The sequence below is a fragment of the Phalacrocorax aristotelis genome, chromosome 18, assembly GCF_949628215.1.
Source record: "Phalacrocorax aristotelis chromosome 18, bGulAri2.1, whole genome shotgun sequence".
NCBI classification, from domain to species: Eukaryota; Metazoa; Chordata; class Aves; order Suliformes; family Phalacrocoracidae; genus Phalacrocorax; species Phalacrocorax aristotelis.
This window is the reverse complement of record NC_134293.1, coordinates 6327081-6470035: the sequence shown is the minus strand read 5'-3', so window position 1 is coordinate 6470035 and position 142955 is coordinate 6327081. Positions and strand designations below refer to the sequence as shown.

The 142955-nt window shown below is 51.6% G+C and overlaps 2 protein-coding genes across 11 annotated transcripts; one reads left to right on the top strand and one right to left on the bottom strand.

Annotated features, from left to right (window-relative positions):
* The first annotated feature begins 53799 nt into the window (after positions 1–53799).
* On the top strand, positions 53800–59846 carry LOC142066277 (uncharacterized). The gene is given in 9 exon segments (XM_075113553.1): positions 53800–53883; positions 53885–54176; positions 54618–54848; positions 54851–54915; positions 54917–55021; positions 55566–55677; positions 57462–57770; positions 58502–58611; positions 59823–59846. Coding segments are annotated over 9 exon segments (1332 nt in total).
* Positions 59847–61906: 2060 nt separating this feature from the next.
* Positions 61907–142079, bottom strand: RAP1GAP2 (RAP1 GTPase activating protein 2). 10 transcript variants are annotated; one of them, XM_075113025.1, is made up of 25 exons: positions 142004–142079; positions 124022–124057; positions 92273–92357; positions 84455–84490; positions 83307–83351; positions 82638–82670; positions 82121–82330; positions 81479–81582; positions 80949–81027; positions 80464–80517; positions 79061–79144; positions 77649–77749; positions 76870–76999; positions 76480–76635; positions 75686–75757; positions 75184–75270; positions 74777–74911; positions 70590–70727; positions 70105–70223; positions 69675–69788; positions 69035–69152; positions 68541–68667; positions 67202–67281; positions 66937–66975; positions 61907–65976 (listed from the first exon to the last, which is right to left on the bottom strand). In XM_075113025.1, exons 2-24 carry the CDS (start codon positions 124042–124044, stop codon positions 66967–66969), a joined length of 2139 nt encoding a protein of 712 aa, XP_074969126.1. In that variant the 5' UTR covers positions 124045–124057; positions 142004–142079; the 3' UTR covers positions 61907–65976; positions 66937–66966. The 10 variants fall into 10 exon arrangements, with proteins under 10 accessions (XP_074969126.1, XP_074969125.1, XP_074969120.1 ...); XM_075113024.1 differs by lacking the exon at positions 142004–142079 and adding an exon at positions 138367–138454; XM_075113019.1 differs by lacking the exon at positions 142004–142079 and adding an exon at positions 128134–128638.
* Positions 142080–142955: the final 876 nt, after the last annotated feature.

Here is a 142955-nt window from a genome sequence, read left to right as displayed (position 1 = left end):
AGACAGGTCCCAGATGGTGAGCTGGCGGGAGAAATGAGCTGAGGGGAGGTTATTCGCTGGAGAAGTGCTGGAAAAGAAGGGAAGATACAGAGTTAAGAGTGGAGACCAAGGTTATATTCATTGCGCACTCCTCAGTCCCACAGGCGCTGGCATGGGGGTACAGGCTGTGACCGAAGGGGTGTGGGACAGCTGCTCCCAGTGGCAATGCTGGCGATGCCAGTCCCTGTGTCCATCAGCCCATGGGCTGCTGAGTGCCACCGGAGCAACCCTCCCTTCTTCCCTGCAACTGCTCGAGCTTCTGGTATCCCAATGCATCCATGTAGCAGCAGTAATACAAGATGGATAGAACTCCATACCCTAGATCTGTTTAACCTAATAAATAGTTTCAGTTAATGGACAGCAAAAGGAATGATACTCAGTAAATTTGATTTTATGAGCCTTTCACTTATTTGCTGTGCCCATTAGGTCGGAAGTTAGGTAATGGTAAGTATCCATTAGTGTATTAGCTCAGTGATGAGGGAGCCGAATTAAAAAAGAAAAAAAAAAGTGAAAAAAACCCTGAAGCCGTGTGCATTTATTAAACCCTCTGTTCATTAGCAGTGACTCTAACACCACCAAGCTGGAGGGGGAGTAGATTTTGGTCCTCGTGGGGAAGGTACCAAACCCAGGTACCCAGACCCAGGAATCTCCTTCTGCTTCACCGCAGCATTTATTCTGCAGCCCGTCTGCTACGGGGAGCCCCGGGGGCTACAAGGCAGAGCTGAGGCTGCCCGTCCTCCCCCCAGCCAAGGAAAGACTCCGTGCGGTGGGTCCTTCCTCGGCCAAATAAAAAAGGGGTCATCACCAAGGAAAGGGGCTGCCTTCCTGTGGTGCCGGTGGGACGGGCAGCGCAGGGCTGCTTTTTCTAATCACAAATACATGACCCAGCTCATAAAAATCAAGATAACCATTTCATTGATAATCCTTTCTTTTACTAATTTCCTTTAAAATTTTTACTCTGCCCAGGCAAATTAGTTTTTAGAATCTCTTTTCCCAGTTTCCTAGGTACCCTGGGATTATTTACACACCCCACAAAGAGCTATTTACTGTTCTGGGTAACTCAATGAACATTCACTTGCTTTGAATTAATATGCAGCGTCGTTCCAAGTGCTAGCAATTTACTGATAATTGGAACATTGGCTTACCCTGGAAAAAACATTCAGCCTTACAAGTTAGTTTTCACAAGTTGCATTAATGCGGCAGGAGAGCCAAATTTCCTTGTTTACATGCTAGCAAGGAAAAATGTTGATCGTTAGCAATTAGAAGGTAAATATTCTTCCCTATCACTCTCTGCCCATCCTTCCTCCCCAGCTGTGAGGGGGGGTTGGAGAGAAGCCCCAGGCACCCTCTCCATTGCTGAGGCAGGTTGGCGATGTACAGAAGGGAACCCTTGTGGTGGCAGCTGTGACCCCTCGTAGGGAGCAGCTGCAGGGGTGCCCCTGGGTGACCGAACAGCAATGGAAAGCAGCAGGGGGGCGCAGGCTCTGCAGCCTCCATCCCAGGGACTGCTGCTCCGTGGAGGAGTCAATGCTGAGATGCAGAGGGTGGCCTGAGCACCGCATCCAGCTGCAATGAGGGGTGGGCAAACGGCTACCCTAATTTTTAAGCAGTTTACCAGGTTATCAACTGCAGACGCTGGAAAGGAGTCGGGCGGTTGAAGTGGTTTTGCACAAGCATGTGGAGGAGCAGGGCAGGAGGGAACCTTTCCAGCAGCAGGAGGAATAAGACATATACCCTGAATACACATTGGAGGTACTCCCCAGACGCTGTTTGTAAACGAAATAATCATTGCAGAGAGGTTCGCTTCTGGTTTGCTTACAGCATTCAGGTGAAATATCTGTAGGACTGATACCTAATGAATTGCATTATACTTCGCTCAGCTGGTGATTGATAGTTAAATCTAATAACAGCATCAGTCTCATCAGCAGACACATTTCAATTTCAATTTGTTGAATGCACTCTGACCGTGGACAAACAGTGGGTGTCATAGAGACCTATTGCTGAAACTAATAGAAACTGATACATAGAAAATGAAATCTGTTTTCGCTGCCTGTGTTGTCTGCTCGCTTTCCTAATTTGGTTCCACTTACAAGGGTTGCTTAGCATGCTAACGCTTCACCAGGGGTTTCCCAGATAATGAAAATAACTTTGTTAGGGACCTCAAGACAGGGAAAGAAACAATAAGTTGCATTTGTTTGACACAATTTTGAGTCCCCAGTGGGAGCACTTTAAATCTGTGCAATGCAGAGAGAGGTTTACTGTGCCTTTTGGGAGCCTTTTTCTTCCCTACAGCTTTCTATCTCTTGTATAACCTCCTGCTCAGGCATGCTACGGATCCCAGCTGAAAGTTAAGGCAAAGTGTTCTGGGGTCACTTAAAACACCTGGGTGTTGTTTGCTACCGAATTCAGGCAGCCGTTCGGCGTCTGGCCTTTGTGCGCTGCTATTTCTGTCTTAGCAGGATGTTTATGTGTGACGGCCGTGGCAAATGTCCCTGTACCGCTATGTTTTCTTGGCGGGTGGTGGATGCACGTCACTGCTCGTTGTCAGCGATCGTGTTTTCAGGACATTGTTCAACAATCAGGAGAGCTTCGGTGTCCCACAGCAGCCGACCCTTGTACCGGAGCCTTCCCCTGAACCAGCAGCATGAACGCAGGGGAGACCCCCTGGGCCATGCCCCCCCTTGCACCCCTTTCCGCTGGGGGGTGCCCGTGGTGTACATGCTCTAGAAGCCCCCCAGGGCTGTGTCTCCCCCCAGGGGCAGCATGGGCCAGGGCTGGGTCCCCCTCCCCAGCAAACACCCGCACGGTGCTTGGTGACTTCTGTACAAAGCTGTGCCCTTTGCGGGAGCGACGAAGGGGGGCAGCTCTCCCGCAGGGACCTCAGAACAGCAGGTCCCTTTACTACAAATTCTGTTTCTCTCAAGCTGTTTTTTTCCCCTCATTGAATTTATTGTAGATCTGAAAATCTTCATGGTACAAATATTTTTGGTGATCTTCATGCTTTTTTTTTTCTTTTTTTGACCTGTGAAAACATGTTTACAGCAAAGATTGGGTAAACACCCTGAAAATAAACAACTGTGAATATGGGACTGATAGTGCTAACACAAAAATTAACATATGCAAAATTAAATACTTCTAAAGAATTTTATTTCATTAGGGAATTTGGTGCTTATGAAAGCTGGCGAGCTGACAGCATGGAGAGCTGAAATCTGGCTATTGCAAGAGACGTGCGTGCATGATGGTGTCGCAAGCACCCCCCAGCTCGCCTGCTGCATGAACACATTTGACCCTGCTGGCAGAGAGCGACAGAGGAGAGTTAATTCTTCTGCAGTTGTACTTCCAGCCATTCCCTCCTCTGCATAAGCAGTAACTGGAGCTTGCAGGAACCAGTCTCCTAGCGCCCAGCCTGGGACAATCATTCAACTTCACTTCACATAGGTCTCTGGGTAGAAATAGCTTCCAGTCACTAGCACCAACCTGGGGACAGTATAAACCCGCAATCTAGAGGAGAAATCATTCATAGCCAATTAGCGGTCTCTCGAGCTATCAAGTACCCTTCAGCCTCCTTTATACCTGCTTAGAGAGGCTGCAGAGCTCAGGGCCCCCAAGAAGAGGTTCCCCCGTTCCCTCCTGGTCTTTACAGCCGCTCACGGCCCCGTTCTGCGGCCACCCCGGGCAAAGCTGTGCAGAGCCGATGCCCCAGGGCAGCAGTGCTGGTGGTGATACCAGCTCTCCTGCGTGTGTGGTAGCTGCCCTCCTAGGTGGCCCCTCCACAGCCATCCACAACAGAGGGGTCCTGCGGTCTTAGCTTCAGCGGTGGGAAATAAGCGTGGGCTTGCAGAAAGCCAAGGCAGAGCTAAAATCAGGAGCGATGTCTTCCTCACACCCAGTGCAGTCTTTATTCCCTGAGACCATGCATTCTTAAAGGGTGATTAATATGATGTTTGGAAGAGGACATTAAGTGAGACATCCTATTTACAAAAAGCTTCCTAGTGGGGTATTCAAGCGAGCAGGGATCCGGAGAGAGCGTAGTGTGTGTTGTTGGTAATGTAAAGGGACACCGTTATTTGTATTGCATCGCTGAACTCCATTAAGCCTTTTATTCACCTTGTTCTCAGGACAAATGCTGTTTCATGTGAAGCCATCTACCAATCACAACCCATCAGCAGATCGCTATTTCATTTTTTATGCCTGAAAGGAAACAGGCTGCTGCTGAATCCTAACGATACACGGCTTACTGTGCCGCTGACTCAGCGTGGCCCGGCTTCTCGGCGAGCGGCTCCCGGTTTGCACCCCCGGCGAGGCCGCTCCTCACTGGCGACACCAGCCCCTGCCAGCAGAAGCCCGTCTGGGCTGGCGAGGACAGGCACACCCAGAGACGGGTCCCTTTGCAGGGGTTATCCTCATCATGGCAAGGCCTCTTTTCCAGCACGTCCCCTTGCCCGCTCGTCGTCAGAGCTGGTCGGGGTGAGGAGGTCCCTGTCAGTGCCTCTACGGACGCTGGCCTCTCCCAGAGCCCCGGCTGCCCCACCGCTCGCCACCATGCAGGTTCTGGCTGTGGAGCCATCGCTGGCAGCGGGTCTGGGGCCGGCTCGCACGCATCCCCCCGGGGTCTCAGATCCCTCGGCAAAGCTCTGAGAGCAGCCTGCTTCCCTCTGTCTCTGCATTAAGATTAATGTTTAAACAGCACTTGTCCTATAAATCTCTCTCAGAAGCTTACCTCAGAACAAATAGTTAGCAGGAGAACAAGGCATCTATTTGAAAATGACAGGGTTTCCGATCTATTTATTAAGCAGGTAACTGCTCTCTCTTGAAATGTCAGATAGACTCTTCATCTTCCGCTGGATGCAGTTACGAGTGCGTTACGGCAGAAGATGTTGCTGCCTATATTTATTTACAAGGAGAAAGAGTCATTGAGATTAATTGCACAATTGAATATGCAATATGGTAACCAGTTATTTGGAAATGATTGTTTGTATTTAATTATGACATACAGGATAAGTTTAACAGTCATAAATTTTTCATTGGATTGCAAATGCAAATGCAAGCGTTGAAATATATCGGGAAAATACATAAGTCAGAGCCTTCCTTTACAGTAGCCTCCTGTAATGTAAGGCTTTTGATCCTTGGCAGCCTGCAGACCCAGCACACTGTTAGCAGCGTGCTTCCCCCCTTCAGAGAACGGCACATGAAAAGCCATCAGTAAAAGTAGCTCGAGAGTGGATTAGAAACCAGACGTTACTTGTTTCTGCTTGGTTTGCCCTCTGTAAAAAATTTCTTAATGCCGAGCCGTGGCTTTAATGAGCAGCAAGGGATTAACTCCCTCTTGCACTCGGGGCGCAGTCAGGGAGGAGAAAGGACCATGGACTTCACCTCGGTTTGCAGAAAAATAGGAAAACTTTTTGTTTTTATGGAAGTGACTTGTCAATCAGTTTAGCTGGTCTTTCCAGCAGTTGTTCTTTATCAGATTATTTTCCCCACCTTTTCTTTCTTTCTATTCTTTCCTCTCCTGTTTCTTCTCCTTTCCTCATCCCTCCTTCCCCCAGCACATGCACACAGATACATGTTGTTGCTCTCAGCTATAGAAGAAAATGAAGAATAGATATGCAGGGGGAAAAAAAGGTTAATAGCAAGAAATGGTGTGCAAGAAAAATAAATTTTTAAAAAAGAGGGTGGTAATAAAGAGCAAATTTAATTTAAATGGAAAATTTCCATGGGAAAAGTTGTTGTCGGGGGGAGGCAGAGGTAGAGCATTGTTTTTGTCTAGTCGACTCGTTTGAGGGAAGCAGTATTTCCCAGCTGTTTAAAAACCAGCATGATAATGAAAGATGAGTATTTTTCTGTCTCTGTATTTCTGAAGCTAATCTCTCATGGGATATAATATATCACTTAGTGAGTTTCATAATGTTTAATTTTGTATTAGGCAAAGAACAAACTGTTTCCATGTTGTACAATCACACACTTGGGCTTCCTGCACGCTTAAAGGCAAGCACTCCTTTTCTGAGCAAGCACCTATGCCACCGAGTGACGACGTTTTCTTCTTCTCACCATCTGCAGAGCTGGAAAGACTGTTCCATTTCTAACGCAAATTTTAATTGCAAAACGTCTTTTTGACCAAGAAGGTACAGAACAGATTTTTGAACAAAAAAGAAGGATGTTCTTTTCAACCGGACCTCTTGGAAGGTCTCCTGCTGGTGTAGGTTTATTTCATATATTGCAAAAATATATATGGGAGAAAAAAAATGTGGCACAAGCCAAGACCATATTCAGCTCCCTGTGAATACAAGTCTTAGAAAGCAAGGTTTGCTGCCAGTCGGCAAAAGGCAGTCTTTGCAACGGGATCCAAACTGTTTACTCACATGGTTTTGACAACAGACGTCCTATTAGATTTGTGTTACTGGCTCCATTTCAGCAAAAGCGCTTGGAGTTTGGTTTAATTAGAAGTTGATAACTGCTGTTGAAAGGCAGCCTGGTTTAAAAGGCTTTCAGCAATCTTGGGAAATGTTGTGCATTGTTGTTTTTTCCTTTTGATAATTAACTAGCCTGAGTCATATAATTTTATATATAAATATTCTTATTTGCCACATGTGCTAGAAGACTTAAGACGCACTGGCTGTAAAGTGCTTTTCCTGCTGCATCAGGGACAGCCACGGCAAACCCCTGCTCTGTGGCCCCGCGCTGAGGTCTTTGTGCGGGGGGAGCTCCCAGGGCTCTGCTCCTCAGCCTTTGCCAAGCAGAAACTCACCAACATTTGAGAGGAAATAGCTGGGACTGCCTTGTCTCTTTTCGTCCTTCTTGACCATCTGGTATCTTGCACTGCTTCTTTTCAAGTGTCATTTCGGTGCACTAGACATCTGTTTGGTGTGGAAAACTATTTTCCAACTGAAGTAAGATAACCTTGTCAATAATTGGTGGTGGTACTGGGTTTTTCAGATGTTACAGTTGAGGCATGTCTTGCAGGAAGTCAGGCAGCTTTATGTACATTGATTTTCCATTTACATAATAGGTGTGGTATAGCACACTGACTGACTGACCTTGTTTTAAAATACACCTCTGATGAGTTACAAGGGCTGTCAGCTGAACTGCAGACTTCAAGGACCGATGCCCAGATCAGCAGTATCCTTCCGTGGGATTTCCAGATGATGATCCATTATAGGATGTTCTACAGAAAAGTTATCTGCTTGGATTCAGCACAGGGTCAAAGATTGCCAGTGAGCTCCCGGCAGCACAGCGGAAAGCCGGCCTCTCCTGCTGATGTATCGGCTGTATTACAAAGTGGGATTTCGAGGTGAGACATGAATCCAGTGGGTCGCACGGCGGCGTTTTGAGGGCACGTGAATGGGGTACAGAGGTCAGCATCATGCAGGTCTTAAAATAGGATGTGCAGAAAGGGCTGACCTCGAGCTGAAGGTTGCGTTTAAGTGCTGCTAACCTTGTCATCAAACCTTAAGATGAAATATCTCCCCAGATGAGTTCTGTTTATGATGTTTTCAGACTATTTTCATAGCAATATCGTAGCAAGTTGTGGCTGTGATTTACAGCTGTGATGGCAGAGGGTATCCTTCAGTAATGTGGCAGAACAGTTGCTCTCTGCATGGGAGAGCCGAGGGACCGCAGTGCTGGGGACCTTCCCCTGCAGCTGTTTTATTGCCACTTTGGTTCTGGTGCCTGAACTGTGAACAATAAAGGACTCGCGTAACCTTCAGACATGGAGTCACCCAGACACACTGCATGGGGGCGGGGGGGGGGCAGGAGAAAGCAGAGAAATTGCACATGGGTGTTTATGTTTCTGCATATTGTGGCTCCATTTAGCTGTCAAATGCCCCATTATTATTTTCAAAGACATATGCATTCACTCCTTTATTCTTTGATTAATAAGACGTAAGAGTGAATCTATGGCCATTGAGATGCAATGAATCAGTTCTGGAGAAAGCTGATTTGCTTGAGAAGAAATCGTACGTGGGAAGAAGTGATCTGGGGATGGGAGTGTTAAGCCAGAGGTGTGACGGTCTGAAAGGCTTTCCTAGACTTTACCTTTAGATTATTCTGTGTTGTTTTTCACTTTTCGGCCCTCTCCCAGTGTCCTGGTTGAAGGACACCTTTGAAATGAGGGATGAGCCAGGATGAGAAAAAAGACACAAATTAATCAAAGATGACACTAGAGATGATGTGAAACATAATTTCTCTGGCACAGTGTTTGGATGTAAGGGTGTGTATGTGTGTGTGTGTATGCAGACACGTATACACAAGCTGTGATCGCTCATTGCTTGTAACGCTCATGGAGGACTATACAAATATTAAGATTAATAACCCCTAAACAGAGGTGTGGGGTGACCTTCAATAAGGGCTTTGGAATCAGATTCAGAAGTCATGGGTCCACTTGTTGGCTCGCTCTCAATTTTCTTTAGTGATTTCAGGTAAAACCTTGAGCATCGCAGGTGGCGGCAGCAGGTCCTCACCAAGCAGCAAAGCCCTCTCCCTGAGGAGCAGGTGGGTAATGGCGAGACACGCCAGGGGTGGGCTGGGGGGGAAGAGGGGGAGAATGGGGGAAATTAAATGTTACTGTCATCTTTTTGTCTGAGATAAACGTCACTGAGCTGTGCTGCTGACACCAACTGAAGATCAGTCCCTGGCTTTATAACACACAGGGGCAATTAAGTTTTACACAGTGCCTTGTGTTTTGTAGTAAAATTCAGTGTCACCCTGAGATCTGCAGGAGCCCAGCGCTCATCGTGGTCGGCTGTAATGTCAGAGGCTGCCTGCTTGCTTGCAGAGGAAGGATATTTATATTTCCCTGGTGAAGCACCTGACAAACATCGTGTTCTGAAGACGGTTTGCAGCTCCCGCGGGGCAGCCTGGTGCTCTGGCTGCTCCAGCGCCAGGCGGCAGCGGGCAGCGACGGGCAGCGGTCGGGTGTTTTGCCCATGCCAGCTGTAGTTAGGCAGCTGCACGGGGGACAGCGTGGTGTCACCTGCAGCTGCCCCCGTCTCTCCCTGCAGCGAGGCGCGGCGGTCCCCGAGAGCCAGGCGAGGACGGGCGCTGGCTGCCCGGGCACACGGACGGTGGCAATTCCCCCTCAGAGCTGCCCAGCAGCGCAGGGCTGTAGCAGTGCTGGGCAGCTGCGTGCTTGCTCTGCCAGAGTCCTCTGAACACTACGTTACATGTCGTACACAAGGTTACTGAACTTTTTTTTTTTTTTTAACTAAAAGCATGCAATATATAGGTTTTAATTTGTTTAATGAAGCATGATAATTGAATGGTAATAGCTGTTCTTTGAAAGTCCTGAAAATAGATGGAAATCTGTTAGGATCAATGTATTGTCTACAGGGAACTAATCTATCTCTGAAAGAAGCTGGTGATTTGTTCTTGTTTTTCTATGAAATTAGAAAATATTGCTATTTACGAAGCACATTTATAAAATTTGCTCTCTACTTTTAAAGGGTTGGCTTAAGGGCATTTACTATGATTCACATTCGTCAAATAATGCACATGCAGCTGCATTACAAAACCAACTTCAATTAAAAACATATTTGAGTAGTAATGTAGTATATAGGCTGTAAAGCTCTGATAGAAGGAAAATGTACCTGGTTAAAGAATCAAATGTGGCTCTTAAAACCTGGACTGGTGGTATTTTAGCCTGTAATACAATTGTATTCCCATAAAAGCTTTCATTGGCATGATGCTGGTTATGGAGATGACTGCCAAAGTCATTCTGCCAGTGACTTTGCAGAATTTGGTCTGCTTATAAGTGAACAGCAATGCATGAGTAACTAAGCAAGAACATGTTGTTTTTTTTTTTAATGGGCATTCAGACTAAATCTATATCCTCACAGGAAACCAATGTTCAGGTCACAAGGTGGGACAGGACATCAGGAACCCTAAATCCAACAGGAAATAAAAAATGAAAGACACAGTGACTATTGGGATGTATTTCAGGAGTTTTGTGCAGTCAGAGGTGTTGTATCTTAAAAACCACTCGCCATTGTCTGATCTTATCAAAATCCACTCCGAGCCCTTACACGTCCAGTTGACTTCTATGAAGAGAAGAGTAAAATGAAAACGTTGTAATGGATTAGAGAAAGCTAAACAAGCCAGCGCCTCTCAGTGTGAGCCTGTGACGTGTCAGAACTGGCAAAATATTTCCCTGTGCCGGTTATTAAAAATGAGGAAATTGCATACTGTGTAAAGTTTGATCTTGATTGATTGTGTATGCTTACAGGTAAGTCAGGTCAATCCAAGGCACTGCATTAAAAAAGCAGTGATTTGACAAGAATTGCACAGATTGCTAACATGCTCAAAACTATTTCACTGCTTTGCTAAAATAAATACCTCAGTTCTGCCAAAACATATTAAAGGTAAAATGAGTCACCGCTAAAGCAAACTAAAAAGAGAACTCCCTTGCAGAGGTGACGGCTGCCCTTGGTGCAGACGCACGCTCCTGCCCACAGCAGCAGGAAGGACGCGAGGGCAGCAGGCGGTGGGTCCGCAGGCCTGGGGAGGCTCCTCCACAGTGGGGGAGTTCTCCAGGCTGTGCTCTTCCGAGGAAGGCGAAATGTGTTTGTTAGCAACCCAGGCAGCCCATGCAACCGCCCGGCACAGGCTGCTGCGGGGACCGGGCGTGCGAGGGTGTGCAGAAACATGCCAAGGTCCATCAAAGAGGATGGAGCGGTGGCATGAGCTGCGCTTCAGCCTGGGACCGACTAAGCTGGGAAGGCTGGCGATGAAAATTGTCAATGTCCACATGCCTGGGTCTTAGATGCTTTTCCTAAGGGATGATTGCAGCATGGGAGACGTCATAAAATAGCTCTTTCTCAGACTGGATGCTGATGAAAACATCCAGCTTGGGACAGTTCAGAGTCTCTGTGACAGCTGATGTTGCCCCATTTTATTATTTTAAATTCTGTTTGCAGATGATATTTGGGACGTTTTCCCCCTGGTTCCTGTGCTAGGTGTTCACCCCAGGGGCAGGGAATGGCTGCGAATGCCATGTGGAGGTGAGGTGGCAAAACTGTTGCGCTTTCTCCTTCCCAGGTCAATTTGCTGGGTTTTGTTTGTTTTTTATTTTCTCTTACTGAGTTGAGGCATGTGAGGCAAAATAATTCTCCTCCGAAAGTTTGTTGAACTTGCATCAGCTGCAACTCCTGTGGGAAAATCACAGCTGCTCATCTATGCATATGGAGATAGAAAAAATAATAGAAGTGTTGAGACGAGGCAATGGGATCTTCATGCAGTCTGACAGGGACCGGGGCCAGTCTGAGCCTGCCTGACCAACCCCCCAGCATATGCACACATCCCTAATGGGAGACCCTGTCAGGGAATCGTTTCTCGGTTCAGCCCCAGGAGCTGAGCTGAGCAGACGGACGGATGCAGCCTTCGCTGGGCACGAACCAGCAGCGCTGTCGTGGTTGGAGGATCGTGTCCGTCCCCCGCAGACGTGTCTGTGCTGGGCTGGGCCCCATGGTGCTGCACATGGCCCTCCAGCCCACGGCTGCTCCAAGAGGGGCAGGGCAGATCCCGTGGCCGGGGCTGGCGGGTGTCCAGCTAACAGCTCCGGGAACATCTTCCTGAACACCGCGAGGGCTGACAACTGCAGGGCAGGGAAAGAGCCTCACGAGATCGGATGGCTTCAAATAGCCTCACCCCCCACTGACAGGGGAAAGGAAAAAACCATCATTTTTAGAAAACCTGATGAGCAGGAATTAGCTAGGGCTATGTGCCTGCGATGAGACTAAATCTGAAGTAACTATAAATACCTACAAGTCCTCAGAAAAAGACAAGGATGTGAAGCTCCCTGAATGTCTCTAACAAGCAAAGAAGTTTGAAAAGGTCTTTTTTTCTTTCAAGTTGTTTCCCCATATCAAATCAAGGAGAATTGAGAATGAATCCCTAAACCTCTAATCTCTGCTTTGTGAATATATTACCTTCATGTCTGAAAAGTTCATCTCTTTCCCTTTTTTGAGATGGCTGCAAACATCACTAAAAGCTGTAGATTAAAGATTGAAATATAAAGTTAAATTGCAGATGAGGAACAAACTTTTTCTTAGTAATATTCCAGAGGAAAAGCATTTCTATTGTATTTCTTGCTGTACAATCTGCCTTCTCCTTGCAGCCTCAAGGAGCACGGAGCTGGGCAGTGTTGTCCCGCAGCAGAAGGCTGCTCTGCAGCACAGGGAGCAGCTCCCCTCCTGCCCTGGGCCTCACCTCAGCACCCTAGAGAGTATTTTACCTCCTTGCATCCTGACGTGGGGCCACAGCACCTTTTCCTGAAGGGCAATGGGGACCACGGGTCCTCTCCTGCTTTCAGGGCTGGTTCCAGGTGGGAGACTGTGCTCATGATGCACAGCCCAGACACGGACCGTGCTCTGCACCCCCAGCCAGCGCGGCACAGCCAGGCTGCGGTCATTCACCGTCAATGCTGGGAACCGGGGAGCACGCAGCGTCCGGCCCCTCCTGCAGCAGAGCTGGTGACCCTGAGCTCAGGCCTCCCTCTTCCCAGTTCCAGAGTGGTGGGGACCAGACCTGGCACAGACGGTGGGGCAGCCGAAGCTGCCGCTCGGCCTTCTCTGGGCATGGAGCTGATGTTTGTTCAGGCTCCCCCAGGTGACCTTTAACAAATAATGTCTCTTTAGCTTAGCTCACTGGCTTTAAAAGTGGGAATAATCATTGCACTCTCCAGCTGCCTGTATTTTGGCTGTGGTCCCTGGGCCGTGTCCCCACCCCGCGCTGCCAGGTACTTGGGGGATGCTAATACCCAATAGCAACGACCCCCCGACCACGCAGTTCTTTGTCTTAAACTTCTCTCAGTCGTGCCACAATGCTGGAAGGCCAAAACACCAGGGCACAAAAGCCCAGAAAAAGCATGTGTTTATTAGCTGCGTTTGGAGGGGATGGGGCTGAGCAGTAACACGATCGCCACACGGCCGGTGTGAGAAGTCAAGACCATTGTAAGGGGCAGCTACAGCTGCTGTGGGCGAGAACAATAGTCCCCAGAGCGTATTAAAGCCAGCGGGATGTAATCAATGGTTGGTTTGGGTTTTTTAATGAGGAAGCAGAACTGTATAGAACAGTCTGCAGATACAGGCAGTGCATTGTGTGTTGAGTTGCATGAAACTGTTAATGGCCTTTTTTCCCTCTATTAAAAACCCCAGTACAAATTATACAGGGGACTAAGCAGGGGAAGAGCTTTTTAGGTCTCCTGTGTTAAAGTTTAAACCACACTGAGACCATTGCACGAGCCCAGTGCGGGCAGTGACGCAGAGGGGGCTCGCGCACGTGGGTTTGGTCATTAGCCCAGCGGGCTGGAATGTGTCTTTGAAGCGTGTTTTGCAGGATCAAGTAGCCAGAAACCCATTGTTCATCTGCCAGGGGCGGAGGAGGGGACGAGCCCCTGGCCTGGAGCAAGGGGGATCAGGTGGCACCGGGTCTCGCCCCAGAGACAACCCGCCCGCTGCTGTGGCGAGGGTCAGCTTCTCAAGAGCAAAAATTTCCAGTTAATTTGTTCACTGTAAAGAAACGCAGAGCCAAGGTGTCAGTTTGATTTGAATGCATGAATAGTTTCTGTCAAAAAGTTAAAAGTGAAAAAAGTTATGTGTAACGGTTTCTACTGATGTTTTACAACCAGAGGAGCAAAGGGGGATGGGCTGGCCAGTCTGGGGCCGTGGGCCAGCTGCTGCGGTCACTGTGGGGCTCTTCAGGAGGTGCCGCTTGAGAGCACTGTTTGGTTACAAGCGGAGCTCCAAGAGCTACCAAGACCTAGAATAATAATATTACATCTTAGGCTAGCTAAACTTTGTCCAAAAGGACATCCTGTAATGAATTTTAAATTAATTTAAACAAGCTGAAAACAAAATCTGAAGTGTTAGCAAGAACATGTGCAATCTCAGGACTCGGACAACCAGATGCCATAATCTACTAATTTAATATAGTCTTAATTAGGTTTTGATGTTGGGTTTTTTTATAAAGCAATCTGTCCTTTGCTGTTCAGAAACCTCCTTCACACAAATTGTCTCACTGTTACCATGAGCCAAACCTGCAGCTGCCGGGCAGCTTCTTGCTAGAGGGACATGAACAAAGTTTTCTGAGCACAGCAACCAAAGCCCCTAACCGTAAATGAGTGAGCAGAATGCAAATTACTTAAAACAGTGCTTAGGACTAGTTGTATCCCTACAGCTGAGAAACAGGCCGGCAGCTGGTGGGATTTTCCCCCATCTCCAGAGCTCCACAGCTGAGGCCGTGCCGAGAGAAGAAAAGGAGTTTCCTCTTCAGACCTAGAAGCCTACCTGTAATTTGTTAACTTCTAGAGCTGCCCAGGAATGAAAAAGCCGCAAGCTAAAGTTCATAAGAAAAATGGTCACCTATCTGTAATTGTCAGTACTAGCCAAAAAAGCAGAAATGACCCTTTTTATAGAGCTGTACAGGTCCAGCAGTAATAAATCACCGCTGCACTCAGTGCTTGGGTTGTGGTGACCTGTCACCAAGAGTAAATGACAAAGGGGCTTTGTGAAAGGAAGAACATGGCTGGTGAGTGGCAAGTAAACATTGGGGGGTTTTTTTGGGGGGCAGCCCCCTCGGTGTGGGACCCCTGTGGTCCAGGCGGGGATGGCAGGTGGGAGCCAGCCTGGGGACAGGTGGGAGCAGATGGCAATTTGGGCTAAACTGAGTTTACACACAGGGACTAGAAATCAGTTTTGGGAATAGGAGAGCTGAAAAACTTCATTTGCGGCCAGCTCTGAAACAGTTTTGGTGCTTGGGTAGCTGGCAGGGGCAGAACTGTTCATTGGTTTTGGTATGAGGCTGGCTACCCTTTTTTCGCCTTAGATTATGATGAAGGTTTGGGCTGGAATTGAGTTTTACAAAAGAAAGGCTAAAGAGCCTGAGCAATTTCTGCTTTTCAAAGTACTGTAGACAGTCTTGTCCTTGTCTGGAAGTGGTTGTGAAGTGTGGCAGCTTAGGAAACAAGCCAGGGACCAGGAAAGTGTTGGGGAATTTATGTGGTAACGCTCGAAGCAAATTAAACAGACATTTGTGTGGGTAATGTATAAATTCCCCAACAAAAGGCAGGTGGGTGAGGGATGATGCTATGACTTATGTTTTGAAATCGCATACAACCACAGTTCCCCACTCATTTCTGACTGGCTTTCAGCATCAGATCATCAGTGCAATTCAATTTGATGTAACAAGTAATAAACATGATGTATTCCCTGTTTTATCTGTGGTATGGTCTTTTATGGCTGTCCCATACCTTCATTAAACTGTCTGCTGTGTTGGAGTTGCCCAGCATGATTACAATGAAAATCATTTTACAAAGAAAAAGGTGTAAGTGCTCATTAGTAAGAGCCGAAGTACCAGAGCCGGTACATCAGCCCTTGTGCAAGCGGGGGCATGTCCTGCCTCACGCCGACGCGGGGCTGCAGCCGCTGCACGTGCCCCAGGGCAGCTGCGGAGCTGCGGCTCGGCACCGGAGGGTGCCCCCGGGCCGGGGGGTGGTGGCACTGTGCACTGCCCTGGCACCCCTTACCCCGAGAGCGCCAAGCACTCTACAGCCATTACTTAAGCAAACTCCATCAAAGCACCCCAGTGAGGTGGCTGTAATGACAATGCTTAGCGCTTCTGGAGTACATTTTCATCTTGTAAGTGTTTTGCAAACATTAATTAACCTCACAGATGAGCAAGTGGCAGCATTCCTGCGTGCAGGATGATTTGCTTCATGCTGAAGGGAAGTTGGGAGTTGGGCAGGGACAGCCCCGCCAGCTCTGTGGAAGGGCGCCGTCGTTCAGCGGGGCCAGGGTTTCTGACAGAAATGGCTTTTGTGGTTCCTTGCGATGGACAGGTTTCAGCAGAGGGTGGACGTCCCCACTCCACATAGCCATTGCTTTTTGTTTCTGTAGCTGATGAAAAAATTATATTTGTTCATATTTTAAAACTGGTCAATTATGTGCGTATTTTCTTCCTGGTGGCTTAAAAGCCCTTAGCCACCCTTTTTTTCTGTACGTCTAAAACATGTTGGCCTTGGCAATTGATTACTTTAATTTCTCTAGGCAGGCATTCATTATACTGCACCACTCACATCGTTATGAAACAAGGCACTTTATGCAGCAAAATTACTCTGGTACAATTAGGAAGATATTGTTTCTGAGGGAGCCCTACACTTCTGCTCAGGTAAAAGGGCATCCAGGGCAAGCCTGTACCATAACGGAAGATAGACCAGTGAGGCATCAACTCCTTGCCCATAGTATTTGCTCCTTGGCGCTGAGGTTTAAAAAAAAAATCATTAAAAAACAACAGTGTTTAAAAAAACATGCGTCAGGCTTCAAAAAATAATCATGAGATTTTCTTAAATGAGGGACCTGAAACAAAAAGCACCTGAGAGGCTGCAAGTGCCGGGTTTTTTGGTCTGCTCCGGGGTGGCCGTTCATCCCCCCCCTTTCTCCCCTCTCGGTGCCGCAGGCTGCACACCACGGCCCCCACCCCAGCCCCTCGCTGCTCCTCGATGCCGCTTGCAGAGGCACAGCCACTGCTGGGCTTCTGTCAAGTTTAGCTGGAGCTGGAGCCACACCGGTGGAAGAAGGAGCCGGGGAAGACGCAGGCGCGTGTTCCTCTCATGCCCCTGCACAGCCTGGCTGGGCCACGCTTCCGCCGGCAGTCGGACAAAAACAGGGTCTGGGAAGGGGAGAGGGCATGTGTGGGGTCTCTCGGGGTAAGGGGGTCCAGCTTGTGGTGAGGATTTTGTCACCAAAGCTGGAAGGACACCTTTTTTTGCCGAATTAACCCTGGGACTCGCCCCGGGCCTTGTGCACGCAGGTGCTGGGGTGGCGGGGTCCGATGGCCGGCCCCCCTGACAGCACCCGTGGCACGGTTTGGCATCGCCGGGGCTGCCAGTCCTTCCCAAGGAGACTTTGCGGTCAGTCGTCAGATAACCTGTTTGCTGACGAAAAGCAGCAAAGGAAGAAAAACCTTTTATGTTTTCCTTTTTCTGGCCACAGAAACAAGAGGAATTAATAATAGACATTCTAAATCGAGGCCTATTTTTTGGTCCGTCTCATGCAAAGATTATTATGTGGTGATTATGATTAAGAAAAGTAATTTTCTTCTATACAGACTGTAATGGATAAAGGCCAAAACGAGGCTGTTTTCAGTCCCCATTTTTTTGTGCATTCAAATTGCAAGGACCACCCGCTCCAGGGCTGTCTGTCAGCAAGGAGCGGCCACTGCCCCGGGTGGCCACAGCATCCCGTGGGCTGTGCATGGCTGGGCAGAGTGTGGGGGCCCCACTGGTCCCAAATCACTGGTGGTTCCCGGGTGCTAAGTTGCAGCATCCACAGGAGAAGGTAGAAAAGTTCTTTTTTAGTTTATTTGTCAAAATCCACTTGTTGGTAGAAAGGCTCATCTGCCCCAGGGGCTCAGGGCTGCCGTACCATTCCTCCACTGTGCAGGTGACAGACGGTGGCTGACCCAGTCCCTGCCAGACCCCAGCGCTGGGGGGGGGGGGCTCACAGCACTCTGTCCCATTGGAAGGAAAAAAATAAAAACGAGTTTGGAATTAAAATAAAATTTTAGAAGGCAATTTTACAGCCAAAGCCCAGCTTTGTGCTAGGGGCCACCCTGGGGCACAGGAACCAGCACAAAGCCCCCACAGAGCATGGAGGCCCTGGAGAGAGCAGAGTGGTCCTGCTGGGGCTGCTGCGTGGGGTGGGGGCTCAGGGACACCGCAGGAGCTGCGGAGGGCGAGCCCGCTGCCCCCGGGGGGGAGGCAGGCAGCTGCCGCGTGGCTGCAGGTTGTGTATTTAGGAGCTTTTCTGCTGATGCTGCCATAATTAACAGTTTGCTAAATGTGAGCTTTTCCCCCAATAAAAAGTTATTTTCCTGCTAGTTGACGCATGTGCTGTAGCTTCATGCCAGTAATACTAGTGCTTGAAGCCAGCAGGTGGAGGGGCAGCGAATGGCAGCCCCAAGGCAGGGGGAAGCTGCTCTGGCTCGGCTGCCACAGGACCAGCACGGCTCTGCAGCCACCCCTTCCCAGCACTGCGGTTCCAGCTGGGTTCCTCACACTTGCCACGCTCTGGGGTGGCTTATGGGCAGCACACTGAGGCGCAAGACAATGCTGCAAGCCAAAGTGAATAAAATGAGGCTTTAGGGGAAAAAAGTGAGCTCTTATCATATGCCATCCCTTTTCTGAGGTGCATGGGCAGGGAGATGGTGACAGCCCCCATACCGGGGGTCCTCACAAGCTGTGCAGGGCCTGCTATGATCACTATTGCTGTACTGTGGTGTTTCTGGTGCCAACCCACACCACGTGCCCGAGCAGTAGCTCCTGCAGTCAGCGGGAAATGTCCCCGCCGCGGTCAGGCTGCCCAGCGGAGCATCCGACAGCCCGTTAATCATCATTACTGCGGCTGCAGTGCGACTCCCGGGAGGGGCACACGATGGCACCGACATAACAGACCTGACACAGTTCAGTGGGGAGCCATTACACAGGCGATAATGAGGGCGCTTGTATGTTAATGTTAGCATAGGCAATCATAGCTGGGAAACAGAGTGGGTTTGTATTTTAAGGAAAAAAGAACAAGCCAGCACCGACACCGTCTCGGGGAACGCACTGAGCAGGACAGGCCACGTTATCAGCGGGCTGGGGACCAGCCCTTACCTCTTAGCTGGGCAGCATTTTATTTACCATGTAAACATTTTCGGGAGAAAAATGGCTGATGTGGGGAAAGCAAAGCCCATGTTTGGGAGATGAGCCGCAGCCCACCACACTGCCAGTGCCTCAGCGCGGCCCCACTGCGGGTACCTGAGCACGTTGGCAGCGGGCACCGGGACAGGCACGGGGCCACTGCGGCACACGGGACACCTGCCCTGTACTGCTCCCAGCCTCGGTCCCTCGTATGGCACCAGGCCCATCGCTGGGGCCGGGGGTGCTGCGCTCCCCAGCCCCAGCACACGCAGTGGCCGCCCCACCGTGTGCAGCCCCCCGCCACGGCCACGGGTGGGGCTTAGTGAGAATGTTTATATACAAAATGCCTATGTTAAAGACTATATAGAATGTGTACTATATACAGTACAGTGTGTAATATAATGGGGAGAAGAAAGAGAAAGAGTGTGACTCTATAGTTTGTGTGTTTATTTATAGTATATACACTGTATATTGTATATGTCTAAATATAGTGTGTGTCTGTGTACACCTAGCATATATTCCATGTATCTATGTATAGGTAATAGATAGTCTATAATTATGACTAGTATATGTTATATCTAATGTATAATACATAGTATCAAATATATGGTATATATATATGTGTATGTATGTATAAATATGCAGACAGAAAGTGAGCTAGAGAGCAAGTGTGTAAGTGTATATATAGTTTGTGTGTATTTGTAGTATATGGGGGGAGAGAAGCTCTTTTGTGTGTGTATGTGTGTGGGAAAGTGCGCATATATATAGAGCTGTGTGCGAGCTAGCAAGCTTGTGCATGTATGCGTACACAGACATCCCCCCCCAGATATATTGCATGTATACATACACTCAGAGAGCACGTGTGTTTGTGTAGTGTGTGCATCTGTGGGTGTCCATGTGCATGTGCATGCATTTGCCTCTGCATGTGCACACACTATATATAATATATAATTAGATATTATACCTAATTACAGCCATAAAACTATACCCATAACTATAAAAAATGTGTGTACATTCCTAGAAAGTTACTGTGCATATGTATATTTTTACGTAGATATATACCTATTATACACATGGGAGAGCTGGTGTGTGTATCGCCCCAGTCAGTGGCGGTGCACAGCACGCATGTTTACGCCCACATACATGCACTCCCCTCTCTGCTCACTGGGCACACTGGCCGCTCCCAGTGGGGGTCTCCGAGGTGTCTTGGGTCCCTGAGCTGGCCGCCCCCCCCCACCCCGACCCAGGCCACCCGCTCCGCTCGCCTGCTGCCCGCAGCTCCCGGCTGCTGCTCCCCTCACGCCGGGGCCGGCCGGGGGACAAAGGGCGCGAAGGGCAGCGGCTGCCCCTGCCCGACACCGCAGCCAGGGTGGGCTTTGGCACGTCCCCCAGACCCCCAGCCATCCCCTTGTCCCACGGTGTCAGGATCGTCACCTCGTGGCGCTGGGAAACACCCCCTCCTTGGCCAGCTGGGGCGGCGGGCTGCCAAAACCACTTATCCCTGCAGCACGACTGCGGTCTCCGGCCTCGTTAATGCTATCCTGCCTGAGAGGCTTTGTATGCTGAGTCACTCTTTTCTGTGTAAATATCATGGTAAAAAGACATGACATTTTCTGGGCCATTCTTCTGTATTAATAAGCTTCCAAGTACAAGGTGACCTTTTCACAAAGGATTTGTAAATGCCAAAAACTGCATAAAAAAAATCTCTTTCTCAGGCAGACAGAGGCGTCATAACTTTGCATTTATTTCTTAAATGGTGTTTTCCTGCCTTTCCCCTTTGGTTTTTATCATCTCTTTCTATTGAATGGATGTAATGAAATCTGTATCTTCAATAATGGCCACAAAAGAGAATGAGAAAAAATCGAGCAATAAAATAATTGCCTGCCCAGGGAATGGTTTTGCTGTGGAGCTGAATTAATTCAAACAAACAAACAAGAAGGGGCTGGTGCCCCAGCAGGGAGGTGTGAGCCTGGCCAGCCTCTGCACATCCTTTGGCGGGCGCAGGCACTGGCAGAGCCTCAGTGCGAGGAAAGGGACCGCGGCATCGCTCTGTGGCACCCACTGTCCCATTTTTCTCTTGCTTTCTGTGTTTCAGACCATATATTCATGCCTGCAAGAGGGGAGATTTGGCTAGGGCTTGTGGGAGAGCTGGATGAGGCTTGCAGTTTGTGTATAACAAGGGCATATACTGTTTCTTACCCTGAACCATATACACACACACAGAGCAGAAAAATCAGCACAAAGTAACTACTTGAGGTTTTTGTATTACATTGCATTTGGGATATTTTATTTATTCCCGTATTTACAGTGTGCTTTGTTAATCTCGTTACGTGTATTTTCAACAGGCCATAGCAGAGCTGCATATGTCTGCTTTAAAAATATTTGAAAACCCAAACAAAAAAACAACAGGGCAAAAGGTTTATAACTTTGCCAATGAATAACTGAGGCTTCACACAAGAGGAGCAAAACCATGTTCACTCCCTGCTGCGCCGCTCTGTGCTCAGGCTGCAGGTACAAGCCCAGTCAGAGCCAGCTCCACGGGCAGCCCGGGCAGGGTCTGCTCTGCCTTGGCTCCCGCCGCACGCAGCCACACCGCCGCATCCTCCAGCACCCGATACCCCACGCCGCCTGCGGAAGGACACGGGCCACACGCTCAGCCAGCACCTTCAGAGGTTACTGAGCTGTTTCGGCCAAAATCCAGCGCAGCAGCAACACCCCTGGCCCTGCTGCTGTAGCTGGCAGCCCTCACACCAGTGGTGGGGGGGTCCTCATCCTAAGCCGCCACCAGAAGCCATTTGTACAGCACGTCCTCACAGATTTCATGCCTGCTTCTTCTTTTTGGTTATTTGCAGAGACACAGAAACTGTTTTACAACACCCCGTCCCATTGACTGCAGACTCCAGAGCATGGACCATCCCCAACGTTTCTGGCCAGCCTTCAAGCGATCTTCGAGTCAGCCTGAAAAATCTCATGAAGCTGAAGGATGGGGGAGGCTTTCCGTTGCTTTTTTTTTTTTTTTTGTAAGTTAAAGACCTTCCAGCTGAAGACCAACGTGCAACCAGGCTGAATCCATGCTGAGTATCTCAAGATCATCACATCTCTCTGGCTGGTGGGGCACCAGGAGAACCACCTACGCCAAAGCTGCACCATGAAGGATTTGGCACTTCTGAAGGGTTGTCTCTGTCCATCAGAGACACGTTGGTGCGTGTCAGTGGGAGCTGGCCAAGCTGAATTCATTATCAAAGAGGTAATAGCCATTCTACTGCCTCCTCCTTGCTCGGTAACCGTCACCAGCAGGGATTGCTACAACTACATTGCCTCAATTAACACTTCGTGTAAGTAGGCTCGCCTGCCTTTTTGTTTCGACTACATGGCCACCTCCTCTGTCCTTTGACCTGTTTCTGCATTTCTCATTTCATTTCATCAGGACTTCTCCAAGAAGTCCAGCCCTAACACCTTTTAATTCATTCTCCCTTCTCCCTTTTGCACTAGCCCAAAGGCTTTACTTGTAACTGGCATGGGCTCAAGCTCTTCATAAACTACAGCTTAAAAAGCAAAAACTAAGTCTGGATCCAACTCAAATGCAAGTTTCATATTTTAATGTTTCATCACCTCAAAATATCATCGTTCTTTTAATTTCCTGATTGATTCTTGTGCCCAGCTCACCAAATGCTAATACGTTCTCCATGATTCCGACTTAGATTTCTCCCAAGTTTTTCTCATTTTCACTTCCATTTCAATGAGAATTATGTGACCAGAAGGAGCAGGAGCAACAAACTGTAGGCTGGTATCTAATGTGTCGCCTCAAGTAACAAGGATGTATACGAGAACAGGAAAAATTTCCACAGTCGAATAGGAATCACCAAACATACATGAAGCCAGCAAAAAATTCTCTCAAATGTACTGGTAAATTACCTGAAGTCTGGCCAGATGCTTGCATTCTTCAATTGTCTGAACTCCACCAGGTTCTTCAGTCAAGGCCACTGAAATCTGAATAGTTGCTTGCTTGGTAGCCTTATCACGTAATGACGCTTGGCAGGTTTAATTTTCTTCTTAGAAACCTGTATTATGGCAAAAGAACACTGTACAGTGGTGACACAAGTTAATTGCTCGGTTATCAGACAATAAAGGGGTTCTACTGGTTGCTTTTCAAAGGTGTTAAGTGCACTTTCAACCCCACAACGGTCCAGCAGCAGCAGCAGGTCTCTGTACTGCTCAAAGCTCCAGCAAGCACTAGTTCATTAGGATCCATAACACAGCTTTAGAGGCAGGACCCGTAAACCCTCCTCGCAGAGAGGACAGCCAGGCACCAGCAGAACATCTGCTGGGCCATGGGAGACTGGGGTTGTCGTCCCAGCTGATGCAGCTGCGTGCCTCAGGCAAGCGTGGTGATGTCTCCAACGCAGAGTTCACAGCTGCAAAACAGGATCCGTGGTACGGCCCCTTCTCCCCAAAGCTGTTCGCTACGCACATCCCCAGGTGGGCAGCAGCTGCCCCAGGCTCACCGCGTGGAAAGCAGTTAAGCAGAGAGGCTTCCACAGGCAAAAGTTTAAGCTTTTCTGTACGGGCAGTAGGAACAGGAGGGGGGGGGACACTGAATGTTCACAACCACGTTTTCAAAATATTCAGCAACTTACAGATGCAAGACGGTGTTCCTGGGCAAGCCGGCCCCCTGACATGCACAGCCACTTGAGAACCGGCCAAGGACCGAAGTACCTCTGAAAGCCCTCCCAGTGCAGTCCCGGGGCAGCAGGACCAACGCCTTCCCATGGCAGCCTGTTTTGTGGTGTCATTCTTTGAATTTTTCCACCATAATCTATGTTTCCCTTCTGTAGCATAAGGCATTACTTCATGTTCAGTTTGCACTGACTAATGAGACTAATTGGTCCCTTTCCTCTTTATTATGTCCCTCTAAGTATTTGTAAAGAGTTATCATGGCTCCCTCCAGTCCTCTTTTCTCTTCACTTAAAGATTCCCGATTCATTTTAATCTGTCCTCCCTGACCCTCCCTCCCACTCCCACTTTATACATCAAATAACTGAGCCTAATTACTTCGCAGACATATCACATTAGGATAAGAAAATTGGGGGGGGGGGGGGGGGGGGGGGGGGAGCGGCACGACACGGCAAAGTGCACTGAAAAAGCAATTGCTTGAATTCCCAACCGACCAAAAGCTCTCACCGTCGGCTAACCGCAGGTCAGGTGAAGGAGCTCAGCTCTGGGTGTAGCAGCTCTGCAGCAGCTTCTGCCTCTCCGTCAGGTCCCACACCAGCAGCTGAAGCCATGCCGGGCCTCGCTGCACTGCGCCACGCTGCAGCAGGACATGCAGCCCAGGGGAGCCGCGGGCAGAGGCGCAGCATCCCCTCCTGCACTCTATAACATTAAGACAGGGGTTAATTTGGATTTACAAAGTGAAAATGTCAAGCTTCATTTATATTCTGGCACCCAGTGTTAATTACCTTTCCCTTTTTTTAGCAACCATTCTTGTGTTCTGTTTCTTCACTTAAAGCTGATAATAAGCTGTCCGTCTATATAACCATTCTGCTGACACAAATCATGATGGATATGAAAAGCAATAAAAAGCAAATCTAATGAGACATTGCTCAGAATGAGACAAAAAAAATTGAACCACATTCTTTAATCATCAATGTGCAAAGCCAACCGGAATAAATTTGTTTCAAGGAGGCCTCATTTCTATTTAAATGTAAAATACACTGGAATGTTTTAAAACCACAGAAAACTATGGATTTCTGATAAAGTATTAGCCTTGTAATCCCAGCCAAAAAGAAGAAACAAAAACCCAAACCACAAACAAATCCAATCCCCTCAGACACTGCAAAGAGGCCAATGGTTTCTCTTGCTTAGATTTTCCAGAGTGAAATGCAGAAAACTGTAAATACAACAAGGTCACTGAAAACTTTAATCACTCATTTGCTCTGGAAGACAAGGAGTCATAAAATTGCCATCATCATCACAAACCCCGGCAGAAAAACCCTAATTCTGACCTGATGCTGTTATAAATAAGTATATCATTGCATAAAATCAATAAAAGATAATGAGCAGCTTGTAAGGTTTAGTCCTTTGCCCTTCCTCTGAAAAACAAAAACAAAACAAAAAAATTTAAAAAGATTTCCAACCAGAAGCAAAGCAAGAAGAGGATGAGGAAGCATCACTGTCATCTGCACGTGACCCCAAGCAGATCCTGCACCCCCAAAACCTCTAAAATGGAAAGCTCAGCCCCTTCCTCAACAAGACTGCAGGACCCAGCTCAATGGTGTGGAAGAGGTCACCAGAGCCATGGAGCAGTTGCACAGGGACACGGCACCACGGCTGTTTGCGCAAGACTTGTGAACAGCTTGGAGCAGACACAGGGGAAAGCAGTTAGCGGTTGTGTGGTTTCAGACCTGAAATTATCCCATCTCTGTTGTTGGGCTGATATCCACACCGTCGCCCAAGCCTGCTAGCTGCCAAGCCAGGCAGCCAAGGTGCCCAGGCGCCCCGAGGGCACACAGCATCCCTCGGGCACACGGCATCCCTAGGGCACACGGCGTCCCTTGGGCACATGGTGTCCCTAGGGCACACAGCGTCCCTCGGGCACACGGTGTCCCTTGGGCACACGGTGTCCCTAGGGCACACAGCGTCCCTTGGGCACACTGCGTCCCTTGGGCACACGGTGTCCCTAGGGCACACGGCGTCCCTCGGGCACACGGTGTCCCTAGGGCACACAGCGTCCCTTGGGCACACGGCATCCCTAGGGCACACGGCATCCCTCGGGCACACGGCATCCCTTGGGCACACGGCGTCCCTAGGGCACACAGCGTCCCTTGGGCACACGGCGTCCCTTGGGCACACGGCATCCCTAGGGCACACGGCGTCCCTCGGGCACACGGCATCCCTAGGGCACACAGCGTCCCTTGGGCACACGGCGTCCCTTGGGCACACGGTGTCCCTTGGGCACACGGCGTCCCTCGGGCACACGGCGTCCCTTGGGCACACGGTGTCCCTAGGGGATGTGGCATCCCTCGGGGACACAGCATCCCTAGGGCACACGGTGTCCTGCCAGCTCCGGCACCTGAAGCTGCGCCAGGACAAGAGGCCAGGGGATCCACGAGGGAGGCAATGAGCAGTCCTGGGGATTTCCAAGAATGCAGAAGCTTCTTCAAGGTACAGCTCATAAGAAAGTTAAACCACTCCCAATTTTGTCCATAGAGCCCCATCTTGACAGCTATTTTCTCTTCTGACTGCCTCACAATATAATACCACATGATTTGCAGAGGCGAGTCAGATCATCCCCAGCCTTGCAGCAGAAAGAAGTGGGCTGGTGGAGAGGCAGTGTGTCTTGATCCCCTCGCAAGCCTGTAGCTCTGCATGCGCTTCAGGGGGGCGGCAGCCCCCACTGAAGTCTGCAATCATCGCGGTGTTCCCTCAGCTCCGACACCTACCATAGACACTGTGGCAACCAGGGGTACCAAAAATGCCCCAGAGGACAGACAGACCCATCTGGTACACTTCAGGTTTCATCCTGATGAACTAGTCATGAACCTTTCTCTTCTTATCTATGCAAAACCAGCTTCTAGGCAATACTTCTTCTCTCTTCCCTTTCGCCCCCCCAGTAGTCATATTTTCCCACATTTTACTTTGAAGCTGTACCTCTAATTGCACCCATTGCAGAGTAAAACATAATGGCTGGCTATAACACCCAGCTCTACTGTAATGATCCAAATGTTTCAGAGCAATATTCCAAATGTTGTGATCCTGAAGTGAGCTCTCTATCAGGAAGAATTATGAAATTTAGAGTAATAATGCCCATCTTTGAGAACAAAGACTCAATTATACGGCTCAAGGGTACCTAAAAATAAATCAAGGTGCCAAACTGTGTGCTGTTTGCTTCTTCCCCCTTCCCTCCCCACTACTCAGCACAGCATATCTCAAATCAGTTTCAAAGTACTTATCGCCCCTTTGCATGGGCTGGATAGGATGGTGATCGTCCCCTGCCCTGCAGTTTCTCACCCCTGCCTGCTCTGTTGTCAAAGTATTGTTTGAAACATGCTGCCACTGGAAGGAGGTCGGTTTTCTTCATGTTATCACTCTCTACTGCACACTGTTGAAGATCAGGGTGTACAACTACTAGGGCCAAAGCTGCACAGGAGAACACAATTAGGGATAACTTTGGGGTTAACTCCTAGAAACGGGTTTGGCTCATGTAAAGGGCTGGAGCTGAGCAGAGGAGCCATTTGCAGCAAAGAGCGAGTGGCTTCAGTCCTTGAAACAGCAGAGCTTTTTCCTGAGCTCCAGCTACTGCGATCTTCTCATGAACTATTGCACATACTTCACAGATACAGATAAAGTGCAATAGACACAGTAGTTCATAACACCCCTTCTATTAGAAGGAAAGGTCTCCTGTAACAGCACCCCAGGCAGTTGAAATATGAGGAAATCAGAATAATTTCCAGCCCCATCCATATGCTTTTGCACTGGGAAAGCTCCACAGAGCCCTCATACTGCTTTACCTTCACTAGTTCTGCATTACCTCCTACTAGATACACACATTCAGTGAACCAGTTCCTCTTCTCTGCCAAAAATGTGAGATAAGCTTGAAAATCCTAAGATTTCAAATAGAAATTCACTCAAGGGTCTTCGTTTACCTTCTGCATAGAGATTTCAGAACACACACGGATCTTAACCCCCCACTTCTTTACGCACTGATAAAACCATTAAGAAAAAGAAAACAGACTTCCAGTCCAGTGTCTTCAGACAGTGAGGCATGAATAAGCACCAGATGTTGTAGAAACCTGCAGTGGGCTTTTGGATAAATGGTGTGAAGAAGGTGAGACTATGAATGTCTGTTCCTTATGCTCAGTACAATGGGAAAGGGGCACCTAGTTAAATTATCAGGCACTGGGTAATTAAACTGTGAGATGCATGACAGCCAGAAGGATAAATGGGTTCAAAAAGGGATTCAATTAATTCAGAGGAGAAACCTATCTGTGGCTATGAAGCCCCTTGGTCCCAATGCAACTTCTGGCTCAGAAAATGTCTAATCTGCTAATTACTAGAAACTGGGAGGCTTATTTGTAGGCACGGATCGCTTGGTATTTGTCCAGGTTCTGCTGGAGACAGGGTACTGGCTAGATGATTTTGGATGCTCCGATGTACCTAGTATTTTGTTTGGGTCTTTTAAAATCATCTTACCAGACACTCCGCAGTACTCACAGCCTCCAGCACCCTTCATCTCTGCGGTGGTATTCATGATGAACTGAGAGCCATGAGCTCACCTGCCAGCAAAGCTCTCAAAGCCAGGGTCTGCATGGCCGGGGGTGTTCAGCCACAAAGCTTTATGGATCAATTATCGTCACTCTCAAAATCACAGAGGCACGATGAGCACTGTAAGCAATGCATGAAGGGCAGCAAGGTCAGTTCAGCACGTTGGCCCAGTAACAGGAGTATCGGTCACGGGTATCAGCCCTCTTACAGCACAGCACCAAGCACCACGGCACCCACCCATGGCCTCACAAGCACTCTGCACAGCCTCACCTCTCTGGAAACACTGCCCACAAGCTGCCCACCTCCACAGGTCCTGGACTCTGCATCACACCAAGCTGTCCCGCCCGCAGGCAGACATCACGCTTCCACAAAGCTGTTTCACTACGTCTGCAAGCCCGAGGCACTGAGGGACAGCATGTGCTGGAGGGGAGCAGGAGCAGCAGCAGCAGCACATCAGGGATGCCACAGGGTCTTCCAAGGGCAAGCCCAGGACACTACTTGCATGTCTAACACCACCAGTGAACGACAAGGATAAACTAGATTCTCGGCATGTCCCAGTTCAACTGGGAGAATTCATGGTTACCAGTAAAAACCATCCCACAACCTGGGCCTTTAGTCCCAGATAGACCCCAGCTCTATCCCGTCTGCAGAGCAAACCCCTGAGACCACAACCTCCTGTAAAAGCAACGAGACATTAATGTTATGGCCATTTTTAAAGCCACTCCTGAATGGCAGCCTGTCTCCTGGCACGGTGTGTTTGCAGAAGGCCCCAGGAGCTCACATCTCCCCTGGGGTATGTCCCCACTCTCACCGGGGTCTGCTCCTTACCGCAGTGCCACCTCAGACTTGTCCCTGGCAGCTACCCCGTCAAACACCCAGGAATGCTCTGGAAGATCTCAGCAGGGTTTTGTGTTTCAACTTTCATATTCAGCTGCCCTTTAGGTTTTTGAGGACTCTTTTTCCTTTCATGTTTCATAAATTATTTAGATAATATTTTATCATTGTAATAAAGTAATTGCACTGGCACAAGCTGAGTATTAACATTTGCAGTGTGGGTTGAGAAAAAAAAAGCACCATCTTTAAGCCTCCACACTGAAAATGATCTTCACCAATAAATGACAGTGTCACAGCAGACGTTCCCCCTGCAACACAAATCACTGCCTCTCCTTCAGGTCTTTTGAACTTGAATGCCTCCACTGCAAACACCGCTAACAAAAAACAAAATCAAACATTTTTTCCCCAACAGACACCCAGTCCTTGCAATTTCAGATGTGTTTTTGTTTCCTTGTTTTATCTGCATGAACAGTTTGAATGGTTTTATAATTTGCCTGTGCTTCCATTTTATTATATCTGCCTTCCATCTGTTATTTTTACGGTTTATGTTACCATTCTCCTCTCACTAATGCCAGCGGCTCTACTGTAAAACTGATGTTACATCCTAGAAACTTATCACCTCACTTGAAAAATATATCTTGTGTGTGATGGCATAAGAACTGCCTGGAGAAGAATGAATGGATCTTTTATTAATGATTTTCTTGTAGGAAGAGCTCATGTAATAGTTGTACTCGGTGCAAATACATCTTCTCTTCTCACTGCACTTTGCAAAACTCCTGCTGAACGATACAGGGCCCATTCACCAAATCTAAAGAAAAACCCAGTTACACAGGAGTGTTTATCCTTCAAATAAGGGATGACACCACATTCTGCATTTTTAGAGAGTGAAGGCTTCACATGGAGGGAAATCCCTCACCTTGTACAGCAGCCAGGGCACAGCACTCTGACTGCAGCAGGAATAGAAAGAGCACTCAGGAGTCTCCCAGCTCCTTCCCAGGCGCTGTGCTGGGCTATGTGCAACCTTGGGCTCATCCTGACAGGCAAGGATGCACCAGAGCAGAGAGCCGGTCCCTGGGGATGCTCCATGATCCATCCAGGGCTGCAGAAGAGGGAGAAATGAAAAGCCAGCCCCTGGACTCCAGGCCTGGGTTTTAGTGGCAAATGCCCACAGCCTCTCCGTCACTCTCAAACCATTATAGGTAATTCAGTCACTATATCATAGCAGTCATCCTTGCTTCTAAGGATTTCAGTAGATCATTGGCCAGGGATCTTTTAACAAAACACTTTTTAATCAGAATTAATTCACTGATGCTCTCACAACATGACCTGTCGGGTCCCACTGAGCAGGCGTCTCGGGTCCGCAGAGCCTGAGCAAGGGATGCGGGAGCCCAGCGGTCCTGCCATTGCTGCAGGGCACGCACACCGGCGCGGCCTTAGCATCAGCTGCAAGAATCCATAAAAGTGCAAAATAAATATAGATTCCCTTAATATTGTCTCCAATACTAAATTCTCAGCCTCAGATAGACAACAGATGAGGCCCGCACATGTTGCAGTCTTAGGCCAGTTAAAATTTTCACTTTTTTGTGGTAACACAGTTTTTTTCCTTGTTTTATAATTTTCCCAGCACAAGTATAATTGGCTCTGGCCTGCTACCAAGAGGTTTATTAAAACAGCAAGGGATGAAACTAATGATTGTTAAGAAGTTCTAATTCCAAGGGTACCAAGTTGTTCATTACACATTTATGGCTACTAACCAGCAGCGCTCAGATAAAGGCCTGTGGATTTGTTTACCTTGCCAAGGCATTAAGATGCATCCAGTCCCAAGAATTGAAAGATTGAGGCAGAAATCAATACAGAGCTACTAAACACCCTACTACGCAGCTGGGAGAGACTAATTTGATGATGAACCTATGAGTCCAATAAAAATGTGCATAATTTAAAATGTATTAAAAACATAAGCTGCTAAAGCATCAATATTTAAACACCATCCCCTGCAGTGACACCACAGATTTTGCAGGAAGAGCAGATATTACTGAACATGAAGGTGACAAAGACGCAAGAATTGCCTGAAACACTTCTTCGGCCAAATTCCTGACATGATTTGAATAAAACTGTCTTGGGGATAAATTTGGCCCCAGGTGTTCTTCCTGTCATTGTTAAGAACTACTGTGAAATGGGTTTCTAGTCTCCGTGCAGGAAAAGCGGAAGCCAGACGGATGCACAGAGTTAATTTTCAGCTGGAGCAGCTCCGCAACGAGCACACAACGGCAGCCGCCGGACGTGCTCGCTCAGCGAGAGCTAGCCTGGGTACCCCTGCGTGCCGCTGGATGATGTTAGGTAAGACTATCCCAAGGCAGGACCTCTGATCATCCAGCTGCAAGCCCAGGCAGAGTATTCAGGTTTCAACACAGTCAGTGAGGGGAGGCTGACCTGCCTGCTGGAACGTACCTTTTTCCATGGAATAACTACTGGGAGCCTAAAGATGAGGGATGCTCCAACCACTTCAAGTAAACAGGTCACTCCACAGGCAATCAGGACTGGGTCACAAGTGACTCAAAAACTCCTAAGCCCTGCTGATGATCAGCGTGTGCATCCAGTTCAAACACTGCTTGAGAGAATCGAGGGCTGCTTGAGAATGTTTTCAGCTGCCGATCCTAAATCATTTATCATTTGCTTTCCAGCATCGCTTCATCCCAAGCGCTTCAAAACACCAAGGTTATTGGATGATGCAAAAGAAAATCTTCCACATGGTCACAGCAGGAGACACATGTTATTGCTGAGGAGCGTGTTTAGGGACAGCGTGAGTCTGAACACAGGCAGGACTCCACCTGCAACATGGGGTGAGGGAAGCATGTTTGCTTCTGAGGAGGCTTATTCACAAAGGACAGAGCTCTGTGGCTGGCAGAGGACTAAGGCCCCCACCTTAAAACCACCAGCTGCAAAGAAACCAGCCATGCAAGGCATGTGCTCGGCAGCTCCCTGCAGCGCAGTGCCCTGACACAGCTCTCTTCCCCATCCTCCCCTGAGACCCGACCAACCGAGAAACAAAGCTCCTGGAGAAGTGGCTGCGTGAGAAGGCTGGCTGACGGCCAGTCCCATGATGGCGAGGGCTCTGCTCCCAGCCTAGCGATGGTCCTGGGCCAAAGCACTCACACACCAAACCGCTGTGCTACACTGGCTGATTTGCACTTTAACTAGCTTACTGTTAAAGAGATCCTTGCTTTAGTTAATCCAGAGGCCATCTGCTGAGGATAATGCAGTTGTTACTAAGAATCTACCTATCTGTATCGTACTAGGCATGCTCATGGTGAATCTCAATCATTTTAACTTAGACACTCTATTATACATACCATGAAATTTAACAAGGTATGTCCTATATGGGGCTGTAACATTGCAGCTGTGTGGACTAATTAGCTAACACTCATTATTGTTCATTCAATTTGTGCTTGCAGATGCAGGGAGCTGAGTGCTGACTGCTCTCGAGGCTCTGATTGATTGCTCCCACTTTGCATTCATTAGGAAGGTGGCCTCAGCACAGTAGTTTTACAACATGTGTTTGCTACCGCTTAACTGGATGTGCCAGTCAAATGCCTTGAACTGTGTCTCTTGATTAACAATATTTTGCAAATATGGCGCAGTCTATTTTAGCAGCATGACAGGCGGATCGCGGAGCCAGCGAGCGCCGCTCCCTGCAAAACCTTCTCCTTCCCACATGCTGAGTGGGAAGAAATACAGCTGTGACAGTAAGGGCTGATGACAGTTCGCCAATACATCAGGTTCATAGGTGGCAGTGTCCATTGCTCATCTCCTCCGGTCAGACGTGACTTACAGAAATAAATGGGCCTGTCAGAGGGTTTGACTTTGTCAGACGAATACCAAGCCCATAAAACTAGGTCAAATACGGTTCACATTGACCTCTGCATTTTTTCTCTAATGTCCCTTTGCAGCTACAGACTGGGGTTTGCTCTGTTTCATCTCACCTCCCTCTCGCGCCGCCCTGCCCAGCCCCAGGCAGCTGCCCTGGGTGGATCAGTGGGTTCAGGGGCTCATGCTCTCACCCAGCTTCCTGTAACCACAAACCACAGCCCAGCAATGCCTGGTGGCCCCAGCCCAGGGACCCCAAGCCCCTCTGGCCCCAGGGTGTCCCACTCTCCTGCTCTCCCCAGCTCGGCCCTTTGCCACCAGTCGTACAGATGATGGCAGGGCTGTAAGCAAGATGTGAGTGCACCCAGGAGCTCCAGCCCTTCCCAGATGAGACTTTTATTCAGTTTGTGATTTAAATCAGCCAGGAAATCAAAACCTGTTAGAGAATCACATGTGTTCCCATAGGGCTGAGACTGAAATGATGCCCATCCGTAAATTATTCAAGATTAGATTACATCTTGGCAAAGCCCATGGTCAAAATAATAAAGAAACAGCGCAAAAGGCAACTGATATTCGTGACAAATAAGTATTGTTAGACTAACTCCATGGCCAGGTTGAAAAGCAGACCAAGCAGCCAGACTGGAGTGCCTCTGAGCACCGACTCCAGCCAAGCTGTTGTCCCGAGTCCCGCAGCGGTGCTGGAGGCTGTGCCAGCCTGTGTTCCAGTACGCACACCACACGCTGCGAGCGGCCAGGACACCAGCAAGCGCCTCCCCCGCTCTCCTGGAAGGCTGCGGTGAAGGCGCTCCAGGGCTCCCCGGGCTTGGGGTATCATTGACTCCATGCATCGATTGAAGCTCTTCCAGCTCTGCATGTCAACCAGCCCCTCAGCGCCAGGGGTGAATGTAAAAACAGCTTCAGTTCATGGTGGGCAAAGAGCAATCAATCTGTTATTAGCCCTCAACTCCTCTTAAAAACATTTACTCCAGCTTCACTGACATTAATTTAGAGAATAAAAGGAACTGGTTCAGAAGTGATTCCTGCAGCCTGGGGGATGTGGGTACTGGGATATCTCCGGGGCAATTCATCAGCTCCTTATGCTCAGCCCCGCTCCAGCGATTGTCAGCACTGGGCAGTAGGACCATCACAGCCCTCTCCCATTTGTCAGGCAAGTGACCTACGCGGATAGTGGAGCATTTTATGGTGATTAATTTAGTGCCCTGTTAAAGTTGTGGGCTGCAATTCACCCAGCCTGCTTTCGTCACCCGGAGTTGAAGCTTGCTGCTTCTGCTCCCTCTGCGATAGTCCCATTAACAGCTTTCCATGTGCTCCCTATAAGTGAGGGCTTTATTTCAAGCTGTGTTGGCTGCAGTGCCAAAGCCAGGTGAAAGAGCTCCCCACTTCCAAATACGTCCCCCTTCCCGACACACGGTCTCTTGCAGGGCACGCTACACTAGGGGACAGAGACAACATCACACACAGCTGTCCCCAAAGTGCCAGGCTTGGACAAACATCACCCACCACCAACCTGCAAACTCAGGAGCAACCTTTACTGCGTGGCAGCTCTTCCAAATGAGAAGCCCAGCACAAGGCACAATGCAGAAGGCTCAGAAAGTTCCTTCCTCAAAGCATTGCCATCTGAGAAATAAAAGAAGGGGGAAGTCGGAGCAAGGCGAGATGGTGTTATTTGTTCAGAGCAAGTCTGAAGGCTGGAACGTGGATACCACCACCACCCACATCAGGTGAGCATCAGAGTACGCTTACCCCATGGACCACTCCACTGCCAGCTCTAAAATGTAATCCTTCTTTCAACCCAAGTATTAACTATCTGCTTGCTTAGTCAGACTTCTCACCCCCCAGGGCCTCAGGTTTTGTTTTTCACAACACTGCAAAACAAAACCTGGGAAATAGCTTTTCCTTGTAATAACGAAGTCTCAGCCAAACAGAAATGCCACGTGTCCCTCTCAGTGCCATCTGTCACTGCAGCGGCTGGTACCAGGGCGCCTGCCCTCCCCAGGCTGCCTCACAAGAGGCATTGACCTGGCCGACTTCAAGCCCAGCTGACAAAGCAGCTGCGAGCCGCAGCCTGATGGACACCAAGCTTGGCCAAAGAGGGAGAAAGAAAGGACCCTTGCTTGTGGCCTGACAGGGCAGGCAGGAAGCTTCAGCTCTTTGAAATGAATTGGGAGCTTATCAACAGAGTGGATGGACTAGGGACCAAAGTCATACATCCTGCGCTAACCAGCAAGGCTTCCATTTTGGGGCCATTTCTGGGAGAAAGGCATACAAGAATAAATCAGTCTGCCCAGGCGTCCTCCACTCCAGTCAGCACGAGTGTCCCGAGAGGAGGCTCTCAGTCCTCGCCCTGCGCTGGAGCTCCGGGCTCTGCAGAAGAGCAGCACCAGGGGAGGTGCTGGGGGGGGCTCGATACCCCAATCCACCAGCACACCCGGGTGGGGATGTTGCTGTGGAGAAGGACCAGCTGTCAACGGGAGGATGCTCAGTTTGCAAGTGAATCACTCTATTGGAACATCCTCCGTGACATTTCACAGCCTGCTTCCCAGTCTGGGTGAGCGCACTGTAATGGCAAGATGATGCCATTCAGAGCTGATTTGATTTCAGGGGATTTTTTTCATTACACTCAGCGTTGCTAGGTTGCTAACACAAGGCAGCTCCACTGCCATAGTGTCAGGCAGATGAACTGGAGCTTCAGCTCTTTTCAGTGTGAAACACTGTCACTTTTTTCCATTTTGCATATGCAATACTCACTGGATAGTTCAGGTCTATGCATAACATATTTATTCAACAGTAATCGTTTCATTTCTGCAAAGGAAATATGTTCCACTATTCCTGCAGCTGACAGGCTCTGGCATAAGTTGGAAGCCAAGGCTCCAAAAGGAGGGAGAATATGTTTATGGGATGAACCACAGCTGTTTGCAGTATTCCTCTGCCCTAGCAATTATTTTAAGAGGAAGAATTCCTGGAGGGTTATTTGGCTTTTGCACGGCATGCGCTGTGTTCACAGTCACTAGTTAGGGTATCAGACAAGTGAACCTCCAAAGACATTTCTGTTCTTGTAAAGCATTTTTACAAATGGAAAAGGGTTCAGTTCTGCAGCCTGCTCACACACCAGAAAATACTTGCTCCCATGGTTAGCAGAGAAATGGTAGAAAAACTGGTACATTTACATGACATGCATTATCGTAACATTGTTTATTAGCATTGCTGAACTGCCCCAGTCCTTCCCCCAAGGTATTAGAAGAGATTACTATCCAACTTAAAGATGCATAGCAAGGTAAGACACACACCTACAGAAAAGGTGAATTTTCTGGCTCCATGTATTTTTGCCTGAGGGAAAAAAGGTAGGACCTCCTGGACGTGTTCGCATTGCACCGTGATTTCTGCGTGTGCCTTTTTTGCACTAAGTGGCAGAGCAATTTCTGGAGGCAGAGTCTCAGGTCAGGCTTGCTGCAGTGGTGCAACAGGGATTGTTTGCTCCATTGCTGTATTTCAACGATAAATGGGAATCTATTTACAATTCAGCAGCGCCTTGTGAACGTGTTGCTGTTTTGCCTCAGAAATAATCACTGTCAGAACAGCCCTCAGACAACATTGCTCACTAAATAAAAAACCCCGATTCCTCACTGAAGGGGAAAGCTCCCCAGGGACTGGAAATATTTTTGCCTGCTTGTCATCCAAGGGTTTCAAAGTACTTCAGAAGCATTAAGTCTCATGACATGCCTATAAGATAAAGGTTTAAATGGGGTCTGCAGGCTTGGGGAGTCGCTAGGACCATTGGAGGGTTGGATCAGACGTTGTGAATCTCAGCGCATCAGTTGGCACCAGCACAAGAGAGGAGAAAGTTCCTAAATGCCCTGAACCACCCACCACAGCTCTTGCCACCACCCAGGCACGAGGATGAGGCTGGTGCCGGTGGTGTTGCAGAGGAAGGTTTTCATCCCCCGGTTGGGAGATGGTCCCCTGCCACAGCTCTGCACGCCATCCCTCTGCCAGCTCCAAGGTAGAGGAGATCCAGCAAAAGCGCTGGCTCTGGCTGGCTTCCCTGTTGCTCAGCCAAGTCTGCGAGCAGCAGCATTCCCAAGCCCACACTGTTTTGATTAGTACTGGCAAATGTCCGTGTCCTTCAATGAAAGCATCTTGTGCAGCCATTGTGATTTGTTTCAGGTGGCTTAATGAGAAAATGAGTAAATCTCTGCCTGGATTTTTACTTTCAAGTCAGCTGTCCAAAGCATTACATATTTGAATTCTTTATAGCTTTAAAACGTTATACTCCCATTTTTCTATCTAGAAATGTACATGCTGTTTGCGCACAGGAAAGCTGCGAGCAGTTCGTCCCACCAATGGGGCTTTATTCACAAATTTATGGGTACATAAGGCTGAATATTCATTTGGAGGGATTTATTTAATAGACCTGGTTACCAGTGAAATCAAAGAGCAGCTGAAAGGCATTCACACAATGCAGTGTTTGGCACGACTCAAGCCACTGCAGGAACGAACACTGGGATGATGCTCCAGTCAAACGGCCCAATCAGAAGCTGTGTTGGGGAGGGAGGGAGGGATGGAAACCACCTTCCCCCAAAAAAATCAGCCTTCTGATCAGCTCCAGCTCAGGGCTGTCGATGGTAAACCATTAGGCTAATCTAGCAGCTGCCGGATGCCCCCTGTGAAGTTTATTACTGTTGACATTTCAGTTAATAATGGTCTATTTTGAAGAGACTGCCTCCATCATTTCTACTAATTAGTATGCTTGAGACGTCCACCACTACGCACAGAAATCAAATTACTCTTCTTATCCAAAAATTGCCCCTCCACCCTCCAGTAACACAGCTGAGGAAGGCAGACGTTATTTCTCTTGCTGTGGCCTTTGCTAGGCAATCCCCAGGGGTAACCACCAGCAGGGTGTTCGTCTGCAGAGAGAAATACCCGCTTTTCACTTAGCACAGAACCTGTTTTGCAAAAGTCTAGTTCATTTACACTGTGTGGAGAAAATCATTTATGCTCGCCCTCAGAGACTGCAAACCATTTCACAACCATGTTCACAGGGAGCTTCTAATGTTCACAGGGAGCTTCTAATGTTCACAGGAAGAAAGGGCATATTGCTAATAGGGAAAAGGCAATGAGAAAACAAACTCCAAAAAGACTTCACCTGAAATGTGACTTTTAGCTCACCACGCAATGGAAGACGACAGACGCAAACACACCCAAGCCAGTGATTATAAACTCTGGGTCACAGTCTGGATGTTCCTAAAAATCATGATTTGTGCATGTCATGGTCAAAGACGCTTAAAGCATTTGATGAGAATTAGGTGATTTACTCTTCACATGCCTTGAAAATCTAAGCCTTTATGATCACATTTAACATAAAATTACACCTCACCTCTAGTGCAAACCCATTTTTGGAAAAAGGCTGCATCAGGCTTTTGACTGCGTTTCATCTCTCCAAAAGTATTGGCGTGGGAAGATTTGCAAATCACGTTCAAGATCAGGGGTTTGTAGTTTATAGCATTCTCAGGAACGGCTGAGGAGCAATGCTGTCTGCCAGAGCTGCGCAGTAACCAGAGTGGTGAAAGGTCAGCACGGAGGCTCGGATCCTCCCAGGTATCCAGACATGCTATTTCTAGTCGAAACTAATGGGAATCGGTGGCCTAAATGAAAGTTAAATTCTTTAATACTTCTGTGGAAAAAGATGTAAGAGAGCGAAGCATGAGTAAATAACATCTGCCAAATCATCTTTCAGAAAGTTGGCCAAAAAAACCTAACAAAATATCCCGTAACTCATAAAGGGGAAAACAGATAACAGTTTGCTATCACCAAATAATGCTTCTCGCATACAGAAATGCCATCTTTTACACAGATATTTAGATGAGAAGTTCAGTGATTTTTGTCAGTGCCAGTTTCTCTGGAGAGAATATTAGTGCGCTGCTACTAACAGTACATCAATAACGGGGGAGATAAATTCTTCTGAAGCATTAATTTTCTCAATGTTGTGAAATCTAACTTACGCATCATCGCTATACATCAGTGAGGGGTAATGTGAGCAGTCACTGTAAACACCATGCTACAAATAAAACAATATAATTCAAGTGGAATCTGTTTCTGAAAGAGATTTACGTTTGGAAACAGAGACGGGGTTTCCACAGTTTCCAATAACAACACTACAGCCTGACACAGCTCCGTGCTGCCGGCGTCTGCCTTTTTCACAAACAGCTCTGCAATAAACACAAATGGAAATAAGGGCCAGATCTTCTAGGTATGAATCAGCCCAGCCCTGTGAATCCAGCAATCTAGTAATCACGGGAAAAGGAAAGGCAGGAGCAAATGGGGAAAGTAAATGTAATTTAGTTATGATGGGTAGTTACATGCAAACTCACCCTTATTTGTGTTGAATGCAATACTATGAGAAAAGGTCGTTTTCTCTGCATTTCCAGTACTAGCTTGATTTTGATTTGTAGTCTGAAAGCCCCAGTCATTCGGACCTCGTGAATATTTAATTCCTATATAACTGCTTTGGTGGCAAGCGGTTTTCTTTTAACGTACTTTCTTCACCTCATAACGAGGTTAAAGAAGGAAAGAGGACCTCCTAGATCATCCAGTGTGTCTGCCTGTGACCATAGGACACGGGCCTCTTGTTGGGATCATACAGCTGGATATTTGGTGCTCTAACAAGACCTTTGTAAGAGAGTGAGCAACTCTATTTTTATCCACCTTCCCAAATGTTTACTTTATCCACACCATTACTAGAACTGGGCAAATACTGCAAATGATTATGCACAAACATTCCTTGGATTTTTTTTTAATTAATTAGTCTCGACCATTTTCTCACTCCTCTTACATGGGATTTTTACTCCTGTGACTTTATTCTACCAGCTCTGTTTATTATCAGGGTATTCACTGAAGCAGCAAATTGTACATGATTATTGGAGATTATTCACTGAGAGTAAAGTGATAAATGAATTATTAATTCTCATTATTAGCACTGTTGTCCTGTTGCCTGGACGCCTCACTGAAATTAGGACACCATTGCTTTAGGTACTGTATAAGAAAATAGGGAGAGACAGTTCTTGTTCCCAAAGGGCTTTCAGCCTAAAGAGGTGACACGGCATGGGGGTAAAGGATGCAAAGAGACAAGATGACTTGCCTAGCATCAGATCCACCCTCTTGATGGCAGAGCTGAGAACAGGGTTGTCCTCCAGCAAGAGGAAAACTTCAGGGTACCGTTTCTTCTCACCTCCCTTTGTGCTCTTACAGTATCCTCGGGGTGGGCCAATCCTCCACAGAGAGATGACAGCTCTCTTCACCCATTTGTGCACCCTTTTTAAAAGAAATGTGCACAGAGAGACAGGATTAGCAACCAGGGAAGGCTGTTCCTAAGGGCTGAGCACATGAGCTCTGAACCAACCCCACAACAGGCTGAAGGAACACGTGCCTTCTCCGTTGGATGGAGGTCTCAGCCCCCACCTCCTGAAAAACTTCACACCTTCTCTTGCACCTCCATGCATAACAGCTAACCTAGCTTCTCAGCTGATTTCTGTACCGGTCAGTCATCCTCACATCCATTGCATCCCCTCAGAGTGAGGCAACGCTGCTCCTTTGCGCAGAGGCTGTACCTCGAGCTGCTGGTGGCGCTGCGCCCGAACCATAAGATCACCATTGCATTTGTGAGACAAGACGCAGCCTCAAAAGGCATCACTTCACCACTATCCTCCAGCAGAGAAAGTTCCCTCAAATCCAACACCTTGTGATCAAAAACACAGCTGAATTTCTAGAGACAGATCTCTGGACCTGGGCTAAAGAGCATTTGACAAACCTCTGAAGGTTTATCTCACCCCTTGGTGATCGGCTCCAGCACAGTGCAGTTATTGTTGTTGTGTCCTATCATTATGCCAGCCAGACTATTTCAGGAATATTCAGGCTCAGATAAACTCAAGTGCCTAAATGTGGGTGAAATTAAAGAGGGTCCCCTCTGGGTGACAGCTGTACCTGGGGGAGGAGAGCACCTCCATGGTGCATCAAATGCTGGTAGGACAGTTGCATTTCCATGGCTCTGGGTCCGTGGCAATTCCCACCCCCTGAAGGAAGGCATGCAGCACGCAAGTGTTGACAGGATCAAGCATGGTACAGTCCCACTCTCTTCCTTCTTGAGGAATGCTGCATTAGCCATTAATTTTATTTAAGTGCTTTCTAGCACGTTGTTGTTGAACCAAATTGAATCAGTCCGCTGGCAAATGCCCTAGAAACAAAGCAACAAGCACACGGAACATGTGGGACCATTCATAAATTCAATCATATTCCCCTAGTGAAGATATGTTGTGAGACAGGTCTAGGTATTTCATTTAGACCGACAGGAAGAGACCTGAAAAAGACAGAATTGGAGGAACATTGTCTCCAAGCTACTGTCTCTTTCTCTGGGGAAGACATGTTACTAGCCCCTAGAAAAAAATATTTGCATTGATAAATGTCTACAGATGCCCAGGTAGCTGACTCTTCCACTTCAGTTTTAGGACCTTTCATTAGAACACCCCTCATTCAATATTCATAACAAGCTCTCTGATGAGTTTTGTTCTGCCTTTCATGGCCATTGTAAATGCCCTGGAAGCCAAGGAATTCACATTTAAATCCCATTTCAAAATATCTTTTAGCCTAAAGCTACACCTAAGGCATAAATCAGATCAATGCAATGCCGACATTGATTTTCCAACTTGCTTGTGCTGCAAATGTGCAGGGATTGAGCATGTAGCTGCTGCAGCCTTTACTGCAAAAGTGAACCTCGCCCTCCAAAGGGTGCCGGCAGGCAGGGCAGCAGCTGCCCGAGCAGAGCCTGCCATGGACTCCTGATGCTCATGGTCGTGCAGGTTTTCCTCACAGGGAGCAGCAGTGAGAAAGGCACTGCTCACCCACGGTACATTCTTATCATCATATATAGTGCTGACTGATAATAGTAATGATACTTTAATCAATATTAATAACATTTAATATGAGCACTAAAAGGCCCCATTATTTTTTCCAGTGTAAAGAGCTATGAGACATAAATATCCTTTTCCACAATGTTTGCTGTTCTACACTCAAAGCAAAAGATAGATAAAATAAGTGGCCAGAAAAACCCAAGAAAAGAATAAGACAATATAGCGAAAGCAAATTTTTTATTCTGTTTTGAATTAACTCAGTGGTTTAGCTATTCCCCTGCCATCTTCTGCCCCAGGCATCTGAACTATGTCGAGCCCAGTCATGGTCTTGCTGAACAGACAAGATGTTTTTAACCTTTCTGGGCAAAAGCTTTGTGCAATATGTGCAGTTCCTGCTGAGATAGACATGACTTCCATGCAGGACAAGCTTGCATGTTTTAGGAGGCCTGGGTGTTAATATCACTACCTGCAAACATAAGAAAAATACGCTTTTCCACTCCCTAGGAGTAAATTGTAGAAATGAAATAACGTATCTGCGCAATACGCAAGTACGTTGAAATTAGCACTGCCAATTAAGCTACATACATCCTTTGCTAATGGTCAGCTGGGGTTTTTTCTAATGCTAATCTTCAAACAAAAATAAGACTAGGTATCCGCTCCTTTACTGCAGCCCTTCGATGGTTTGCTCCTGTGCCACAGACAAGCCTGGTTTTGAGCAAGATACTGCATCTTCAGGCACGTACCTTAAATAAATGTCGGTGCATGTGTGGGCTAGGACAGCATTTCAAAGCCTGGTGGGTTCTGCACTGAAAAGATGCCCAGAGGTTTCCTCATTTATTGTGTCTGTTGGGTTGAAAGAACGCTTCACTCTCCCCTGGAGATCTCATCATCCCTTATTCGGCACTCCTACAATGATACACAACTGACCACTCTCAATATTTCTGTCACTAACGAACACCTCTTGCAACTCTATAGATTTATCCATGGTCATTTTATTATTTGGCATTTTCTGATCTTTGGCTTAGAGGCTTTTTTTGAACCTCACCTCCAAGTTGAAGTCAGGAACCTGAAACGCAGATGCTGAAGCTGCTGGGGGGAAGGGAGCAAAAACCCCATGGAGGAGCAGTTTCTCCACTCCTACACGGACTGCAGTTTGCAAAATGTAATCAATATAACGTATAACTGCAGAAACCCACACACACACAAATAAAACAAGAAAGGCGCTGTAAAATATGTTGGGGCAGGGAAATGAATGATCTCTCTGTCAACTATTTAAAAGCAATCCAGTAATGTGAACAATCAGAAGTGAAGAAAAATCAATATGCTTCTCATGGTGCAGAAATGGAAAACAAGCTGGATTTTACTCCTGCGAAATCCATGCAAACAAAACCCAACAGATTAATCCTGCTTGTCAGTAAATGTGGTCATTTCTTCAGAAACAGAACCACCTCCAGAAGAGCACTGTCTTTAGACACAATACTGTGTTTATTGACGTCAGTTATAAAATCCCCACTGGTGGCAGTGGTACACGACTGAGTCTTACACAGTATTTATGAACAATTGTGTCTTACTCCCATTTAATTTGTTTAATAAAAAAATCCACCAGTAAAACCTCAAGCAAAGCAAACAGAGGGAGGGCAGAGCATGCCAGATTCAGCCCAAACTCTACTTCTCCACCTAATTTCCAGAAAATGCAAAGAGAGGCAATACTATCCCTGTTAGAGAAAACAGACAATTAAGGGCATGACTGGAGTATCCCAAAGAAGCCATTTCTATATTCCAAATCACAGCCAACTTCTGACTTTGGGTAGCAGAGGGGAAATGGCATCAAGAGATTAAAGGAAGAAATTTCTGTAGCAACTCAGATGGTGGGGGGTCCTTCCCAGAAAGATGTTGATGGAAACTGGGGGGGGGTGTTGTAATAAGAGGTGGAATCAAAGAGGAGATGGATTAGTGGACTGAGTGTAATGCAGCAGTACGATTTATCACACTGCCCAGCACTTTACAAAGCCACACGATTTGTCTCACCGGTCTCAGTACCATGCATGCACGGAAAGACAGATCTATTAGTTTTCCTTTCCAAACTTTCCTCTCCTATTGGACGTATGAAATATAGCCAGAAACATCATGGAAATTAAAGGCCATGGCACCGGCTGTAAGGCGATGGGAACTGCCAGGTGTTTAGTCAGCTCTTGAGCCTTAGCCAAACCTTTGTTTGTCATTATTGGAAGTACACAATTATTCAGCGATATTCTCTCTGTATCCATCAGTGGCAAACGCAATGGCCAGCTCCACCTAGCATGGGCCAGTCCTGCATTTGGTTCCTCCGGTCTTCTAAACATCACCATACCTGGTCACGCTCAAAAACAGAAGTCAGGAAACCTGGACGTTTAACAACTCGGGTTATATTCCAGTTTGGACACCTAACCCAGACAGTGCACATGTCGAGTCCTTTAGAACAGGCAAGCAACCTCCATCAACAGCAGAAGGGGACAGTGAGCGCTGCTGGCAGACACGATTGTCCCCTCGGCTGCTTTTCTGCCGCCTCTGTGCCTCGGGCGGACCACACATCCTTAGCAGGTAGAACTACCAACGTGAGCAGCAGGCAGCCCAGCTCCTCGGCTGCACCACAGTGTTCTTTGTCTCCAGAATCTCAGCTCTCACTAATAAGTCATCACTGGCTGCTAAGGTGGGAGAAGAAAACTCACCCAGAAGGCCCATTTTGCCTTCAACACACACTACAGATGCGCACAGGGCACCTGTGCGCAGGCAGGACACTCTCGCTACAGGGAAAGTATGGCTCTTTGGTGGAAAATTGTGAAGCTGCGAGGATTTAACTACAAAAAATTACCTAGTTTTTGCAGGAAATATGCTCCCTAAATCCACCCTTATGATGCAACTGCTTTCCCCCCCATCACCCTTCCTTTCCACTGACATGCTCATGGGATTAACCTCCAAATCCAACTCTTCAGAAAAAACAAAGTTCATATGAATCTGTCACCAATCTTCCGAACTGGGCAGGGGAGGGGAGTACGGGGTGGCAAAGCTTCACAAAACCGCTAAGAGTTCTGCTCAGTTAATTGGCAGACAGTGAAGATAAATACAAGGGCAGAAGGCTCTAAAAGGCTGTTTAAAAAGAAAACCAAACACATACCAGAGCCACACACTAGTTTAGGACGGTGCTGCTTTCAGCAGCCTGTGCAATCTCTCTGCTGGGAGTTATCTCCAGGGCACAGAGAGGCTCCCTTAGACCTCCTGGCTTAAGCAAAGGCTCCAGGTCCCCCCGGGCAGAAGCTGGGTGGAAGCACGGGGTCCTCCTGCTCACCACCATGCAGCAGGAGGGGACCTGCACGGGCGGTGGGGACACCTGCACCCCTTCCAGCAGCACTCGGTAGGGCTGCAGCATCCCTATGGGTAACATAGAAAGTGAGGTAACACTGGAAGAATTTCAAGCAAGCTTAATTTTTTTCTTCCAATTAGGACAAAAATTCTTCGAAATTGTAGCATTTGGTAAAAGTTGTAAAGTATACTTCAGTAACGCTATGAAAACAAACCCGCCTTTTTCAGCTCGCTGTACGCCATTGGTGCTGAGATTTTCCTAACAGCAGCTATTCAGTTCCTGAGAAGTTGCTCTTATGGTGTGCAATTTTTGAGGTCTCTTGCAGCATCTCCAACATTGCAAAAAAAAAAAAAAAACAACGATCTTCCCATTTTAGCCAAGCATGTGAGCTCTACGCTCCTACAACTAAAATGATCTATTTTTGTTTCATCTTCAGCATCTACATTCCGTGGTGCGCTTGGATTTTATTTTTCGAGCACAGAGCCGCGGCAGGCAGCCAGCGAAGCCCTTCACCACCGAGACGAGGCTGCCGCTCTGTGGCTCCTGTGCGGACAGCCTGAACCAGCCTCCGCCTGCACATCACAGGGACTCCGGGGTCTGCCTCTGCTTCCAAATGAAGTGCTTCATCCCCATCCCCTCTGCATCACTCCGACTGTCCACACGGTTTAGATCAGCTTGAAAAAGCCTTTCGTTCTCTCTTATGGTGACCTGGATTCAGATCCTGCACATGACCTGGACATGCGATTATGAAATTAATATTCATCCGGAAGGGCCTACAGAGTAAGGAGGAGATAGCTCGTGGTTGCACAGCCGGGGATACCAATGCACTCGAGACACTCAAACACAGCCACCCAGCTCAGCAAACGGCAGCTCCCTCTCTGTCGGTACTAAGGGGAATTGGAAAGAAGATGGCACTTGTCAATTGGAAGAGTAAAGGACAGTGCTGAACAGGTCAGGCAAACTCTTTGTCACTGGGAGCTTTCACTCAAGCTGGTCACTCCACACACGTCTTCCACTCCCCCAGAAACACTTAAATTCAGTTTAATGCAGGAATAAAAATCTCTGCCCTCTGTCCCAAGCAGATCAGCTTCTCAGAACAACTGCTCCAGGCCTTTAAGTACCCATGACCCACCACCCAAGGCACCATACACACCTGCAGCAGGGACCCGGACTGACAGTCCCCACTGGTCATGGTAACAGGTCTGCTTTCATTTGCTTTTTGCCCAGCAGAGGCGTTTTCCCAGGCAGCTGCGTGAGCTGCAGTTTACAGACCCCATCCTTCACAACCACTGCAGCAAAACACCTATTTTTCTTTCAATATTCCAGAGAGGCTTTCCAGGTTGCTGGTAGGTTTCCTTCAGGCAACCCGAAATGAAAAGCTGCTTGCACCAAACAGATTACAGGTTAAGTCAGACAGCCCTTGGAATTAGCCAAGAGTTATAGCGGCCACCCCAGGCCATACAGCAATAATGAGCATGGACACAGGCAAAGCACTGCCAGCCACCAAAAAACCTGAGATGGAGAGTACAAGTTTCAGAGACATTTGGCAAGTGTTTTTGATTTCCCTTCCTCCTTCTTCCCCTTTTCTTTTTATAGTTCAGCTTCTTTGCTGTCTCCTACCCTCAAGTACCCAAGTAGCAAACTGAGATTAGAGAGAAGATGGCTGAACAAACGGCTTCTCCTGCCTTCCAAAATAAACTCTAAGGCTCTTAAAAGTAGCCCTAAATACATTGTTTTAAGTGTGTGATAAAGGATGAACTACAGCAGTGTCATTTAAGGCACTTTTGAATAATATCGATCAAGTAATGAAAGTGCTTTTGCAAACACTACGGTTTGTCTCCAGCTGGAGACAGGAGAGCAGGAATTACTCCTTTTTTTCCCTTCTGCAAGAGAAGAAGGGAAGGAATATGCATTGAGAGCATCATCTCCATGGTGACAGCAGGGAAGCAGCAGGAGGTTTCCTAGAAAACATTGGGTTTGGCCAGAACTAGTGCAGGAAATGAAGCAGCTGCAGAAAAACCTTTTCAGTTATTCAGCTGGAAGAAACAGTCAAAGCGACATTTCTAAACCAACGGGCAGCAACAGGATCTCCCCTGGAAATCTAGATAAGGCACTATCTGCTGAGGGCTGGCAGTGCCAGAAGCAGCCAAGACCTGATTCCCTTTTAAAGTAAGGGGCTTTTATCCTTAGGCTGATGACACTAGCAGAAAGTACCGTGACATGTCCACAAGTGTGCAATTTCCAAACCCACTCTGCCGCCTGATGTCACGCTTCTCCATATATCCCCATCCTAATGGCATTTTGAAGCAGCAGAGACAGCAAAAACGGCAACAGCATTTCTAGGAATAGAGCCAAACTCATTAAACTAATAAAGTAATGTAAAAGGCATAAAGACCGCTTTTTCTGCATACAGCACCAAACTCCATAACAACTAATTTAAAAACTGCCCTGCTTAGTACCCGTAACAATGTTGTGTTACAGTAGTGGAAACCTCACTTCTGTTACTAAAGCTGAAAAATTCTGCAGCTAACTATAGTTGCCAGCGTACTCCTGTTACCCAGCAATATAACAAGAAAGCTATTGTTTATATCTTTCCCTTGTGTTGCTTAAATTACTCGTATTGTCATTCCTAATTTTGTAGCAGCTTAGTACAGAAGGAGCCCTGTCTCATACCTAGAAAGTATAATGCATATGAAAAGCACTGTTTAAACAAGACAACCGATGCATGGCAAAAGAGACATCAAATTACCACTTAAATGTTGCTTATGCAAACCCATCAGCAGGTACTGATGAACTGCAGTCACTTCCGCATGTGTCTGGTTATCCTGAACTTTTGGGGCTGTGACAATTTATATTGGATGCTAATTAATCTGTGGAGCTCAGACATATTTTTAATATGTTCTGTGATAACCGCCATTAGCCTGCATAGTTTGTTCAAAAGCTCTGTGGGTACAGGCTGGAAAACCCCTACGCTTCACAGAACTAGCCAGCTACGCTGCTGACTGGGACGGGACCCAGAGCACACACTGTGCATCAAGAATTCCCTCCCAAGTCAGCACAAGTCACCTTGTAAATTAATCCTCTGCAAGAGGCTGAATGGGACCCTTAATAACTGAGAAAGGGGGAATGCTCGTTTTTTTGAAGGTGAGAATAACCCTCTGACAAGATGATACTCAAACGCAAGCCTGTTCTGTAAAAGCAAGCAGAGGGTTACCCTTTCATTCCTGTATTTCCACTGCCACCTTCTGTACAGAAGAGAAGACCTCTGAGTTTCAGGAGCTCCAAGGAATAAAACTGGAAAATTCTTCCCCACCCACATGGGAACACAGTCACTACTGAAATTAAATACTGAAAGATTTACATTTTCAGTAGCTCAACAGCATATTGAGTTGTGTGCTTAAGACACCCACATGTGCCAAAAACTTCTAATTTTGCAAAGTACATCAGCTTTACTTTGTGTTTTCCATAAATTCGTACAGCTTCTGGGATGACATGTAATGGATGAGAGAAATAAACATCCATTATTATTTAAAAAATTGAACTGAAGTATAAATCTGGCTATAAATGTCAAAACCTCTTGTTAAATGAATTCACAGGACCATAATTAAAGTACGTGAACAGGAACAGTTGTTCTTCTTCTCTGTGTCATCCTGAGTCTTTCCCCAGGGAAAGGTTTGAAGTGATTTTCAGTTCTATTAGACTTCCTTATGGCCGCAGTGCAGAGCCCGTGCTTTGGGAATGCACACCTCATCCTTGAATACTTGCCTTTATCCAACAACACGTACAAATGACTGCTGTAAATGTTTGCTGTGAATAGTTTTTTCATGTTGTATCAAGAGTTCACAGGCATAAAAAACAAAACCTAAACTGGATTTTCTTGCCCCTAGTTCCAAATGTAAATATTAAGACCAAACCTGGTTTTCATTAGCGGCTGCCTTGGTTGCTTCTTAAGCCACGCAAAGCCATCCATCAGAGCTGGATATGGACCAGTGACCTAGCAGAGATGCACAGATGCCCCGTCACTGTGGGTGTTCAAAGCCAGGCTGGAGGGGACTTTGAGCAACCTGGTGTAGTGAAAGCTGTCCCTGCCCATGGCAGCAGGGCTGGAGTAGATTATTTTTAAAGTTCCTTTCCAGTCCAAACCATCCTGTGATTTCATTCTTCATTCTGCTTTCCAACTGCAGCTAGAAAATTACTTGATAAATTACATTTAGGAGGTTTTCCAATGAGTACTATTCAGCATGATTATCTGGTACGTGTAGACTTTCATTAAAAAGACAGACAAGGTCTTATCAGCTCCCCTAATAGATGTACGGCACTGTTCTGCCAGACCTGATAAGCTCTGAAGATGATTCAGAATGGCCTTAAAATATCTAACCACTTTTAATTGGGGTCGAAGTGAGACGGTTCAAATGCAGGTGGCAGCAGGGCTGGGAGCTTCACCAGCAGGTGCCCCGGGGACCGCGCAGAGCCGCCGAGGGTGGATGATGCTGGGGCACTCGCTGTGGGCAGCCCCAGCTGCTCCCCAGGGAAGTGGGCAGGGCAGCATCACCTCAGGCTTCTCCAACTGAGTTTTGTCTAATTAACACAAAGCCAGTATAACAGGGGAGGAGAAAGGGCTCTGGTTTTCCCCAGCCCCACACAAACATCTGCTCTCTGCTCCCTTCCCACTCTGCAGAGCGCAGCTGAGGCAGGGCAGCTGGTTCTAGCACTAATTGCAGGTCCCAAACTTTGCTTGTTTAGGTCAGTGGTTTTCAAACCAGGAGAGGCAGAACATCAGCGTGGTGACTTATGTTTGGTTATGGGCTTGCAATAGCCAGCTGGAAGCCTAAAGGGTTGACAGCTGCTCCTTGCTGCTGCATTTGTGATCCACTTAAGTACTCCGTGTGAAGCTTTAGGTACCATTTTGCTTGTCACACCAAAGCGTGCTTCATGTCTGTGGGTGCTCCCGTAACTGAATGATCAAATTATTCTGTGATTAGAACCAGAAGTCCATGAGATAGTGAGCATACCTACGAGAGGCACAGAAGATTCTTGGGCAGTAAAAGTCCTCAATTGTCCTTCCACGATTCCAGTCTTCCAAGCAGGTAAGCAGCCAAGCAAAGGCCACTGTGTTCTCAGCTCTGGCTTTGCGCACATATGCGATTCATTTGCAAAAGCAACTTAGTTCTGTTGAAAGCTGGAACTGAATGAGTTTTAATTCCAAGCAAACTGCTAATACCTTGTAAAGTACAGAGAAAGAAAGATCACTTCCAGGTAAGAAAATTACCCAAGCCTATAGACAGATGCATGTCCAAAGAAAATATCTTAATTCAGTAAGTAATCCAGTAATAAACCTCTAGGAGATAAATGCTGTAATGATTGTTTTTATTTTCCTCTTATGCCTGGATTCATACTTAATTGGATTCTCTGTTGCTCATGAGAAAATGAAAAGCAGCAAAGTTTCAAAGTGCCACTCATCATGTGTATACGTCTACAGGCAGAGCTTAGAAAATTAGGACCCTGATTGGAGCGTCTCAAGTTCAAAATTATATGGAATAAGGCTGAGCTGTAAAATTGTGTACACAGCATACCATAATTGCAGCTACTGCTGGAATAAATTATGGTAAGTGTCTTAGTACTCTAGGGCTGAACTGAAGTTCTTCAGCTAAAGCTAAAGGAGTTTCCTGTCCAGAAACATAACCCCAAACTAGAGATCTGACTGAGCTCAGTGACCTCTTGGGGAAAGGATCTGCAGTATTTGGGTGTGTATTTCACCTGATGAGTTAAGACTCACAGCAGCTGAACACTCTCAAGCACATTATTTCAGAATTTGGTCCATCTCAGCTATGAAAGTGAACAATTCAGCTCAATTACTATCCCCCAAATCCTCTGAAACCTGGATTTAGCTGCTTGTTTCCACAACACTGGCAGTTTGTTTAAACTGTAAGAGTAAAGCAATTCTGGCTGAGAAGTCTGTGTTAAGTTGTTTTCCAGTTGTCTGGAGAATTTGAGTTTCCCTCCCACCAAGTTTGAGAGTCCAGATTCTTTGGGCAACTTTCCAAATTCTGGCTGGAATATTCAACCATTAATTGCCAGCTTGCCAATCTGCTAGGTCTAGAAAAGATTTCTGTACCTTTAAAATGTATGTCTAAACTGCTTGCTTATCTTTAACTGCCAACATTGTATCCCACTATTTAATTTTAAAGCTTAACTTTTTAGACCTCTCCAGATAGATACTGCTCTGTATACGAGGAACCAACAAGAATTTTTCACTGCATAACAACAGTCTTGTGTTTTACCAGATAAGCTTTATTTGCTGTGCTGTGCCAGCTGCTCTCCGGAGAGCAGACAGCGGTACAGCTACCATGGGCGCATCAGCCCTGACTGGGAAACAGTGGCATCATAGGGTCTCTGGATGCCTCCCACCCATCCCAGCTCGGTTAGGAGATGGCAGCTGGCTTCAACAGTCTTCTTACAGTCTGAACTGAATGCACACAAGGTGTTCAGACACCTCAGGGAAGATGAATGCCGCTTGCACTCTGTCATTAAACATAGTCTGTACTCACAGGGTCCAAAGGGTACCTTTCACATTGAAAACGAAGCCCTGCCTGTTTTCACTTGCTCTCTGGATTAATTACAAAGCAGAATATTTGATGTCATCTGTACTAAGTGAATAGATATAATTTTTTACTGACCAATAAACGTTAATTATGAAAAAAGTTTTGTTATTACAGTCTACTCCCTTGCCACTGAAAATGCAAGGAAGAAAATCCAGACAATTCACCTTTGTGATTAAGCCAGTTATGAGTGTTTCCAGAGTACAGAGGATACAAGATTCTAGGCAAGATCACCAGCAGCGAAGGGTTCCATGGATTTGCAGTTTCTCATATCCAGTTGTGTACAGCTGTTTGAACGGAGCTCTTGTTCCTGATCCGTGCAATCTCCCACATAAAGAGGGTTTCCAGTGGCTCACCCCATCCCAAACATAAGTTTTACATCTTTTTCCAGAGCTCTTATGAGGACATTGACTGCCACCAAGATAAACATCCCCTCAACTTCCTTGACTCATGCAACCACAGCCACTCCCTACGCACAGGCGAAGCAAAACCCGCCAGCGTCAGGCAGGGGAAGCCCAGCCAGCTCTGCTGTGAGCTACAGAGCATGTTTCCCAGCTGGCTGCCTTCTGTGCATCAGCACATACCCATCACAGCTCGCTTTGGGAAGGGGGGTGCATCACTGTACCCTACACCCACAGGTCCCCCTCGCTGCTAGAGCAGGCAGTGGCCTTCCCAGCACGGCCGATCCCCTGAACCCGAGAGCAGCGAGGGAGTTTCAGGAGTGGCAGATCTGTTGCATATTTGTAGCTTGAAATGTTTCCACTAGGGAGTGGGTAGTAATCAAGACTCTGTGAAGTGTTTTAAGTAGCCCCAAAGCTAAACAAAAAAACCTCGATGTTTCCAGAAGCGAAGTGGACCCAGAAGTCAGCCTTTTCATTAAAAAGTAACTTGGGGTTTCACAGCCATTTGTTATGGACTACATAAAACAAGCTGACTCAATTTCAGAAATAGAATTTGGAAAAGGTGAGTCCAGCCTCTGCTTTCCCTAGGAAAATCAGAGGAGGAGCACATTACACTGAGCTGGTGCATTCTGCAGGGCAGCCGTGTTTACCTCCAGCACACAGGTGTTTGCGGGCATAGCCAGGGACACCTCCCTGCATGTTCATTACTCAATTCACATTTGTGAGATGGGTCCATCTTCTGAGTCTTTTTATGCTTTGATCTAGTAAAATTTTGCCTTCTCTCCTATGCTCCCCAGCCAATTTAACAGCCTTTCCATGGCACAGCAGTAAGGTGTCTCACTCCAGCAGGTTCCCCATCCCTAACCACCTTGCATCCTTCTGCCAGTTTCAAAAAGTCTTGTTAAGCAAAAAATACTGTGATTTTGCATAGTCCTGCTGCAAAACAGAATAAGACAACATTCACACATTGCTATTCTCGCTTCCTCAAACAGCTGTCCCTAAGAAACCCACAGTCATTAAGAAACACCTGAAAATCAATGTTCTTACTAACAGTCCTTGTAACACTATCATTCAGGCTATATCGAGCCTCTGTTCTTAAACAAAGCGCCACCCTTACAGCAAAGGGATTCAAGGAATTCACAATATATTTTCTGTAATCAGGAAGTATTTTGCAGTTTCAGGTTACTTTTGCTATTCTGTATTGAGAAGCAAAAGTACCCTCTGCACGAGAAGCACTGCTGTATTTCAGAGCCCTCCATACCAGCTGTTCAGATGGGGTAGGTACAGCTCCCAGCAGAGGAAACTATCTCTAACCCCAGCGCTCAGCCTAAGTCATTCCCACTCAGCCTCACTCTGGAGAGTTTTATTACCATGGCCTCTAACACTTGCCACCAGCTGTAGTGTCAGCAAGGCGTGTGGCTGGGCCGGACACCCCCGCAGTTAGCGCTCCCCGAGCTTCTGGGAACTGCAGTTTCAAAGGGCAGAGTGCTGCTGGCTGCGCAGCTCCTTAGGAGACCTCCTGGAGACCTCAACCAGGAGACAATTATTCTCTTTCAGCAGGTTTTCCTGCATTGCTCTTCGAGTCATTATTCTTCCCTTTCAACTCTTGGAACAAACATTATTTTAAAATGATAGTAATTAAAATGTTTCATTTTAATGAAGGGAAGGTATATGGGTATTATTTTTAAAAATAATGTTCCCTGACATAGCAAACCTGCTGTGAACTAAATGGGTTCATTACATGTGTAGGGTACTGGCTACACAATTTTTCTAATATTGGTAAGCTCAGTTTTATTACTCTTCCAAGATCAACCATGATGTTTTAAAATGGCTTGTGCATGCCTGGCCATGTCTTTCAGGACTCATGGGGAACCCAAATGGAATTGCTCCAGCAGGCCCAAGTTTCAGGACAAGCAGGCAACTTCCACGTGTGTTTGAGATAAGCAAGATCAGTGCCCTGTCAAAAAAAGACTGAGATCATCAGGCTGAACATCAGGCTCCTGCTGACTGGAACCAGATCAAAAGATGTCAGAGGTCTTGGACAGAAAACCGTCCTCCAGATAATATTCCTTCATTTATTGTATAAAACAAGTTATTTGCTCAAGTCAAGTGAGCAGTTCTTGCTCCTCATCAATATGAGAGGTCACAGACAGCATCCTGCAAGAGGGGCAACAGAACTTGCACCTGCATCCACAGGCTGCCCACAACTGCTAGCAGTTAAGCCCCTTTCTTTTTGCAAGAGCTAGGGGTGATCTCTGTTTTGATGCCCCACCTGAGGTGATGCTAGTTTCATCCACAGCGGTAAAAAAAAAAAAAAGCCAGTGATGCCCTGGAAGATTCAGAAGAGACATTTGCTTCTTGTAGTATTTTTGCCCTTAGATTCACTGTGTTTTGGGTACTAACAACACAAGAAAATCATTGTGTCAGAACTCAGTGCCTGGCTAGATTTCACATTCCTGTGAAGACTTGTCCTTGGACTTAAGAACGTCACCTTGTGTAGCACACAGCTTGTCCCCTGCCACACGCTGAATAGAACAGGAGTCAGGCATCCCTTCCTTCCAGGTGACGCACCCAGACCCTCTGCAGTTCAGTCAGGGGGATGCTGCACCTTGCAGCAGCGAGACAGAAGGGACAGAGTTAATTCATGGCGGAGCTGGCTCTTCAGGGGGCTGCTGCAATGAGACAGACCTCACGCGGTGCAGATCGAGGCTGTGCAGGACTGCGTCAAGAGCTGCATGCGTATGTGGGCTGGGTTTGCTGTGCATTTGGATGGGCTGGGATCAAAACAAGTCCATGCATGCTTTCTTCTTACAGAGCCCTCAGTGGATACGCTTCAGTATGCAAATGAGAATATCAGCACGCTTGACTGTAGGGTAAACCCTTACTTTACAGCAGATGCTCAGATCATCTGGCCTGATTCACATGCACCATAAAACACACAGCTGGAAAATACACAACTACAGCCTTCCTCATGCAAGCCTAGAAAAAAAAAAAAACATCCAACTCCCAGACAGCTTTTCCCAGGCATTGCAGAGCAATTGCACCTTCCAGGTAACAGAAAACGTAACAGTCCCCTGGGGACTTTCGTACACTTAAAGTGTTGAGGGGAAATGCAGCTGCAGTACAAAAGTTAAGTTGTGAACAGCTACGACAGCTGTATTTCAACTGTACCCCAAACCTGAGACCTTTTCAGAAGGATTGTGTGCAGGAAACCTGCCTTTTCCTCCCCATCTACACTGGGGTGTTACAAATTCATACTTCAGTTTTACACATTGCAGCAGTTGTCACCTCCATGTCACTTCCCAAGACTTAGCTTCTGGACTTCTGAGGTGATTATGCACCTCAGTCTATTTTTAAAAGCCTCCTGAGTTTACAAATAGTTTAAGCTAGCTTTTTAACATACCTTTAAAATAAAAGTGTTTTGTCTTACAGTATATGTTCTCCCTTGTGGTGAGGATTATGCATACGTTGCAGAAGGTAATAACTTCGAACCAGCTTCTCAAAAGCATGATTGTTTTCTATTTATATACTGCCATGCCATCATTGCTAAAAGCCCTAACAGCAAATACGTATATCACCAAAGCTTTCATATAGCCATAACCATTAAACCTTATCTTAGTTTTTCAGCAGACAGAGCACTCTCATGTTGTTTGTGTGGAAAGTGAGCTCTATGGTGTGAGCCGCCCTTTTACGGTAGGGAGAAGTTGGGAGAAGTTTCGGGTGAAGAAACTGAAAGAAGTTGGTCAGCTGGCATACACAGAAGGGTTGAAAGTCAAGGTCAGAACAAGAAAGCAAGGCTTTAGTTCCCATCTCCAGACCACAAACTTGTGTTACTTAACCCTCCACCCCCCAAGGACCTGGTGTTATCTGATCAAGAGATGTGCAGTTGCAGCACTTAAAAATAGCAGGAAGACGACTCTGAGATAAAGCAGCGTACAATGCGGTAGCTGGGCCACTAGAGCAAGGAGGCTTCCAGCACCGACTCACAGCCCCAGCCCCACAGGGCGTCCCCAGCAGGACTCTGGCGGGGTCCAGCCACGCAGGAGCAAGCAGCTGCCGGAGCAGACAGCCGGTGGCAGTGCTCAGCACCACACATGGCTGCGGGGAGCCGTGGAGCCCATCACTGGCACGTACAAACCCCCTGCCTACACACCAAGCATCTCATATTCTCCCACTTTCCTTGGCCCACATCTGCTTTCCCCCATCCCTTGTGGAAAAAAAAAAAAAAAAAAAAGATTGATTTAAATTGATTACTTACCACAGCAGAAGCACTTCACTGAGTTTACAGAGCCTCACCACAGCCAAGCAGGTAAAGCACCACAGAAACTCAGCCTGGAAGCCAAGGAAGGGACAGCCCTCCCTCGCACCCTCTTGCGGGCAGCCTGCCTAACCTTGCTGCTGCTGCCCAGCTGCCTTTCATAGCCTCCCCAGCAGGCTAACGGCACCCCTCAGCTGACTCCCATTTGCCACCCAAAGTGTTTGGATGCTCTTTAGCACTTCCCAGGGTTGAGGTCACACATAGTGCCCTTGGTATGTCCCCTCACAGCTTTTAGGTTTGCAATGATTTCCAAAGCAACAGCCAGCGTGGTGGGAAGGAAATGCTGCTTCATTAAACCTTCTATTGCAATAAGAGTTACGGAGAAGCCGTTACATCCGTTATTCTGCCACGTAAAGGGAGGTGAGAACAAAGTGTAACGCGGCGGTGGCTCAGGCACAGAAGAAAAGAGTTATAAAAATGGTTCTTGGGAAGTATTAGGCGGTGACCTTCCTGACCAGCACAGCCCCGCGCCCAGGCCCGTCGTGGCCCACGGCTGTGCACAGAACGGGAGGGTGCTGTGGCCCGCAGCCGCGGGCGGGTGAAGGCTCGCACCAGTGGGTGCGGGCTGGGACCTGCCCTGCCGTTAGCGCCCGCTCAGCAGCTGCAGTACAGCTTCAGGTCACTAGATGGCAACTGGTCCCCGCTGGTGGTCCCCCCGTTGGCACAAGTGCACACTGTGGTCCCCAGCCCCCCCCCCCCCCCCCCCCCCCCCCCCCCCACACCCCGCCGCCGCCTCCCAGCGCTGCCCCCCAGCCCACAGCGCCCACCCAGCTCGGCCCTGGCCAAGGGTGCCTGGCTGCGCTGTGCCTTCTCCACGACCACCAGTGACCAGCCGGTGGGTACCGCACCAGAAAGGGGGGGCACAAAAGCCAGCTGCTTGCTCGCAGTGGATCCGGCAAGCGGGTGGAACGGGCAGCTCTCGGGCTGAGATGGTCCTAGAGGAAATTCCCCAAGGGAAACGCTTCTCTGTTACTCGGAAATACGGAAATGAGAGCTGAAGGAACCTCCTCGCGGGTGGTCTGTGGCTTCTCTTCCTGGGGAGCACACACAGCCCAGCTGCACGCAGAAGGTAAGAGCATGGGCCTGGGATTCTCTTTTAAGACTGACAGGAAGGGTGCAGACACGTGACATATAAAACTGTGTTTGGGTTTTTTAATGATGGAGACAGAAGTTGAGAGACAGCAGTGCAATAAATTTTCACTCACCAGAAAAACCCGCAGCGACCGTCAACATTAACTCCCTGTCCCTGGTGGAAGGAGAGCAGCACAAGCTGGTCTGCAATACCAGGCACTACTACCCACACGGCATCCAGGCTCGGTGGCTCTGCGAGCCAAAGGACTCCCGGAAGGTCCCCAATGTCATGGAGAACATTCTCTTAAGCAGCCACGGCACCTACAGCTCCTCCAGATGCTTCCCGCTCACATCGTCCCTGAAGGTCGATGGCCATAAGTCCACATGCTGGGTACACCACCAGAGCCTGCAGCCCCCCATCAGAAGCGTAACTGTGGAGGTGACAGGTACACTGCATGCCCTGGGACATTGTCCCCTGCACCACTGACCCCATGGGATTGCCGGGGGGGGGGGGGAACTTTCTACTGATCTTACTCCTTTCTCAGTCTTCCCTTCCACTGCTCTTCTCAAAAAAAAAAAGGAAAAAAAATCCAACAAAATATTCTTTTTTCATCAGACTTTCTGCCAGCTTGATGAAAAACAACAAAACTGACTCCTTGATTCAAAATTTTAAAAAATTAGACAGACCACTTTTTTTACCAGAATGTCAGTTCCTGGCCAGTTCTGGCCGATAATTAGCAGTATTTTTCATAAGCAAGAGCTGGGTCTCTTTTGAAGCATTTACCAGTTGCCCTTAGCAAAACATAGAACTCCCTTGAAAACAGCTTTGAAGTGTGAGGAGGTTTTTTTGTCTTGGGCAACATAGGAGATAATCTTTGCAGGGGATTGAATGACAAAATGTCATTCAGACAAAATATCAGTGGAAACCTTGTGCCAGAGTAAATCTAAATTTGACCTTTATTTCAGTGGGATCCCTGGACTCCAATAAAACATCCTGCAGCCTGATTGCGGTTGCAGGACCACCGCCTGTCTGCTGGGGCTTGTTCTCACGCCGATCCCCTGCAGTTGACCTGTACAAGCTGCTGCTCCTGTCCCCATCCCCTGCGCGTGATGGCAGCGTGGCCGGGGTCCCGCACCGTAGCCGTCATGTCTCTGCCTTTCTTTTGTTCGTGGGCAGAAGCTACCTCCACCTCCTGGCTGCTGCTCCTCAGCCTCACCTCTTGCCTCATGGGCACCCTTTGCTGCCATCACAAAGATAAAATAACTGCCAGGCAACAAATGCAGGCTGTGGGGAGGGAAGGAGTCTGCTGGTGGTGGCACTGCTGTGCCAGCCACCCCCACGGGGGGTGGCCGAGGCTCTCCCCAGCACCCATGTCACCAGCCTGGGTTACCAGTGCTGGGAGATGGAAGCTATGCCTCATCCTCTTCTAGTCACAATGTCTTTTTTTCCCTTTTCCCCTGCCCTGTGAGGAGCAATGCTAAGGTAGGTGTGGTTTTTGTTTTCTATTTTCTGCCTGAAACACATTCATTGCTTTCCATTTTACTCTTCACCAATACATTGCTGTTTTACCCTCCAGCCCAAACCTTACTAGACATGGGAATCCCAGTGACAGCCAGAAAAGGAGCAGAGCTCCTCTAAAGGCCACACAAAAAATGCTGGGTGCCGAATCTGGAAGGGAGGGTGTAAAACAACAGCATGAAAGGCCACCGTCTGCCAGGCGACCACGGAGGCAGCGCAAGTCGGATGGTGCCGCCCAGCAAGAAGCGATGGCAGCAGGAGGTGGGCAGCCGCTGCCTGCGGGAAGCACTCTACGGAGCCTCCAAGGGCTGCACGTCATCGGTGCTTCCACGCCTTGTCAAAGCTACGACAGTCCTGCGAGGCATCCTGGACCAAAGGGAGGAGGACATTTGGGACAAAGTTTTTTCTGGAGTCTGTGGTAACCATGTCAGCAGGGCGGGGGCTCTCAGATGCGACAGACGTACAGCAGGGAAGAGAAAGCAGTAAAGCCGAGACTGCATTCAGTATCGTGCATTGCAGGGCGAGATGAGCACTTGATCTACATCCTTATGCCATCCATTCTTGTTCAGTCTTTTCTTCTTCTAAAACTTCTTTTCCTTTGGTAATTATTGCCCCTGGCTCAAGCACATAAAGCTGTCATGAGCGTATCCCAAGAGCAGTGTCTACTGAGGTAGCCAGCAAAGGCCCTCTTTGTGCTAGGCACAGCATGTTGTCCTTGGCCAAAAATAGGCTAAGAGTGGGTGGAAAGAAACCATATCCCTGCCTGACATGTGGAAAATGTCGAAGGTTGCTCAGTGTCAGGGTAGGCTCGACTCCTCTCCTGATTTCAGAGGACAGCTCGGGAGTGCACAGAGGTCTCCTGTAACTCCTGGGCTGTCTGCTCGAAAGGTGAAAAGCTGCTTTTTCCACGGTTGGTGTGGCTGGTCTAGGACACCCCTCATGGCTCACTCAAAGTCTTTTGTTCTCCCTCTTTATGCAGGCAAGTCTGGCACTTCACTCATGACTGTGCAAAGTTGTGACAATTGCTCAGTTACCATATATTTAAATTCTGGCAGGAGGCAACCAGAAACCCAACCAGTCCAGTAGGATCTTTTGAAAGAAACAAATCGCCTGAGCAGTGTACATTTCCACCATTTTTTTAATAACATGCTTGGATTTTAGAATATTTTCTTATCAAAAACAAGCGGCAGTTGGCTAATCTTGACAAAGGGATGCAATTCTCAGACACAGTGAGGTTCCTGCAAGGTCATTTCCTCCATGCAGAGGAAGGCCGTGGCAAGGGCAAGACTACAGGATGGCTCAGGTGGTGTTGTCATAGGGTCAGGGGAGAAAAGAGGGGAAATATGTACAGGACAGACAGAAGCTTTAATAAATTTCCCTCTCATAGGATAAGCTTTGGTGGGAACTGCATTGTCCCAGAAACCCAGAACAAATCCAGAGAATATTTGTTAATTTAAAATTTTTATTCCCTTTTCTTCTGGACTCTTTCAGGTTTAAAAGGGGTAAAAGGTAGTTTTTCTGACCAAGGAAGGGGGGGAAAAAAGCCATAAAAAAACAATGTGTTTATTCTGATTCGTGCACCAACAAAAAAAAGTATGAATGAAAAATTCAAGAGAGGAGAAATATCTCCAGCACATTGCCAAATCCCCCACAGATTATTTGCCTACAAATACAAATCCCAGTAACAATCAGTCACTAGCTATGGGTGTGCCTAGCAGGACTGATGCACCGGCTGCTGCCAGCCCTCTGGAAAGCACTCGCTGCTGTTTCAAGCGAGCTTTGCTGTTCTCAGGAATCCAGAACCTGACCATGGCCAGAGGAAAAAGGTGGCTTCATCTTAGGCTGGACTTGCTCCATTTCAGCCAGAGATGGGATTTGGTGACAGACAGATTGAGGGCTGGCTCATCATCCTCTGGGCAAGGGCAAAATTTGGGTTTGGTAAGTAAGAATAATTTTTACACCAATAAAGATTAAGAGGAATGGAAATTTTGGGGTTTTGTTTTGTTCTTTGTCTGCCATTCCTGGTGGAAGCCAGCAGCTCTGACGAACACAGCCCCATAGCCCACACTTTGCTCTAGGCAGGCGTGCACAACCCGAAGCAAAGCCCTGAGTCTTCAGTTTGAAGGAGGCTGGGGTGACCTCCCCTGAGCACTCGTAGCAGCTCAAGCGTTGCCCAAGCCCCTTTCCCAGGCAGTTTGTGCTTGGCTTTGCTGCGCCTGGGCGAGAGCAGCCCCAGCCCCAGCGCATCCCACCCCGCTGCTGCAGCTGGCACCTGCTGGGACCCCATCTCAGCCTTCTCCACAGCCCCCAGCCGGGGCTGTGGGCCGTCCTGCTGGAGCATCCCCCGTGGTGTCGAGCTGGGTTTGCCACGGGGTCTGCAGGCATCAGGCACCTGAGCAGGGCTGCTGCAAAATGCTCCTTGTGGTGGAATTTTTTTCCTGGCAAAGAAAAGTCTTTTATTCTTAGAGGTACAAATCAATGGGTCTGTTCCCCTCGTCACAAAATGTTGAAAAACTAACGCTGGCTAATAGCTTTGTGCTTCATTCAGTCTGAGCCGTGGGGAGAATGTACCAGACACGCTGCCTCCAAACAATAACGGCTTTTTTCTTAGCGTCCTGGGAGGAAGAGATCTGGGAAATTAAGGGGATTTGAAAGGAGCCTGAGGAGCTGGAGAGAGAAAATCCAATTTCATAGTTAGCTCACGGAGGGCGTCCAAAGGCAGCCAAGATGCCAGAGACTGACGACCCAAGGTAAACTAAGCCGGTTTAGACAAACTGAATTGCTGCCTGTTTCTTTTCTTTGCCACCTGCGGGCTGGCTGCTGACAGGGACCGGTTTATATTGAGGGACCCATTTATATTGAGCTTTATGGGGCATTAATTCCAGTTCAAACAGAACAGTTCACTTGATTAAAATTGCTGTGCATCTGTAAACGAGAAGCCGGGTCCTCCTCTCTTGATGCAGTCCTAGCACTACAAGCATCAGCAAAGATGTCCCTCTTTACACCTTCTTTGTTCCGAAAGAGCTCAGTCACTTTACGGACATACACAGCGTGGTACACATATGGACACAAAATATGTTATTTATTGTGAATTTTGCAAAGACACAGTTAAGCAACAAAATATACATTTGTGAACCTTTAGTTTTATACATAACAAATACAATCTGCTACCATAGCAATAAATTAAATATACATTATTTACAACAGACATAGGCCACCAGGAACTACAAAGCACCGCCTCTCTACATAAAAAATAAATTTTGTCAGATACATTTCTTCAAGATTTATTTTCACTCTATAAACTCTTTTCACATTCTAATGATATAAATTCAGCATTTCCCTTTGCAGGATATACGCAGTGCTACATTCATTAAAACATAATGAAAGCATGCTCTAGGACTGAGGAATGACAGACTCTGCCAGCTCTAGTGGAACAGAATTTGGAACATCAGCAAAGCAACATGAGTGCAAGGTGCGATCTGCAGAGGTGCTGAGCTCTGAGCAACCGCTGGTTTTAAAAGCAGTTCTCGGTGCTAAGCACCTCTTGCAGTCAAGCCGAAGACAGCTGAGAAACCTCAGCCCAGGTTAACAAGCCCATTCACGCCAGCGATGAATTCTGGCCCCTTCATCCGCCATTCCTGAAGACCCTCAAAACTCTGGAAGGAAACTGAGTTTGTGCTTAGGATCCCCCCTTTTCACTCAGATAAAAAGCACTTTCATGTTGTGCTTAAGTGTGATCCTGTGCTTGACTTTGTGGGATTTCAAGAGGATGCAAGTACATGCTAAGTGCTTTCCTGAATAAAAGCCCAGAGAATCAGCTCACTGCCAGCTCTCGGCAGCTGCAAGCCAGTTCCCAGGGCTAACACAGGAGGTGCTGGCGGAGGGAGAGGACTCAGAGCCTGCAGCACCGGTGCTGGGGAGGTGGGCCTGGACCTGGCCTGCCTCTACCTCTCACCAAGGTCATGAACTAGTCCAAGCCAAGCAGCAGCCAGGGTGCAGCAGGAGCACGGGGGGGACTGAAACCCCGGTGAGAAGGGGAGCAACCCCCATGACAGGAGAGACCTCTCCACGAAGCCGGGGGCTCCCCCAGCCCTCCCTCAGCACCGTTTCTGAGCCCCTTCTGCTCCCTGTGCAAAGTCATTTCCGAGTCTGGTAGAAATTATGTGCATGGAAACAGCGGGGATCACAAAGGAAAATGCACTGCCCAATAATTTTAGTGTCAGTAAGGATCCTTGCTTTTATCGATATATATATAAAAAATCCCTTTTATATACGTGTATATATATGTGTGTGCATGTGTGTCACTTATAAGCACAAAACATTTTGCAATATATATACAGGAACACCTTCACCCACTGCTGGAAGTGCAAATGCCTCCGAGGTTTAGCTCAACTGCTGGTCAGTCCCCAGCACTGCTACGGCACGAATCAGGGGCTGAAAGGAGCACGCCACGCACCCAGCTGCAAGGCAGTGCAGGCGGGCAGAAACCACGCTAGAGCCTGGCTAGGACAGGAGCTTCAAAAGCCCAGTTGCTATTAAGGACTTTGCAGTAGGTTTTTACAACCCGTCATGAGGAATGCTGTTGAAAATGTCCCAGAGCACACAGGAACTGCTGGCAAACCTTGTGCCAGACCGTGGCTCTGGGCCCCGCTGCCGTTCCAGCAGGCTGGCACGGGGAAAGACAAGTCCAACACACCGCATCTTTCTCCCTGAAGCTTCACACTGTCCTGCCTGCCTGTTAATCCCATTCAAATAATTCTACAAACCAATCTAGGTCAAAAAGGAAAGTCACAGTTTCAAGTTAAAAAAAAAAAAAAGTACAACCCAGCTGACAGTAGCCACTGCATCTTCTGCTGAAAGATCTCATGGAGATCAACACCCATGCGAATGACGACGTCTATAGAATCAAGCAATTTCTCAGGGAAAGAAAGCAAAACCAAGTACAGACCCTCAAAGCAAGTCATCGCACCAGTCAGTATTTCTCTGCGCAGCATAAGAAAAACAGACCAAAAGCTTCTAAGAGGAAGAACTGGGGATGGGTTTGAAAGTGCTACCAAAGCATTGTCAGGCAGAAGTGCTGAACAGCAAAGTATGTGGAACCTGAGACATCTAGAGCTAGCTACGGACCGGGCCAAGCACACCGTGCTTTTCCTCTTTCACAGAAAACCTCAATATTTAAACTTTATTTAAATGCAACTCACTGAAAGCAGAAGGGAGTGTCGCCACTGGTGGCTACTGGTATTTACTAGTCCTACACAGCGCACTTAGTGCATGTGAAACTGTTCTCCATCTTTTCCATGTGTTTTCCTCCTTTAATCTGGTTCCTCTCCCATTAGGGCTACAGCTCTTTCTTTTCAAATGGATAAATTACATGCACGAGTGGGAGCACCTATATGAACTGAACAGTAAGGTTGTCAGTACCGTGCAGAGCCTCAGTTAGCAGAGCCGGTTCGGATTGGCTTGGCTCAGCTTTGCTCTGTGCCGGGGGAGGTGACAGAGAGAAGGGGAGGTGGTGGTTTGGTATCTTGCCCCCACAGAGAGGTGCATCCCCGGGGAGCAGCTGCAGACCCAGGCGGGTGGCCCTGGGAATCCCCGCTGCGGCGGCTGCCCGGGGCTGCTTCTAGGTATGCGATCCTGCATACATCTCCTAAAATTCACAGTCAGATACTTCTGTGCCCCTTGGAGCTCCAACCGTGTAAAGTTAACTTTGGCACTCAAAGTTCTGTTTTCATGAGGAATCACAAACTCAGAGAATTGCTTTCACTTGAGATTCAATGGGGGGTTTTGCAAAGGTCACAGACTGTGGTAAAGGGGAGGAGGGAGCATCTCTGCAGCACTGCAGAGTATCTTTCAAAAAACTGATAAGGGAAATCTATACGCAATGTGAAATCCATGGACAGACGTCAGTAAACTTTAGGCAAAGTTCCATAAAAGAGCAAAAGGATTTCTTGGCATGTTGAGAGAGGTATTTTTTGGAAAAGGGCATTACAGGGAAGTCACCTTGCAGAATTCATAATTCTTTTCTTTCAAAACAAACAAAAGCACATTCAAAAGCAGAGGGACAGATTTTGCCCGGGGTGGAACAGCCTAATGCCATCCAAATCACAGGAGTTTTACGCATTTGCTTGCCTGGCGCTCCAACCCATAGTGTAAAGCAGAGCCCACAGGGTAAATTTACTCTGAGTACCAGCTCTGGCATTTAGACATACTACAGCTTTAGCTTTGGTTAATCTTTTCCAGGCCTGTGCTGAGTTTCAGGCAGGGAAAAAGCAGGGAGGCCATATAAACTATTTCCCCAGCTGCAAAGAGAGGATGAGTTGGCCCCGGTCACTGGCTCTGCTTCCCTGGGACCGATTCAGGCACCTTCCTCTTGTGCAGGAACTACAGAAGCATGAAATAAGAGGCTGAATCTGCCCTAAAAGTTTTGCAACATGGGTAGCAAGCTGGAGGGGGGGTGGCAGCAGCGGGGCGGCTGGTGAGCTGCTGCAGCCCCCGCCGCCCCGCGCCAGTAAGAGCCACCCCAGCAGCACCACGGGGGGAAATTTTGCCCCGTCCTTGCCAAACAGAGAAGGGGGATGGCAAACGATGGGGCTGGGAACTGCCCCTGGGCCAAGCACACACCTACTTTTGCCCTGACCATTTACCTTTCCAAAAAACAAAACCTGCCTCTTTCCCCACTGATACCTGCAAATAAAGTATGGAGGCACCCAAACTGCACAAGGGGTCCATCCTGCGTCCCCTCTGCCTGAGAGGAGCTGGCAGATGAGCCAGGAGGGGGGATTGATGGTGCCTGCCCGGTACCTACCAGCCATAGCACGCACAGGCACCCATGGGGCGACACATCACGGCACCACGGAGGGGACGTGGTCCCCAGCCACACGCGTGTGCCAGGTGGGTGGAGACGATCTCCTCCCACGGCGCAGACGGAAGGGCACGGGGGATTTGCTGGCAAGGGGTTCACCCGGTGGGAAGGTGGCTGGGTCCCTGTTGGGGCAGAGATCGCGGCAAGATGAGAGCTTCTTCCCGGCGCAGAGGTGCAGCTGGGAGGTGAGGGCACCTCGCTGCCCACGGCCGGGGTGTGCATTTTCCCACGGGATGTTGAAGAGTTTTCCCTTTGTTGAAATAAAAATTCTCTACAAAGAAGAAAAGGATAAAAGTGTCAGAGGCTGTGGAAGGAGCATACTCTCACTCCTGCTATGAAGCGCTAGTCCCAGGGAGGGAGCCGAACCTGAGGCAGTGCCCATCCCTGAGACTCCAAGCCACGGGCCACCCCTGGGGCCACGAGAGGAGGAAACTCAGTAAGGGGCTAAAAATCACAGCTTCTTGAGACCCATGATTTCAGAAATGGAAATTCCTCTCATTTTACGTTTTATTGGCTCTTCTGCTCAGCTAGGAACTTCCTAATGAAAACACCGATTTCGTGACATAGAAAGACTCCAGGAACTGGAGCCTGTGAGAAAACCAGTAAATAAATTCCTTGTGGTTTGCAAATGCCTCCCGCGTGAAAGCACCTGCTCGTGCTGGTGGCCCCGCACCTGGGCAAAAGCTATGCCTTTGGACGGAAAGTCCCCCAGCCACTGAGCACCCAGGCTAATGACACCGCACTCCCTTCACCTCTGCCCATAAAAGCCAGCTCATAAATTGACTGTTTCCATCTGGTTTTTGGAAGGAGTAAGGAGACCTGCTCTGCTTTTCCACCCACAGCGCCCAGAGCAAAGCGTAGCAAACTTCATCCTCCCTGCAGAGACGGGCACAAGCATTTCACAAGGTGGTTAACTGAGAAAAAATGAAACCTACTGGGCTGTGGCACATGGTCCCCGAGAGCAGGTGGCAGAAGCGCTGTGCGAACACTCCGAAAGGAACACGTAAAGCTACAGACCCGCACCGATGGGCACAGACCTGTCTGTCACTAACCTCTACGGTTTTTCTCACTCAGCTCTGCCCTCATCTTACAAAAGCATTTAGAATGCTTAAAGATATATTATTGATCACATATTTAATAATAAACAGTGCAATTAGCCAACGTCAGTTACACACACTTTACCACAGATGTGAGAAGTCGTTTTGCACAACACCATGTTACAAACACTCACCTTTTACAAGTTCATGACTTCTTCTTCCTGCTAGTGGCTCTAAATGAAAAACAGAATATGGGTTGGGTTGCAAATGAAGGGGCAAGAAGTCATGAAATCCCCTCTCCTTCTCCTCCCTCATTACCTGCCCCTGCGGGCTCTGCCTCCTGCTTTGCAGCCCCCCCAAACCCCGGACCCCCACGCCACCAGCGCTGCATGACTGCAGCCGGGCAGGGCAGGATGCGGCCACGCAGCTTCTCGCCCGGTGAGAGCCACCGGCACCTACCGTGCTGGAGCTGCCGTGGCTGAGCTTGTCAAAGCGAAACTTCAGGCTCGACCTTGGAGAGTTTCTGTTCTTTATATCTGCTGGAGGGAGCGGAAAAGCAAAGAAGAAAAATAATAATCTGTGAACAAAAATATTTGCTGAAGTGGCTTCAATAGACTGTCACAAGTGCTACCAATATTTTGTCTGTCTTGGCTGAACGTTTGGCAAAATCTGTACATTAAATGTTTTTGACGGAATAAATTGAGGCTTAATTACATTTCACAGTCTTTCTACTGGAAATGCCACTGAAAAGGCTACAAGAAATGACTGATCCATATAATGTATGGGTGGATTTCCATGTTCTTGGCAGGAAAAATACAAAATAAACACTTTAAACATTAAAAGGGGCTGGTTTAATAGTTCAGAAAATCGCTAATGAAATAAGGAGGAGGACCTGTGGGGTGCTGAGATACAAAAAGCCAGCCAGCCCGCACTCTGCAGCCCAGCTTTCCCCCACGTTGTTCCCAATTACGGAGCTGTTAGGGTAGGTTTGTGCCTCCCAGGCTGTTTCACAAACAGCTCCTAAGTTTATAACGTGCATTTCCATTCGGATCGTGGTGCCTTCCAGCAGGTGCGCTGCTGCACGAGGAAATTAAACTGCGGTGATCTGCGAGTGAGGGGTGAGCACTGCAGACATCCCCCAGCCCCAGCACCACCGCGCCGTCACCGGTGCCGTCACCGCAAGATGCACCAACGAAGGGCCATTTCTGCCAATTTTACCCCATTCAATTGCACCTCATTTTGCAAATCGTCCGACTGAAACAGGTGGAGTCGGTGGCAGCGTGAGTTAGCAGCAGGGGCAATGGAGCCAAGACCGAGGGAAGCTGCTTGTTTATTAAATAATTTGTGAGTCATGGCTTAGTCCTTGGAGAAGGGGAGCTTCCACGACTACTGCACATCTGTCAGGGGAGAAGGGAGGAAACAAAGCCACGGCAAAAGCCACTTCTGTGCTCTAATTCAGAAGGGAAACAAATTCCCTATGGAAAAACAGGAATAAAGCACGTGGAGCCACTTCTCCAGAACAGCCCTGTCGGGATCGGGGTTTCAGGAGGAACGAGGGCCTGCCCCACATCCCTCAGGATGCCAGTCCTGCCAGGGTGAGCACAGCAGCTGCTTTGCCCCATCACCTTCAGCAGCCACTTGCCGCCCAGGTGAGGCTGGGGAGGGGACTTCTCCGACGCAGAGCTACAGACTCCATCCCCACCCATCGCTGCAGGACCCCGGGGGCGTCCAGGGGCTCCAGGAGCAAAGGCAGAGCCAGTGCCTCCCCTCCAAGCCCTCCCACAGCCCCGTGACCCACCTGTGGGGCTCCTGCTCATGATCACAGGGGTGGCCGCTGCCCCCACGCTTGGGCTCTCGCTGCCGGGCGAGGCGCTGTAGACAAACACATCCTGCTTGAACGGCGATGCTGTAGACGGCTGGCTTCCCTGCATGGGGAGAGACCGGGACACGGCTTTCTCCCCAGGCCCTCCTGATGCCTCGTTACACCCCTGCTCATCAGAGCTCCATGGTGTGCCTGCTCATGGGAGAGCTCCTCCTGACGGAGCAACCTCCTGGCCCTGGTGTGCCGAGCGCTGTCCCAGTGCACACCAAGGCTCACTGGGGTGTCCCACCAGGCACCCCAACCCTTCTCCTCCCCACACCCCTCGATGTCAGCAAAGAAGCAGCACCTGGGGCAGCGGCAGGGCACTACCCCCCTGCACTGAGACCACCAGAGGCAGCAGGAAGCCAAGGGGCATGCGGAGCTGCAGGGTCCTGAGCTCAAGCACGCCACAGGGCGGGTTTGGTGCCTACCACGCTGTCGTACTCCTCCAGGGTCTCGCTCTCCCCTGCCGTGCTGCTGAAGCTGCTGGTGCTTGAGGAGGAACGGGAGATGTTTGACCTCCCGTTCTCTTTCAGCTTAATAAACGGCCTAGGAAGAAGAGAGGCGAAACAAAACAGAGAGCACATGATGGTCACTCAGAAAGCTGTGTCCTTCAGGCTATGACAGCGGGGACGAACCCTCCTGTGCAGCTCCAGAGCAAAGCAGCTGGCATAGGGACAAAGCCAGCAGAGTGTTTTGGTAAATAACCATTTCCAAGAGCATGGGATAAAGCAGCTGGTGGGTGACACCGCCATTAACGTGTGGGTCAGGCTGACTCCCCGGTGGCAGGGAGGGACAGGCACATGGGCCTCTCCAGCTCCCGTGCCGTGAGGGTTTGGGCAACTTCTGTCAAATACCACTCTTTGCTCTTCTTTTTAAAGACAACTATTTTCAGACCATAAAGGAGCTGTGCTCATGAATCACCAGATTTTTTTTTTTCCCTCCCTTAATATCAAACTTATTTATAGTAAAACCTGGAGACAGTTTTGTTTGACAAAGTCCTGGATGGTCTGTCAGCTACAGGGTGACTTGAGCTATGGTCAGAGGAGGATGGGGCTCCTCCCGGCTCACCTGTCTTTGTTGGGGCATATTTCAGGGGAGCTGGGGTTGGACGAGGTTTCAGATTTCATCTCTTGAGAAGAATGTCCCAAATCTGGTGTCTTCTGGGCTCCAGAAACACTGTCACTAAGGGTACAAAAAGACAGGTTGCATGAGTGATACAAGAGACTTTAAAAGGATGGTCAAATTATACTCCCTAACACCAAATGCTAAACTGTAAGAGTAACAGACACTCTCTGGATACCACCACTTCGATTTAAAAGAGAGGGAAGGGATCCAAGGCACCATTCCCTCAAATATGGCAAAAGCAGCTCTCATTGCTGGCTTGTGTGGAAAGGGTAGGCTGCACCCCAGGCAGTCTCCAGCACTCACCAACAGCTTCTCTCATTTAACACACAACAGGGGCTTTTAACCCTAGCGACCAGGGTGATGTCAAACTTACCACCTTGACCTGCTCTCCGCCTGGCTCTCAGACCCCGTGTGCAGGCGAGGGAACAGCCCCGAACGGCGCTTGATGGGGCTCCTGGACTGGTTCTTGGTGGCAGCTGCTGGAACAGGAGGCTGAAAGCACAGAACAGTCCAGGTTGGAGAGCAAAGGCCCTTCCTAGAAACTCATAAGGCTATGAGGAATTATGTTGCCCATAATTCTCAGCCTGCGCATCTAGAAAACACGTAATGCCAGAATTTCTTTTATATCTCCTTTGTACTTTGGGGCTGAAAGCCCCAGGAAGTTAGTTTTCCATTCTTCCACAAAACAAACCCAAGTTCTACACAGCACTCATAAAATCATGCTCTGCTCAAATCTTTTCCTCGCCCTTACATTCGCTGCCTGCGCAGGGGACTGCCAGACGACGTCAGTGCAGTGTCGTGCCAGGCTCGAGAGGGAGGGATGGACAGGGGGACAGTGTGACACATGGCTGCACTCACCGAGAAGGTGGTCTTGGTCACCTCACCGCTGTTGTGTGCGATGCCCCCACTGAGGCTGCCCGGGATGCCACTGCCATGGTGCTTCTTCTGGCTGCCCACCATCGTCTCCATGGAGTGGCTGCGCACCCGGATGGCTCTCTGCAGCGAGGGGACAGGGGAGAGCAGGTCATCACCACCCTGCAGGGTGCTGACCCCAAACCCCCGCCCGAGGCCCGGGTCCCTCTCCAGGCACACTGGAACGTGACCTGCCTGGTCCTTCCCCCCGAGGGCCAGCGCACACCCACAACAATCCCACCAGTAACAGCAGCAGCCATTGCTCCGCACAGCCTGAGGCTGAGCCGCCCCTCGGGGAACCGCATAGCCAGGACAAGGTCAGGTTTTCCCCCCATGATGCCAGGTGCAAGGGCCAAGGACTGCAGCTACGGGACCAGCAGCGGCAGACATGAGTCCCAGAGCCCTGCCTCCTCTGCGACACCTGGCCGACCTCCCAATCCCCTCAGCAAGAACATGGTGACCACAGCAGAGTCATAAGCCAGTGTCTGGATGCGCACACCCCGCTGTGATTCTCCCTGGACTCAGAGACGATGGGTCCTGCGAGGAGACTCCTGTCCTGCCTGCACCTCTCCTGCGTGCTGACAGACCTCTCCAACCTGCCCCGAAACATCCCCAGAGCTGGCGCCTTCACAGCCTCTTCACAAAAGTACTTCTGTACTTCAGCACGCTTATGCCTGAAAAATACGTTTAGCCCGAACATCTTCTGCTGCCGGTTTGGTGCAGTCACCCCTGAAACGGACCCACAGATGAGCTGCGCAGCATCGTCCCTGCAGCAGCCACGGCATGGTCACAGACCCTCTCTGCTCCCTTTGGTCTTCATTTCTCCAGACCAAGCAGCCCCCTTCCCTCACTCTTTTCACATCAGTCCCACTCTCCAGAGCTCCAGGCACACTTTCCTCCGGACCACCCTCACCTGGGCCACATCGCTGGGTCTGGGCACAGCTTCCACCCGAGAGCCCAGCTGTGCCCAGGCCTGCCGTGCTCTGTGCCAGCGCTGCAGCCTGGCGTGGCTTCTGCTGCTGCACCCCCACTGCTGGGTGCAGCAAACCAACGACCACCACTGCTGCTGCACCAGACCCCTCCTGCAACCCAGCCCCTCGGCCAAAGCGCCCATGGCCCCCTCCCAGCCCAGGCTGAGGGCTGCATTTCCCACACAGCCTTAGACCTCGCTCACTCAGCAAACCACAGCCTGTTCCCAGCTGCCCGGAAACATCTGTGTCCGTTCTGGCACAGGCTGGTTTTCACAGGAGCAAGACACCCAGCACAAAGCCTCGTTCCTGCTGGCTGTCCTGGAGAGCTGGAGCACTGCCAGAGCTCCACGCACCGAGGGCGCAAGGCACGCCTCACCCGGGCACAGAGCAGAGGTGCCGAGCCCAACCCGCCTCCACGGCAGAACCCAGAGATGTGTCAGGTCCAGACACGACGGGACTCGCAGCCCCTGTGGAGCTCTCCACATCCCCCGGGAAAGGGCCCACAGCTGGGCTCTGCGAACGTCGGCAGCACAAGCAGGGGAAGAGGACTGCTGTAATCTGTTTTGGCTCCAGCTGTTGCAAGCAGAGCTGCGCATGTGGGGGGCAGAGACCTGTAGATCCGAACACTTTTCTGGTGCTTAAACAGGACCCAAGCTGTTTTTAAAGCCTCCTTTCAGTTGTTGTCCCAAGCACTTACAAATATGACCATGAGATCTTTCGAAAGTCTGGCACACACTATGAAAAGCAGCAGTGAAATGCACAAGTTAAAAAAAAAAAATCCACACTCATATTCTAATTCCTGTAGTCCCCATAGTAATGGGAGCCCAAACCGGACTGTGATGACAGCGTGCCAATCACAGGAAAGCTCTTTTTCACAGCTATTCCCTTTGAATTGCTGCTGCGCCAGCCGCCGCGCCCTGGCTACCACTCCTCTGGCCCCTTGAATCCCAGCTCAAGGTAAAGAGATTTTGGAGGAAACAAGCCATCAAGGGCCAGATTTCTGGAGGTGCCTGGCACCATATCAGTGGTGCACAGGCACCAGTTTGCTGCTGGCTCCAGGGGTTACTGAGCTGCAGGCAGACCTGCACCACGGTTAGCAGGAACCGCAGCCCTGAGCTCTCACCGAATCCCCAGAACATGCTGGGGATGGTGGCCACCCAACAGCCCGCACAGTCCCCTCCTGCCCATTTAGTAACAAACACCAAGCAAGAGTCCATCAGACCTGATTTATTAGGGTCAGCAATTCAGAACAAAATTTGACAGTGTTTGCAAATAAAAATAAGCAGTTGCTTGCTTTGCTGCCATTAGCGCCGGCAGGCGCTCGTGCCAGGCAGGCAGGAAGGTTCCTGCCTGTGGCTGCCGAGGCTGCAGAGCTCTGCAGGGCATCCCAGCAACCCCTCCCAGGCAGGGCTGGCCAGTGGCTCCTCTCCCCATGGCGGGGAGGAAAAGGCACCCATCTCGCTTGCTCAGAGCCCAGCAGAAAAAAACCTCCGCTTTCCTCGGAGCAGCTGGTCCCCACATCTCCCAGCTGGGGAGGAAAGGCTGCAGGCTGGGTCACAGGTGTGAAACACCAGGCAAAAAGAAACCGTGGGGATCAGGTCTTGCACCCTTCCAGCCCTCTTATTTGCCGTCTCTCCTCCCTCCCATTTACTCTGACAGCGCACGGTGGAGGACATAAGCTAGGATGCAGCCCAGCAGCGCGGTCCCGAGGCGGCCGGGCAAGCACAGCCCAGCCCAGCCCGCAGAACTCACCACCTGCCCCAGCACACCCTGCAATGCCAAGAGAGCAAAGTACACTTTCTCGTATACAAAAAGCATGCAAAAAAATTATTATTTAACATCAGCTTCTCAGACCCTGAAGTGAACACTGTGGTGTGGCTGCCCAGCATCTCAATTTCTGCAACATATCTCATAGCTAAGCAGGGCACACCTGAGCCTCCACCCCGCCCCGTAGTGGGGGCCAGGGTGCTGCTCACCCCTCCTCTGCAGCCGTCGGGCGCAGGATGAGGTGACTCATCTCCTGCCAGTGCCTGTCCCTCTATACCATACAGAAAACTGTGCCTATAAGGTAACCGCAGGTGCTGTCTCCGTACAGCCGCCGCCCGGGCAGCTCCCCTGCGGGGTGACAGCCACCCCGCACCAGCACCTGTCCCTGCTGCAGATACAGCTAAAATGGCCTTTGCCCGGCAGAGCCGATGTGCCAGGAGCAGGATGAGGAGAGGCACGGGGAGCTGCACAGGCTGAAGCACGCCCACAGGCGTCACCCATAGCAGGGACATGAAGCCCTGGTTTGGTGGTTCCATTGAACCCCCACCTGTGAGTGCAGCCCGGATTTACATGTGCCAGCCCTTGCCAGCTGCCGCCCCACCACTGCGCAGGGGAGCCTCTCCAGAGACTTCTGGCAACAACTCATCCCCAAGATTCTATTGCTGCCCCTCCATTTCGAGGGACGCCCCCCAGCTGGTCACTGTCCCTACCTCCAACAGTTGCTCAGTTTCATCCACCTCATTTTACTTCATTTCTTTTTCTCCTCACCTCTTTTCTGCCAACCCACTCTCCCTTCTCTCCCCTTACACCCCCAATCCTCCCAGCAGACACCCAGCACTGTTTCCCCTCTCCACACCCAGCACCTCTCATCGTGCCTCCCATTTAACACAACCACCACCTCCCACCCACTTGCTGTGGCAGCTGCCCTCAGTCGTCCTCCTCCCCAGCCCCATCCCGCAGCCTGGGTGGCACGGCGGGGCCGCCAGCAGCCCGGGGACACGAGCAGGACTTGCCCTGCAGCAGCAGAGCCCAACTGCAGGCACAGCCCGCACCAGGGTGCTGGTCCTGGACCGAGACCTCTTCGGAGACACGGCAAATGCCAGAGCAGGCTGGCAGGAGAGGAGGTGCTCCAGGGCTCTGGAGAGGTCACCCTGATGGTGGCACTTGCCAACGCCACAGCCACGTCAACCTGCGCCTGCTCCTGCTTGGACCAGCGCGGGTGTCCACTGGCTGAGCAGGCTCTGGTGATGGCGAGCTCCTACCTCCTCCTGCCGCCCTGCTCTCAGGGGACATCTCGCATGCCCCAACACCATTCATCCACATCTTCCACTAAAATGTGCTTTGCCATCCCTGGATGCGTTTTAATTCTGCTGTTGGCAAGGGACAGGGTTTTACCTTGAAAGACTCCAGAAAGCCTCCGTGACCCCCATTCTCCAGCTTGTCCTCCTCAGGCCCCAGCCCCAGCATGGTCTGTGTGTGCCCATGGAGCTCGTCATGAAGGTTGTCCAACAAGGCTGCCCGCGTCCGGTCCTGGGGGAACAAGAACTGGCTCAGCCGGGGGCCCCAAGGGAGGGGGCAGCGGCACCGACCTGCGGGACAGCTGGCTCGTCCCCCCACCAAGGTCACCAGGAACCCCATGGGACCCCATGGCCACCAAGTGCGCCAAGACACGTGCACACTTTGATCACTTGTCCCTGCAAGGGCTGACCCAGCTCAGCCGGGGAAACATGGCTTTGAGGAGGAATGCTGGGAGCCTCCCTGCGCCCACCGCAGCCTGGGCAGGGACGGGTGCGCAGCGTCACCTCCAGCTTTGCAAACTTGTCCGACTTGCAGCAGGCGTTCTCGGCGTTGATGAGCTTGGTCAGCAGGAACTCCCGGAACTCAGGGCTCTGGGGGGAGAGAGGCAGGGTGGAAAACACCAATCAAAGACTCCGCATACCTCTGGTACCAGTGCTGTACCGACCCAAAACCCGAGCTCACACCACCCTGCAGCCCCCTCCAGATGCGGGAGCATTAGTGGAAGACCCCAGATGGGCTCGGGGGTGGCTGTCACCCCCACACTGACACATGTGCCCCGGCAGCAGAGCTGCAGCTGCCGCCTTGCACAGGTTATGCTGTGCGATGGTGCACAGCCTCCCGCCCTACCATAAACCCCATGGGCCTCACTAGAAATCAAAATCAATACATATAAATTCCAGAAGTCATGCTTTCCCTAAGCAAGTGTGTTTGGAAACATCTCAGACGTACACACAGATTTTTATTATTTTTTATGGCTTGGAACATATTTCCCGTCCCATCTCTTACTTTCTGAAATACTGGCGGGCTCGGCAGGGGTGGGCCAAAGGAGGGGACATCTTCCCGGGCTGTGACGGACACCTGGGGAGCCAAGAGAAACATTATTCCTGTGGGTGCAGCAGGGCAGCCCCCAGCGCAAACATCCCTCGCCTGGAGGGCAGCAGGCGCGGGGCAGGCGATGCTCTCCCCAGCCCAGCTCAGCTCAGCCCAGCTGAGGTGCCCCAGGGCCTAAGAGCCAAGGGGCATCCCAGAGCCCTCACCCTGCCGGAGAGGCCGCTCCTCCCCAGCCCTCCCCAGTCATCACTCCTGCCTTCACGAGAGGTTAACCATGATCAGCTTTTTACATTTACTTCCGATGAATTCTATTTCATTTGTGGTTGTAAGCAATATGCTTTCAGTTTGAAAAATTATGTCTTACTGAATCTTTTAATAGAAAACAGAGAGATAACAGGGTTTATGCTACCTGCGCTTGAGCGATGCGTTAGATGAGTATGAGCTGTTCTGAGGCTTATTCAAAACTGAGTAGCATCAAAAATCTTTAGTAAATGAGCATGCTATTATACATACATATATTTTATACACATATGTATGTATACATACACACTATGTAATAGTGCATAGATAAATATATGTGTGCGTATATATATGTGCATGTTTAATATACACATGCTTACTCCAGTTAGGCATAATACTGACTGTGTCACTGAGCAGACAGGCAGTGCAGCCACTGGGCAGCCACCCCCAGACCTCAGCCAGAGATGCCGAAGCAAAAATCAGCACGTGCAAGTTGAGGCTGGCCTCACCTTGTACACCGCGTTATCTGCCTCGGGGTTTTCCACCTGCACGACAATGTAGGCGTGCAAGAAGTTGGAGGCGATCATGTCTGGGACAAACGGCGTGTTCTCTTCTTGGAAGATAATTGCCACAATGTCATTGCCGATGTGCCTCTTCCTCTGGAGCTAAGCAGGAAGGGAAAGTGTTTGGTTGGTAAAGCCAGGTGGCTCAGCTCCCTCGGGAGCAAACCTCAGCTCCGGGCGCACGGGCTGCCGCATGCCGGGGAGCCACGCACCGCTGCCCACACCGCTGCCCGCCAGCTGAGGACGTCGCGGCACTGGGGCTGGTGGCACTGGGCAGGGCAGCGCCAGCGCATCCCGGCTCAGACACTTCTGTGCAAGGAAGCTCATCTCTCTTACTTGCTGTGTATCTCCTTCGGTAAAAGGCAGCTTCGTAGAGACGTGAAACATTATCTCCCTGTCCCTGAACACCGTGTACACAGACTCTGCTCCCGTCTGCCCGTGGCTGACATCCAGACCTCCTCGAAAACTGGAGACGAAGGGAAAGTCGGGGAGAAATGAAGAAACATTAATTGAAAGCTTAGCAGACACCGCCAGCGGCTGTCAGGGGACACGGTGACAGAACAAACCATCTCATTTATCTCTATCTAGTAGCAAGCAAACGGGAAAGAACAAACCGTGCGTCATGTATTATAGCTAAGCATCATTGTCAGCGGCCTGAAATTCAGGGTGTGCGGCAGAGCCGTGCCAGTCAGCCAGAGCTGGCCGCAGCCCTGGGTGCCAGCCATGGGACCGGCGGTGCCGAGCGCTGCCGCGGTGGGCTGCCTGCGCCTGCCAGCCCACGGCCCTCACCAGCACTGGGGGGTCTCTGCCTGCACCGTGACTCAGCCCGCAACACCAGACAGGGCACGTTTCCATATGAAGCTCCTTTCATTTATAGCCAAATTTTCTCACAACCTCAAAACTGCAGGAAAGGAAGTTGTTCTCTCTTGGCAGCTCCAATTTTTTTTTTAAAACTCCCCCAGCTTTGAAAAACAAGCCAAAGCTATATTTGCTTCTGCTCTGTACATCCCGCTCATGAGGGAGATGAATTCTGTTCTCGCATGGTAGATATTTTTACATACGACATGGTCTCTCGTTAAATGTGTTTGTAAAATCATTCCTTTTATTTAACTCACCCTTTGAAGTCCTGGAGTGTTATGGTGTCCCCTAGAAAACTTAAGAAGTTCTTGAAGGCAGTGCTCTCTTCATTATTGCCAAACAACTCCTCCTCTTGGGTCTACAAAACACAGGGCACATCTTTTGAGAGCCCCAGCCCTGCCTGCTTCCAGCAGCCAGCCCGTCTGGGCTGTGCAGCACCTGTCGAGCCAGCTCCCAGCTGAAGGAGGAGGATCTGGCCATGGCTCCACCACCACAGCGTCGGTGTGAGGGAGCTGCAGAGGCCCCCATGCATGGCCAAAGCCACCATCCCCGGTGGCAGCCACACACTGGGACAACCCTGCGCCCTCAGGGACCCCCCAGCGCTCCTCTGTCATGCTACCGATGCTATGGACACACCGACCTCGGGCACCACTAACGTGAAAGGTCCCTTTGAAATGCGCCTTCTGCTTGTCACCCTGCTCTGAGCATCTTCTTAAAATCAAACCTTGCTATCAATAAAAGTGCCACAGCAACAGAGAAATGAACCTGTCCTGTCCCAGCTCTAACAGCAGCTTCTGCTGAGGCCACCTCTCCCTGCCCACCCATGTCCTGCCACCTCCTGCCCCAGACGCACCCCCCCCGGGGCCACGACCAGCACCTCATCCCCAGGGTGCGGCGCACAGCCGCAGGCTGCTCCTGCCTCTGCCCCCCAGCTGGCACCACCACACTCGGCCACGGGCACCGGCCGTGGGCCAGTCACAGCCCACCCAGCCACCAAGGTACCCAAAGGTAAGGCTGCTGAGGGTGACTTCTGACCAAAAGCAGCAGACTTTAGGATAACGTACAGGAAATACCAAAATGCAAATTAATCCTTCATTGGAAAATCCAAGTCTTAATCATCCGTGCGCTATATTTCAAAACAATGAGACCTTAATTGTGGGCTTGCATGAGTTACTCAATCCAAAATAAAATGCAGTATGTAAAGATAATTAGAGTGCCTGTCAGAATAATCTTTGGTGAGTTATAAGACTCAGCTGCTCTGTGTTCCCCATCCGGAGTTCCTCGGCTAATGACAGCATTTTTAGCAAACACACATCTTCATAGCCCACAGTCCTCCAAGACAAATGTAACCGTTCCACTGTCTAAACATATATCTGATTAAAATACCATGCCTGCTAAAATCCATTTTCACATCCACTTCTCCCTACAGCAGCTTGTGGGCTGATTTCCATACTGAATTCTTTCAATCACATCATTTTTTAATGAGTCAGGGAAACATCTGAGCAATAAGAAATGCATTATTAGTGAGGACACCCAGTAACACAACGTGTTGCACGTGCCAGAATGAACTGCAGGGCTGAATTTCAGCTCCAGGGGTCCCACATTTGCAAAACACAGAGCTCTGGCAAGCGTGGATGTGCTCCATGGGAACAGCACAGGGATAACTCACCTGCCTGAACTTCTGATAGATCACACCGAACTTGAACGTGTTGTTGACCTCATGTTCATCATAAGACACTATCATCTGGGACGCCTGCAGTAAAACAAAATACAAATTATTTCATTTGGTAGTTCAAAACACGACATCCAGAAGAGCAAACCCTGCTTGGCGCACGCTGCTGGCCGGGCCCACGGCTCGGCTTGGCGCGCTCGCCATGGCCTGCGGTACGGCTCCTCGTGGTGGGCAGCGGGGACAGCCCGCCAGAGCTGCAGCGGGGAACGGCAATGGCAGGGCAGCACCCGAGGGAGCGGGAAGGGAGCAGAAGCTAAATTTCCACATAATTAAACAAGGCTTTCAACAGTGTCCCCGGTTTTGATTATCAGCGTCCCCGCAGCCTCCGCCGCTGAGAGTCCACCTGGGTGCCCGTGGGCTTCGGGCGGGCACAAGCTGCGGCCCCAGCGCCCAGGTGTGGAGGGGGGCATGGGGAGCACCAAACTCTCACAGGTTTTCCAGGGGAAGTTTGGGGCCCTTTGGTTGCAGATAACAGCAGTTGTCACAGCACCCCAGCTCCAGGGTCCCAGCCTCACTCTGTGGGGACCCTGTCAGAGATGTTCGCCTTCAACTGGGCATCGGCTGTTCTCAAACTTCCAGACAAGGGCTTGACAGCAACACCAATAATGACAAAGGATGAATGAAATCAGTTTGGCCCTGGCTACATCAAAGGGTGGTGAAACTGTCTTACAACTTAACTGCTGTGCCTGCCACAGAAAAGGTCTCCCACATAAAAGGTACTTGAAAATGATGGATTTGCTTTGTAACTTCCCAGGAGTGGGTCTCTGTGGCAGCACAAGAGCACACAGGAGGAGCGATCCTGGAGTGGGTAATGAGTCAGTTCCAGGATGTCACCAGTGGGGATTGCCACTTGGATTAAAACGCTCCATCCCCTGCAATGACCCACCCGCCTCTGCATCTCTTATTGCACAGTTTCTCAAGCACAGCCTCAACCCGTCTCACCGGGCTTCAAGCAAACCTTAAGGCATCAAACCAAGACCCAGGTTGGTTTTTACACCCCACAGGCAGTCGCCTTTCCTTCCTTCCCCATAATCTGAGGGCAGATTAATACCAAAGTGTCATCAATCCTTGGTGGCCGGTTGACAGACCGAGACGATGGCATGCACACGCCATCAGATGGCCGTTAGCTAACCCGCTGCCCGCGCACGCATGGCACGCCACCGCTGCACTGCTCACAGCCCCTTTGCAGGCAGGTACAAGGGTAGAGAGCTAGAAAGATGCAGTACAAACACCCATCCTCTGTATCAAAATAGCCATTGGGTCTTGGAGAAAAGCGAAGAATTAACTCTATCTGACCTTCTCTGCCTAATACACAACCGACTTGGGTTAAGTTACCTCACCTTGGGGTACAGAACCGGGTTAAACTTCAGCCCAGAGGCATCATCGCAGAAGGCCTGTGGGCAAGGGGAAAGAGCAGTCAGTACTGGGTCCCTGGGCACACAGAACAGATACCCCTGTCCTGCTGAAACTCCATGGCAAGGCTGTGAATGTCTCAGAAAGGAGCCAAATCCTGCCACCAATTGCAGGAGCTCCCCTTTTCTTATCCTCTCATTGGGATGCCCTGTGGCCTGGCCAGCACCCGACTGAGGATGCAACTCCCAGGTCTCTCCATGGGTCAAAGGTGCTGCCACCTCCTCACCTCTTCCCCCAGATATCAACTAGTGACCTGCCCAGGATCAGTGGGAAATGAACAGTGGGGCCAGTGCATACCACCACCCGCCAAGCGCCCCTGGACCTGAGAGCCCAGGGGCTGCTGCCCAACACTGCCCAAGGCGCAGCAGCATGAGCTTTGCTGCAGTTATCCCAGCCCAGCCTGGCATCTTACCTTTGCAATCTGGGGGATACTAGGGAGCTTGCTAAATCCTGCCAGGGGGATCCTTTCATGCAACGTCTTCACTTTGGACCTAGCAAAAGAAACGAGCAGCCATCAGGGACTGTCTAAGGCAAAGAGGCACTGGCTGCAGCCCCCGGCTCACCAGCCCTGTGGCATGCACGTAGCGATGCCCCACCGGCTGTTGGGAAACAATGCTCTGCCAAATTTATTGGGCCTGGTTAGTAAGCAAACACTTGATTTGTCTCTCATCTCAGCAGTTCTTAAAATATTCATAGTTTGGAGGGAAATGACACAACGGTTCAGACACTCTGGGTCTTGACAGCTTACAGAGGGATGGCGATAGATGTGAAACAGCAAAAGGATGATGCCGCTGCTTCCCGTCCCACCCCAAGCTCCACCGTGTGCAACATCCTGCATGTTGCCAGCCCAGCTCTAGCATTTACAGTAGAAACAAAACAAGGGACTCCCAGGGAGAAAATATTTTGTTAAACAAAGCTTTCCTTTTTTTTTTTCCCCCATACCTGAGTATAATCCTTAAATATTCCGTGCCATCTGCCTCTTCACACTTAATAGAAAGGATCAGATTTCCAAGACTGCTGGCTGTACAATAAAAATTTAAATGATCCTAAAAATAGAAAACAGTGTGTTAGCAGCGGGGGAGGCAGCTCGATGATGGCAAGGGCACTGCCCCCTGGTCTGGCCACGAACAGAGGACTCACCTGCCACCCCAACACCCTCCCGCCCCTCGGGGACACACACATGCACCCGCTCCTCACCGGGACCAAGGCTTTAATCCCTCTGCCCGTGGACTTTAGCACTCTGCTCTCAGCTTTGTTCAGAGGGAGAAAGAGGATTACAAGACTGTGAGCAAGAGGGCAGGCAGGGTCGGCTGCCGTGCTGGGTCCCCCGAGCCCCTGGTCCCCGCAGACGGGGCAGGCTCAGAGCCGGTAGGCCCAGCCGGTGTCCTGGGGGGGCCCTGCCAGGTGCAGGGGCTGGGGGAAAAGGCTCTGCGCATGGTTAACCCGCCAGTCTCCTCCTCTCCTTGCAGAGAGGGAAGTTGCAAAATTTGCCCATTTTGCTCACAATTTTAGAATTTCTTTTTTTCCTGGAGGGGTGGTGCAATTTTCAGCCAACTGCTCGTCCCCTGCAGCAGGGGCACCCACCTTCCCCAGGAAATGTTTCCTGTAGGCTCTGGCCTCTCCTTTGCACTCCAGCTTGTAGCCATAGGTGCTGGGGCTGAGGTTCTCCTCCTCCTCCTCGCAGATGCTGCTGTCGGACGAGGTGGGTGTACCGAGGTTTTCCGGGTCTTCGATCCAGTATCCCCCAAACTGGGGCAGGATGATCAGTGGGTACGGGCTGCCCTTCCCTAGGATCTGCAGAGATATGTGCCCGTGAGGGGTCAGGCAGGATGGGGTGTGGATGTGGGGTGTAGGGGCTTGTCACCCCACTGCCCCTCCCTGCAGCAGTCCCCTGCCCCAGCACCATATGAGGCAAATTCAGCCCCTCCCTCCTGGAAGAGGGGATATGCTCCCAAGGAAAAACAGAAACCACAAAGGTGGGGAGGGGAAACATGTTTTGTGCAGCTCCCCTCAGAAACAGGCCCTCTGTCAATTCCCCTGTTATCGGCAATTTTGGAAATGCATTCCCCTGAAGGCACTCAGGGTGGTCCAGAGCACCCACCTCATCAATGCTGGGGTACGGGATGTAGTCTTCCTGGAAAAAGGAATCAAAACACCACGTGTGACCATCTGTTCCCCACCAACAATCCCTTAAGACCATAGCCCTGCACATTCAAGCCGGGGACCACGTTCAGCCACCCGCTGCACAGGTCCCTCCCACGCCCATGCCCTGCGCTGAGTGTCAGGCGGTAACGGAGAGCGATGCTCATACTGGGCAAGGCTGCCGTGCGTGGCGATGGGCGCAAGCCCCAGGAGCGGTGCCACACACTGCCCGTGGCTGGTGGACCAGCACCGTGCCAGCCCAACTGAGACCCTGGGACATGGTGCGGGAACCCCTCCCTGCTCTGGGTCTGTAAAAAAGCACTGCAGCCAGGTAAGCCCTTTTCCAAAGGGGTCTCCACCATCGGTGTAAGCTTCTCAGCTCTACAGCAGAACCCAACTATTTTACACAGCTCACTGCTGAGATACACAGGTTTAGACATAAAGCCGGATTAGGGATTTACAGGCACCACTCTCTCATCTTTGCAATTCAATCAATGCCTTGTTTTTAGATAACATTTAAATCCTATTCAGTCCTCTGAGTGACTGTCTTTGACAATACACATTAAAGCCCTGAGGTAAGGGGGGGGACGCTTGAAGACAACCATGCAAGAAACAAAATTCAACCAACCTTATGTTTTTGGCTTCCAGCCCTCTGTTCTTCAAGTTTTGGTGCCTGTTTGGAACAAAACAAATAGAACAAATAATTAAGATATTTTCAACAACACAGATGAAATCACAAGGGTGTTTTGCTACACAGAACTCACTCTGACACAAGTAGCATTAAAGAAGGGGTTTTTTGCCACGGACAAGACAGGCAGAGCTACCATTAGACCCCGTCATAACACAGTGAAAATGGGTGACGGGTATGTGGTAGGACAAAACCTGGGACACAGGGACACCACACTGAAAATGTCCAAATGTGAGGCAGGGACTATCATTTCCCAGGTGCCAGCACAGCACCAAACACAAAATGCCCCATATCCCACCCTAGCTTCATCTTAATTTCTCTGGGATGGGCTCCTAACGGAGATGCCTGCACTGCCTTCCTGCAGAGCAGGGACACAGCCCCAGCGGGTGGCAGGGTGAAGGCCCCGGCTGTCTCACAGTGTCTGTCTCAGGCAGGAGCTTGGGGACGGCAAACCCTGCTCGCAATCGCCTGTGCTCTGCTGGGGGAGCATCGTGCATCCCGGCATCAGGGGCGAGCACCACCTGCCTGCACCCCTCCTGCAGGGACAACGCACATGCCAGGGACACCCTGGTCCCCCGACCCTCCTCCTTGGGCAGATGCTGATGCAGTTTAGTGTGGGACAAGAGAATGCCTTGCCCTGACCCGAGGGGCACTGAGACAGTGCTTGACACAGCCGTGCTCTGCACCAGAGCCTGCAGTTTGGGAAGACAGGCGGTGGTGTGCTGACTTTACCAGGGAGCAACAGGACCACGTCTCACAGCATGTGCACCTAAACCTCCTTTTGCAAACTGCTCAGGGCAATGCAGAATAACCTTGGAGGAAGATGCTGCCAAAACCACTGGTCTCCCCCAGGAGCACTGGGGCGTTTCTGTGCAGCTTTCTTCTGCACGGTTGGAGCTGGGAAGCGCCTGCTGTGCCCTCTCTAAGCAGGGCTCACACAGCGCTGGTGACTTCAGCAACAACTCAAAACCTGTTATGATCATACAAGGCCTCCCAGCATGTTTAATGTACAAGGTGCTGTGGGATCTCTGTCCTTGCAGCCTCTCTGCTGGGTGAGGAACATCCTGCATTACTGGCATGCTGCTCACCTGCATTTTTTCCAGCATTTCGAAGAATTCTGCAGACTGAAAAAGAAAAGAAGGAATTCTTCTGTTCAATTAAAGCAGACACGATGTGAACCAGCCCAAGCCATGTCCAGGCAGGGACACCAAACCCCTACCCCATACTGGGCATTCTGGATCTGGCCCTCCACAGGAACAGAAAGAAGGCACTCTATCCATAACCGATGGCATGTAGCTCCGAGACGTCCCACCCAGCCCCCCAGCCAGGCAGGGACGGAGCCCCGCAGCCGCCCTGGGCTCCCAGGGCCAGTGGCCATCCCACACCAAGTGCCCCTGCCACAGCCATGGGCAGCACACAGGGCAGTGAGCGGTGGCGGCTCCCCACCTCGGTAACTCCTCCTGCTCTGCATTTTGTTTCCAAAAAGAAGATGGACTGAGTGACACTGTGGACACTTGTCCTGCTCCCCAGCCATGCCAGCTCATGTCCAGCCTGATTCAGAGCTCGGGCTTCACTGCTGCGGTTCACCACCACCAATAACATTCATCCCCTACAATTTCCCAGCCTGCTCTGTGTATAGTTTGATAATGGCTCCTTAGTCATTTATTTTTCTAATCACAGCAGTGTTGGCACCATCAGCTGGTCAATCTCTTTGGGTTCCCTTTTCCCCTGGGTGTTTTCTCAGGTCTCTAAGGTCTGTGTTTCCCAGCTCTCTGCAGTGGTGACACAGGCTAGAGATGCCAAAGGGACAACGGAGCCACAGGTGCAGTCCTGTCCTGCAGGGCACAGGAGAGCCTGGCAGGAGCAAAGGGAAGGAGAGCTCCAGCTGCAGCCATGCCTGGCCATGTGCTGCTCGCTTCTGCGCAGCAGGTGCTGGATCTCAGGGATCAGGCAGGGAGAAAATCCTGACGGCTGCCAAGTGCCACAGGGCACCCGGCAGGGCTGCAGGTGTGGGGCTTACTGAGGACACAGGGCAGAGCTGGTCCTGCTGTGAGCAGAGGAATGGGGTGCATGTGCCCTGGCCCCCCATGGTCCTCCTGCTGCTTTGCAGGGCCTCTGGAAGGAGGAGGACTGTGCACACAAACCAGCAGCAAAAAACTTTCCTTTTGAAAAGAAACAGGCCCAGACTGATTGATTCAAGAAAGCAAATAAATAAATACTTTTGCAGATGAGACACCTTACAGCAGCCCTCCCCACATCCCTTACCTTGCAAGGTGTAAGCCCTCAGCTCTGCTTTTCACCTGCTGCAGAAACGCCAGCAGTGCCACTGCCGGCAGGGCCGGGTGCCCCGGTGCGGGGTTAATGGCCTACTTGCCAAATGAACTAAAGAGATTAGCTGAGCCCCAGGGTCTGATTAAAAATCCTGTGTGGCTCCTCTGGAGAGGAGCCCAACCCTGCAGCCTGGGAGCTCATCCTGCTCCCCCAGCACACTGCTGCCTGGCTCACAGCCTGCTGCCTCCCTCCCCAGCCATGCTGATGCCCCACGGCTTTGCAGCCCTGCGAGCATCCCAAGTCGCTGCAGCGCACACGGGGCACATGGGGCACGCGGCTCCTGCACCTTTGGAAACACTTAACGCAGGGAGCTCAGGAACAAAAACCCAGACCAGGAAGAGACCATCACCACCTCTCATCTGTCCTGCTCAGCCGTGCTTTCCCTTGGGCAAGGGGGGACTTCAGGAACCCTGTTCCTGCCCTGATCTACCTGCGCCGCCCAAAGGGGCCCCAGTCCTAGCAGCAGCCAGAGCACTGCTGAGCTGCTTTGGGGCTCAACAAGCACCGGCCGCCTTTCCCACTTGGTCCTGCCATGGTGTTCAGATGTAGCAGACACGGGTTTGACCTGAGCGGCAGGCACGGGACACGGCCCCACCAACACACACAGCCATGGGAAAATCAGTGCTCCACCAGCACCAGCCTCCCGACTCGCCGGGCACCTGTGGGGTCACACCTTCGGCACAGCAACCGCTGAACCTCAGCTGGGTGATCCTGATCCCTCGTCCGGCTTTTCCTGCTCTTAAGCACTGAAAATATATTATCTAGTCAATCTATGGCTGTAAATGTTGGGGCACTCCCAGTAAACTAGTAAGTAGTTTTTCTGGAGACATGAAGTAGCAGCCCTGTCCCTCCTCTCCCCACCTCTCCTCTAACCTGTTTGCTCCCGGCTACCCGCCATGCTCCAGCCGCGGCAGATGGGCTCACGGCTCGTATGGCAGAGGAGAGGCCGGGGCCATGGCAGACGGTGCTGGCCCAGGAGGGAGAGCAGGAAGCGGGATCGGCAGCTCTGATGCTGCCAGCTATCAGAAACAGTTTGCAGAAGAGGAATGTGAGATCTGGGGCAGAAGGGGCCATGATTTTTGGTGAGCTCTTAGAATAGACTGAATTTCTCGAAAGACCAAAAAACAGAGGAGGTGATGATGAAATGAAAATCAAAGAACAAAGGAAAACCTCAGCGAGATTTTATATTCATGTATGTGGCAAGCAAAGGTTAGTTTTACAGCACGAGCAGCCTAGTGACCCCAGTGACACCAGCTGGGACCAAGGAAAGACACTGCCAACACAGGTGGGAACTGCTGTGGCTCAGAAGCAGCCCTGGCCATGTTTCTAGCTTCAGACTATGCCCCGTTTTTACCTACTGCAACTATGGGAGACAGAGCGAACCCTGGGCTCAGAAGAGCTCTGTGCCCAAAGCTGGGAACACTTTAAAAAGGCTTTTCCTTATTTTGAGCTCGATTTAGATTCTGGTTTATCTTCAGGCCTCTGTAATGGACAAATGCTCTTTGAGTCAATTAAAATAGTTTCCAGGTCCCACTCTGCCAGCAGCCAGACCCAGAGAAGCAAACCACACAGCAGCACCGGATCCACCTGCTAAAGCAAGTTCCAGCAGAAAATGCATACATGTATTTAATAAAGCAGACAGCAGGCTGTACCCTTTAGGGATTTATGCATACTTGATGCCAAGGTTTACTGGGCCACAAATATTTTGGTAATTATAGGGGAGACAATCACAGCTTTGTGATGCCCAACAGAAAGCAATGTCCCCTGCCGTGGGCCCGGCAGGCAGGAAAGGTTTCGCTCACCCCGCTTGGGTCGCTGAGACTGTCCACTCCAAACTAAGCCTACACCTGCTTCTCAAATGCAACCAAAGGCATCACCAGAGCAGACAGCCGTTTCCTCTGTCACCTTCGGCAGGACAAACCTGCCCAGTAGCTTGTCCTAATGACCTCAGAAATGCAAAATACTCAACCCAAAACAGTGTAGTTGTTATTCCTTTCCTGCTCACGTGCCCTCACCCCTCACCACTGAGCATGCCACACTGGCAGCGTGAGGGGATGTACAGTCATATCCCAGTGCTTCAGCACAGGAAAGTACATGGTTTCTCTGTCAGCACCAGGAAAGAGAGCAGGTCCGAAGCTGAGCTGACTGGAGCACACAGTGTCTGTTCAAGCGCCCCATCACCCCAGGGGGTGAGTTTAGGGAGCAGGTACCTGCGAATGAGGAGGGCTCAGAGCAGAAGCTGCAGTGCAGCCAGAAAGTGCCTGCTTTGAAGGTTTCTGAAGAAAATGAGACCCAGAAAGAAAACCTTGTGCCAGGCAGGAGCCACCGAGGATGGAGCACAGTGGGGCAGAGCTCTGCCCAGCACCCCTCCCCAGCAAACCACCACGGGTCGCACAGAACTCACCAGCCCGTCCCGTAAGAAATCCATCATCTTCCTGGCATCACACCCCCCTCCGCATCAGCCACAGAGCCACGGCTGCTGCCGCAACCAGACTTCCTCATGGGTGCGTGGCGAGCGTGGCGGCAGCCAAGTGCCAGCCCAGCCATCCCTCCCCAGCCCCGACACCTCCCTTCGTTAATGTTTCTCCAAGCCAGTGGCGCAGCAGGACTGCTGCTTTGTTATTTCAAAGGGTGGCTCCCCTGGGAGGCAAAGTGCCCCAAACAGGTTGGGCAGGAAGCCGGTGAGCGTTTGCAGGGGACAGGCAGACTCCTGCCCTCTGCTTGGCTCCTGCCAGGGTGCATCACCCCTCAGTGGGATGCACGGCCCCTCGGCGGGATGCACGGCCCCTCGGCAGGATGCATCGCCCCTTGGCGGGATGCACGGCCCCTCGGCGGGATGCATCACCCCTCAGCGGGAGGCATCGCCCTTCGGTGGGAGGCACGGCCCCTCGGCAGGACACACGGTCCCACAAGGGATGCGTGGCAACCCTTGGGAGGGCACTCGCATGGGAGAGCTGCATCAGGAACAAGGCACTGGGCAGAAGGCATAAAATCCGACCTCTCCAGCTGGAAATCTGTATGCACAAAAAAGCCACAGCCCTTCCAAAGGACCTGAACAAATCCCAGCCTTTAATTCTCTCAGAGTCAACTCAGGCCAACCCAACCTGCTGACCCGGGAGCTGCAGAGTAAGCACCAGCACCAACAAGGCCTTCTCGTCCCAAAACCGCCCAAGCAGGAGGCAGGACACAATTGCTTTGGCCAAAATTGCTTTGGCCAAAATTGCTTTGGCCAAAACTGCTGGGCACAGGCACAGGCAGTCCCAGCTGCCAGGGGCTCATGCCTGTCCCTGCTCCCACTGCCCGTACCTACCCCTTGTCACTCCTCATGACACTAAGTCTTGCAGAGGTCTCTGGGAAGCACCTTAAAGTCTACCAAGAGCCGGACAGAGCAGGATGAACACTGAGGATATCGATTCAACACACGCATGCTGCGCAGCATCTCATCGCAGGTTCAGCTACACCAGCGCTGAGCCACCGCCCAGCATCCCCTGCGCTGACCGCAATGGTCAGGGGACCGAGCAACATCTCCAGAAGGACCAGATCCCTGGCTCCCAACCACAAAGTCACCCCAGATTTCCCTTCATCAAGCTGATGACTCCTTAATCCCTGACATCTCCTCCCCCAGCCTTCTCCAGTTCCATCTCTTAAATGCCAGCAAATACATACCCAGCCCCTGCCTTTCAGGAGCTGACGGCAGCTGAGACCAAAGCGGCAGCAGGGACACAGGGAAGCTCCAAACAAGCGCACACACAAACAAAACCCAATGGCCCACAGACAGCCCCCGGCCTGAAGACAAATGGGGCTATTCCTGTTTAGCACTTCTTGAGCTCCCTGAGCCTGGCAAAGACGAAGGATCCTCTTCTGCTGCCGCCTGGCCAGGGTGCCGGCAGAGGCAGCCGTCACCGCAGCAGCTCTGCCATCACCAGCGCCACAGGGACTGAGTGATGGAGGGAGGGACCACGTGCCACAGACTCCCAGCTCTGCCTCTCCTTTCCGAAAGGACAACCTGTGCCATCTGCAAAAGATTCTGGAGCCCTTTAATCCTGCTGTAAAGCAGAACAAGTCAGTAATCGCCTTTTAATTGCTTTAATTACATTATTATAAAAATGAAGAACCAGCAGTGAAACAAGCAGCCTCCAGCCTTGTTGTGGAGACTGGTCCCATGGCGCGTCCCCAGCCAAAGCCACTGCCAGCCTCTCGCCCAGCCACAGCACCCACAGTGAGATGGAACAATGCAGCTTGCAATGCGAGAAGGAATGGCCGTCTTTGAGATGCATGAAGAAAAAAACTCAGCATGTGCTTTGGAGGCACTTACATTACCTGAAGCATATGGAGTAGTATCTACACCCTTTTTCCATGCCAGGTTTTCCATAGGATTCTGCGCCAAGTTTCCCATGCTGAGGGAAACCTTGTGCTGAAGTCTAAACATCATTGAAGAGCCTGACTTCCCACTGCCCCTCATTGCCTGGTCCAGCCGAGGAGCAGCTGTACCCTCCCTGCCTGCGGCGTGCCTGGGGTCCTGCCCCTCATAACCCCTCCTGCAGCAGCCACCAGGCAGGGAGCAGAACCCAGCATTGGGGGCCACCTCCGCACCCACATGGCCAGGCTCAGCCTGCCCAGCTCACAGGCTCATCAAAGGCAGAATTTCCACTTAAAACATGATGAGGGCAAGGGCAAGGGCAAAGGCAGAACCTCTCAGGATGCAGGTGCTGCTGGAAAGCCTGGGAAGGCACGAGGCAGCATGGCAGCAGGACAAGCTCCAGGGACGCTGCAGGCCCGCAGCGCTCATGGCCACAGAAGTCCTACCCTGAAGTCCAGCCAGGTATTACCGAGCAATTTACCACCTTTCTGCAAGGCAAAATAAATTGCACCAACAATTTGTTTCCTCCCGCAGGGGCAGGGCGGGCAGGCCGGGAACGTGGAGGAGCTGCTGCGCTTGCCCCGGACAGCCCTCGTGAGAAATGCTGACGCTTGCCGCTTCCCTGGCTGTGCACGGGCAGCTGGGCAGAGGGCACGCTGCCACGGGATGCAGCAACATCGCCGAGGTGAAATCCCTCTGAGCCCCTGGGAGGGATGCTCATTGCCCAGCACCATCCTGGGAAACTTCTTGTCCTCTGAGGCTGGTAATGTCGTGGGGGCTTTGGCTTCCCCTCCTTGGCACCAGCCCAAGGCCAGCCAGGAATGCTGCTGGCACGAGGACCGAGAATCACGCTGGCACACTGGCACATCCCGCACCCGCACACTGCACATCCCCAGGTACACCCTGCAGGCGGGATCCCCCCTCTCCCCCCATTTCCCCTGTGCCCCCAGGATAACGCCCCGCCGCCAGCGGGCTCTCCTCGAAGGCATGTCTCCACTCCCTCCCATCACTCCTGGCTTCAAGCCTCCCCCAGGACCCTGATTCTCCTCCTCTGCAGCCCAACAAGGTGCCACAGCTCGTGTCAGCAGTGAACTGTGTCAGCTTTGTGCACCCAGATCATACACAAAACCCTAGATAAGCCAAATTATCAGAAGCTCCACTAATAAACTCCTCCAACTCAATACTCTATTTCCAAGCCCACTTACTCTTAACCATTTAACCAGGTTCTCAACCACCTTGTAATCCTCACATTCATCTCATCTTCCCCAGCTTAATGAGTAATTTCCCGGGTGGCAGCGTATTGAGCACTCCGCAGCAACCCAGGGAGAAGAGCTACAGTTGCCTATGTCTGGAAACTCTGGTATAGCAGAAATATCTCAGGTTACTCTGAGAGAAGCTACTTTTGGTGAACCCATGTTGCTTTTTATCCTATTTTCCCATTCATTTCCATGTCTCAGATTGACTTTTCCTGCCAAATTCACTCTGAAGCTTTGCCCCAGGTTACCGTCCCAGGCCATGGGACGTTCACGCCTCTGCATCGCCCTGCTTGACACAGGGCTCCCCACTCGCTTGAGACTGTTTGAACAAGATAATTGTGAGCTGGGAGCTGTGAAGTAACCTTGGCTGAAGCAGGACCAACTTCCAGGTCTGAACAGGTTGCTCGTGACCTTCTCCAGTTGGGATTGGCAGAACTGCAGGAAGGGCAGAGCCCCGCAGAGGAGACTGGCATGGGCAGAGCAGAGGGGAAGCACCATGTCCCATGACCTGCTGCCTCCACCACGGCAAAAGGCAGCGGCTGAGTGGTCCCTGGCAGGAGCGAATCGTGGGTCAACCCCACCAGCAGTGCCCGCCTGTCGGGGACACGCCGTCTGCCTTGTGCTGGCAAGCAGCCGCCCGCCACGGCGCCCGGGGAGGGTTATTAGAAGGATAACAGCACTGGTGTTCTGCACCCTGCTTGGCATCGCTGCTCATGATTGCATAACATTAGCAGCAGCACAGGATGGGGCCCGCCAGCACGCACGCCCCGTTGCCGCTGATGGCGTCTGAACACGCTGCAGGCTGAACTCCAGAAACCACCTACTGCTGCTCCCTTGGGAACAGCCCAAATCCGTACAGCCGCTGCGTTGGAAGTGCCGCTCCTCACCAGTTTCGGTTTCCAAAACCGGCGCCTCGGCTGGACCGCGCGCCCACAGCCCGGCGCGGCATTGCCACTCACCTTCATGGTCGGCGGGGCGGTGAGGGGGGGAGATAGCGGCCGCTCCGGGACGGTCACATCCGTGCTGTTCAGCAGCTCCTGTTTCCTGAAAAACCAAACGCAGGCATGTCAGCTTCCCCTGTGCCCCGAGCAAGAGCGCAAGGCGGGAGATAAGGGCTTATCTTCTTTGACAAAGACACGGGCCTGTAGGCTGCCTGTAAAATACTATCTTGCATCTGAGAAAAAAAATAAACAGATCACATAAAAAGATTATGTATGTCATCTATAGAGCCCCCAGGGCGGGGCGGGACCCCTTGTTGCTCCACTGAGCGCCTGGGCTCTGTCCCTGGGAGCCATCCGGAGCCCGGCTGCGGGGCTGGGGCACCGCGGTGCCGGTAGTGCTGGGCTCTGCTGGGCGGCGGAGTGGGGACAGCCGGGCTGGGTTTCTATGACAACCCATCCCCACGGTTTCCCTCAATCTGGCACCCTCCCCGCCTGGGCAGGATCCGCGGCTGATCAGCCTCCCGGGAGCCCAGACGCCATGGATGGTGGAAGAGCTTCCAGCTCGGTGATGCCGGCGTAAAACCCAGGGACTCCCCAGCAAGGGTTTGGCAGGGCCCAGCTCTGAGGTCACCCCCACCCCCAGGCATGGGCACTGAATTTGGAGGCAGCGAGAGGTGTTACAAGGACATGAGACCCTGAGGGAGCTGGGAGCAGCCCCCACACCATGAACCTGCCACGAAAGCATCACACAAAAGCCCCCAGCCTCGAAAAGGCACCACCTCAGCCCTCCACCAATTATCTGGTAAAAACACTCTGTCCCCTTTACACCAACGGGTTCCCAGGCGGACAACCAAGCCGTCACTCGCAGCGGTACTGCCAGATGCTACTCTGGGAGTCAGAAAATCTGAGATTTAATTTAGTTTCCTCTTGTCCCTGCCAGATTAGTCCTGCAGAAACCGGGCCAAAATGTCCAACTGTTTATCTCGCAGTAATGAGGTTTGGTTCCCATGGCAGCCCACCCCGGGATGGCACGGCACGGCGTGCACAGCAGCCAAGCACCGATGCCCGCCAGGGTCCTCTCCAAAACATGCAGGTCCTGCCAGAGGGTACGCACCCAACCTCCTGCAACACCTGCCCTCGCCACCAGCCCCACCACCCTGGCTACTGCCCTCCCACCCATGCCGCCCTCTTCCATCAAGTCCCAGCTCTCACGACAGCAGGTGACAACCGCATGCTGGACATGGGGGAGGTGTGGGAGCCTGCAGCCCCTCCTCGGCAGGGCCACGCGCCCTGGGCATGCAGCAGAGATGCAATAGGGACGCTGCAGGCACCACAGGCAAGTTTTCTACAAGACCGTTGGTGCAACAGCAACTGCAAAACCCCACCATTGCCTGTGTGAGCTAAGGAGACGCTCTTGGCTGCGTCCCTGCTAATGAGAGACTTAACCAGAGCTTGAGAAGGGCTGGCTCTGCTCGTCCTGCCTGTATGCACAACAACTCTTGCTCATAGGCTTCTCCTGTTCCCGATGAAACTTGACTCCATCTCTTAAAACAAATAAATGTACGCATGTGCACACACACGATTATATATACACATATGCATATAGGTAAGCTTTTAGGAGAAAGCCCTCTGCATGCTGCGGGTTGCAGGAAGGCACTGCAGCCTCCTGCCCGTCCGCAGCCCCACGCTGCAGGATCCCAGCCTACCCTCTACAGCGCCACGGCCCAGACGAGGGATTTGGCATCTCTCCCTGTTGCTGCAGGACTGGCTTTATGGCGGAGCAGGGGAGAGCAGCCGGAGCCGGCGGCGCCTCAGAGCCCACGTCCCTGCAGCCGGCACGATTAGGTTTGTCTGGGGGGGCTGCCAGTTGTCAGCCTGCGCTGTTAATGCATTGCGTGTACAGAGACAAGAGAAGCAGGGAGCTGCGGCGCCTGTGACTGAGGGAAGGCAGGGACCAACAGGACGCAAATCAAGAGTTCTCATTAGTCAATGACTAAGGAGCAAGAATTAATGAACTTCGGTTGTAGCCAGGGAAACATCAGCTGGATGGCAGGGGAAATTCAGGGCTGGAGTTCAAGACCATAAATCTGTCCCAGAGGCACAAGAACAGCCCAGGAGGAGCACAGGGGGCTCAGCACAGCGCTGGGGAGATCTACACACTGCTGCGTCAGGCAGCGCTGCAGCTGAGACCAACCGCTGGCATGCGGGGACCCGACTCACAGACCCCTGGGACTTGGCAGACCAAATCCTCTGACACTTGTAATTAATTGCTGATTGCACTTCTCTGAGCCCAGGGTGCTTGGGGTCCTGCCATCAGGACTTACTTCCCTTGGACTCAGAGCTCCTCCCAAGGTGCAGGCAGCCACAGGCAGGAGGAAGGTGGATTTTTTGGCCTCTGGGCTGCAATGGGATGAAGCAGGAGGAGCAGAGTGGAGAGCTGCCCTGCGGCTACAAGGGGCGACAGCAAAGCAGGACCATCAGCACCCGTCACCATCAGCGTTGCAGCTGCAGGGCACCAAGGGCTGTGGCACTGCCTGGGTTGTGCCAGCAACACAACTGCACCTGGAATCACTGGGGGAAATTCCCAGTCATTAGTGTCCAAAAGTTAATCCAGACCAAGGATGACTGGCATTTTACATTACATTAAACCAATACACATCTTATTTTTTCTTTCTATTTTTTTAAATCAGAGCAGGTCAAATTTGCCTTACATTATTACCTCTCATTTAAGCTCTTAGCGTCTTCTGTTTTTTCAGTGCAAGAAATGAATTAAAACAATGTGGGACTGTGTATGGGCAATAGCAGAATTCATGTCGTGCCCACCTATACTGTTTATCGAGCTCCTTCCCCTTCTCCACAAATTCACCATGACTCCACTGCTGAAAAAATGCTGAGGATTGCAGGTTTTTACTGTTTGCTCTTTGACTTTCTAGGGCACTAAAGCACATCTTGATCTGGAGCAAACCACTCATCCTTTGCTCTCCTTGCTTTGAACCCTGAGCTCTGCCTGATTGCACTAATCTGCGTAGTGGCCTCAAAGGCATAAAATGTATCAGACTTTGTAAAGATTAAAGTTACAGGATGCACTCAAATAATTTGATTTGATCTGGGATTTGTAACAGGTTGCCATAGCATCATATTCTAAGTATTATAAAATCACTCACACAACTTAACAGCATGTTCCTCTGTCACATGCTGATTGCTTCTTTGGGGCCAAACTGCTGGAACTGCTCCTGCAGTTCCGGGGGGAGCAAAACAAACCCATTCACCAGCCATTGCTTGTAATTAGCCTCCGTGCACTGGAAATATGTTATGTTGTACTGCAACCATTGACTCGAATGATTCAGTCTGCCGTCAGCTATGGGGTCAAGGGCCATCAGCCTAATTCCCAAACAGATTACCCTCACGGGATGATAAATGAATCATAAGGAAGATTCGCGTGTCTTTATCCATGCACCGGCACACTCACACTGAGAAGCAGCCTCCGGGGATCTCCCCTGAAGACAACAGCAGAGCCAGAGGGTGCTCACAGCAGCCCCACGTCGTGACCCGGCCCCTGGCTGGCGCCAGGGGTGCGAGTCTCTGCAGAGCCCAAACCACAGCAGAGGTCCCAGGCATTCACATCAGCAAGGACCGGGACTGCGGGACGCTGTGCAGCTCCCCATGGGGTGGGGAAGGATGGCAGGAATAGTGCAATGAACTTAAGCCTGGCCTTGGCTCGGCACGGCTCCAATAAACGGCCTCTGCAATCACTCCACACTCGCCTCTCCCTGGCACCATGGGAGACGTGTGGCTCGAGGTTCAATAATATATCCAAAGGTTATGGCACTGCACTCACTCCCCAGAGGCAGCACCCAGCAAGCAGCCAGGTGCTTCACCTGGCCCCCACACCCCCAGGCCCACCCTTGGCCACGGCCAGGCATCAGCGCACGGGATGGGGGAGAGCATCCTCCGGAGCCGTAAGGCTGGACAGCCGGACAGCGGCCTTCCCGGAAGGCAACACGGGCATCATTTTGTAATTTTATTTCTTAATTTTTCTCATTAGACAAATTAAGAGAGAAGGAAAAGAAAGAATTAGAGTCCTACATACTTAGAAATCTAATTAAGGAAATACCTTAATGCAGTTACGCAGGCCCAACTGCACGGTTTCTAATGGAGAACGTGAGATCAGCCCTGCCATCCTGACACAGGTCCCGTGTTCCCCCCAGGGCTGGGGCTGCAGCCTCGGGGCTGTGCTGGGGGGCACCCCACTGCACCAGCCCCCACCGGGGAGGCACAGCCTGTGTGGCCAGGGTTGCTCCCCCTGCTTCTCCCAAAGGCAGAGCAAATGGGGATTCTTCCCCCCATTTTGAGTGCGTGGGCACTGGGTTTTCTAGCGCTGGTGAATTCCCAACACAGCGAGCACAGATGAAGTCTTTCTCTTGTCTTTAAAGCATCCCTGATCACACCCCAAAAGCGCCTACAAATTCATATCCTGAATTTGGTAAACCCTGCCGACACACTGAAATTGTGATTAAAATGTCCCGTTCAGTACAGAGCCAGGGCTGCCAGGACGCCTGGGGCCCCCTGAGCTTTCCCAACCGAACCCCTGACTCTGAGCATACACTTCCCTCATGCTTTCTCAGTCTTAAGCCTAATGAAAAACTTATAATGCATCCCACTTCTTGTTTTGTTCGTCTGATTTACTAGACAGGCTCTAAATTGACACGGTACGTTCACATAAATTACCCGTGGGAAGGGAAGATGTCAACATATTATCTGACACAGCGAAGTATTTCCACACTAAGTGGTTAGCTCTACCTTTTGTTACATTGTGTAAATTAAACATGGAGCATTGCAGGTTACCTTTATGCCTACGCTTAATTCTGCGGATGAAACCTGGCCTAAGGAGGTGCAAAACTCTTGCAGCAACAAGTTCAGCCTGTCTAGATGCTGTATCCTTGAGAAGGACAGCAAAGATTATCCTGTAAATTAACAGCCTCTATTTTTGGACCTATAATTTTTTTGTCCTTGATGGGCATCACCTTGCCAGCTGCTCCCTTTTTAGTTTATTTAATATTCAATGCCCAGTGTCTTCAGTTTTCACAAGGGACTGTGCTCATGTATTGCTTTTCATCCTTACACTGCCCCGGGTTAAGCTCCCATCATGGGGCGGGTGGTGGGAGCAGAGCCCAGGCTGCTCATCCTCCCTCTGCGGGAGGATCCTCTCCATCCCTGCTCCCTGCAGGCAGGTCCTGCACGGCTGCTGCGGCTCACGGCACACGGCTGGGACTGAGCCTCTGACACCCAGCTCCCGGGACACCAGCGGACTCTTGCTGGAAGCGGTCAGGAGCCCTCAGCCAGCTGCTCATAAGTCACAAAAAAAACCAACCCAAAAATGGTTGGGGTTTTTTTCTGCAGCAGAGACAAGGGCACCACATTGAGATTTTACACCTGGAAATCTGCAGTGAGTGCCTGAACGAGGCACCTTACTCTGACTTTGAACAGCTCTCCATCCAATCCCAGGGACTCCAGGCAAGCAAGATCTCACTGCATCATCACTCATCCCAGGGAGGACATCTGCAGAGGACATGCACTGCTGCAGGGCTCCCACTGACTTCAGGCAGCCCTGGGGCTCCAAAGCCACCCTAGACCTGGGTTTCATCCTCCCACCCACATGCACCCAGAGCTGTGAAGCTGCTGGGGCTCCACACTGCACCGCGCTGTGAAACATCTTCCCTGATACTCTTTTATGTCCTGGGCTCAGGCTGACCCTACCCTGAATGTTACCTTCTTGCATGGATGCCTGAGAGCCAGAAAAGAAACAGTGCAGCATTTTCTGGACTAGATTTCTTGCAATATTTGCAAATTTCCAGCCTGCATCTCTGTGCACACACAGCCTCCCTCACTGCACAGCTCCCACAAGCGGGAACCAAAGCCCTGCTCAGAGCAAGGTGACATTTAACTGCCAATGAGTTTGGCTTTAATTACTCCTCTGCACCGAGAATATTGTTGAGAACAGTTCGGAGCGTCCCGCGCTCGTGCGGGCAGCGCTGCCTGTGCTGGTTGTGTGGGTCACAGCTGCGCCACGCATTGCCTGTCCCACCTGGGGGCATGGCGAGGAGCTGGCTCCTGCTTTGCCTGCACCTGTACAGACACTGGGCTCTATCCAAATGGCCCAGGACTTCCCACTTGGTCTGGCTAGGGAAGTATGGCCCGATATGCAAATAATGATGGAAAGAGGTTTTTATAGTTTACAAATTTTGTTGTCTGACGTCACTTGCAGGAATAGAGAGAAAGTGGTGATTTCCCACAGCGTTTGGGTAAACCAGCCAAGGCACTCACAGACCTTTTAAAACCAGAAGGCTCATCTGATCCAGTTCCTGACAAACACGAGCCAACGAGCCTTGGGCAGCCGTTTCTGAGCTGATTCAGTAATTTGCGAATTACAGAGAACAGCTCCCAGAAACCAGTGCCGCCAACTGCAGGCAGAAGTGCTGTCCCTGCCTGGGCATCCACGCCAGGGGCAGGAGGTGGAGTGGCAGCAGGGAGGCCCAAAATACACGGGGTGCTGCTCTGGTGAACATCCCACTGAAACAAACGGGGATTAAAACTGACTTCAGCATTACGAAGTTTTCACTCCAAGGCTCCGGGAGACAGACTACCCATAAGTAGCCCTCACCGAACTAAAGCGTAAACTAACAGCAGCAATAAAATACGTCTACCTTATTCCCAGTTGCCTACACCATAGCTGAGGCCAGTACGTGAATGGAGGGGTGCACCCACACCAAGGCACCCACCCATTGGCTTTACCCTGCGGAAAGACCGTAGGCCACCATAGCATCACCTGGCTTGCACACAGGACATTCAGGAAAACCGGTTTAGACAAAAATACCCAGTCCCAAATCCTAGGTTTCTGGAGTGGTACTGGAGCTAGGAGGAGCCCCAAGCCCATGGCAGCAGCAGCCCCCCAGGCCCCAGCCGCTGGTGCACGTTACTGTTGTCCCCCTCCAGCTCAAGCGCGCAGGACAGGCATGGACAGATTGATTGTGAGCAGAGGGAGCAAGGTAAGCAACACCCTGGGCTGCGAGCGGAGCTTGGTGAAGTCCATTTGTTGCCCTGCACTTTGCTGGGTTGGTAACAGGAAAGGGACATGGGCCACCAGGGACTCTGCAGCTGCCACCGATCCTGGCAGGCTTGCATATGGCTCATATAAAGCAAAATTCAATTGCAAACACAGAACAAAGACCAAATGTAGGAGGAAAAAAAGAAAATAGGAGCAGGTGGAGGAACAGAGTCCCTTTCGACGACGACGCTAGCAGCCCTTTCCTTTTCCTGCAGATTATGTCACTTTGATGGCCCTGGCAGCTTGCATAAGATGAAGCAACCACCGTAAAGCACTGCTTGAATTCTTGCAATCACTCCCATGAAGGTTTCTCAGTCCGCAGCAGACAGGCAAAAACCTCCTCAGGGTCTTGTTCTCCCCTTGAGAAGTCTGTGTGACTCTCATTGTCCTCAGTAAACCCTGTAGCAAGGACTACACTGAGAGGGTTTGTGCTCAACGTGATGGTGAGGAAAAAAATTAAAAATAAAAAAATCAGACTTGCACATCACTGGTCAGATTTCTGTGAGAGTTCAGAGCCAGAATTTTTGTCAGCCCTCAAGTGTCATGCTGAGCTCATTCATACAAATCTGGTACCTAGGGGAAAGACGACTCTTTGGGAAACACCTTGCTCGGCGTGACTGGTAAAGCACTCTCTTCCTTCCCTGCCATGCTTTGAGGCGAACGCGGGACGGCCCATGAGTTTCAGCGGGGACAGTGTTCAGAAGAGCATTTGGGCCCCCACTGGCAGCACAGACCTCCCCAGCGCTCGGATGCTCCCTGCGTGCAGCACGTGAAAGCAGGAAAAGAGGCTCCAGACCACGGAGCACCAGGCAGGGCATGGGGGCCCTGGCCACCCCCAAGGCAACCAGCCCCTGCAAAACATGCTGGCCCGTAGCTGGAGCCCGTGGCCCACGGGCAGAACTACAGCAGGGGCAGGTCTTGGCTAAATGAGGAAAAACCCAAGGGGCAAAAGCAGGGATGGGAATGGCTGAGCCCGCCAGGACAGCCCCCGTACCCCGCATCCCAGCCAGGGGCAGAGGAGGACAGGGGTCACAGCCATGGCACAGCCCAGCTCAGGTGAACATCCATCTTTGCTATGTACTCAGGACCACCAGGACCTGCAAGTTGTTTTTTTCTGACTGTTCAGCTTTGATGGTCTACCTAAAATCCCAGCAAAGGAGAAGAAAATATCCCAAAACAACAACAGCAACACATGAACTATACAGGAAGGCCACCATTAAGTCATAAAAGCACCACTAAAATCCTGCTCTCATGGGCGCCCGCTGTCCAAGGCAAAGCACCTCCAGCAGCAGCACCAAAAAACGAGGTATGGACCCTACGACCCGAAACTGTGGGTGGGGAAAGAGCTAAAGCTTCACCCCCAATCATCTTGCTCTGATTTTTCAGGCTCACAGACTAAAGGGGTGGTGAGGGGGTGGTGTGTGTGCTTTACGACAGAGATTCCAAATAATCAATTATTCATTCATATGGTTTTGGTACAAAATCATAAATTGAACAAAAAAAAAACCCAAAACCCTCAAACTGCAGCAGTGCCCACGTCGCTTCCACCCCGAACCAGAGGTATGAACACGGCCAAGGTCTGGATGCATATTTCTTACTATTTTTAACAACAAAGTTGCCAGAGCAGCACAGTCCTGGAGGAGAGAGAACTCCCTGACCGAGGATGCGCAGCATAAATCAGAGCAGGGTAAATCTCTGAAGCAAACAGCAACTCCCCTTAAGGAGCGGGGGGGAAAGCGGAGCCGTGCAGAGCAGGCGCAAGCTAACACAATATTGCAAACTGGCTATTTCCTCAAAACACAAAGTTGAACATAAAGTACAATCCGTGGCTTAGTCAATGAAAGATGAAACCGTTTGTCAGCTGTTCCCAGCGAAGCGACAAAGCTGTTGAGCTGAGTTAAAGCAGTTCCGCGAACACGGCGATCCCTGAAAAGAGAACGGTCCTCCTTGGTCTTCTCCGGCAGAAGAAACGGGCGGCGGGGTTAAACCCAGCTCGGGCAGGCTGAAGCGCGGCCCCTGCACACGCACACGCACGCCGTGAGCGGGGCGCGGCGATGGTCCCCGTGCCTCCAGCCCGGCTCCGGGGCAGCGCTGCCGCTTTACACCCGCACGCCGGATCCATCCCGACACCGGCCGCCGCGGATGCCACGAGGCTCGGGCCGGCTCGCCCAGAGCCCCGCTGCCCCGGCCCGGCCCCGCCGCTGCCCGGCGCCTTTGCTCAGGGATCCGAACGCCGGGAACCACCTCGCGCGGTACCTTTTCTCCTTGCTCTGCCTGCGGGATCTGTGCAGCAGCCCGATGAGCACCACGGCCGCCCGGATCCCCGCCCGCCGGGAGTGCATCCTGCCCGTCGGCCGGGACATCGCCGCTGCCGGCGCCGCCGACCGCGCTCCGACCCTCGCCGAGGCACCTGCGGGGGAGGCGGCGGCGCGTCCGCGCCCGCCTCCGCGCCCGCGCCGCCCTGCGCGCTCCCCGCCGCTGCGCGGGGCCGCTCCGCTGCGCGGGGCTGCTCCGGTGGCGACGGGCGCGGGCAGGGCTCGCTGAGGAGCGGCCACCGCTCTCCTCCTCCCCCCCCCCCCCCCCGCCCCAAAAAGGCTGTCGCCCCCCCCCAAAAAGGCTGCCCCCCCACCCACCCACCCACCCCCCTCCGCAGCCCGCCAGCCTGGGTTTTGCCGGGGCAAGCTGGGGTTTTGAGCACACTGAATGAACAAGGGACCTCATTCCCTCTGGCAGAGCTCCAGGGTCACCGCGGACACTGCGTTACCTTGATGCCGAGGCTTCCATGAAAACAGCCCGCACCACCACCCATACACCGGGTTCTTTAAAGGGTGAAGTTACATTACAGCCCCCTTAAATTCTGAACAGAGGGATTTGTTCCTGCCTTGCAAACGGTTTTTTCCCTGCCTTTTTCAGACATTAGCAAACCTTCCCCATACGGGACAGCTCTGAGCTGGGCCAAGCCAGGTGCCCACTGTGCTTGTGCCAAGCCAGGTGCCCACTGTGCTTGTGCCAGGGATGAACATCCATCCCGCTGCAGAGATGCACGGAGCCAGGCTTGGGATCAGCACGACAGCACGAGCCCTCCAGCTTGCCTCTTACAAGGGGGAGCTGGCACACAGCTTGTTCCAGGAAATATATGTTGTTTTTTTTTTAATTAAGTAAACTGTAAATGATCTACTTCACAACCTCAGCACCTTTCCCTGGAAGTCTTTGTTGCCACGGTGATAAAACACCCGGGTCTCTCTGCCCCGCCCCCTCCCATCTCACCTTCCTCCTCTGCGAGTTTAATTTTCATGGGAATAAGACACAGGACTAGCTACAGCATTTTGAGCATGTTCTTCCTTAGAGGGATAAAAACACAGTCCATGCTGTAGGCATGTATGAGAACATGCAGGCAAAACTGCAGCCATCCGTTGGACTGAAGCATCAGCATCTTCCCGAAATCCCACCGGTGCTTCGCATCTTCACAGCCAACCTCAGAGAGTCATAACCCTACTGCATCATCTGGTCAAGCCCATGAAAGTGTTTCCCCGGGTGTGCTTGGCCTTAGAGCAGGGAGAGGACAACCTCCCACCGGCAGCGGGGTGCGGGACCCCCAGAGCGGCTGTTTGGCAAACTGTCACAACCTACAGGTCAGAGCTTTTAGAGGGACCCTGCTGCAAACAGGCAGCCTGATGAGTGGGCACGCGAGGGCTGCAGGGCCAGCTGAGGCCACCCCACCTCCAGCATCCCACCCAAGCAGGACCCCCACTGCTGCAGCCCCTGGGGAAAGATGGGGAGAACAGCCTTCCGCTCCTTGCCCACTTGGGGAGGCTTATCACGCACAGTCCAACAGCCCAGCAGTCCCGACAGGGCACGGAGCATGAGCTGCCTGGAAACCCCCTGGCCAGGGCAGTCAATCATTAACAGCGTGTGGGGCTCTCCTGGCAAAGCTCGTAATAAATGTGCTTGCTCAGGAGCAAACAGTTCGCAAAGGCCACAGAGCACATCTGCCACGGAGCTGTCGCTCTGGCCGCCTCCTCCTGCCTGCCATGCTTAAGGTGATCAACATAACCTTAGCTCTGGCCTTTTCTATCAAAATGTCTCAGCACAATCTCTAATTGGATGTATTCTTTAATTTCAACCAAAAAACCCATCATCACCATAATGTCTTTATGCATTGTACTGTAAGTCAGATAAAAATATGTGCTGTGTTATTTTTGTCAATATGCCACATTAATTCACCCTAGAAGAACCTGACGGCGGTTCAGCCGTCACCACACCATTCATATTCACCTACACAGCACACGTGTAGCTCTTCAAAGAGTCAAGATCTAAACTTAAATCCAAGACTAGTATTTTCATATTTCAACAGAGCTTGATGGGTCCCTGGGGAGGCTGAAGCAGCAGAAGGGTCTCTCCAGCACAGTAACTCCAGCAGACAAGTGTCAGGGTCCCCACTTCCCCACAATGAAGTGCCCAACCCATCCTCAAAACACCCCGAAACATGTTTCTTCCTCTTTGGCATAACATCAGATGATGCCAAACCGCATGTGGTGGGTGAGAGAACGCAAGCCGATAAGGGGAAAGAATTCCGTTAAGCCTGGGTGCTGCCTTCCTCCCCACTGGCAGGGAAGAGCGCTTAACTCACACCGTGAAGCCTTTTAATAAAGTTTTTGTTGGACCAACAAATCCCTTTGTTCTTGTGGAAAATACCTGGCTCCTTCCTTTCAAGCAGAAATCATCAATCTGACACATTTCTCAGGCATAGGAGAAAAAAAAAAAAAAAGAAAAAAGAAAAAAGAAAAGAAATTAGAACCCATTTCCATGTCAAATTATACCAATTCTCCAGCACCTCATTAGCTTCCAGTTAATGGAGGGGGAGGGGTTTTAATTTTAAACCTTTTACCTCTCGCATTAAACAGGCAGCTTCGAATTTCATTGAATCTCTCTCTCTGGAGACATTTTCCACTGTCTCTCTTCCCCTTTTCCAGACACGTTAAGTATTAATCTCCTCTTGTTTTATGCTGAAGTGGCTTTGTATTGATTTTTAAAGATGTTCAATTCTCTCATATTTGGAAATAGAGAATCACTTTAAGCAGACGCACTCAGCCATACTTTCTTCTCCACCCAAATACGGCAAACAAGCCCCCACTGAAATCAATTTCTTCTGGACTTCATTGCAGCTGATTTGTAATTTATAAGATGAGGGCAAGATAATAAATGGCAAGGGGCTGGATGAGGGCTGGTGGTGCAGGAGCTTGGTACCCAGTTTGCAGCCACGCCATGCCATTCTCGCACAGAGAAAGGGCTGCGAGGAAAGCACTGGAGCCCCCGTTCCTTCCACCACTCCAGCACAAACAAGCTCCTGTCTGGTAGGAGGCCATGGGTTTTCCTAAGACTTCTGGATGCTCGGTCACTGGACACACAGGTGAAGGGGTACCAGGGACCTCCTGCTCCTGAGGACATCACTTGTGGCTGCAACAGTCCCTGGAGAAGCTGCCCTGTATTTCTCACATTCTGCTGCCTGATGAAAGGCTCCAGCACAGACTGGGGCAGGATGCCAGGCACACCCAGGGAGGCAGGGAAAGTGGCAGGGCTGGTGTATCCGAACAGCCCGTGTCCCTGCCTGCCTTCCCCAGCGCCTGCTGCTCTCCCCTCTCACGCCCGGTGGGTTCTCCTTGCAAAGGGACAGCTCACCGTGCACGCAGCAATGATCTCTGCTTGCCAACCAGAGGAGCAGGAACAGGGGGGGCACGGCAGGCTGTGCGGCACAGTGAGCTGCACCCCATCACCAGCGCGGGCACGGCGCTGCAGGTCGCTGGGGCACCCTGACCCGGGAGCAGAGCCAGGTCTCTTTGGCTCCTGCAGTGCTTTGGCCATGGTGTGCGTCCCCAGTTCAGCCTTTACTCTCTCCAAGAGAAGATCCCACCAAACTGATCCCAGCAAGGGGCAAGTACTCTGCCCACATCCTGGTCAGCTACAGAAACACCTCTGCAACGCATTTCCCCAGCCCCACATCTTGTCCCCCGGCTCAGCTGGGCTGGGGTGACTCTGGCCAACCCCCAGTTCCCACAGTGATGCCACGGGAGCCTTGCCCTCCTGAGGGTTTGAGAGGGGGATGCCCTGTCGGGGCCAGCACCTGCAAAAGACCTCCAGCTCGTGTCACATGTGTCAGCACAGATGTGCCAAAGGATGTCTTTTAAGACAGAAAGCTGCAGCCTGAGAGGCTTAGACTGGAAATCAGGGAAACTGAGGGGTTTGGGTCAACCCTAGAAGAGCTCCCCAGAGGGGCTGCCAGCTCACCATCCACAGAGGTTTCCTGGGCTCGGCTGGAGGGAGCTGCAGCCCGCCCTGTGATGTAGCCCAGACCAGAGACCACAAGCTCCCTCCCTCCCCCTCAAGTTTTTGGGCTCCTCCATCCCCATCCTTCCTGTAAAGATTCAGTATTACCTCTGCAGTGACTAAATAGCCTCCAAGTTAAGCAGCTGCCCTGTTTTATGAAGAAATAAATATCTCTTTAAAAATGCCCTGACATTTTTTGCTTCAGAGAAAGCAGTTTTGCAGCTAACTAGGAAGCTGGGTCCCAAGAGGCTGGAGAGAGCTCACGGCAGGTTAGGACAATTACACGCCATGATTAATAAATCACCTGGGTGGCTGGCTCATTTATGCAAAGCCTGGCATTTTCTTCTGGACACTCTGCTAAGAAAGAAGGAGCTGAAAATACCAGGTTGTGACAAGATCAAGCCTTCATCCCCTATATTACCGAATCTCCCATGAATAAATGACGCTATTAATATTATTAAGGAGCCATATATTTACGGAATAACTTTGGCTTTTGTGTTAATGCTGTGTTAATGCTGCAGTGAGATTAAATCACCCATCGGTGAGCAGCCCGTCGACCTTCCCAAGTCACCCGCAGGTGCATTTCCACCCATGAAGGCCCGCAGAGCCCTGTCGCTCACACCTGAGCCCAGCTCCGGTGACTCAGGGCTTCTCCAGCCAGAGCTGCAGCGCTGCCTTGTCAGACAGCTCAGGATAAGTCCTGGACGCCCTCTGTGCCTCCCTTTGCAAGAGATATTTCTGGTTCCCTCACTCACGAGGGACAGATCCAGAAATACACGAACTATGCGGGGCATTTGCCACGGCCGGGCTGGAGGCATGGCCAGCCCATCGCTGCAGCGCCATGGCTGAGCCATAGTGGCTGACCGGGCGCCGAGAGCTCTGCCCAGGGACCCTTCCCCACCACCCTAAGCACTCACGCGGAGACCCCAATGGGTGCTTCCCCCCACCCAAGTGGGATGTGGCTGGGCATGGGTGCCTGCAATGCCTGGGTGGGAAAGCTGGGACAGGGGCAGCTGCGCCAGCACCAGGGACCATGAGCCAGAGAGGAACAAAAGGAGCCGAAGCAGCACAGACCGAAAGACAAAAATAGTAACCGGTTCTCCGTAAAGAAGCAGTCACATTCCAATTTCACTGGCATGGGAAGAAAAGGATTTGGGAGCTTGCAAACTAGGGAGAAAGCGATTATAGCATTTCAAATGGTGCTGCAGGAAGAGGATAAGCGTGCATCCAGTTTTAAGAGAAGTATCACAGAAATAGAGCTTTAGATTATGTTACATCCAGCCTTAAGTAACCTGATTAGAGATTTATTTTATGGCTTCAGTTAGAAAGATATAGAGGAAATATCAAGAAAGCATGAAGCCAGCTCCTCCACACAGGCAGCGCAGAGACAGAAGACAGCAAGTTTTATCTCTCTTGAAACAGTGCGAGACGAGTATCATATGCCACCAGCAACCTTAGCACCTTGTCAATTTAGAGTGATTGGAAGAGGGACTAATGTGTGCCAAGGCAGGGGGCAGACCCGGCTCCTGCCCCAGCACAGCCGCCAAGGCTTCCCCACCACACCGCAATGCCCAAACCCTGGTGCTCCCTGCGCCCCGGTACTGTGGCTGCTGTACAGAAACACAGGATTGATGTGCAAAAAGAAATTCATCTGCCTAGCTCGACTAGGAGCCAATGCAATGGGCTTGTCCCCCATCCAGAGCCCATCCCCATCACAAGTGCACACAGGCATCGACCTTTTGCCTGACTTGGGGCTGAGCGTGGCCCACGATGTTCCATCTCCCCAGAGCAATTATCAGCCTTCCCAGGAAATAAGCAGGGAAAGCAATCAAAGCCGCAGCGAAAGAACAAAAATTCATTATGAGCGAACAACCTCTCACTGCAGAAGGAAGCCAAGGCTCAGCCAGGTATTGCTAGCCATTAAAAACAAGCTGGCCCCACACAAGAGCAGCAGGGTCTGACGGTCAACAGCACTGCAGATACGGCACCCGTAGGAGCTGGGAGGCAGCCAGGAGGCCGGGTGAGCAGAGCGCGGCTCGGGTGCATGTGGCACCCATTCCATGGTTAAAGAGGCTTTGAAAGAAGAGATTTCAGTATGTAAAGTAATCACAAAAGACTACCTAAAAATAATCAGGGGCTTAGCAGGCCCCAGACCCGACCTCATTTTGGCTGCACCCTCTGTGCACAAGCCATCATTTCCCTAGAGGTGGAGCAGGGCTTTTGCTGCATCTCAGGACATCCCCTCACTGCATTTGCACAGCAAAAGGGTAAGACAAGCAGGCAGCAGCACAGAAAGCTCCTCCCAGCACCTCGGAGCAGGCATCGGTATTAAAAAACATTAAAAAATAAAATATAAAAAACCATAGCAAATGGGCCAAGCCCTCTAAGGACCACAGCATCCATGCTTCCCTACAAGGAACTGTGTTCCTGGCTGTCAGACATCCCAGTGCCTGGCTGCTCTCCTGCCTTCATCAGCGTATGTGAGACCAGAGGGTCTTGGGGCAAAGCTCCCTTAACCACAGCCCCCACATAGTGGGGGGCACATCTTCCCCCAGTGGGCTCCTGGAGCCCTGGGTGGGCAGCACAGATATCCCATCTGCCAGCCCCCCTTGCTCACACCACTGCCGCTCCCAGTCCATGCAGACATGGCAGGAACTGAGCCCCAAGTGCCCCCCATTCACTCCCAGCGTCCTGAGGACGTTGTCTCCAGAGCCACGGCTGGCGCCTGGGACACACGCATGCCTGCAGCTCCTGCGGCCACAGTCGGGGCAAGCCCTGGCCCCTCACACGATGCTGCACCCTCCAGTCCCACTTGTGGCAGGCAGTGGGGGTCCTTATGCCACAGGGTGGGCTCAGGCTTTACCCAGGCTACTGGATGGAGCATGAGAACCCTAAGCTCCTGCTCTGGCCAACACGGGTGGTCCTAAGGGTACGCTACAGCCCTTATTGCTCCAGTTTACAAGCACTTCCAGAGCAAAATGTGAACAATCTTTCCACTGTAGTGCCCCAGCATGAAACCAGGCAGTGACACCAGCACTGGAGCTGAGCTTCTTGGGCAGAGCCTGGGCAGTGGCAGTTCCTGTGGCACTCAGCAGCCTCCCCATCTCATCCCACTGGTGTGGAAACCGGCACTGTGAGCACCGGCAGAACCCCCTGCCTGTTCCTGCCCACCCCAAAACCACGCAGAAACGGGTCAGCAGAGTCCCCACAAAACCTCGGCCGGCAGTGGGCTGGCCGCGGTGGCTGCAGAGGCAGCTCCTTGGCCACACACGGTACGTTTCCACGCTGGCAGACACCCAGACTTGCACACAGACCCCCCTGTGCCCCATGGAGGAGAACTAAGAAGCAATTTAAACTCCAGTGAGAGGCAAGAAATGCCACTCGATTAAGCCATGGGGGTGCAAATTACTCCCTTCTAGGAACCAAGAGGCTCAGCCCCTCTAGAACCCCTGCTTGCTCTCTGTACTCTGCAGAGAAGAGCAAGGTAGGTCCCTCATCACATGCATTACCCAATGCAATCAGCTGTTTGCTGCTTGCAAAGAGATCCCAGTCCCGGCAAGTTACACAGCCTTTCCTGGGTGACAGGAGTGGCAGCACCTCCTCTCTGCACACCCCGAACCATCCCTGCTCAGGGTTGTACAGTCTCCAAAGCACCCCGTTGAAACAGTTAATTGCTGCAGAGTGCACAGGTGATGCCAAGCACCACGTCACTGCTGCTACATTTGTGTTATTAATCAGGCTTTAAAATACACCTGAAACGAGCTGTCATTTGTTAGAGCACTCAAACTGAGATAATAAGAATTAGTGGAAAACTAGGGGTTGGGCTTGGATGTATATGGGACAGGGTCTGAGGGCCAGCGTGGAGCAGGCTGGAAGGGAATGGGGTTTTGCCCTGAAATCCAGCTGGACAGTTCTGCACAGGGTGTTACTGCTAGTCCTTTGACATTGCTGTATATGGCAATAACACGCAGAGTACAAACTAAGATAACTCTGTGTAGCACAGAGATAAAAAATGAATTAGTAGTATGACACTGCAGTTAAACTTTGAGCACAAAAGACTGAAAGTGGATATCACAATGGGGCCGTTTGTACCCCAGAAAGGCACCCCGTGCCAGAGCACCAGTGATAGTGCAGCCAGGCCACGGGACCTGCCTGCTGTGCAATCGGCTCGACGCCCCTTCTCTTCCCCTTCCGCTGAGAAGCCGAGAGAAGGAGGCAGCAAATATTTGCCTACTTAGCAAGCTGGCAGGAGGTCAAACGAATGGCTATTTGCTCAAGTACAAGAGCTGCTGGGATTTGCACCGCAGAGCATGGGTCCTTCTGCGTCCGCTCTGCCAGCAATGAGTGTCCCTCCCCACCGTGTCCCCTGCACCCACAGGCACCCATCCCTCAGCCCCCATGCCCAGCACCCAGGCCTCATCCCCAGACAGCAGTGAGCAGCCACGCTCGTTCAGTGCCACATCCTTCCCATCTTCTCTGACCAGCCTTCGAAATCTCAGCCTTTTAATTAGATGAGCTACCAATTATCCACTCACTCATTTCCCCTGGTGGCCCCACTCCCCGCAGCAAGCAGGCAAGGCTGGACCGTGGAACGGGCACCATGAGGCACACACTGTGCACCCACCAGCCACATGCCAGGAAAGGTGCCCACCCAACCCCAACCTCAGCCCTCGGCACCCACCGAGGGCAGGGAGGCACCAGTCCCCCCTCCTGGTGACCAGGGCAGCAAAGCCTAAGTGAGAAGTGCCCCCCCCCCCCATAATTAGCCCTGCTCAGGATGAAGCATCACCCAAGGCATGGGTTTCGCCTTTCCAGGGGCTCATCAGTCACACACAGCTGGCATTGCTGCCGGAGAAGCCACAGCGGCCCGTGGCAGTAAGGGTTCTTCCAGCCCAGGAAGATTACCAAAATTATAACGATGACTTGCAAAGAAAACCTTGTGGGCTGAGCAAGGCCAGGCAAATGAGGGCAAAGCTCTTCATCCAGGGCTACTGCAGCAACATTTTCCAGATCAAACACTCTGGGGTCAGACAGGAATGCCCGGTTGTCTGTGCTGTGTTTGTATCAAACCATCTCTGACAATCCAGGGGGCTTAGTCAGCTGGATCTGCTTCATGCAAGAAGATATACAGATATCTTTTTGTCTACATATCTACAGATATCTATCTACATGCGCCTGTATGTCTATCTATAGGTTCTGATGGTTTTATTTTTGGAACCATTCCTCCTTCAGCAGCCTCCAGAGAGACACAGCTTTGATAAGAAGCTCTTAGAAAGCACCTTCCCATCACACACATCCCAGGACTTCAGAACAAGAGTCGTGTTTTGTGCTGAGCCCGCCCTTCAGCACCGGCAAGCAGAGCACCGCCAAGCAGCGCTGGCCCTGACTCCTTGGCACATTGCGGAGCCAGCAAACACCATGGTAAACCAAAGCGGTTTTGCAGACAGGAATATGGTAGCACAGGGAGATGAAGTGAGCTGCTGAAGGCCAGGCAGTGAATCAGGGGCAGAGAGGAGATGGCAGGCATGCGTCACGCTGCTGCCATGGGAGGGCAGGAGCCCCAGGGCCCAGGTGCAGCGTCAGCCCCTGCCCGGTTTGCTTCCTTAAGTGACTGTATCGTTTCTGATGGTTAAACACAGTACAAGGTAGTTAGGCCTATGACAGCAGCACAATTATATGGAAATTGTATTCTTGATAATTTGGGGTATTTTTCCCTGTGAATGCAGGCTTTCTGAAGAGACGAGTGCCAAGATTTCAGCATTCAATTAAATTAGATCAAATCAGCAGAGGAAATAAGCCTTTACAGCATGAGCAGATCCTTTGAATTTTACTAGCAAATCAGTGAACTAAACGCCATCATTTATCATTAACATCACTAATAAAGCCAGATTCCGGATGCACAGCAAACTAACATCAGCCACACACCCAATGCTTACCACCAGCACCCTCCTTAGCTTTCGGTCCTTCCCCAGCTCCCTGTGCAAGACCACCCCTGCAGCCGTTATTCCAATCAATTGCCATTGGCATCCAGCCAAGAAGCTGGATTAGGCCCAAAGTGCAACCCCAACCAAGCAACGTTCCTTCTCGAGGATGCTGCAAGGGATGCAGAAGTAGGGAGGTGACCCAAAGCAGAGGGGCGGGGGGCGGAGCAGGCTTGGGCAGAGGCATCAGGCTCCCAAGGACTGCTCACAGGAGCCCAGCGTTTTGGGGAGAGCCACCCTCCACAGGGTCTTGTCAGCCACAGGTAGGGGAACACAGGGAACAGCACAGGGCCAGTCAGCACTGCTCCTCCGACAGCAACAGGCGATGCTGATCCATGTTCCTGAGCCCAGCTGCTGCAGAAGGCCACAACTTCAGCCCCATCCCTACGAGCGCCGGATTAAACATCCCAAAGTATCCGCTGATGGGGTCGGATGCGGCACCGTGCTGCCAGTCCCATACTGCAGAGCCTAAAACCCAGGCACGTGAGTCACGGGACTGCTGCAGTTAAAACTGACACCAGGGCAGGGTTTTGCTTAACCTGTGCCTGAACCACCACAGCAGCCCCTGGTACTGCCGGGCACACCACCGCTACACGAGGTCCAGCGCAGGTGGGATGCAGCTGTGGCCAGCATGGGCTGGGAGCCAGACCTTGCCTGGGCAGAGCGAGCAGGAGCGCTGGTAGCTGCAAATGCAGATGCTCATGGCAATGCTGAATATTCAGCTGGCTCTGGAGGGGCTGCTCCAGAGAAGTGTTAATCGCATTATGTAAAAGAGGAGCCCCAGCCAAGCAGAGTGCATGCCTAGGCCTCTCTAATCCCCCTCGACAGGGCAGCAGCACCACAGCCGCTCCCCCTCCCAAGCCCCCCACTGCCGCAGAGGCAGCCCTCCCAGCCCAAGGAAAGTGTCAGGAGGGGCCAGTTAATCTAAACGCGTGATGGGGAAATGGCAGCCTGCAAGGACATGCCTGGCAGTGCCACGGGGGGCCGCGGGAGCCCTGGAAAAATCTTGTGCTGTATCTGGGCCTTGACTTCCCTTGATACTGGGGTGTTTTTGTGACCAGGGAGATCACAGCTACCTCCGCATGAATCCGTACTGCAATGAGCTCCCATACCCAGTGGAAGCAGCGCCAGCACCTGAGCAGCACCGCAGACAGGTGCCACATAGGGAGAAACACTTTCTACCTCCAGAAACCTCATGCGGAGATCAGCACCCTGCTGTGCTGTGCTCACCAGTGGTGAACTGCCAGGGGTGGTCATCGGTTCATGTGGGAACGCATCCTGGTGCTGCAGAGGGCAGCAGCCAAACCAGCAACTCCCCAGTCCTCGGGGGCTCCCCCAGGAGATGCTGCCATCTCGATTACCCATCTCCCTTAGACACCTTGTTTGATGTGAGAGCATTAAAAGACACATAATTTGTGGAGCTAAAACACCGGTATTATCTCAGTGACACATCCGTACAATAGGGAATGTGCTGAAGTCAATCACATTCAGAAATGGGTTTCTATCACTCTACAGCTTTTTCCCTGCCTCTTGCTCCAGAATGAAGATGATGCAGTCGTTATCTGTAAACCCACCATCTTCCTCTTGTGCTGTGCAACCTCATCAATGGTCAGGAGCAAGAGACCTGGGTCAAGCGTGCTGGGGCTTTGGGAAGCAGAGGGTACAATGCCCTTGGGCAGGAGCTTTCACTGGCAGCTGATACCCACACGTGAGGGAGGCTGGACAGAGGGGTACCTGCTCCATACCAGCTCCATGTGCACACTGCCCATACCGCTATAGGGTCTCTGGATGGTTGCTTGTCCTCTCTAGGAGGAGATGTACCTGCAGCAGCACAGAAGTGACCCAGCCAAGGCAGCATCTTTTGTACATGCAGCTGCAGCAGCAGCTGTGGGCAACAGTACAAATAGAGTCGAAAGGAAAAGTCTCATTTCCAACCAGCCAGGGCCGCAGAGAGCCTGCAAGGGGACTGGCATCTCAGGTGAAAGGGTATGACTTATGTGTCCCATTTCTCAGTCTTTCCCTGAGCACTGGCACTCTCAAGGAGCAGACACAGACCCTTGGTCTGATCCTTCTTACCTTCTTACCATCACGTTCTCATTCTCCAGCCTGTCAGTACACCTCCCTGTCCTCAAGCTTAATGTGCAAGCAAAGAGTGGATCACTCTGCTAACACAGTTGCACTGGGTTTTCGGAGCTCCAGTGAAGACCTGATGGAAACCCTGCCCCGCTTCCGAGCCCCTGGAGCGGCCGGGCCGGCTGGTTATCACCCCCACGTCACCGAGCAATGTAACCCACGTCACCTCAGGGAAGAGAACATCGAGCTCTGCATTCCAAATTGTAGAGGATTAACACCAAATTTCTTGTAGGAGGAAGGAACTGTCACAGTCCCTGGCATGACACCGGTAACATTTGAGAGGAATGAGACAGGACGGTGTCTGAAAGGAGTGACCTTTGAGTCTTCACGGAGACTTCATAATGTAGCTCTGACCTATTCAAGTATCTGCCAAGCCTCTTCACATCTCTTCCGGGTGGGAGTCTGAGACAAACCAGGTTTTCACAACAGGCTTTGGAAGATGTGAGGTCCTCAGCTATCACACGGGTCCAATGCTGACGCTGGTGTTTGCTAACCGAGCGCAAAAACAGCATCATGAGCCCCACCAGAAATAAAACTCCAGAGATGGGGAGGGCCATTTCCAGACAGGGACCATGGCCATGCCGGCACTGTCTGGCCCCGAACCGTCCCTCAGCGCAGGAGTGCTGCCAGGCAGCTCCCGGGCACCAGGCACAGCACCAGCAGCCGCCCGTCCCTGCCACAACGCGGGGCTTGCCGGCACTGGTCGCTGTTGGGAGGCCAGGACCCCGCCGACTAGAAGGAAAAGAAACAGCCGGCAGGAGCGGTACAGTAATTAACAAAATTATCATCAGGAAAAAAACCACAGGCATTGGCACAGTGCCTGCACTACCGTGCCGCTGCTCCCTGCCCTGCTTTGGGCTCCTTGGCTCAGCAGAGCCAGGGCTGCTCATGCTTCCTAAATCACACCCACCCCAGCAGCAAGCAGATGCATGGCCACAGCCAAGGGGAAGCCAACAGGCATGCTGAGCAGGGTAAAAGCCCCTCTAAACCCCTGGTACTCACCAGCAGCCGGGGACCCTGCTGCCCCAGGTGAGACACACAGCAGCCCCAGCTGCGCCCCTCAGCTCCTGTCCTCCCACACACCCCAGTATTTGGGAGCACACACCAGCAGGCAGATGGTGTCTCTATCACTCCAGCGATTAAGGCTCCCTCTCCTACCACAACAATATTTGCTTTTAGAAGGCTGTTATTCTTCCGAGCAACCGCCTTTCGATTGTCTGCAAACAGCTCCTATTTTGACAGGCTATAAATATGGCAGGAGGAAAGATATATAAGCCAGCACAGTTTATTAGTTCTGAAACGGAGCTAAAAATAGACCCATGTGGGGTTGCTAAGTCCTCTGGGCAGATGTAATTGTCAATAATCTAGCTTTAAATATGTGAAGGCTGTTTTGACAGCAACAACAACATTTTAACATATGGGACTGGATAGCACACAAGCAGAATGCGCCGCTGCGCCACCTCCAACGTCGCCGGGAAGCAACGTTTGCATTGCCGGATCCCAGCCCACTGCCTCTGCTCTATAGCTGGGGTTTCTGCAGTTTCTGCAGTAACAAACCCCCAAATACCTACAGCAAGCCACTGAGATGAAAGCGCCTAGCCAAATACCAAAGGAAGTCTCCTAGGGCAGGAGCATCAATGGAGCTGTGCCAGTAGCCGCCCCCGCCCCCCTCAAAATTTGAGAGAGATAAGTCTTACTAGATTAAATGGCTGAAACACCCCGAGTCCTCAAAGCTGACAGCACCTTCCTCCTCCTGGGAAAGCTTCCTCCGTCCCAGTAAGGCTTTGAAATGTGCTGCAAGGACATGGCACAGGCAAGGGGCTGGGTGTCTCCGGGGGCAGCCAAGGTGATAACTGCCCTTCTGCGAAGAGGGAAACACTCCCGCCTGCTTGCCGGAGATAGGGGCAAGATGTTGGGACTGGCTAGATTTTGTAAATCCCCAGCCAGCCCTGGGGCCGGCCAAGGCAGGGCTGACTGTGCCCCTGCCACTGCTCACCTCCCAGGGCGAGCACTCTAGGCTGGGCTGCGCTCCACCCCCCGACCACCCATCCTCTGGCCACCATCTCTGGCGTGTCCTTGTTCGTCACCTCCTGACCATGGCAGTATCACCCGTGCAAGGGTCTTTTGCAACACAATGCACAGCGACCGACTGCGTGAAGCTGCTCACAGGGGACCAGCACCAGCACCAGCACCGCTGCAAGCTGCTGAGCAAAGAGTGACCCCTCCAGCTCGTCTTTCTCCCACCAGTGCCCGTGTGCCAGGGGCCACCTGGGGCTGGCGCAGTAGTACCAAGCAGTAGTAGCAGCCCTGAGGCTCCAAACACTCCCCTCTTTGCAACATGGAGGGCCACAGTGTCCCCAGTCCCAGGGTGGCTGCTGGGGCCCTGCCCCATCCTCACTGATGGGGTGATGAGGACAAGGTGGGTGCTGGCCTCTCCCAAGCTGTGCCTCGGCTCAGACAGACATTGCTCCTCAGATCCTTCTCAATTTTTCTTCTTAAAATTATACAGTACCTCAGTAAAAAGATCAGCTCTTGTACCCAGTGAAAGTCATTTCTGTCCATAAAGAAAATAGGATACCATTAAGGTTCCCATCTCCCAGGTTGTTTTTCCCCTTCAAGAAAATAGATGTGATTTTTGGGGGTGGTTCTGCACTTACACATGGTGTTGATGGGATGCCATGCTGTTGGAGCTCCACCAGCCCAGTGAATCACCCCAGCGCAGCCATGATGTCCAAACCCTGGTTCTGCATCAGCCCTCCTCAGGGAGAACCCCTTCACCCCCCGGCGTGCCAGAAGGCAAGGGGCAGAGGCAGACACCACCTGCCCTGCACTCACCCTGCTTGGGTTTATCTTTAGTCACAAAAAGGCAGATACCAAAAAAACACCACTGAAACAAAAGAAACCCCAAAATCCATTTCTGTCCTAAGGACATCAGAACCCCCAGCATCGCCTACAGTGGCCATCCCAAGCCCAAGGGTAGAAGGGCAGCGCTGCCCATCAGCAGCACCTACTCACAGCCCCAACAAGAACGCGGCTCCAGCAGCGGGGCCTCAGCAGCAGCAAAGGGCATTTTGGGGCCATGAGGGGTGTGTCTGCACCCCCAGGCTGTCCCCAGGGCAGGGCAGGGCTGAGCCCTGGCGCAGAGCCCGCGTGGGACAGGACCATCCCTATCTCAGCCCGGCAGCCAGCGCTGCTGGGAGGGCAAAGCCCAGATTTCACAGAAGCAGCCGGGGCTGGGATGAGCGCATCCTGAGGTGGCACGATCTGCTCAACCCGGCCCTGTCGTGACCGAGGTGTCAGCACTGCAGCCAAACTCCACCAGGGCTCGGTGAGCAGCCCCGCAGCCACCCGCCTGCCCACCCCAGGCACCAGGACCTGCCGCAGCCCCGTGTGGGCGATGGCACAGTGCCAACCTGCTCATCCATGGGCCACCAGACCCTAAACTGGCAACAAAAACATGGCTGACAGGCTAATTTCTTTGCATAAAAAGCAAATGAAGCAGCAGCAGCGAGAACTGGCTGATGATTCACGCAAGCCCCCAGACGCGCTGCCCTACTTTCACCCTAGTTTCGCTAGTTTTACATTCCTCCTTTTAAATTACTGACTCCCACCTTTGCTTCATCATGCTGAAGATCTCCAGCCTGGTGATGCACAGGCGGTGTGTGCTGGGATGCGGGGACCGGTAGCACAGCTCACCGCTGCGAGGGTCCCCAGGGCGCAGCGCTGGGCAGGACCCCCCAGGCAGGAGCAGAGACAAAGCCAGTGCCCAGTCCCTGCTCCCCTAGAGGCACCGAGCACTGCTCCATCCCCTGCAGACCCCCCACTCATCGCTCACACCAGGGCCCAGAGGGGCGACCACCGCAGAGTGACTCACAGCATGAACTGGGTGACAGGACTTGCAGAAGGGGAGAAGAGCAGCCCCTGTACGGCCACACAGCAGCAGGACCCCAATGCCTGATGCCTGGGTTCCCCTCACTTTTATCCACTCACAGCGGGAACAAGCAGCAGCGAAAAGCCAAGTGCTCGTGTGCCGACTGGTGGCACGCCTGGGAAGATGCTTCAGCCAGGGAAGCAAGAGACAGGCAGGAGCAGGGATGGGCAGGAGCAGGGATGGGCAAGAGCCCCAGCCAAGCACCCACAGGCTGCAGCCAGGTTGGGAAGGAACCTCTGAAAGGCACCGCAGTCAGTCCCACAGTGCAGCGACCCACGGCCTCTCCTAGCTTGTTTGAATCTGCACTGCAAATAAAGGAGGACTTAGAAATGCTTTCACACATGCCCATCTCCTCCTCCCAGAAAAGAAGGCTCAAATCACACTGCCTGGGTCTGGATACACACCCAAACGTGGTCAGAGCAGAGCTTTTCTGTTGGGTTTGTTTGTTTGTTTGTTATGGTTGGGTGGGTTTTGTTTTTTAACCAAAATAAAAAAGAAACTCAAACACCAAAACCTCTCTGAATCAGTGAAGGACTTGAATCTGGATCTGGCACAGCCAAAGCCTGGGGCTGCTCCAGCCACCCTCTGGCCATTTGCACCAGGAGCCCAGCAGGGCAGGTGCTTCGCCTTTCCCCCACCAGCCAGTCTCCTGCCAGGCAGAGCTGTCACCTCGGGTCTGCATGAGGGTAGTGCTGACATTTATCTCTGCAGCCCTCAATTCCCGCGGCACTGGCGAGGGCTGGCCCAAACGTGCAGGAGGCGGCTCTGAGGCAGCAGACGGCAAGCGGGAACAACATCAGCCAGTGCCTGCGGCAGCCACAGGGACTTGTCACTGTCCCTGGCCACTTGCCTGCAGCCTCGCTGGCTCTCACGGGGGGCTTTGTCCCAGCCGGGACACGGGCATGAGACCTGGCACCAACATAAGGACTCATTTTGCCTGGGATGCTGTGTCTGACCACGTGCCTCCAAGCTGCCACTGCCCTGCACGCCCATACTGCAACAGGAAACTCCCAGGAGAGAAGGCAGAGCAGCAGCTTGGCTGGGAAAACATTAAGCAAGGTAAATCGGGTTTACACCATTATTTTGAATAGACTATACCATTTGAGGGTGCACTCTGCCTCCTCGCTTTTCGCTGCCACATGAACGCAGGGGAAACCCTGTGGGAGCCCAGCTGACACCTGCAAGGGGACCTCTGGTTCATGACCCATCATGGATGGTTTAAGTTCCCAGCAAAACTTGACAAAAAATCAGGGTGAGATAAGAGTTAGGACCAAGAAAGATGGCTTAGGAAAAGCTCAGAAGAATTTGCTGTGATTAGACAAGCCACATATACATTAATAAAAATCAATATAACTGACAACAGTAACATTAGAAAGGGAGAGGCATCACTCCAGGGTGATAAGAGCATCTGAGACAGCAGAGCGATGCATATTAAACAACCTTCACCTCAGCTGGGTGCCCAATTAACGCTCATCCAGCCACACACAAACTCTACCCAGCACTCAGCTGAGAGCTGGGACCAGCCCGTACCTCATTTTGCCCCTCCAGCCCCAGCACTGATTTTAACTGATTTTAAAGTTTGCTCAGAGTCCCAGGGCATCCTTCACACACGGGCTCCATACGCTCAGTTTTTCTCTTTCATTTCTGCACCAGAGCCAAGATAACTGCCTCCCCCGGCACACTGGCTGGGGGGGAGTCACCGCAGGAGGTTTCACACAGCAGGCCCGGCAGCCCCGGAGATAAGCAGTTACGAATCAGATGAAGTAGGAAGCCTGCCCGCCTCCCCTGTTCGCTGCAGACAACTGCTTTGCGGTAGTTTTGATAGCGTTTTCTTTGCAGCGTAACACATATGCTACTACAGCTGAAGTATAATTGCAAAACATATATTTGCATGCAATTATCCATTTTAAAAGGTGGTAATAAAGTCAAAGGAATTTAGTTAGACACAATCTGCTCTCCAGACCTTGTCCTCATAGGACCTAAGCCAAACCTCGGAGATTACTGCAAGAGTCAATGCAGCTACCACCAAGAAGCTAAATCATTCCCACGTCTTCCCATTAACTCAGCTCTGGCCCATCAAATATTAAAGAGCCTCAAGCCTCCACACAGCTCGTTTTATGAGGGTCAAGTAAATCTTTCATCTCATCCTTTCCCACCTTTATCTTCCACCACTGCTCCCATCATCAGATGAGCATCACATGCTTTCATGTGAATTTTAGCTGTACACACACACTGACACCCAGTAATTGGTGTACAAGGCTCCTCTGTTCCACAGAGACATGATTATTTCATTGCTGTTTTTGCTTTAAAAGGCTAAACCACGAGGTGACCCTCTGCCTAAAGGTGGGCCTTTTTTTAATTGTTTGGTTTGGGGTTGTTTTTTTTTTTAAATACTCTGTGGTTTCTCAGTACATCCAACTGGTAATACCAAAGAGAAAATAAGCAGAGCACAGAGGGCTACAGAGCCAGCAGCAGGCAAAGGGCTGGCTAACGTCCCATGTGGGACATCGCCTGACCAGCTCATTCCCACAAAGTCCAGCTGGACGGAGGAGGAAGGTCCCCACGGGTTCATACCCATTGCACCTTCCCACCTCTGGTGTCCCCAGTACAAGGATTTCCTGAGGCAGAGGGGGCTCGGGGGTCCCTGCCTGGCTCCTTGGGACCCCTGCACTTGCAGTGCTGTGCCCAGGGTTACCACAAGGCAGCTGTGAGAAGCAAACAAACTCACTAGGCAAGCTCATCTGGCTGGGGCTGATTTTTGATATGCAAAGATCCTTTGATAGGCTGATGTTTTCCTCCAGGGCGACCTCCCCACTTGGGAAGTGGGTTTAGCCGCCAACTGGCTCAGCTCTTCCCTTCCCCGCAGCACGACCTGACATCACCCTCCACCACGTTTTGTAAGTTCTGGATGAAGCCATGCCCCAAGAGGAAAGAAGGGCACCACAGGAGCACCCCACAATCCCCGAGACACTGCTAGCTTTCTGCAGAAACTTGACGTGACACAAGAAAACACCAGCACCAAGCCAAGGTTTAGAGGGCTGCTTCTGGATGTGACATCCCTTTTGCCAGCCTGGGGGGTTCAGCTGCCCCCAGCACTTTCCTACAAAGCAGGTAAGGAATAATAATAAAAAAAAACCCCACCAGAAAAACAGAGATCATGACGGAATTGGTCCATGCCAAAATCCTGAGTCCGCACATGCCAAAGCCCATTCACTGCACAAGTGCCTCGGTCTCCGTCTCACAGCACCCTGGGGATGGCCCCGGCCCCTCTCTCAGCACCCCAGCCCTGCAGCACCAGCTTCATGCTGCCACCCTGGGGACATGCACCCCCCAAAACCAGCAAGCGGCGTATTTCCAAGCCTTCGCCCAGATTCTCCATCCCCCATACACTGCCTTTGGGCAGTTTGCAAGGCTTCCCAAGAGCAGCCCCCAGCCACGCAAGCCCCAGCTCTCCAAAGCAGCCCATGGCTCCCCATGGCAGCCAAAAACCCAGCTCTCTCCTGCCCCAGAACAACAGTTTTTGAGAGCCAGGAACTGCCCGTTGCCAGCTGCACATTTAAACCCGGAGTGGTGGGACCGGGCACACGAGCTCCCCGCTGGAGAGCTGATGCTTCCAGGCTCTTCTGCCCCAGCAGGGCATGGGCAGAGCTCCCAGAGGCAGAGCCAGACCCAAACTCACCAGAGCTTCCTGGGCATTTTGGAGGCTGAGCAGCAAACGTGGCCGTTCAGCAGCAGCTGCCCGGGGATGCTTGGTCCTCTGCAGCGCCTTTCCTGCCTGAGTGTGGTACCTCCCCACGCTGCCTGTCACCAAAGGGGACAGCCAAGCTCCTGTCCGTGATGCCAGGGCTCCCCATCCACCGCCTCTCCTCTGACACTCCCACTCCGCAATGTCTACTCATTCTCTCCGGTTCTGAGTCCCTCAGACATATTCATGGTTACCATAGGAACTAATAAAACCCAAATTAAAAAAGAAAAAGGAGAGACAGACAGAGGGAAAACTGTTTTGATGCTCTGGTGCCACCTGCATGTGCAAGTTTATTATGACGAACTACAAGAGCAGCAGGCAGGGGAGCATCCCGCAGCCCAGCCTCATGCTCGCACCCTCCCGCTGCAGCACTTGGTTCCACTGAATACCAGCTTTGCACAGGACCTGGCCTTCACTCTCACCCCTGAGAGCCCACTGAGATGCAGAGACCACTGCTCCCCTCCACCACGCTCTCCCAGGACGGAGGGGCTTGATGCTACCCCAGTGAACAGCCCTCACACTGGATGAGAGGGTCCAGCTCAGGCACGGGCTCCTGTGCCACCCTAGCCTCACTGGGACCCCTCTGCAGCCAAAAGCTCAGGGCCACATTCACCAGCACAAGATATTCCTCCCCTGCCAGGTTTCTGCAAGTCAATATTGATGTTTGCAGCATGCACAAGGCTTCGTGAAGTGCTCCTTGGCTTGCAGAAAGCAGCTTGTCTTTTTGTTAACAAGTTATACAGTGAAGAAAATTGCCTACGCCTGGTCTCTTAGCCAGAAGGCTGCAGCAGTAATAAGAGGGTGTTAGAAAACCAAAACTATTTTTTTTTTTTTTTAAAAAGCTTTTACAAATATCTAGTGTGGCTTTGGCTGGGCCCCAATTACAGAACCATTTAATGAAGCAATCTGTCCACAAACCAGAAGCGTTATGAGGCTGTGGAAAGCATTAGCTGCAAATAGTGGGCATAAAACAACTCCAGTGGATGCTCATTGAATGCCGTGACCGAACCCCCTCCTCCGGCCAGGGCAGGAGGGAGGGGGAGAAACGTGGCCCCAGACCCTCACCTCCACCCAAGCAGGAGGGCAGCAGTGTGCCCCATGGCACCGACACAGCGCTCTGAGCGCGGCACTAATTCACCAGCACAGTGGACAGCAGAGGTTAAATGATATTTCTGCAGCAAAACTGCTTCACAGGCCCCAAAACAAAATCAGGGCACAGCATACAGCAGCGTCCAAGAAGCAGTTAAATCCTTCTCAGCTCGATGGGAAAAGGAAAGTCTACTGAGATTTCCCTTCACTCCCAAAAGTGGTAAACATTGATTTAAACTTCTCATCAGTTCAGCAAAAACCTGAGCATTGAGCTTAGCAGCAGCATTTCTATTGTGCTATTTAGAATGGGCATTTGCAGGCTCATTCAGGCAGCAGGTTCCCCCAAGGCTTTCTATATACTTTTCCATTAATGAATAATTTGCACAAATAATGATTATAGAGGGAAACTGCATGAGCTGTTACCCATACACATTATCCTGAGCTCGAGGGAGGCTTGGCCAGAATATTTCTATATTAGCACACGGTTATGCTGATAGTGCCAGAGATGTGCATGCGCTTGCAACGGAACACCCCCGACTCAGGGAGCTTATCCAGAAACCGGAGAGAGGGGAGGATCCACAGCAGTGCAAGGGAAGGGATCGGTCCCCCCGGTCACACAGCCAGAAGGACAAGGCCTGGTAGGAATGGGAGGCATGTCCCAGAGAGCTGTAAGCACCGGGAGTACAGCGAGCATCGGTACCACCCTCTCAGCCATTTCTCTCTTGCTCTTGCCCGTCCAGTTGATAACATTTTCCAGCAGGGGTGGTGACCCCACACACCTCGCTCCATCACAGAGCAGGGTCTTGCCCAGCAGCCGCTTCACCAGGAGCCATACAGCCGGCACTGCCAGCTTTCAGCAAGTCCATGAGAAACCTGAGGTGGACCCACTAAGTAACACCACCACCTCACGGACCCTCCTGGGTCCAAGAACATCTTCACCCCTCCAGAGCAACACCTAGAGCCCCTACAGTGGCATGGGAGCAGGAGCTGGGTAACAAGCACAGGCACCCCTTAGCCCACCAACACCCACCCCCCTTTCCAGACTGCAAGATTCAAATACAAAACAAAAAACACCCAGACTTCACTGAATTTACAGCCAGAAGCTTGGTGGCAGCCCACGCTGCCGATTCTCACCTTCACCCCTCCCAAGGCAGGGCTGGTGCCCCGTGAATTGCACCGTGCATGCCTTGACCCACTGATCATACAGCGATAGTGTTGTTGCATTTATTACAATCACCCAGTGCCTGAATCACCTTGGACTTGACAGGAGAACACGCTGTGTGACATGCACAAACACGTCTCCAGGAATGGGTAGGTATGGCTGGACTACCACTGCCCAGAGCTGGAACCGAGGCGGCCCAGCTAACAAGAAAACATCCTCCATACACAAAGACATCTCTTAGCACCACGTATCTCACAGGGAAATCACTTTACGTGAGAGAAGAGTGCGGGTACTCACTTGATCTTCAGGCTGGCGAGCATCGTCTTGTCGATCCTAGGGAAAAAGCAGAGGAGCATGTTACTGCGGGCACAGGGGGCTCTGGGCGCAGATGGGAGGGCTGTCCCTGCTCCCAAATCAGGTACCGGGGGCTGCTGGCAAGCCCAACCGCAGCATCGCCTTCAGAGGTGCCATCGGTCTGGCTGACACAACAGTCACCACAGAAAGACTCGATCAGAAAACAAGATCAACCAAAATTTAACCCAGACTTAAGCCTGGCAGCAAGTAAAACAAAATCTCCCCACTTATTTCCTGGGGGGGGGGGTTGCCTCCCCACCTGAAATGCCAGAGGTTAACCGGGCAGTATAGGAGGACGTTTATCCATGTCCAAACTCTCTCCAAACCTCTCACAAAACACATATTTAAAGACAACAGACCTGTGACAAACCCGACACACTGGGAAGATGACAGCAAACCCTGCAAACCTGACCCTGCAGCATTACAAGAAGCCCAGTCCAATGGGGAAGGAATAGGGATACAAGGAGGTGCAGGATTTTCATACCTGGCCGGTGGCTGCGTGAGCTCAGGCTCACCCAGGCAGGGCTGCGCCATCCCCGCCCAGGCAGCAGCCACTGACTTACCCTCCTACTTACCCCCTTACTCACCCGCTGCTGCTGCGAGCGCCCGCACACCGGCCGAGACCCCCAGGCGGAGGGAACAGAGAGCAGCCCCATCACTCCCAGCACCGGCCGCTTACACATGGCCAGCAGCCCCAGCAGTTTCACTTACTTATTTGGCACCATAAGTAAGTGCCTATCTCCACAGAATCGTTGTGGTTAAAGTCATATTAATATGAATTAATGCAAACCATAGTAATGTCTCAAAACGCAAAATTATGTCTTTTGGCAGTCATTGCAAATGCTCTGTTATCTGCCACACAGAATTAATTACACATCTCTAAAACAAAAAAAAACCACAAACAAAACAAACACCAACAAAAATCCCCGAAAAAAAAAAAACCACTTGCTCTGCACTGCGATCACAGAGGCACGGCAAGGCTGCAGAAATGCAGTTTCCCCTCTACTCTCAGCTTTACCTCCCTCCGCTGCCTGGTTGAACTTCTCTATGACAAGGAGGCTGCACCCCTGGGTGACGCAGTGGGGCCGGATCCCCGGCACGCCGTGCCACAGGCTGAGCCAGCACCGGGGCAGACACAGCAGGAACCCCACGTGGGGCATCCCCGCTCCCCACGGGCAGGGGCAAAGCCACCCTGCAGACCCCAGGGCCTCCTGCCCACCCTGCCTGCACACACCATCACCCTTCCCTGGGTCCCTCTCTTGCTCAGCCCGACATTGCACTCACAAAACCCCAAGGCCGTGGGAGCTTCGTCCCAGGAATTTCCCCCAAACAGTCACTCCCATGCTCCACCCCAGAGAGCTGGCATGCTAATGCTCCTAAAAATAGACCCAGGGCACCCGCTATTGTCACTTAATACTTAACAAGCCTGTCCACAGGCCTTGTTGATCATTAAATCAAGTTGAACATTAAAGCATGCTGGTGTAAATAGCTGTTGCCAAACTCGGTGACAGATGCAAATGAGCCGCAGGGACAGTGGGTGGCTGGTGCAGCTCCTGCAGGAGCCATGCCAGAGCGGGGAGCTGCGCTGAGCGGTTTCATCTGGAACCGCAGGAAGAAAAATCGGTTGCTGTTATTTGGCCTCTTGGAGAGAAGGGGAAAAAAAAAAGCAACAAAAAAAAAGAAGAAACACACAAGAGAAAACCCTCTGCTAGAGAAACCGCAGTTGCAATATGACTAAGTTATGAGAGCCACTTCATCAGGCCCTGCCCTGCACCCCTTCCCAAGGTGGGGTGAAGTGAAACAACACACGCCCCGGTCCAGCCTCCTACCCTGCACACCCCAGCACGGCCCTGGGGCTCCCTGAGTCCCGGCAGCACCAAAGGGGGTGTCTCCCACCACTGCTGCCAAGAGCAGCGCCCAGGGGAAAGGAGCAGCTGACAGCAGCTGGGTGCCGATGGCCCTGGAGGAGAGGGGAGGAGGCTGGCACCTGTATCGGTCATTGGGGCCCCGGCGAGCGAGGAAGGGGGTGCAGGCAGGAGGCTGGGGTGGCAACTGCCAGGGTTGCACATGCCATGGCTTTGCATCACCTGCGATGTGCATCCCTACATCCAAGAGTGGCAGCACGGTGTCTGCTGCCCCAGGACAAGCACGCTCATCCCAAGACATTGCTGGCAGCAGATACAGCTGGTAGCCGGAAAAAAACCCATTTACTCCCCAGCAGAGGGTTGAAAATAGCGATTGCAGCTACAGACAGCAGTGGCTGGGTGTGCCCAGCCACCCCACGCTCGGTCCCCACAGGAAGGGTGTGTCAGCCGTGGGACCGGGCAGCCGTGAGAAAACGTAGATACAGGTACAGGGCTGCAGAAGGTCCCTTCCTTTCCAGTAAACACCCAGGGAAGCATTTTTTCAGCTGTGCACAGGACTATCCGGGCAACGCACGACTGCAAAGGGTGTCTTCCCTAGGGGTCCCCAGAGAGAGGTGAGCCAACCCCTCTCGGGAGTCTCCCCCGCAGAACACAGAGAGCAGGGCTCCCCCCATGTCCGCTAGTCTGTCCTTCTCACTGTGCAGACACTGATGCTGATATCTAAAGGAAAGCCCGCACCCCGCTTCCCCCCATCCCAGACTGTGATGGCAGCACAGCTCCCTAACAGCCAGCAGACCACATTTTCCTGTGTGGCTCTCCGGCCCGTGGTTGTCTTTCCCCTGCAACTGCCAAAGCGCAGAAAGAAAACAACTGAGCAAAGCCCAGACGGCCCCGAGTGCCCCAGCAAAGGTGGGTAACGGCTCCGCTCCATTGCGGCAGGAGGGTGTCAGCAGCAGCAGCTCCCGGGATGCCCCAGCGTGGTCGGGGCACCAGAGCCACTACTCCCAGTGGCAGCTGTGGGGCAACGCTGCCCAAGAGCTACAATTTCTCTCTGCCACAAAATGAGCCCACATTTCACAAAACTTATTTGTACAGAGGTTTATCGGAGTGCTTCCTTCCCATTTTTATGTAAAGAAAAACAGAAATCCAGCTGAGACAAAATGCTTGGCTTCACTAAGGCATCTACTTCTATTCCCAGGAGACTTTGCCGAAACCCTCAACAAGTTCGCTGCCATCCCACAACCCTCTCAATTACTCAACATTTCCCCCAGTAGGTTTCAAGCACCTACAAGCTCCCTCACCCCAGCACAAGCACTCCTCCCAAAGCCCCCAGGGCTCCTGGCTGCCCAGCCCCAGCCCCTACAGCCACTGTGGCACAGGGCAAGGAAGGCAGAGCAACTGTCTGCCCCAGCGTGAAACAGCCAAAATCATCACACAATTGCCAGTTTGGCCATCGGTTCCCCTGGCGTGATCACAGTCACAGAGCACAGACTTGGAACAAGCATAAAATACCTTAGAGAGAGGGAAACTGGAGGAAGGGCAGAGGGAGAACAGTGCCATTTTCTTAAACTATTTCCCTATAGATCAACACATCTTGGAGGGAAGGGTCACGAGAAGCAGACAGTCCTGCTGAACCTGGGATGCAGGCAGCGGCCGTCGTGCTCTGTGAAGGACAGATGGACCCAAGGAGGACAGCGACAGCCCTGGGAACCTGCCACAGACCAGGTGGGACCTCGCCGTGTGCACTACGAGGTGCCGAAGGTGGCTGTAAGCATCGCTGCCCGGGCAGAGAAGGAGCAGGCAGCGAGTCCTCAGCAGTGACAGAAAGGAGTAGGGAGAGAGCCACAGGACGCTCTTGCAGGTGACATGCACACGGGAGCCCACCACGAGCTCCTGGGGAGGTCCCCTCACTGCTTGGCACCCACGGGGCTCACAAGGGGCTGCTGGAGCACAGCAGCACCTGCTTGCCGAAGCTGTGCCGGGCTTCCCTGCAAGCATGGGGTGAAGAAGGTCCTTCCTGACTCCCACACGCTCCTGCTGGCATGGGGCAGCAGAAGGGGCTGTGCCGCGAGGGCACCATACCACAGCACTGCAAAGCTTCCTCCTTTGAGGCCGCGCAGGGAAGAAAAGCTCCTTGCATGGCACCACGCTCGCAGCAGCAAAGGGGGGATAGAAAGGAACGGCACCCACCAGCCATAGCCGCCGAAGGAGACGCTGCGCTTTCTGTGGAACATGGTGGCGGCTCGGTGCTGCCGGGGCGCTCCGGCCATGGGGGGATGCGGTGATGGGGTCAGCAGCACCCACGTGCCAGCTGCGCGGGCGACTGTCACGGCAGGCGCTTCCTGCTGGCGTGCACGGCACCGTGCCGGGGCGGGGGGACCCCAGCACCTCCCGGTCAGCTGCCCCAAGCACAGAAGCGCCTGCACACGCGCACACATAAACACCAGAGAAAAAAGCCATTTCCTTTTTTTTTTTTTTTTTTGTTGCCTCAGGCTTTTCACAACCTTACGCTGCAAATGTCGTATTTCTCCTAATGGCAGGAGCCACAGGCAGCACTGTGTGGGCAGCGTGGGCGTCGGGGCTGAGCATGGGCACAGTGTGACCCACAAGCATGGTGCTGTGGGGCAGTCCCCACCCTGCCTACCAGCCTGGCCAGCTGCCGGGGCCCAGTGCAGAGGGTCACTGGTGGCAACACGGAGGCCTGCCTCCTGGGGCGGCTCGTCCCCCGGCTGTCCCCGAAACGGCAGGGCTGTGTTCATTGCACCCGGCTGGCTCCCTGCTAGGGGATCCACTGGACTGCCTCCCTGTGAGGGCATTCTCCGACTGACCTTCCAGTGCACTGGACTACAGGGGACATCCCACTAAAGGCATTAAACCTCAATAAGCAGAAATCCCATCACCTCATCTCTCATGGCACACAGATCCCCGGCTGCCCCAGAGCCCGGCAAAGCATCTCCCACCCACCCCCACGCAGCTGCAGCACGCAGGTTTTCTCTCCTCCAGTTCCCCAGCAGCTCCGTAATGCTGAAGTGTATGTCTGCAGCCTGACCACCACCGAAAACCCCGCGGTCCTTTAACAACCAGGCTTCAGAAATCCCATTTCAATGGAAATGCTGACCTCTAGCTGAGTATGAGCTTCCATCAATCAAAGTCCCAGAAAAACAGGCTGCCGTCCCCTGCGCTAGCCTTCAGACACTGCAGGGCACAGCAGAGCCTGTGGGGAGGCAAGCCTGGTGCTGGGGGCTGCACATGGTGCCCGGGGGTTGTGCATAACATCCAGGGGACTGGCTACCCCAGCCTCACACCTTCCACCTCCCCAGACGAGCCACCAGCACCTGTCTGTGCCCGCTCAGGCCTGGGCTGCAACAGGGGCTCACTGCCCACTGGTCAAAGTGAGGAGGAAGGGTGGGAACCCCAAGCACCCCTCAGCAGTCAGGGCAAGGGGCTGCGCTACTCCAGGACCTCAGTGGGACTCAGCACAGATGCTGTGGGCACAACACCAGAGCGGAGCCTCGCACCACAACCAGGAGGGGACGAGGTGCTCAGCCACGCATTGTCCACCATGCTCATGAGATACAAGAACCAAAAGCTCACTCCCCAAAGTCCCGGCAGTTCAAAGGCCCACAGAGAGCCTCCAACTGCCAAGGTCCTACCAGTTCAGCTACTTGAAGACTCACCTCTTACTCCAGTGATTTAAAATAATGCCCGGTGCACACAGAAAACAACCCCTTGACTTGGTGCCGCTGGGCAGTGCCTGGCTCACAGGGCTCCTAGGGAACTTGAGGCGGCTCTTAGCCCAGCACTCAGCACTTGCTGGAGTCAGACTCTCATCCAAGCACACAAATCCTTTAAATTGAGAGACATTTGGATTCTATCTGATGTGTGAAAGCAAGGGGGGGATAGGGAGTTGGAGAGAGAAATCAGTCAACTTGAGGGAAAAAGCTTGGGTTGAAATCCAGCTATTTCAACTCCTACTTTTTCTGCCCACAGCCACTCTCCTTAAAGGGGATGAAATGATGGAAATCCTTTGCATTTTAGAGCTCTTAAGGACATTTAAAAAAACTCCCAAACATGATGTGAGCTTGAAAGCCATAATTCAGGTACCATGAAATATTTGGAGCAGATATTTGCTTGGAGCACATTTGTTTCTGCCCTGCTCTACGTTAAAGCTCTGCATTGACAGCAGTGTGACATTATCCTCTCACTTCATCTTCCCCCAGGTCACGTCTTCCTTACACTCATAGCAGTTGATTTCTGCCCAGCTCTACTGAGCCGCTCACAATTTACATGCCTGAAAATAAAAGCAAGGAGCTTCCCTGCACGGCTGGGCTCTGAGTGCATCTGAACAACACCCAGCTGCTGCAGCTCCAGCGCAGCCCTGCACACGGACACGGGGTGGCAGGTAGCAACAGCAGCCATGAGAAGCATCAATCTATAGCTGGCATCACACCAGAAAACTTGGAGAGTCCCAGGAAAACAGCCAGCTCTTCATTTAAACATTTACTCTTGCAGTGCTCTAAGCACCAGTTACTGCATCTCGTTCTGCCACTTCAGTCCTTACGTGAACTCGCTGTTGTCAGAGGCAACATGAAGCAGGGAGGGCGACGGGGAGATGCGCAGCAAGGCAGGGCCAGACTCCCCTTTTAACAGGAGGTCATTACAGTCAGTAGGTCAAAATTACTCTGGCAGGTCTTCCTCACACCTCATTGGCATGACAGTTCTGCTAAATCACGAGTGATTGACATACCTCTCCCAGGATTTCAAAGTCCAGGAGGGCAGGAGCTCAAAATGGCCCCAGGAAAGTTGTCTCCATGTCCCACTGCCCAGGAGAGGTGTGAGGCAGCCCCCAAATGAAGACCACCTTGCCCCGCACCAGCAGCGCCAGCGCCTGGGGATGCCCGTGGCTGGTGGGGATGGAAGCAGAGCTCTCCCTGCTCCCCATCCCGACACATCTGGCAGCCCCCCAGGGCCGCGTCAGCCACCACAGATACAGGTCACAAGCAGCATTTGAACCAGGCAAAGGTTCAAAATATACCAAGGACCCAACTCCCCAGAAGCCACCAGCCTTCCTCCTCTCCAGGGTATCCCATCAGGGCCTGCCTAGGGCCACACCACCTGCACGGGAGTGCATCCAGAAATAGTTTGCCTGCAATGACATTTTCTCGCTTCACCTCTTCCCCCTGAGGTATTTCACACAGTTGGGCTCAAAAATGAAAGAAAAAAAACCCTCCTCCTTTCAGAGCAGACACAGCCAAATCATAACTGATCAGCCAAAATTAAGAAATAAAGGCCTGGGGGAGGATGCCTCCTTGGTACCATCTGCACCAGACAAAAATAACACTTCCCAGGGACCTCTGCCAGACCCAGGAGCCCATCACCCTGACCTACCCCGGCTGCGCTCCCAACACCAGCGAGCAGCCCCTGCCCCACGGGTACCAGCGGGGAAAGGGGTGCCACGCAGCTGGGGCAAGGAGCCACATTGTTAACAGCTAATTAATAAAACCAAACTCCCCTGGAGCACCAGGCACTCGCAGCTCCCTGGAGCAGCTCACAGGGGAGAGGTGCCCGCGTTTCGGCCAGCTCCATCGCGCCCCCCAACCAGGCACAGCAAAAAGAGCGAGAAAGAGGAGGAAGCGCGAGGCTGTGCCGATAGCAGTGTGCTGACAACGGCATGGCTTTAGAGCTTAGTGAGCACAAACTGCTGGGCTGCAATTCTGTTTATGAAAGGAAACACCCGCTAATTCTGCACGGCCCCGGCTCAGCTTTCCCACCACCTAACAGGGGACCACAGGGCTCAAACCTCCCCCGACATTACATCTGCAGCTGCCAGCAAGACCACAAAAACGAGGGCGTTCAAAGGTCTGTGCACCACAGCGCCAGTGAATGCATGAACTGGTGGTGCAGAAGAAAGAAGGGTCTGAAGGTACCTTCCTCCCAGGAGGCTGAAGGTGCTAGCCCGGTCTCCCGCAGACACGCCAGCTGCAGGATGGGTTAGCCAGGCCACCAGCCCCCAGGGATACAGGCACAGCCGCACAATTCTGTCCCCAGCTCCCTGCAGCATGGGACCCTTGGCGATGGAGCCAGTGCAGGCGGTACCTGCTGCTCCAGTCCCCGGGGGCTGCTCCGGGCTCTTGCAGCCGCCCAGCAGTTTAGGCAGACATAGAAATGTGAACCACCCATGAGGGGCTCAGCGCGGGCACCAGCACAGGGCCAACACTCTGCCTGCACGAGCCCTCGGCAAGGGTGGGCACTGCCCCTGCTGAGGGATGAGCAGCAGACGTGGGCAGAGGAGGGTGCTGGCACGGGTACCCAGCCATCTCCTCGGCAGTCAGAGCCCACACCGCAGAGCAGAATTAAGCCCAGGATGGCAGCATAATTCTTTCCTTTGTTACTGGGGCTAAGGGAGACTGATTGCACCATTAGTGCTTTAATATTGCATGCGGCACACTGAGGGTATTCATCTTTCTATTATGATTCTAAGGAAGGTTGTGGGCACCCAGAAATATTAGATTTTGTCCTGGCAGGAAGAACACGCTGTGCATATCATCAGCCTCAACGTACAAAGCAAAGGAAAACAGTGTCCGAATTAATTCTGACTCAGTGCATGGAATATTTTTAACAGTATTTTCTCCCCTTTATGGTGCTGCTGAAGTGAAATGAAGTGAGAAACTGAATGTGTTAAACAGCAGCTTCCCACAAGACCCAGCTTGCTCTCAAAGGTGGCTATTTACTGCTCAACAGCCAACAGGTCTGCAGCACTAACCAGCTGCCACGGGGGCTTCCTCAGCCCCAGCTCCTGCACTGGGGAGGGGGAATGCTGTTTGTCACCCAAGACATACGTGAGCTTCAGCTGAAGAACAGTAATGCTGAGGAGACCTTTCAGAGACCATAACATACCTCCGTCAGCCACAGAGCTGCTCATTGCAGGGGACTCCGTCACTGCCTCCTTCCAATCTGCCACTTTGCTCTTTAGGGACGGACGGCAGCCTGGGAGCTGAGCTGCACAGCCTGCTTATCTACAACCCGCTTGTTAAACTCATTAGGGAGGGCTCAGTACATCTGAGGTTTAACTGGGAGGATCAGCGTGCAGAATGGAGCAAGAATTGCAAACACATCCACACAGAAATGAAAAGCTAATTCCCAGCAAAACGTTCCACTGGCCAGAAAAAGAGAGAAAGTCCCAGCATATTAGCGGACTCCTTAAGAAAGGCAGTCCCTCTCCAGGTGCCCCTAACCCAAGGAACAGAAAACAGGGAGAAAAAGTGCACTGAACATGCCTGGGGAGAAGGACAGACTGTGCCTCCACCCTGGGCACTGAGGTTTTGTCTGGCCGATGACAAGGCTTGCTGGTCCGTGCACCAGCAGCACAGGAGAAGCAATGCACTACATCCCAGTGCAAGTACACATCCACTTTGTCCCCCGGAAGGAGCCATCAGCTACAGCCACCCTGGTTCCACCCTGCAGCCAGCTCTTGTTCCTGCAAGCACCGGGGTTTCCATGGGAGCCCCAGGAGCCACGGGTGCCAGGCTGTGGTCCCTGCTCTGGGGATGCTGAGGGGAGGCTGTGTTAGACCCCACAGAGCCCAGCCTGTGGAAAGCCCGAGTGCTGTGCTCACCCCATCCCGCACACTCTGCTCAGCTTTGGCTGGGAACTGCTGGACAGCCCGGTGGGGGCAAGGGGCAGCAGGGAGCTGGGGAGGGGTGGGCCAGCTCCTGCCCCTGCCAGGGTCTGCTGATCCCGCCTGGGGACATCAGAAACATGGCAATGGCAAGGATGAACCCTGGAGTCAGGGCTCCAAGAAGCCCATTTTCCACGCACGACATTTATGTGCCAGGGACAGATTCAGTGCCGAATAAGGCCCAAGAGTCTCCTCCTTCCAGAAACCAAGGTTATGCCCAGCCCACACTGCAGACCACGCTCCAGCTCCTCTTTCATGTTCTCAAGGCCATTTGCCACCGCTAACAGCTCACAGACTCATTCCTACCTCCAAAATCATCTGATTCCTCCTGGTCAGTTCTATGAAAATGGCTAAAAAACGGATCTCTGAGGAAGCCACTGCTTGAACTGCGACACATCAGACATGGTGACAGAGATACACGCACACCCAAGCTCAGACACTGCAGCCGGGCGCTACGCCATGAGCATTCCCAGTGGCTGGGGAGAGCCCTGCTGCACCTTGGGGACCACAGCATGCAGGAGGGGACCCCAGGAAAGCAACAGGCCCTGGCTGAGCCCCCCCCACCGAGTGCTGGCCAGGTGCCCGTGCTCCCCACGGCCAAAGACCCTGGCTCAGCTGTAGCTTTCAGGTTTCTAATGAGCTCTTGCGCTGCTGGCCTGAGCTGTACAGGGGATGTCGGAGAGACGGAAAGGTCGGATGACTCAGCCGCACGGGGCCACATCCAGCCCGGAGTGTCTCTGGCTCCTCTCCGCCCCCGTGAGCAGCGCTCTCACACTCCCCAGACAGCTCTTTGCACTCCACGAGTGGGTGGAGCTGGTGCGAGCCGAAGGCACTGGCAACAGCACAGCCAGCACCATAGCCTTTCACCCTGCCGAGACCCCAGGCAGGCGAGGACAGCCCCAGGCTGCACTGGATCTGCTCCAGGGTCACCAAGAGAAGTGGAGGAACCCGCTGGCTGCAGCAACTGACTGAGCCCCGCACAAGGGGGGGGCTCCTGTCTTCATACGCTTTGGAGCTGGGGAACCCAAGGCCCCAGCAGGATAAACCCAGCAGCCATTGCAGAGGAGAGAGGTGGTTCCTCCCCATGCATCTCTGGAGGCATCCCCACTCCACAAGTACCGAGACACACGAACACCTTTGGGCAGCAGGAACGGGGTAGCACCGCTCCTCACAGTAAAGTGATTTCTAAACCACGCAGTGGCTGCAGCCAGGCACCAGGGAGGTCTGATCCGTCGCCTAAGCAAGGCAGCTCAACGACCAGCAGAAACAGCCAAACTCTGATCAGCCAAGCTGGGGACCACAGAAAGGGCCATCCACAAGCCCCCATCACATACATCCCAGTGAACACTGGCAGTGGGTGGGAGCAGGGCTCTGGGACAAGGCAGCAAGGGCTGTGCTCAGTCTGGCAGAGACACAAATGCTTCAGTGGGACCACTGTGGAGGAAGACAAGGCCAAACTCTGCAAAGCCTGGCTTGGTTCAGGACAAAAACCATCAGCAGAAATGAATGTGTTTAACTGTTCCTGGGGCTGAAGTCTATCGATGCTAATTTGTCTTTTCTTTGCCATATCGATCTCTTTGCTTCCAGGCAGTGCAAGGGGGAGGCGAGGAAAGCCCAGTCCAGGCTGTACGTTCAGGAGCGAACCCCGCTCGCTGCCATGCAGAGCGACTCCCCATCCCTCCGAAGCTCGCTCTGCACACAGCATTGGAGGAGTCGGATACAACCCTCCAGGTCCCCAACTGGCCCCTTCGGGCCTCCCAGGGGTAGCTGGGTTTGCCGAGCACCCTGTGGCACTGAGAACATTGCCAGCATTCACATCTGGGACATGCACATGCTCTCTAGGTATCCAGCCTGACACACTGGTTTCTCCCAGCATCACACAACCCAGCTCTTTACTGCAGAGGGACACATCTTGTCTGATCACAGCACTATGTGCAGAAAGTCATCACACAGACCTCCAGGCTCATTAAATTCTTCTCAGCTCACTATGACTTTAACACACAGAGTTGCTTGTTTTCTCATTTTAGAGCTCTGTCATGCTAGCGAGGGGATGGAGTTGCCTAGAGGGACTCTTTAGGAAGAGCCTGTTCAAGCACACAGATTTTCTGTGTGTCTGTTTTCCCCAACAATGCCCCTTCCCATGCAAGTTCAGCCTGTGAGAGGATACTTCAACTGAGCAGCAGACACCCATGACCACACACACTGTGCCTCCCCCAAGGATCCAGCAGGGAAGTTTCCCTGCATCCCTTGCTCAGGATGCTTCAGAGACAGCCTTGCCCCAGGCAGGGCAGGCACTGCTGCCCTCAGCGTGCCCCCTCCCGTGCCCGGGGCAGCCCTGCTGCAGGCAGGCAGCTGGCCATGCCCAGTGCCAAGTCCCTGGGCACCATCACCATGGCCACCTGCACGCCCGCTGTGCATCCCGTACCGCGCTCCCCTGCTACTGCTGCTCCAAGGAGCAGAAGCTCATCGCCTGTTCGCCCGGGCACAGCAGGGGCTGGTGGAGGGAGGATGTGTTAGGGCAAAACCCAACAAAACCCCATTCCTGCTGGTTTTCACCTGTGTGTCCAGTCACCCACCGACCCAGGGATGGAGCCTGCCACACACCCACTCCAAGGGCCAGAGGCTCCCACAGATGGGGGACAGGCTGGTGCTGGCATGCAGCTGGACCAGAGGAACTGAAAAGCGTTTGGCCCAGATCACAGGACAAACTGGGGAGGGGGGGGGAGATGCTACTGCAGCCTATGAAGAAATTGTGGCGAGACAGAAAAAGAACTGCTTAAACTAAAAACCAGGGCTGGCAAAGTGTGGGGGTGGGAGGAAAGCATGGGTATGAGAGAGACCTGAACATGCTTTGGCTGGAAATTAGGAGGTTTCTAATCTTTAATACAAACAGTCTCTGGAACAGTTTCCTAATAACAGAAATAAAGGGAAAAGAAACCCTAATTGACACTCAGCACATTTATTAAGACATTACACAAGAGGGTACCTGCAGTAGCACGGAGCTGGGCTCAGCGAACCAGCATGTGCCCTCGCACCCTCCTCTCATGGGGGCTTCTCCTCACAGCCCACACCCTGCCCTGCTCCCCAGCAGCATATGGTTAAGCAGCAACTGCCTGAAGCCAAGACTTGCTGGCACAGGATTAGATTTAGGCAACAATAAGGTCTCAGATTCAAGGCCAAACTTGGACATGGTTCCATCTGAACATTGCAAACAAGACACGCAGGATTTGGACTCAAGCTTTTCAAAACCCCACCTTGCCAGTATCACCTATGTTTTTCCACCATTTTGGGTGGATTTTGAAAAAGCTGGGCTAGATTCAAATCAGAATCAAGAAACAGCCCTTTCTGGTTTGGCATCCAACTTGGAGGCAGATGTTAACTCTAAGCAGGGATTCGTCTGCCCCCATGAAATTGGAAAGAGGTCTGGGGAGAATGAGCTGTTTTTAGCTCCTGGAAAAAATGTCTCTTCCTACTGTTGCTGCTGAAGTCCTGTTCCTGTTTCCACAGCAGCCACTAATGACAACCAGAGCATCTGACTTCAGGTACACGACAGGCAACAGCAGCAGAGGGACCCTGTGAGCAGCCCCCAGGACCCCACTACCATAAGGATCCACTGAGCCATGAAGAGGAAGGAAGGATGATAAAACAAACATCAGCAAAGAAAAAAAGAGAGTTTTGCTGCTATGGTTATTGTGAGCTGCTCTTTGGGAGGAATCAGTAGCAGAGGGAGAAGGAAATGTCTGTTAAATCTGGTGTGTGCAGAAAGCAAGCCTGCTGGCTGGAATCACGCTTCTTGTTGAATCTGAATTTAGACTCCTTGGCATGTTTCCAACCCCCAATAAATCATGCCGTGTGAATAGATGTTATGTCCCTTGTGCTACTAAAACAAGTGGTCTTAAATAAAACAGCAGAGCCTGGAGTATGCAGAAGATGAGGAAATAAGGCAGTACCTGGCAGGATCCATCTCGCGTCCCGTATACACCAGGGATGCAGGCGACGTGCTCACGCAGCCCTTATCAGCACCACCGAGCTCGCACACCGGTTTACACCAGTGCTCTGCCCGCAGAAATGAGCGGGATAAAGATAAATGCTCTGCTGTGGCTCTGCCTTGTGAGCAGACATTATGCTGCTTGTCTGGTAGAGATAAGCTCAAAGAGAGAGGGGAGGAGGGTTACCCCGCAAACAGGGTGCTGGGTGCATAGAGAGGCTCAGAACAGCCTCCTTCTGTGCAACGCAAAAAAAAACTGGGGCCCCTCAGCAAAGGAGGTGCCCTGCAAAGGCAGGACCGTAATCCCTCGCAGCCCTGCCGGAGAGCCGCTCAGAGCAAGCACTAACGCCACGAACCCCCCCAGAGACATCGGAGCAGAGCACTGAAAAAACATTTGGAGGTTGTCTCCTCTGAATTTTCAATATTTAACGTAAGCCTTGGCAACCACCACACCGGTCGCACCGGGGCACGGCTCCCACGTTCCCTGTCCCCAAGCCCCCGACACACAAAGCCTACATGCCTGAAGTAGTCACCGCGTATTTAAAAGCGGAGAAGCTGAGAATTGTAAAGCACTTCAACAATAGATCTTCCGGCTCTGCCTCACATTTGCAGCCCATACAGGGTAAAAACAAGGACAAATACAGACTTAAATCTTTTCTGTTAACAGCTTACCCCGGATATTTATGTTCGCGCTATTTCAATACCGCTATATATCGCGACTGCAGTTCGGCTGTGGCAAGGCTCAGAAGCATCTTACCTTGCTTTCCTCGCTGTTCTGTGTTGCAAAGCAGCGGCGGCGGCTGTGAGCCCCGGCGCGGGGAGGTGCGGAGCAGCGCTCTCCCAGCCCCGCAGCCGCAGCTACCGCATCCCCCGCTCCCGCGGAGCCTGCGCCGGGCGCTGCGCACCCGCGGGCCCCCGCGCCCCCCGGCTGGCCTCCGGCACAGCCCATCGGGGGGGGGGGGCCGGGCCAGAGCCGCCCCCCTGCAGCCCTGCCTGCTCTGCCCTGCAGACACCCTCCCCCCCCCCCCGGCTTCACCCAGGCAGGGGGAGAGGAGGCAGCGCTGCTCAGGAGAGGTGTGTCAGCAAGCTGGAAACTGCGTCCCTTTCTTGGGGGGAAGGAAAGAATACAAGGCTCAAGGTGTAATGGGCTCCTGGGCAAGAGTTATTCACCGGGGGACTTTGGTAGCAATCGCTGGAGCAACAGAGCGGTGGCACAGGCTGCCCAGAGAGGCTGTGGAGTCTCCTTCCCTGGAAATATTCAGAACCTGCCTGGATGCAGTCCTGCGCACCCTGCTGCAGGTGTACCTGCTCAAGCGGGGGGGTTGGATGAGATGATCTCCAGAGGTCCCTTCCAACCCCCGCCATTCTGTGAATACCCGCTAGCAAAAGCTGAGGATCTTGCCCATTAAACCTGCCTGGGGCTTCTACAATGAAAGGGCTGTTTTTTGAAAAAAACAACTAGAAAATGGAGCGACCCCCTTTGGATTCAGCTTTGAAAGCATACTTCAGTGTTACATGTGAGCCCCTTCATCTGTTACTGCTGAATTAAAAACAGACACAGACCAGACGAAAGAAGAGCTTCCAGGGCCAAAATCCGGACCCACTGAAAGGAAAGGCACCATTTCCATTCCCACTAACAGGCCCATCCTTTCTAGCTCACGGGGCACCTGCCCCAGCCCCACACTGCCATCACCCAGCAGAGCCCAAAGGATGAGCCTGCACCACAGAGCTCAGCCCGGTTGTCGCAAGCTGCGTCGCTTTGGTCCCACTCCTTCCTGAAAAGATCCAGTGAAACCAATGTAATTCCCTTCTTTTGGCAGCCCTGAAATCTGTTTAACAGCACTAAACATCGATGCAGGGGACTCAGCTACTGAAGGCGCTCAGGGCTGAGCTGGGCAACCTGCTGCACCCCACGCTGCTCCCCGGCCGGCTGCCTTCATGCTGCCTGGTCCCTGCCAGAGCACGCCAACAGGCAGCACACACGGCATGGCCAGGCCAGCGCTCACACTGGGTGACCAACAGCCACATGCCTCTGAAACCGTCACAGTCTCTTGCACCCAGGTTTGCTCTGTGTTGCAAACCGCACCACCACGGACACCGTGTTGCTCCCTGGCAGCGGGCAGCTGCACAGAGCTGCTGAAACCTTGCCGTGTCAAAGGAGAGGCCCATCCCAGCCAAAGCAGCTCTGCCAGCAGCAGCGTGACTGCTGCTTCCAAATACAACACTCTGTGTTGGGGCCACAAGGGCAAAACCAACCCAGCTGTGTGAAAAGCCATAGGAAACAGGAGCCATGCTCTCATCCATCTATGAAGTACTGCTCAAGTGGGACCCATGAGTACATTAATGTGGACAAATAACAAAAATAATAAAATACACCTGTTACATTAAACCCCTCCAGCAGATCAGTCATCCTCTTGCTCAGCTGTGTCACTACCATTAGGGAAAGAAAAAGCAGCAAGTGCAAAATACAGACAGTGATCTGACTAATGTGACAGATAAATAATGTGACAGCCTGAAATGCCACAGAGCACCCCGGTGCCAGAATGCCACCAGAGGCACTAAAATGTCCCCTAGCTGAAGCCTCCACAGCAACACATTGCAACTGAGATGAGCATCAGTACTGGGAGGTGGGCACAGCTGCCCACTCACCGTGCCCCACTCCCCACCTGCCAGCAGCGACACACCATGCCAGGAGGATGCAGGAGGCCTCGCTGCTGCCAGTAACAAACAAGGGGCTTAAAGACAGCAACACATCCCCATCGGGGCTTCCTCCTCGCCCCTGTCCCATGGAGCTGCTGCTGAAGCAAATGGCCCACTGCAGGGGTGCAGCAGGCACTGCCTGAGTGGGCTGCTCTCCTGTCTGCTTGTACAGTCAGACTTAGACAAACCTGGGACTTGCTGAGCTGGGGTTTGCACTTGGGCTGCCCTGGGCAGCAGCCCCAGCTGCCATCTGGATAAAGATTTTATGCCCTCGAGAAGGATGCAGGCACCATTCATAACTGGCTACTAATGTCCCACACATTAGTCCTACCAGACTTCTCCAGGTAACTTCCCAGCCTAGTGGGAAATCAAACAAATCCAGTGGAATTAACCCCAATGATACTCAACATTAATTATAAATGACATTACACACATTTAAGTTTTACCCCTGATGCATTTATATCATGCAGCGTGTGGGATTAACACAGCCTTTGATAGCAATTTGCAAAAAATAGTTAAAATCAATAACCAGCATGGTAATTTCAGTTTTTGGAAAGCCTCTCCAGCTGCAGGTGGATGAATCGCTGTCTCGGGAAGCAGCCAGCTGTGGCACACACCATGGCTCCCCTTGAGGAAAGTGGGGCACCTCCCTCCCGCTTCTAGAAATCCCTTCTAGGTGTGGACGTCACCTTCGCTCCTTCTCCCCGCGAGCACAGCAGGGCCTTCCCCACCCAGCCCCGGGGGATCTGCAGCACCATCCCACCCAGACACCCCTCACCCTGCAGGCAGCCTCCAAGAGCACCCACAGCCCTTCCCTGGCCTGGGAAGGGGCTCAGCCCAGGCAGCCCCTGCTCCCCACAGAGAGCTGTGTGTTTCAGGCACCCTTTACCTCCCACTGTTATTCTGGTACATGTTGATTCCAGGGAGATAAATACTTCAGGACTTAAAGGGCTCTCAAAGCAAAACTGCTGCTGAAATAAAGAGGGAAAAGCTTTTAGCCACGCAGCCACCCAGGGACTCGGGTGTTTCAGTGCTCTTAACAGGCAGGAAAACAGACACTGCACTATATGTGTCTTGAGGCCCGCAAGGCTTTTATGTTAATGGCGTTTTATAACTAAACACTGGGATCCGAACCGACAGCGATGCATATGCATCAGCAGGGAGAGCCATGGCACATGCCAGGATGTGGCTCCGAGACATGTTCTCAACAAGCTGTGAAGGGGAGAGTTTAAGCAGCAAATTAAATCAGGGTATCAGAACAAATATTTTCCAGAGATTGCTTACAGTTGGGAGATACGCAGCCCCTGGCTCCCAATTTATTTTTTAAGTAAATCTCAAGTGTGCTACATGCATAAAGCAGGTCCTCGAAAGATTGTGCGCTTGATGAAAAACATGGGGGTTTTAAAAATAAAAGTTTGGGGAGGCAGTCAGTAGTTTGTCCTTCCCACTGCTTTAAACCAGAGGGGTGCTTACGCTACGTTTGCAGCTCCTGGCTGCAACCCCTGCATCTGGAACCTTACTTTTAAGTGAAATACAAGACACTCGGATAGTCACAGGGCTCCAGAGACAGGCTGAGGCTCAGGAGACACACATCAAAACCACGAGGACTCATAACAGAGGAAGCTGCCAGCAACACTGGCAGGGGATGTGCTCCCCACAGCCCCTGGGTCCTGTACCCGCTGGCCCCCCCTTACCTGCTGGGTGAGCCCAGGTCCGCCCGGCTGACGATGCGGTGCTGGTGGGGTGAGTACAGCCACTGGAAAGCCGTCAGCGTCCTCTCCTCAATCCGAAACCGGCCTTCTCGCACATACCTAAAAATAACAGCAAGAGAGACTGAAATATTTATTAGCATGGGATTGTGGAGAGGGAGCTGCAGGACATGGAGAGCAGAGCAGCTGGCTCAGCAGCGCTGCTCAGAGCTGCAAGTCCAACACCACCACTAACATGTTCCTCAGTGGAAGCACTAAAACGACGTTACAGCCCCATCTGTCTGCATCCCTGCACCACCCCTGCCCATCAGCAGATGCTCCCATGGGCACGCAGCTGCAGCTGGGACAGGGCATCCCTCAGGGGAGGGGACGGTGGCCCCCCAGCCACCTTTGCTCCCCACCACCACTGCCACCACAGCAGCAGCCCCCACCACAGGCAGGAGCCACAGCTCCCCACTAGGCAGCTACAGCGCAGAGCCTTGCAGAGGACATGGGACCCTCCAGGCCAGACCTACAGGCACCCGTAACCCCCATGTGCAGAGAAGCAAAGAGCAAACATTTCCAAAGCAGTACAGGATGTTTCACTATAAAACCCTGGGAGGCAGAGGTACAACGCCCCCAGCTCAGCATCATCACCCTGGGGCACAGCCTGCCTCCAGCAGCCTCCGCCCAGCCACTCCCCACCAGCCCCAGCCCGCTCTCCCCAGCATTATCACCGGCTCCAAGACCAGGCTAATGCCTTTCTAACATTGTTTCAAATGTCAGGCCAAATGTTGAGGCTTATTGAATAACATTCAAGTGATGAATTGATGGTTATTATTTTGATTAGAGAAGTACAGGTTCTCTGTTACATCAGCAAGATGTCGGTAACCAGTTGTTCCCATCCTTTAGAACACAATTCTTCTGCCTGCCTCCATCCCAACAGCCAGCTGCACTT

Excerpts from the sequence above, each read along its gene's own strand:
- RAP1GAP2 (XM_075113016.1), bottom strand. The coding sequence starts at position 124,612 with ATGGCGCAGCCCTGCCTGGGTGAGCCTGAGCTCACGCAGCCACCGGCC. Across the intron at positions 81,583-82,120 it reads GGAAACATTTCCTGGGGAAG|GATCATTTAAATTTTTATTG; the intron begins GTGGGTGCCCCT and ends TTCTATTTTTAG. Across the intron at positions 70,224-70,589 it reads TGACCAAGACCACCTTCTCG|CCTCCTGTTCCAGCAGCTGC; the intron begins GTGAGTGCAGCC and ends CTGTGCTTTCAG.